Genomic DNA, 143,277 nt, shown 5'->3' on the forward strand with positions numbered 1-143,277 from the left:
AGCCACGGGTTGAACCGTACAAAGCAGTGGAGCACGAGTCCGCAGAAGTGACTGCTTCCGGGTCATGGCTGGATCAATTGACTCATGGCGTGTCCTTCTCCAAGTCAGAGCATGTGGTCTGATGCGTTGGTGTTGACCGAGGCTTGTTGTGCTGGCGTGGGAGACGGAGCCGGCCCGGGAACAGTCCGGTGCAAGGGCGCAGCGCAGGAGACGAAGCCGGCCCGGGAGTAGAGCCGGCGATCGGCGCAGCGGCCGGGGCTGCTGGCAGGCGAGTGACCCGGCGCACGCGGACAACAGCGGGAGGCGCAGGCGCACCGGAGCAGGCGGTTCACGGGTGAGGGACGCACGACAAGACCCGGCGCGGCGGAGACGGCCCACGACAATAGAGAAGCGGCGCGGTAGCAGGTCATGGCTGCAGAAGTTGCAGCGGCGGTTTAGAGCGGCAGAGCGGCAGAGCGGCTTGCAGTCGAGGTGATAAAGCCCGGCGGTTTAGCGCGGGGTGGTTCAGCAAACCGGCATCTCCCTCGCCGGCGACTCAGCGGGCTGCGACGGCAACTGATACTGAGCCATGAAAGCGCGCCAGAACCTTGGCCAGACCGGCGACTCGGCGGAGGCAGCGATGGCCGCTTGAAACGGAAGACGAAGCCCAGCAGCGGGGCAGGTTACTCGGCCGACTCAAGGCGCGGCGGTGGTGACTTGAAGCTCTGGTGGAGGCGAAGCCAGCGGGCGGCGGAGGCGGGTCGAAAACTGAATCAGCGGCGGCCTTAAAACGGGGCGGCTGACGGGTAGGAAGGCGAGGCGTCGGTGATTTGAAGCCGCGCGCGGAGCTAACCGTCTGGGCGAGCCAGCGGAGGTGGCTGCTCGAGCCCGGCCACAGCGGAGACGGCGAGACCCCGGGGCGGCTCGGAGGCACCGGCAACTTGAAGCCCTGGCCAAAGCAAAACCAGCAGCCGTATTCGTTTCCGAGTCGCGGCCGGTTTACCAGACCGGATCCTAGTCTTCTTTCACTTGGTAACTGAAAAACCTGAACCAATACTGGTGGACCAATTTACACGAATAGTAGCATAGTAGCATCGGTCTTAGCAGATCACTTTATGAAACCACCGCAGGGCTTGACTCGTGCCTACACACGCACGTGCTGATACAGATTGATCTGACGCGGCATATGGCATCTGTAATACAATTCCTGTTGGCCTCGGCGACCAGTAACTGTAGCAGCAAAGAATTAATCTTCTATTCAGATTCGGCGGATCATGTCGCATCAGCGATAGACAGAAGAACGCCAAACCCTAGATCCTCCTAATTTCTCTTATTTGATTGTGTAACTCACGGCTAGCAGGTTTGGACGGATCTGATCATCAAATAATGAACCCGCCGACTCTGTCCAAGTTTGCCCGTGTCGGGTCACCTTGCGCGATTATTCCTTGATTCTTCTTCATCTGGTCAGTCGCTCGCTTCTTGATCCCTAAAGAGCTCCCTCTAAAAACTCAACATCACCATGCGCAAGGCCCACGATGGGCGCCAACTATCGTGGAATTGTCACGGCAGATGTCCTTAGTGTCAGGACTTAGTCGCGAGGCCAACGCATCTATGTGGTAGCTTGAGAGGGGTTGAGCGGAATCGAGAGACGCAACACAAGACAAGGATTTAGACAGCTTCGGGCCCCGGGAAACATCATCCGGTAATAACCCTACATGCTGTTTGAGGCTAGGTCTCATTATCATCACGAGGGAGACGCCGTAAACCGGCTCTTTGTGTCTAGCCCTAGAAATTGTTTCTTGCTTGTAGCTTGTCCCTCTTTGGGGAGCCCTGCCCCTCCTTATATATGTTGAAGGGGCGGTTTACATGTGGAGTCCTATTAGTATTAGGACTAGTCTATCTCTAACACAAACCGGATACAAGTCCTGGTCTTAACTCCTTGTAAGGTAAATATTCCTCACGCCTTTCCTCTTAAACCGGCCCACCATAGTATGAACCGGCCTTCATGAACCGCCCGTTGGGCCACCAGGTCTTGCCGCCGTCTGTCCCGCCCGCCGGGTTACCAATGAGTCGTGAACCGCCAGGTCCAAACGGGTCGCCTGGTGAATCGCCAAGTGCCAGCGGGGTCTCAAATAAACCGCCAAGTCCGGCCGGTTTACGCCGCGGGGTATATCCCCGACAGGGCCCATGAGGCAGGGGGCGCGCCCTAGAGGGGGCGTGCCCCCCACCCTCGTGACCGCCTCTTTTGTTCCTTGGAGAAGGGTCCAACTCTCCTGGATCACGTTCGGTGAGAAAATCACGTTCCCGAAGGTTTCATTCCGCTTGGACTCCGTTTGATATTCTGTTTCTTCGAAACACTAAAATAGGCTAAAAACAGCAATTCTAGGCTAGGCCTCCGTTTAATAGGTTAGTCCCAAAAATAATATAAAAGTGGAAAATAAAGCCCAATATAGTCCAAAACAGTAGATAATATAGCATGGAGCAATCAAAAATTATAGATACGTTGGAGACATATCAGGGGCGCGTGGGTCGTGGGGTGGGGCGCTGTGGGTAGCGGGGATGAGTGGAGTAGATCTTGCCATGTCATCGATCCATGTGATCAATCTGCGTCTTGTGTTTCTTCTTTGCCGTCTGCAAAAAAATGCACACGGGAAAGACCCTAGTTTGCCGTCTGCTAATATAAACACATACTGCAAAGATTCTTTGCCGTCTGCGAAAACAAAAACTGACAGCAAAGATTCTTTGCCATCTGTGATTTGTTTGCCAGACGGCAAAGTGTGCTCTTTGCCGTCTGTGTTTTTTTTTTCAGACGGCAAAGTATATTTTGTCGTCAGTTTTTCTTTGTCGTCTGCTGATGATGAAAAATCTTTCTTTGCCATCTTCCCTGACGAAAAGCTGACGGCAAAGACGCGCCCTGACGGCAAATTAGTCGTTTCCTGTAGTGTGGTATTCCTTTTCTTCGAAACTCTAAAACAAGGAAAAAAACAGGAACTGGCACTGGGCTCTAGGTTAATAGGTTAGAGGTTAATAGGTTAGTCCCAAAAGTCATATAAAATATCATATTAATGCATATAATAAAACATCCAAAACAGATAATATAATAGCATGGAACAATAAAAAAATATAAATACGTTGGAGACGTATCAACCACTGCGACCACAACCACCCCTGCTTCGCAAGGAGCAACAACTAGAACGGAGCACCACCGCACTAGATCCAGATAAGTCGCTCGAGCGAAATAGTTGAGCGAGAAGGCCCTCCAGCCGCAACACACCTCACGCCCTGGGGACGTCATGCCTGCTACGCCTGACGTGCCCCAACCGCTGGTCAGCGCCCCAGGCGCACAGCCGGAGACGCCGCGAGCACACATGTTGTCTGCTCATGCCGTCCACACCCCGGTCACGCCTCGAGGTTGGACCGAGGTCGCCGCCCCGGTGCCCCACCATCCACTCAGAACCAACACGAAGCTCCACGCGTTAGCCGCCATCCTTCGCCCGCTGCCGCCAGCTCCCCCTCGCGAGCGCCCAGGAACAGACGGGGAGAAGAGGCCTTGCTGCCAGCGGATCCGCGCGGGCTTCGCCCGTTAAAGCCCATCGGCGGCGACGACGAGGAGAGAGGGGTGGGGTAGGAGGTGTCGTGGTTCTAACTCTGACAGTGATGTAGGGGGGTATGTATGGAGAGGCTAGATCTTAGCTATGGAGGAGTTGTAAGCACACGAGGATTACGAGTTCAGGCCCTTCTCGGAGGAAGTAACAGCCCTACGTCTCGGTTCCCGGAGGCGGTCGACTGAATTATGTGGGTATGAATAACAGGGGTGCGAACCCTTGATACTGAGGAGGGGCTGGCTTATATAGAGTTTGCCAGGCCCCTCCAGCCCTCAGTAATGCAGGGTTTAAAGTACATTAAGACTGGGCCTTACTGGTAACGTCCCTAATAAAGTGCTATGATGACCATAAAAGCTACTTAATGACCGACCGTTTGCGTGCGGAGTGACTTTAGATCTCCTGGCAGTCGAGTGGTTGGCTTCGTGGTCGAGTGATAGCTCCATGGTTGAGTGTCTTGAATCCGTCGAGTGGGATACCTCCAAGTCGATTGAAAGGTGACTTCTTCTAGGGATGTCCTTGGGTAGGGCACTTAGGACAGGTCCATGCCCCTACCCTAGGTACATAGCTTCATCATTAGCCCCCAAATGGATCAAGGTTTGAGTGGGAAGGAGTTGGGGACCCTTCCGACTGGTTCTCTGTGCTATATGAGCGCCTTATTTCGGATCAATTGTCACGGATGACGTCATCAACTTCTTTCAGTCGCCTTGATCCATTCGAGGCCTCTTGTCGAGTGAATTTCTTTACTTGTGAAGTTTCGAGTAATGGTGCGAAAGGGATCTTCTGCTTGACAAGTTGTTCTGCAGCCCGCAGATTTTGCGGGATTTGAATTTCAGGAAGCGCGCGGGACGGGGGCGGCCGCAGTAATCGGATGGGATAAGACGGAAGCTCCTCGATCCCCGTGCCACCTTTTTCGCCACGTACCGCGCGCGTTCCTGTTGCGGGATTTGACAGGATTGCCCGGGCCTACTAGTCAGCCACTCGGAAGCGACCTCTTATAAGCTGCCGGCTCGGGACTCCCGAACAGTGCGCCTTCACTTTTCCTTCTCCCTTCACAAGATCCTCCGCCATCTCCGCTCTCACCTTAGTGCCGTAGGTCTGTTCGAGCTTCGCCGGCGATGATGGTGAAAGAGAAGACGTCGGCTCTGGAGCACGCGAAGAAGGCGGCGGTGCAGGGGAAGGGGAAGAAGTCCGCTCGGGGCGGATCTTCCTTGAGGACAGCTCTGTCCAAGGATTGGATCCAGGGCGACTAGATGCCGTCGGTGATTCGGCAGGATGATCTTGATGATCTGGTCGAGGGGTGATTTATTCCCCACGAATCTGCGCGTCTCCCGGGGAAAGAAGTCGAATCCCAGCCTCTCGATGGTGAGTGCGTCCTCCTCGCCACCCATATCGACCGCGGATTCTCTCTGCCTCCTCATCCTTTTTTCCGGAGTTTCTTGAACTTCTTCGGAGCGCAGCTCCATCACTTCACTCCCAATTCCATTGTGTATCTTGCTGCTTCCGTTTCCTTGTGTGAAAACTTCTTGGGTTGCTGCCCCCATTGGGGACTCTTCAAGCACATCTTTACTTGTCGCTCCCAGTCGGTCAAGAAGGCAAAGTCGAGTGACGAACGGACGCAGGTGATCCAGCTGTGTGGGGGCCTGGCGATCCAGATGAGGGGAAAAAGTTCTTTTCCGTCTATCACTTTTCCCGAGTCGGTCCGTGGTTGGTAGTCGACCTGGTTTTACTGTCAAGACCAGGCGACCCCAGGACAGTCGACTGGGCTTCCCCCTTTCTCTATGAACCGAGCACAAAAACTTGCCTCTCTGAAAGTGGCGCCGGAGGAAAAGGCGCAAGTCAAGGTGCTGGTTGGTCGAGTGGTTCAGCTTGTCCGCGAGGGTGTGACTGGCATGGACTTGCTGGAAGTCTTCCTTCGGAGGCGCATCCAACCGCTTCAGGCTCGTGACCACCCGATGTGGCTGTACTCGGGTCTCGAGGACACCACTCGGATTCACCCAGAGGAGGTCACTGACGAGATGCTGGAAGGGTGGCTGTCGAGCATTACAGGGAACAAAGACAACCCCCGAGGAGCCAGGAGGATTCCTCCACTCGACAACACATACGAAGTGGACAAGGTCTGACCTTGTGTTTCCGACTGAGATCTTCCTTTCCTTATTTGTTCCCTTTGAATCGGTCGATTGACTTTTGTCTTGTTTGCTGTCCTCCAGGCAACTACTGAGATGTACTCGACACCCAATGGAGCGCAGGAGCAGGCCGAGGAAGGAGAGGCGAGCGGAGGCGAAAGCGGAGACGAGCAAGGAGAGTGGGAATCTGACGGCGAAGGAGAGGGGGAGGACGACGACGACTCCAGCGAAGAGGAAGAGGAGGAAGTCGAACCCCCCCCCCCCCCCCCGCTCGAAAAGGTGATCCAAGCTTACACACGACCCTGCGCGGGAAAGTGGTAAGGCGACTGCCCCTGTTGGGCAGTCGTCGAAGCGCCCTCGGACCTCTTCTCCAGCGCCGACTGAAAAAGCTCCCAAGCACCCACGCGCGACGCCGTCCAAGCCGCCCAAGGCTCTGCCCAAGATGAAGATGACTGTCCCCACCATTTCTGGGTAATAGTAGGATTTGCTTTCCTTTGTTGAACGTGACAGACTCTTGGTCGACTCATTGAGCGAGCTGACTGACTTTCGAAATTTGCAGTGCTGCTACCTCGGAGATCTCCGCCAAGGACGATGATCAAGAGATGGAAGATGCTGTTACCTCCAACCCTGGTATGATAACTGATACTCTGCCTTGAGTCGACTGACGATTTCTTATAACTCTGGTCGATTGAATTTTTCTTGTAGCTCCTCCTCATGTCATTGACCTCCCTGATGACGACGACGAAGTGCCGCTGAGGGCGAGAAGGAACAGGAGGGCGTCGGCTGGCAAAACCCCACAAACTACTCCGGCGTCTGAGGCCGTAGCTCGGGATGGTGGTGATACCACTCGGCCTTCTGTAACTTTCGCCGTTCCTCTGACGAGCGTGCGGCCTTCGACGTCGACTGCAAATCTGCCTTTACTTTTTGCCACACACCACGTCCCTGAGGACCAAGTGGGTGCCGCTAAAGAGGCTATACGCCAGGCGGGAATCATGATGGAGCAAGTGACGGTGGTTCGGGAAGCCAGCCAAGCAGCTTATGACGCGAGTTCAGCTCTTCACAGTAACGTCCAGGTCAGTCGATTCACCGCTTGTTCTGTTAGGATATGCTGTTTGAAGAATCTCTTTTCCGAAGATCTTTATATCTGTACACCCACTGGGTGTGTCCGTCAATTTTTGTAGAGTGGGGGCACGCTAAGTGCACCCACTGGGTGTAGTCCCCGATACTAAGGTGGACTGCTAGCAGTCGACTGTAGTCTTTATATTGTGTTGCTGTAGTTGTACTTCTTCACTCGGTCTGGTCAGGCCATGTCGAATGGAACTGTATCCGGTCGACTGCGGGCAGTCGATTTTTTTTTCAAACCAGTGGGGGCACGCTGAGTGCACCCACTGGGTGTAGTCCCCGAGACTACTGCCGAATGTTTTTGATTCGGCTGTAGTCTTAGAAACGCCATCATTGTCTCTTGGTTACTCGGAAGCAACTTATCTTGGACATCTGTCGACTGATTTTTTGCAGAAATCCTGTGAACTTGTGGCTCGCTATACTGAGTTGGAGAATAAACAGATCCAGCTCAACCTTGACTTGAAGCTTGCTCAAGAGAATTTGCAGAAGGCGCGAGAAGAAGCAAAAGGTATGGCTGGTGAGGTTTTCCATTCTTGATGAGTGACTTTTCTTTCTTGTCCATTTTTGATGTTGATCTCACTCGACGTTCCGTAGATAAACTGGAGGAAGCTCTAAAGAAGAAGGATCAAGATCTTGATAAAGCGCAGAAGGAGGCTTTGAACAAAACAAAGCTTGCTGAAGAAAAACTAGCTTCAGTTGGTACTCTTGAAAAGGAGAACTCCAGACTGAAAACCGCTCTCGACGCAGCTAACACTACACCACAACACTGGATTGGGGGTAATTAACTGCCGGGAGAAATCATAGCATAAGGGCAAATCATCTGCCGGGAATCACTGTACTGCCGGTAGAAATACTTAAAGGCAGACGAACTGCCGGGAGAAGTTGAGCAACGAGGACAGATGGACTGCCAGCGATTGCACACGCTTCTTAGGTCACCCTATCTGCCGGGAGAAGCAACCCACGGCCCATCATCTGCCGCGACTGACTACTGTTTGGCGGGAGACATTGGGCCTCAATGTGCGCGCACAGAAATTTCGCACCCAAAAGAAATATAAGCGCCGAGCCCAAGCCCAACTGGTTTTCCCCAAATCCCTCCTCCAGATCCACCCAGACCCGCCGCCGCCGCCCCCGCTCTCGCCCCCAACCACCCCACCGTCGTCCCTTCCAAACCCTAATCCTTGCCGGCCCGTTCCCTCCATCCATGTTTGCCGCCGCCCCTACCTCTGTTCCTCCACTCACCTGCGCCCGACCTAGTCATCTCCAGATCTGGCCGCACACTGGTCATCGGTGCTGCCGGATCTGGCCGCTCCGGGCCTCATCAACGCCGCCCCGGTTGTTCACCTCTCCACCGCCTCTCCCCTCATCGTCATCCCATCCGCCTCGCCCAGATCCGTGAGAGGGTAAGACTGGGAGAGTAGCTGTCTGTCTCCTGACGAGCTCGTCCCCAAACGGCCTCTCCATGGACTCCCTCCACCACACTCCCAACGCCACTGCATTCAGAACGCGGTCCAGACTCCTGAACTTTTGCATGAAGCACCAGATCATAGACCGTGGCATCGAGTAAAAGTAGATCGACCGCGAGCTGCATCGACATCGAGGGTTCCTCTTCTTCACGGGGCCTGCACCTTCTGGGGGTGTAGGCGTGCAGCACCAGCTGCCGTGGAGGACGGATGGCGTAGTGCTGGTAGGGCTGCTCCACTCCTGCTGCACCACAACATCCTCTACATTCGCCACCAGTCTCACCACAACGCCTCTATCATCACCTGTATGTATGGATTAAGATGCTATCCCCTCTTTTTTTTTCCTTGTATGTCTGTTCAGAGTACAACAAGGTCACACTCACAGTCAGAACGCACCAACTAAGCCTTTTGCAAAAAACTTTTATTCCTTTAATTAACCAATATACACAGCAGTACACATGGTTTAAGTCTTGAGCATTAGTTCAGTTATTCATACATTCTGTGTAGGTTTGTTGCTCCAACTTGTCATATGCTTGAGAAGCCATATAGTTTACTTTGTCCTTATCAGCTATAATAGCAAAAGTATATGGTCCTATTTCAGGCCTAAGAGCCGGTTCCTATTTCAGCTCTAAGAGTCGTTTTAAAAAACAAAACAAGAAAAGACTCAACTATACAAGGTCAGATGGAAGATTCTTAGAGTACAGGTCATGTTTCGTTAAAAAAAACAAGGGCATGTTACTGATGTTCGTTTTCAGTTCTGATCCATCTGTCAAAGATAAATATTGTGAGCGAGATCACCGCCCAAATATGAGCAGTTAGGAATCTGTGAAATTTTGCAAAGTTCTTCTGCTAACAAAATCTTGAGAATTGGCAGTTTTCATCAGTTGTTTCGATTAGCTTTTCTTATTCGATTGTTGCTGCCTTTCTGATATGTAATCTTGCACCTCACCGGCTTTTTTCTGATACAAAATTGCATGCATTTATATGCGTCCTCGAGAAAAAATATATCAAATATTGTTATATCAGTACGTCACCGGAGAAAACATAAGGTGCAGTCGAAAATTAAAACAAATATCTTGCACTTTTATTGGTGTTCTATTCTCGAAGACTAAAAGTATAAATACCAACTACACTTTACTCGTTCTGTTTCAAGGTGAAATGTTGCTACATCATGCTAGTGTTTTTGTATTGGCTAACCAAGTAATTATATATCATTACAGAAGCTGGCATCTTCATTTCAAAAATTGATAAAAGTGGAAAAAGGGATGCCAGAAGATACAAGCATGTAAGCTTATGTTCTTCTGATTGTATTTTCCAATGAATATTATTGTTGATTGCTTAAAAGTCTTCGCTTCTAATGCAGCTTTTTTCGATAAAGGGCTTTTCATTGAATTGAAATATCGAGTTGATACAACCGCATCAAAGATCACCCGGCCTCTGCATAGCTAGATGCACACAGCCAAAGTTACAAAGTACTAGAAGCCAAAATAAAAAGGCAAAAAACGCCAGCAGTAGCGAAAAAAGATAAAAGAGGCCTAAGGTGATGCCGGTCCAATCCGAAGGTCACACCGCCATCCATGGGGGTAAAAAATGTCCCTGGCCGAGCACTCCAACCGGGTAGAAGCCATCATAAAAAAGTCTCTGTCCTCCGGCCTCTGCAGGATAGACCACATACGGAGCCATTGCGAGCATATATGAATTACCTGCATAGGAGATGAAACACTTTTATGATTAAAAACAATATCATTCCTGGTGAGCCACAACGCCCAACATAAGGCAGCTGCCCCCGCAAGAATGTGCTTAGACAATTGTTTATCTATTCCCCTAAACCAATTGCCGAACATATTCCGTACGCTGCGTGGAGGATATAGATTCGAAGCAATTTGGACTATTGCCCATACCGATCTTCTAAGTCCATGGAAAAAGCAGCACTGCGACCAGAAGCAAGCTGAGGTAATAAGCCTTGGACTCAGTTACCTCTTTATAGTTGTTCAGATCTGAGGCCGTTTTACCCCTTGTAAAGTAGTAATTTTCGTAATCGGATTCTCCAAGGCATTAGTTGCACCTTTCTTGTACATGTGTATCCTGTATATTAGCAAAAACTATGAAATAGCATAATGCCAGGTTGGAATTCACGATTACAGTTAAAATGGTCTTTATCTTCCCGATAGCTCCAAATGATCATGACTTTATTCCAGAAGCTTAGTTTGGTTAGGTACTGTTAGCTCATTTTGATTCAGAACTTAAGTGTAGCAAGACTACAAAGTGAAAGTAGGATGCTGCTTTTGCTTGGTAGAAACATGACTTGTCCTCATGGTACATTATACATCTCATTTTAGTTCTAGTGCATTTGTCTGACTTATTCCAATGCAACAACAAAAAAAGAGTGGCAAGATATGGAAAATGCCCTATGGTGGCCGTGCACCTCGGTGCACTTAATCCTGGCCGCTCAAACATTCTGAGAATGTGTGCCCTCCCTGTATTTGCTGTGGCTGTTCCCTGTATTGATTCATCAGCCTGTGTATGGAGGGCCGGCCAGCTAGGCGCAAGGGGCAGAATCTAGCCTCGCATGCACCTGTGTCTGGGTCCAGTTGATTATATACATCATATAGATTTTGACTACGCCTGTGTACATATGACGTCTTTTTTTTCTGCTGGACTAGCTGTTCCTTCTCAGTCCATGCATACCTTCCCCACATCAAATGTGTCCCACTAATTTCGTTTGCTAATCTCCCTTCTAAATAAACAGAGAGATCTTCCAGATACTAGCTAACTTGTAGACAGACTAATTTTTTCAAAGTCAGTGAACTATAGCTTGCAAATTAATAATAAAATATACGTACAAATGTTGTAGTCAGTACAAAATACTCTGTCTTGCAAAACGATCTTATATTATAGGACGGAGGGAGTAGCTAATTGACTGCTGTTACAAGGTAGAGGCAAAATAAAATTTAATTAACCATCCTTCTTAGTACGCTGCGCCCAACAAAGCACTAGAATTAGTGTCAAAGTTATATAAAAAAATCGTCTAAGTTAACATAATCTTTACTGGTCACACCTTATGCATGAGGGCTATTATGTGACAGGTTGACAATGGCCTCAGGATTAGCAATACGCTCCTGAAACTATACCTTATGCATGATTCATAAGTAACATTAACTGGCATTAGCCAAGACATTTGGATGATTCTTTGCTCAGTTAACTTCTCTTGGCTACTTCATTCTTTTGCAATTTCACTGTTCTTGATGTAATGAGATTGGTATTGTATATGAGCCAAATGTGAAATTTGTTTTGTGATAAGCAGAATTGATATATTTATTTTTACTTTTCTCAGTTACTTTGAAATCTACATTCGTAGTACTACTTGATCCATTTCTTTCCATGACTATATCATGTATAATATCTTATAAGATTCATGTATAGTATCTTCTGTCTACAAGCTTATGTATTGTAGTGTCTTATGTATAATGTTGCAGGTTTCTTAAACATACACAAGTTGATAGAGGTTTGGAAGATCTACAAGTTGCTGGAGATTTGGAAGATCTAACAAGTTGGAGTTATAATATATATACTCCATCCGACCCATAAGATCATTTTGCAAAACGATCTTATATTATGGGATGGGGGAGTATGTAATATGTCTTGTTTATTGAGCCTGGGGACGTTGGCAAGTTCACTTCGCTCATTTTGATGTTCGTTTTGACACATCAGCCAATGTATGCTCATTTTGGTTGTTTGGCACAGTATCTTTTTCTAAACATATGTACTTTGCCTTGTGGCACAACATCTGGTCGATTCATGCATGTATATGTATTTAATCGTTTAATGTTATATAATGAGGCCTTGCATGTAACATTGATTGAAGTGTATGTATAAGCTGTTTGATCTATCCTGATTGGCTCAACATAATGATTGAATATTAAATTAGGGATATAATGCACTGCTTGTGGAACAACACGTGCTGGCATATTACCTGCCGGGTAAATGTCTTTGTACAGGCAGCCAAACTGCCGGTAGATGTAGTTCCTACTCCATAACTAATCTGCCAAGAGAAAGTAAACTGCCGGCAAATAAACTTGTCAGGGCAAGGAAACTGCCGGGAATAGTTTATCTGCCGGGAGAACTAATCCCGGGCAGCCGTTCTTGTGGCAGTTCAATCTGCCGGGAGAAACTCTGTCCCGACAGTTTTTCTGCCCTCTTAAGTGCATTTTCCCGGCAGATTACATGCCATTGCATCCATGTTGTGGTGTAGTGTAATCAAGAAGTCAGCCGTCTGAAGAACGACAAGATAGCTCTGAATGACAAGGCAAGTGAACTGGCGGGGAAGAGGAACGATCTGGAGGCTTATCTCGGTGGACTCGCCAAGAAGTTGTTCGTCATGCTCGAGGGTAATTACTCTGGCCCGACTGTTTTGCAGTTACCGAACTCGTGCAGAGCCGTTGTCTTATTCTTGAATCGTGTTTACAGAATTTTGCCGGAACTTCGAAGAGGAGACCAGTCGAGTGGAGACAGGCTTGGACCCCATCAATTCTCCAGTGAAGGACGAGGCTGCTATGAACGTGCTCCGACTGGAATCTCGTGTTGCCGGCATTGTTGACTATCTTGCTCGGTTGAAGGTTGCGATGTCGCGGATCGACACGTCGCTCTGGCCTAGGACGACGCTTCAGAATGACCTCGAGTCCCTGATGACTCGACTGAATGAAGTCCCAGGTCGAGTGGCGGAATGGAAGAAATCTTCTGCTAGATGTGGCGCTGACGTCGCTCTGTCTCTGGTTCGCATCCACTGCAAGGAGGCGCGAGAGGAAAAGTTGGCCGCCATCCAAGTTGCCAATACCAGGAAGCACAGCTTTCAAGACTTCATGGAGACTTTCATTGCTGCTGCCACTCGCATTGCAGACGGGATCGACTTGGACGAGTTCGTCGCCCCTTCCAGTCCTCCGCTTGAGGAATACAAACTTTTTATGCTTCACCTTAAATTTGCCTCGGAATGCCGAGTGGATTTTGTAACCGTTAAACTCTGTCGAGCTGGAAGCTCGAGTACTTTGATCCGCGGTCCAGGACCTTTGGATCTTATCCGAACTTGATTTATTGTTGAATATCTTCATGGATTATCTGTCGAGTGGAACTTGTTCTTCACTCGAAATAACTTCGTATTTGTGGTGCAGCTCCGAAGGAGAAGGTAGCAGTCGACTCGCACCTCATCGTCCTTGCGGGTTGGGATGTGTTCCGTACTTAGGCGAGTACTGGACTACAGCTAAGCCCCCCGAGTGAGAGGTTTGCTCTCCACTCGGTAGGATTTTCAAACTTAGGCGAGCACTGGGCTGCAGCTAAGCCCCCGAGTGGGAGATTTGCTCTCCACTCGGTAGGATTTTTTTTCAAACTTAGGCGAGCACTGGGCTACAGCTAAGCCTCCGAGTGGGAGGTTTGCTCTCCACTCGGTAGGATTTTTAAACACTTAGGCGAGCACTGGGCTACAGCTAAGCCCCCGAGTGGGAGGTTTGCTCTCCACTCGGTAGGATTTTCAAACTTAGGCGAGCACTGGGCTGCAGCTAAGCCTCCGAGTGGAAGGTTTGCTCTCCACTCGGTAGGATTTTTTTCAAACTTAGGCGAGCACTGGACTGCAGCTAAGCCCCCGAGTGGGAGGTTTGCTCACCACTCGGTAGGATTTTCAAACTTAGGCGAGCACTGGGCTGCAGCTAAGCCTCCGAGTGGGAGGTTTGCTCTCCACTCGGTAGGATTTTTTTCAAACTTAGGCGAGCACTGGACTGCAGCTAAGCCCCCGAGTGGGAGGTTTGCTCACCACTCGGTAGGATTTTTAAACGCTTAGGCGAGCACTGGGCTGCAGCTAAGCCCCCGAGTGGGAGGTTTGCTCTCCACTCGGTAGGATTTTTTTCAAACATAGGCGAGCACTGGGCTGCAGCTAAGCCTCCGAGTGGGAGGTTTGCTCTCCACTCGGTAGGATTTTTAAACACTTAGGCGAGCACTGGGCTGCAGCTAAGCCCCTGAGTGGGAGGTTTGCTCTCCACTCGGTAGGATTTTCAAACTTAGGCGAGCACTGGGCTACAGCTAAGCCTCCGAGTGGGATGTTTGCTCTCCACTCGGTAGGATTTTTTTCAAACTTAGGCGAGCACTGGACTGCAGCTAAGCCCCCGAGTGGGAGGTTTGCTCACCACTCGGTAGGATTTTCAAACTTAGGCGAGAACTGGGCTGCAGCTAAGCCTCCGAGTGGGAGGTTTGCTCTCCACTCGGTAGGATTTTCTTTTCAAACTTAGGCGAGCACTGGACTGCAGCTAAGCCCCCGCGTGGGAGGTTTGCTCACCACTCGGTAGGATTTTTAAACACTTAGGCGAGCACTGGGCTGCAGCTAAGCCCCCGAGTGGGAGGTTTGCTCTCCACTCGGTAGGATTTTTTTCAAACTTAGGCGAGCACTGGGCTGCAGCTAAGCCCCCGAGTGGGAGGTTTGCTCTCCACTCGGTAGGACTTTTTTCAAACTTAGGTGAGCACTGGACTGCAGCTAAGCCCCCGAGTGGGAGGTTTGCTCACCACTCGGTAGGATTTTTAAACACTTAGGCGAGCACTGGGCTGCAACTAAGCCCCCGAGTGGGAGTCTAGCTCACCACTCGGTAGGATTTTTTAAACACTTAGGCGAGCATAGGGCTGCGGCTAAGCCCCCGAGTGGGAGTCTGGCTCACCACTCGGTAGGATTTTTTTACAGACTTAGGCGAAACGGATTCGCAGCTAAGTCACCCACTGGGGGATTTCATACGCAAGCAAAAAGCGACAGCAATTATAGGAAAAATTGGAACACTCTTGTCTTTGATAAATAAACTACAGAAGTTTTTCTTATTACATCTCATCCGAGTGAGAATTCAAGTGTAAAAGGGGCGGAGCAGTTCCGCATTCCAAGCTCGTGGCTCATCGATCTGGCGATCAACATTGTAAAGGTGATACGCTCCATTGTGGAGGACTCTGGTGATGATGAAGGGGCCTTCCCAAGTAGGAGCGAGCTTGTGTGGTTTCTGTTGATCCACTCGGAGGACCAAATCTCCTTCTTGGAAGGCTCGACTCTTCACATTTCTGGCATGGAATCGACGCAAGTCTTGCTGATAAATGGTCGATCTAATCATAGCCATTTCCCTTTCTTCTTCTAGGAGGTCGACTGCGTCTTGCCGGGCTTGTTCTGCTTCATCTTCGGTATAAAGCTCGACCTGGGGTGCATTGTGAAGTAGATCGCTCGGCAGGACTGCTTCGGCTCCGTAAACCAGAAAGAATGGAGTTCTCCCGGTCGACCGGTTCGGGGTGGTCCTCAATCCCCACAGAACTGACGGAAGCTCGTCGACCCAAGCGCCTGCCGCGTGCTTGAGATCACGCATTAGCCGAGGCTTTAGTCCTTTGAGAATCAGACCATTTGCCCTTTCAGCTTGTCCATTCGACTGGGGATGGGCGACCGATGCGTAGTCGACTCGCGTGCCTTGCGAGGCGCAAAAGGCTCTTAACTTATCTGAATCAAAGTTTGACCCATTGTCAGTGATGATACTGTGCGGGACTCCATATCTGAATGTTAACTCTCTGATGAAACTGATAGCAGTGCAAGCATCAAGATTCTTGATAGGCTTAGCTTCAATCCATTTGGTAAACTTGTCGACTGCCACAAGCACATGTGTGAAACCGCTCCTGCCCGTCCTCAACGGACCAACCATGTCCAGTCCCCAAACAGCGAAGGGCCAGATGAGTGGAATGGTCTTCAGGGCTGATGCTGGTTTGTGTGACATGTTGGAGTAGAACTGGCAGCCTTCACACTTGTCGACTATCTCTTTCGCCATTTCATTTGCTCTTGGCCAGTAAAAACCCGCTCGGTATGCTTTAGCCACAATGGTCCGAGAGGACGCATGGTGACCATAGGTCCCCGAGTGGATATCATCAAGGATTATCTGACCCTCTTCTGGTGTTATACACTTCTGACCGACTCCCGTCGCGCTTTCTCTATACAACTGTCCCTTTATGACTGTAAAGGCCTTGGATCGACGGACGATCTGTCGAGCCTCATCCTCATCCTCCGGGAGTTCTTTTCTCAGGATATACGCGATGTACGGTATCGTCCAATCGGGGGTGATTGCCAAGACTTCCATGATTAGGTCGACCACCGCTGGAATTTCGACTTCAGTCGGATCCGTGGCACTCTTTGGCTGCGGGGCCTCATCTGTAAAAGGATCTTCTTAGACTGATGGCGAGTGGATGTGTTCCAAAAACACATTGCTGGGGATGGCTTCTCTCTTGGAGCCTATCTTTGCCAAATCATCAGCCGCTTGATTTTTCAGTTGGGGGATGTGATGAAGTTCTAACCCCTCGAATTTCTTCTCTAACTTTCTCACTGCATTGCAATAACCAGTCATAGCTGGACTTCTGACGTCCCACTCCTTCATCACCTGATTCACCACCAAATCTGAGTCGCCATAGACCATGAGGCGACAGATGCCGAGTGAAATGTCCATGCGCAACCCATACAAAAGTGCTTCATATTCTTCTTCGTTATTGGAGGAATCGAAATGAATCTGGAGAACATATCTGAGTTTATCTCCTCGGGGGGAAACCAATACTACCCCAGCACCGGAACCATTCAGCATCTTAGATCCATCGAAGAACATAGTCCAATGCTCCGAGTGAACTTGAGTCGGAAGTTGCTGTTCGATCCACTCGGCGACGAAATCTGCAATTGCTTGGGACTTGATAGCTTTCTTTGCCTCAAACTTGATATCCAAGGGAAGAAGTTCAATCGCCCATTTGGCCACTCGACTAGTTGCATCTCTGTTGTGCAAAATCTCCGATAGTGGAGCGTCGCTGACGACTGTAATTACAAGCTTCTGGTAATGAGGATATCTTTGCTTTGAAGGAGTCAAAACTTCAGAAACATAATATACTGGGCGCTGAACTTTGAAGGCCTTTACTTCTTCCTCCCACTCGACCGTAAGTACTGTACTGACAACTTGTCCTGTAGCTGCAATGTAAAGCAGCAAAGGCTCCTTGCTGATTGGGGCAGCAAGCACCGGCTAGGTGGAGAACAGAGCTTTGAGCTCTGCAAACGCTACATCAGCTTCTGGAGTCCACTCGAACTTGTCGGACTTCTTCATCAGTCGGTAGAGAGGCAATGCCTTTTCACCGAGGCGAGACATGAATCGACTTAAAGCGGCCAAGCATCCTGTAAGCTTCTGGACGTCATGCACACGCACAGGACGTTTCATCTGGAGAATAGTACCAATTTTTTCAAGATTGGCGTCGATTCCCCGTTCGGAAACGAGAAAACTGAGTAACTTCCCACCCGGAACTCCGAATGTGCACTTTGATGGATTGAGCTTGATATCATACCTCCTAAGGTTGGCAAAGGTTTCAGCAAGGTCAGTCAGCAGGTCGGAACCCTTCCGTGACTTAACCACAATGTCATCCATGTATGCCTCCACGTTCCGACTGATCTGAGTGAGCAAACACTTTTGAATCATCCTCATGAACATGGCTCCGGCATTCTTCAGGCCGAAGGGCATGGTGACATAACAGAAGCACCCGAATGGAGTGATGAAAGCTATTTTGATCTCGTCGGGTCCATACAGACAGATCTGATGGTACCCGGAGTAGGCATCTAGAAAAGACAATCGCTCACACCCCGTGGTCGAGTCGACTATTTGGTCGATGCGAGGGAGAGGAAAATGATCTTTTGGGTAGGCCCGATTGATATGCTTAAAGTTAATGCACATGCAAAGTGACTTGTCCTTCTTGGGGACCATGACAACATTGGCGAGCCACTCGGAGTGGTAAATTTCTCGGATGAACTCTGCTGCTAAGAGCCGAGCCACCTCCTCGCCAATGGCTTTCCTCTTCTGAACGGCGGACCGTCGAAGATGTTCTTTCACAGGCTTAAATTTTGGGTCGAATCGTAGACGGTGCTCAGCCAGCCCCCTGGGAACTCCAGGCATGTCAGAAGGTTTCCATGCGAAGATGTCCCAGTTCTCACGGAGGAACTGGATGAGCGCTTCTTCCTATTTGGAGTCGAGCGTTGTTGAGATGTGAGTCGGAGCAGCATTTGGGTCGGTCGGGTGAATGTGAACTGGCTTCGTTTCACCAACAACTGAAAAGCTGACTCTGAAGCAGGCTTCTTGGCTCGTAGCAACTCACTCGGATCTGCAGTCTTCTGATATTCTTGCAAATCGACCACTGCCATCTGGGCATCAGCAATTTTTGAGCCTTTTTGAAAACACTCTTCTGCCTTCTTCCGATTGCCTGCAACAGTGATCACTCCTTTGGGACCAGGCATCTTCAATTTGAGATACACATAACATGGTCGAGCCATGAAGCGTGCATAAGCTGGTCTGCCCAAGATTGCGTGATAAGCACTTTGGAAATCCACAACCTCGAATGTCAACTTTTCCTTGCGGTAATTCTTGGAATCACCGAAAACCACATCAAGAGCAATTTGGCCGAGTGACTCGGCTTTCTTCCCAGGAATGACTCCATGGAAGCTCATGTTGCCGGTACTGAGCCTGGACATCGGAATGCCCATCCCTTTCAATGTTTCTGCATACAGTATGTTCAAACCACTGCCACCATCCATCAGGACTTTAGTCAGTCGAGTGCCTTCGACAACTGGGTCGACCACCAAAGCTTGCCTCCCAGGGGTGGCAATGTGCGTAGGATGATCAGACTGGTCGAATGTGATGGCAGTCTGAGACCACTTAAGATAACTGGGTGTTGCCGGAGCAACCATATTCACCTCGCGGTTAATGACTTTCAGTTGACTTTTGCTTTCAACATCAGCAAAAATCATCAAGGTGGAATTGACCTGGGGGTATCCATCGTCACTATCTTCCTTGTCCTCAACTTTGTCCGACTCCTTTTCCTTATCTTTGGACTGTTTACCCTGAAACTGCTGGATCAGGAGCCGACACTGTCGAGTGGTATGCTTTGGGTAAATGAGTTTACCCTCTTCATCTTTCTTGGTGTGGATGTGACACGGCAGATCCAAAACATCATTTTCATCTTGGTCCTTAACTTTTTTGGGGTTCCAAGGCCCCTTGGGTTTTCCCTTAAATTTCCCCTGGGTTACGGCCAGGGCCTCCCCAGGAGCGGCTGGCTCGGCCTTCCGCTTTTGCTTCCGACTGGAATTTCCTCCGGTTTCCTGGGTGACTGCCTTGTGCTTGCCACTCCGGAGTCGATCCTCATCTTCACCATTAGCGTATTTGGTGGCGATCTCCATCATCCGATTGAGAGACATCTCTCCGGTTCGACCGAACTTCAGAATCAATTCTCTGTACTTAACGCCTTCTTTAAAGGCACAAACTGCTTGATGATCTGGCACATTTTCAACTGTGTGATGCAAAGTGATCCATCTCTGGATGTAATCCCTCAGAGTTTCATTCGGCTTCTGCACGCAAGACCGCAATTCTGTAAGACCTGCAGGTCGCTTGCATGTTCCTTCAAAGGTTGTGACAAACACTCGGGAGAGGTCCTCCCAAGTGTAGATGCTGCTGGGTGCTAACTGATTTAGCCACGCTCTGGCTGAGCCCTCTAACATGAGAGGCAAATGCTTCATAGCAACCTCATCATTGCCACCGCCAATCTGGACAGCCACTCGGTAATCTTCGAGCCAAGTGTCAGGCTTAGACTCACCGGTGAACTTACTAACTCCAGTCGCCAACTTGAAGTTGGGAGGAATCACAGCGGCTCTGATGGCTCGACTAAAACACTCTGGCCCTGAAACGTGTACTCTGCTACTGGTAGGCGCATCTCTGTCGTGGCCTTCTCGATTTGCTCTGTTCCTGTCAACCAAACCTTGAACGAGAATGGATCTCGCATCAAAGCCTGGTTCTCTGGGGTCAACTGGAATTCTCCGCCCAACACTATGAGGGCGCCTGTCATCCTGCTGTCGAGGCGCATATGATCCACTCCTCGGGGGAGGGGTTGGCACTCGACGTCGATCATCACGATCGAATCGGTGATCATACTGTCGAGGCGCATATGATTCCTTCTGTACTGATCATGCCGGTCTCCACGTCCCTCATGCCGCGGGGGCGATCTTGGGCTGTGAGCCGACTGGACTGTATCTGCTGCCACTGATCGACTATGGATCCTGTTCCACGACTGAGAAACAACGGAATTCTGGTTTCCCGCTGCCCGGAGCAACGCTCTGATTTGCAACAAGCCCCTGCCAGCCTCTGACTGGGAGGGCTGAATCGATTCTGCTATACGGGCCGCAGCCGCCAAATTCTGAACCGGAGTTCGATATACCTGCGTAGGCGGAAAGAGCTGACGCCGACTGGATTCGGGAGCCCGTTGACGCGCCCGCTCATCGAGTACTCGCTGGAGATTCTCCAGTCGAGTGCGCTCGGCCAAGTTAGCCAAGCGCGCGTCCTCCAAGGCCCGGGCCTCAGGGGTTTCTCCAACGATAGGAGTGTGAAGTGCATCCATGTTCCGGCGGCGAAGTTCTTCTCGCTACAGTGACGTGAGAGGCTCGGGGAGATATTCTTCGTGGAGACGCGACGGGTCGCCCCCACCTGCCCCTCCGTCAGTGCGAGGGAAACCAGGAGGACTGGGCAGCCCATCGATCACCAAAACCTCTGCCGCTGGGTCACTTCTGTCGCATTCGGATGCGGTCTCTGCGGAGCCAGTCGAACAGGCCGTAGAGGGATTCGTCGGGCTCGATTGCCGCGATTTGTGGGGTGGCCGACTGGCGAGCCACCGCATGCCTCACCCACCTCTGAAGTCTCGATCGACCGGAGCGCTTGCGCCGGCGAGAGACGAGGCGGGGGGATGACACGGGAGCCGACCGATACTGGGTCGACGGCTGCCGCAGGAGGACGCCACGGACACATGCGCGAAAGTGTGTCGCCCCGCGGACGGGGAGCGCGTCGATGTCGAGTGGAGCCTCCTGAAGCCAAGTGGAGTCATAGGCGATGAACGTGAGCGCGCCGAGACGGATCTCGCGGCCCTCCACCAAAGCTCCGCCCGAAACCATGATCAAAGAGATCGAAAAAATCGCAACTTCTCCAACTAGGCGCTAAGACTCCTAGCCCCACGGTGGGCGCCAACTGTCGTGGTTCTAACTCTGACAGTGATGTAGGGGGTATGTATGGAGAGGCTAGATCTTAGCTATGGAGGAGTTGTAAGCACACGAGGATTACGAGTTCAGGCCCTTCTCGGAGGAAGTAACAGCCCTACGTCTCGGTGCCCGGAGGCGGTCGACTGAATTATGTGGGTATGAATAATAGGGGTGCGAACCCTTGATACTAAGGAGGGGGTGGCTTATATAGAGTTCGCCAGGCCCCTTCGGCCCTCAGTAATGCAGGGTTTAAAGTACATTAAGACTGGGCGTTACTGGTAACGTCCCTAATAAAGTGCTATGATGACCATAAAAACTACTTAATGACCGACCGTTTGCGTGCGGAGTGACTTTAGATCTCCTGGCAGTCGAGTGGTTGGCTTCGTGGTCGAGTGATAGCTCCATGGTCGAGTGTCTTGAATCCGTCGAGTGGGATACCTCCAAGTCGATTGAAAGGTGACTTCTTCTAGGGATGTCCTTGGGTAGGGCACTTAGGACAGGTCCATGCCCCTACCCTAGGTACATAGCTTCATCAGGAGGGGCGTGGTGGATGGGGCAGAGCCACTGCCCATGTCGCCCCAGGGAGGGAGCGACGTGAGGGAAATATTTTTCTTGCTATTTTCATGTGAAATGTAGTACAAAAAATTCCATAGACAAAATTCCTATGAGATCCAATCATATAAGTCAAAGGTCTAATGTAGAAAAAATTCCTAAGGATTGCAGTCCTCGAAAAATCCTATACAGATCCTTTCAAGAAGCCCTAAAGAGGTGTTCAACTTACCACTTACTAAATAACCGTCTAAGGGCATCTCCAAAGCGGACCCGTAAACCTCCTGCAACCGTCCGGACCACGCTGTCTGGACCGCGGAAGCCATCCAGTGCCAACTTGTATCGGTCCGCGGAGCGGTCCGGACACGATTTCTCCTGCAAATCCGAGACAAAAGTGGGGAAGGTTTGCGGGAGTCCGGACCGGTCCCAAGCCCGCTTCTGACCGCCCTAGCCCATAAAAAACCTCCCCCCTTCTGCGCGTGTTCCCGCCCGGCGCCAGCTGCCCGCATTTATGTCGCTGTAGAGCGTGACGCTCCGCATTGAAGATGGCTCTGAGTGGACGTGACCTCTCATTGCCTCCACCATTGAAGCGGCGCGTGGGCCAAGGGTTTCACCTGGTGCGCGCCCGGCTGAACACGCCTCCTCGCCGCATTCATATGGCTCCATTAACCCGGCATGGAAGCTGAGAAACCTACTCCGACCACACATCCGTTCAGGAGCGGGCTGACATTAAACACAATATCGGCGGAGCTCCTCCCGTTCGCCCTCTATTTAAACAATGGCAGACGCCGGGCAAGAACCACACCCCTCCGCCGCTCCCCCAATCTTCTCATTGACCACTCTTCTGATGGCGTCCGAAGAGCAGTTCTCCGGCATACAAGCCGGCTGGGTGGCCACCGAGCCCACCGGATACGAGCGAGGCAACTCGCTACTCCACCTCCCGTGCCTCACCCGACGGAGCAAGTTGTCACCCGAAGCCGCCACGTGGTTCAGCAACTCGTCGCTGCAGACCCACTAAATGAGGAGTGGCGAGTTACTCCACGGCGGCACGGCGGGGAGCACGGCGGCACGAGCGTCATCGCTGCCGTCGACGACCGCGCCTCCCATGCCTGCGGACGTGCCTCCCGTGCGTGTGACCGCGCCTCTCGTGCATGCAGACGCACCATGCAGGCAGAGGCAGAAGTCGGGTGCGCGGAGAGCGACGAGTTGGTGGCCGGCGCCTCCGCGTCCTCCGCCATTATCGAGGAGAGGTAAAACATGGGATTCCGCCGCCGCTTGGGTCCCATGAAGGCCACCGCCTAGGCGACAGTGGCATACACAACCGGTGCCTTGCCCGGTTCTTCTCTTTCGAGGACCTCCGTTGACCCCACATGGGCTTCACGGAAGCGGAGGCGTCGCCTTCCCCTCCCGCTGAAGCATCAGCCAGGGGTTCCACTCCGATGAGTGGTGGGGAAGTGAGTCGTCCTTTGCGCTGAAGCATATACCTCCGGGGCTCCCGGCAGCCCGTTAGCTCGGTGATCGGGTTGCCGGACATGAGGAAGACAAAGGGATCCGTGGGCGGCGATTTAGATTAGGTATTATTATACCTCTAGAGACGGACTAACACCGTTTGATGTAAACGTAATGAAACCCATCTTGTTTATATGAAATCCGGTGTGTTTATATGAAATCAGGCCGTGTTTTATGAAAACCAGATTTGTTTCCATGAATTTTGTCCGGTTGATTTTAGTTGTTGTGAAAATGTAAGCGGCTAGCGTTGGATGACTGCCTTCCATATCTGTGTCCACAGACCTATCAACTGTCCGTAGACGGATGCGGGAGGATTTTTGGGGTTGCGGTTCGAGATGCCGTGACAGCAGAGTCCACACGAGGAGAACAAGACCCTAACGCTGGTCACGGGCGCAGCTGAGCCTGCTTAGCTTACTGCAGAGTTCAAGCGCTCGGCGCAGATCTCTAGCGTCGGGCTGGACGAGAAGCCTAAGGAAATGGCTGAGCCCGAGCCCGGTGGCGTCGTCTGGCAGTCAGACGGGTGAGGATTTTTCGTGTTTCCTCTTTCCTCTGGTCCGGGATTTGGCCTTCTTGTTAGTTAATTTGGTGCTCGCTCTTGTGTTTCTGTTGCAGAGAGATCGATATGGATCTGCTGCCTCCGATTAGCGCGTCTATGGGCGCCCTGGGCTCCCTTCCCGGGAAGCTGGATGCGCTCAAGGATTCCGAACTCATGGATGAGATCCGGAAACTTGTATCCCGTCTGCTGAAGCTCTCCAAGCCACAGGACCCCCGTCATGCAGCGAGGATCTGGATGAATGAGGCGCGCGAACTATCCTATGAAATGGTCAACTGTGTCGACGCCGATGCAGATTGGATCGACAAGATGTCAAGAATATTCAAGCCACGCGTGAAGGAGGCCAATGGGCGGTACGACAGATACAAGCTTGAGAGCGTCCGCAGCCGTGCAGCTGTCTTAGCGATCCCAATGGTGGTCGGCGACGGCGGCCGGAAGCCAGATCTACTCGTCGGCCTTCACGCCAATGGTGGCGCCTTCGAAACGCTCCGCAAAAATCTGATCGACCGGGACGAGCAGCTCAAGGTGCTATCCGTTGTTGGTGTTGGAGGAATCGGCAAGACCACGGTTGCCAAAGAGCTATGGCGTGAGCACAAACCCGGGCACCACTTCCGCTGCCGGGCTTTCGTGCGGACCGCCAAGAAACCTGACATGAGGAGGATCCTGAGGAGCATACTCGCACAAGTTCGTCCGGACCAACCACCCGACGCTAATGAGGTGCACGAGCTCATTCATGACATCAACGAGCATCTAAAGCATAAAAGGTACTTGAGCTGTTGAGCACCTTTTTTTTTTAATATGTATGATATGCACACTCGTGCATATTCAAGAAAAAAAATGTACTTGAGAAATGTATATAAAAATTTCATCATTCAGACAAGACTACTTGAGTGGGGAGTGGTTTTCTACACCCACGCTAGATGCAGCCATTTCTTAGATAATTATAAGGTGTTTGAATCTTGACCAATGAAGTATTTTCTAAATCCCTGCAAACAAAATATTTTCTAAATGCTTATTTGGTGCACCATTTTCACTCAAATAAGGTTTTGGTGGGTCTTGCTGTCACACCAAGTGCAAACAGAATACCTTGCCTCTGACTATAGAAATGCACTCAGCCAAAAGGCTTACAAAGTTCATTCTGCAACATAGCAGTCTAAGTGTGGAGGAGAAAATTACTAGGGTGGAGAAGTGACAATCCAAAGTCTGCACCTTGATAAAAAAGTATATTTCCCACAAAAAAAGATAAAAAGTACAACCTGCAAAAACGGCATTTTCCTCTTGTGAAGACCCTCCTCTCTTGCCCCTAGAGACCACCCCGTGCTTGATTACGTAAAGCCCCTGGCCCCCTCCCTCATCATCAAAGAAAATGTCGTGGGGATTCAGAATGTGATGAGGATGAGGAGATCCTGAGTCCCGAATCCCCACCACACACACACACACAAATAGTAAGAGCGTCTCCAGCCATTGGCCCCCGAGGAGACATAAAAATCGCCGCCTGAAGGAGAGCCGGCGATAGAATCGGCTCTGGGAGCGGTTGGGCATCCAGCCGTCGCCCCCAGGCGCCGATATCGGCCCATTCCTGGCCGCCTTTCGGCCCACTTTCGGCAAAAAATCATCCGATATCGGCGTGAATCGGCCCATATTCGGCGTGGTTTTTGTGTCACATATTCATCACAGCAAATCAATAAAAATCAAATAGCTCAACAAATAGTACAACAACAAATAATTCAATACAAATTATATAGTTGAAGAAATAAAAACTCATATTTCATCACACGTCGAGCTAGGCGTCGCTCTTGATCCTTCATAGGTGCTCCACCAGATCCTGCTGCAGTTGTTGATGCACCTGTGGGTCTCGGATCTCCTGACGCATATTGAGGTAGGCAGCCCAGATTGCCGGTAGCTGGTGATCAACTTCGGCTAGGGGACCCTGCCTGTAGTATGGTTCAGTGTCAAACACTGGCTCTTCCTGCTCGCTCTCGATGATCATGTTGTGCAAGATGACACAGCAAGTCATGATCTCCCACATTTGATCTTTCGACCAGGTCTGAGCAGGGTACGGGACAACAGCAAATCGAGATTGAAGCACACCGAATGCCCGTTAGACATCCTTCCTGCAAGCCTCCTGCACCTTGGCAAAGTGGGACTTCTTGCCTCCTGGCACATGTTTGAGATAGTCTTCACAAATGTAGACCATCTCGGATAGATGCCATCAGCTAGGTAGTACCCCTTGTTGTATTGCCGCCCATTGACCTTGAAGTTCACCGGACAAGAATGACCTTCAACAAGCTTGGCAAAGATAGGGGAGCACTACAGCATGTTGATGTCATTGTGAGTTCCTGGCATACCAAAGAAGGAGTGCCAAATCCAGAGGTCCTGTGTGGCCACCGCCTCAAGTACCACACTGCAACCGCCTTTGGCGCCTTTGTACATCCCAAGCAAATGGGAAGTTCTTCTAATGCATGCAGTCGATGCTTCCAAGCATCCTAGGAAATCCTCTTGCTGCATTATGTGCTAGGATCTGAGCAGTGTCTTTCGCATTGGGTGTTTGCAAGTATTGCGGTCCAAACACTGCCACTACTGCCCAGCAGAACTTGTATAAACACTCAATGGTCGTGGACTCGGTCATGCGCCCATAGTCGTCGAGTGAATCACTAGGAGCTCCATATGCAAGCATCCTCATCGCTGTCGTGCACTTCTGAATTGAGGTGAATCCAAGTTTGCCGGTGCAATCCTACTTGCACTTGAAGTAGCTGTCGAACTCACAGATGGAATTCACAATCCTGAGGAAAAACTTTCGGCTCATCCGATAACGGCGCCGAAATACTTTGTCGCCATGCAGTGGAGCGTTGGCGAAGTAGTCAGAGTAGAGCATGCAGTAGCCTTCCAAACGATGCCGGTTCTTTGCTTTCATCCACCCCGGCGCCGAGCCACCTTGCCGCGGCTTTTCATTGCTCGCGAGCAGGCCGGCGAGGACGGCGAGGACCATGAGATGCTCCTCTTCCTGGACGTCGGCTTCGGCTTCCTCCTCCAGCAGCACGGCGAGCGCCTTCTCATCGTCCGAGTCCATCGCCGAGCAGGCAAATCGCCGAACACCTTACAGGCGTGGTGGGCGCACACCGCCGGTACACCGCCCTGAGCGGCCGGAATGCCGGAAAATCGCTCCGACGGTGGTGGAAAGCCTGCCGCGGCGAAACGTCCTCTCTTTTCCGGCGGGGAATGACCTATCTAGTGGTGGTGGGTGGTGGGCGGCGCCGGGATCGGCAGTGTGGCGGCCGAGTGCGCGGGGGGTGGGGGGCGAATCTGGCCGGTTGGCTTGACTTTTCGCCTGGCAGTGTGGGCCAGGCATGCTTTTCCCTTGTGCCGGAGCCCCCGAGCGCCCCCCTCGCCCCCCCCCCCCCCCCCAGTGCGCCAGGTTTGGCCTGCGATCGTCGGGCCCAAAAACGGGCCAAGCCGGCGGATTTCGACGTCTTGAGGGCGCGACTGGGGCGTTTTTTCGGCGCCGGCGCGTAAAAAGTCGCCGGGGGGGCTGTTGGGGCCGCGGCTGGAGATGCTCTAATGGAGTTTGTGGTGGTAGCGCCATACTGTCCCTCCTCCCCCTCTGTGTCGTCATAACTTTGTCTCCCATTCAAATAGTGCAAGGTGCAATTGCTCTATTTCACTTGCGAGGTGGTGTATCAGGATCAGTTTGTAGGGGGGATAGATTTGGTTTGATCCAAGAAATTTATGGGAAAATTGGAGCTGGTTAGAGCACAGATGCATGGGGTGAGGAGGACCAAGCCCTAGGTAAATCTATACTAGAGAGTATGAATTTTCTGTCTTGATCTCATTCTTTGCATTGCGTGAATAAAAGGGCGACTGCTGAGTGCGAAGTTTGAGGTCCCAACCTTATAATTTGAAAAGGGTAAAACACATTTTAAAGTTCTAAAAAACTCAAAAAAGTTCTGTGAAAACAAACATGTTCAGGATTTTTATTAAATGATATGATGAACTTGTAGGCGACAAAAAACATTGTGGCACAAAACAACAACAAAAAAAGCCCGCTTTGGTATATGTATTTGTCTTTTTGTGTATTTTCATGAAACTTGGTACTTATATATATATATATATATATATATATATATATATATATATATATATATATATATATATATATATATATGACGCCGGTTTGGGACACCTTGGTGTCTGGGTACCTTGCCTATCCATCGTTGGATCGTGTTTAGCGACAGATTTGGAAACAAATGTAAATGATTTAATTACTAATTAATTTGGCAGCCTTTAATTCTTTAACTGTCCCATGCATGCATGTCACATCATAGAAAAGGAAGGTGATTAAAATACCATAGTGAATAAAAATCAACATTTATTACCTCCTTATATACCACTTATTGATTCGTAGAATAAATCACTACGTATATAAAATACACATGTATGTTACGTAACTTCAGCAGTAGGTATACACATACCCACCATCTAATTGGGTATACACATACACATACCCGTATATGTATCTTTTTTCAAGGCATGCGCATATATACATAATTTTGTTAGTTGGTATATGCATACCCGCGTATGTACATAATTTCGTTAGGGGTATATGCATACTCGCATATGTACATAATTTCTTTGGTAGGTATACGCATACCCGCGTATGTACATAATTTCTTCTTTTGCAGAGGTATGTATATAATTTCGTTCGTAGGTATATGTATACCCACGTATGTACATAATTTTGTTAGTAGGTATATACATATCCGCTATGTATATAATTTCTTTAATACCTAAAAACCTAGAATAAATCATTGGATATATACGTATCCGTGTATGTACATAATTTCATTAGTAGGTATATATACCATGGGTATTTATATTATTTGGAGTTTGCACACAATTTGTTGATATAGATAATAAAAATATTTTGTCATGAATATCTCAGAATGGTATCAACTTTTATGTATACATTTATTCATCTGTGCGTAGAAAAAATCCAAAAGCCGACGAGTCACATTGTGCGTACATAGTATATATGTTTCCTTTTTATTCTGTCATTCTCTCTCCACCAATCAATATGTGTTTTAATTCTATTCAAATCAATAAATACAAATGGGTGGACATGCGAGCTATTAAATGCTAGGTGCCCCAAACAACTTATATATATGCACACTTTTTTTGTCGTTACTAGCTAAAATATTATAGTTCTTGTTTGCATGTTAGTCTATTTGTGAAGTAAATTTTCTTTCACATACAAGGTTGAATTTGGGTCGCGTCAAGTTGGACTCGTTTACATATTGTGTTGGATGCGGGGTTGATTGTAATCAGGCTATATATAGAGCAATAAGACAAGGAGGTCACGAAAATAGTTTCTGTCCAATCTATCTCGTGTGTTATGTTTTTGCCCTAGTGTGAGTTTGTATCCTAGAACCCATGTTTAAAACTCTAAATCCAATGTTGAACAACAATTATTTATTTATATAAGTACCATGTTATAACCATTGAATTATTAAAATAAACATTTGTTGTGTCATGTGGGTCAGCGTGTCTGTCTATTTTCTGGTGTTGTCATCAATGCCCCAGTGACACAACAGTGCATTGATTTGTCTATGTGTTTTTCCTTCTTTGCTGACTGGTGTGTGGATGATCCGGTGATCTTCTGTTCTTGACTGTCCCGTCATCTTGAGCTTGCGTGGATTGGTGACTCACTAGGGCCTGGGGTGTGCCATGGCGTGCCTCCTGAGAGGGAGATGTGCGTACTTGTCTTAGCATCAGTCCTATTAGCACTTTCATGTCAAACCGGGACTTTTCTCTTTTTAGCCACCGGCCCAACCAGTGCACCACACGTGGACTAACAAAGGTAGAGCTAGCCGAGATGAACGCACCGCAGTGGAGCAATAATTGAGCTTCTTTTTAGTATTTTTAATCAGTTAACTGACCTTTTGATTGGCTACTCGTGCTACGTGGCATAAGCCAGCGGGCGCCCAGCGTTTTGCTGTTAATTGGTTTGTTGGTTTCAGAGCTGATACCCATGATGGCACTCCTACATTAGTTGCAGTCAGCAATCTGTGAAACAACACAAAGCCAGTTAATAGGATGTTGGACAATCTCTTTTTATTCTTTATTCGATGGCACGTATCCATTAATTTTGCCTTTTATTTGCATGAAAGTGTTATGGGTATGCAAGGGTGGCACTGACCTGATGTGTAAGGTTAGGTACTTGAACTTATGAGTGTAGCACTGAAATAACTGTGTGCTTGTTTTAGGAGTATTTGTGGTATTCCACTTACGTTTAATTATACTATATACTTTGTTTATCAGGTACTTCATTATAATTGATGACTTATGGGATACATCAGTATGGGATGTTGCAGCCCGTGCTTTCCCAAAGGGTAACGATGGCAGCAGGATAATAACAACAACAGAAATTGAGGATGTTGCTCTTGCATGTTGCAGTTATCAGTCCAAGTACATGCTTAAGATGGAACATCTTAGCGAGAGTCACTCAAAAGAGTTGTTCACCAGTGCAGTGTTTGGCTCTGGAGAACAACACTCTCGACAAGTAGATGAAGTGTCAGATGAGATTATAAGAAGATGTGCTGGTTTACCACAGGCAATTATCAGCATATCCAGTGTTCTAGCAAGCCATGGAGAAGCAAATACAGTAGAGAACTGGGAGCAAATACAAAAAAGTTTTCTAACAAATACAACTTCTGACGAGATACTGAAAGAAGTACTGATTTTTTGCTACAATAGGCTTCCCAGTTGTGTTCAGACATGTCTGTTGCATCTTAGTGTATACCCAGAGAACTATGTTATCTTGAAGGAAGATATAACGAAGCAATGGGTTGCTGAAGGTCTCATCAGTGCACCAGCAGAGAAAGGAAAAATGGAAATTGCCGGGAGCTATTTTGATATGCTTGTTAGTATGGGCATGATCCAACATATAGACGTAGACTATGGCAATGATGTTGTGTACTATGCGGTGCATCACATGGTACATGATATCATTACATCCAAGTCCAGAGAAGAGAATTTTGTCACTGTAATAGATTATTCTCAAAGGGCGGTACGGTTTTCTAACATGGTTAGCCGTCTGTCCCTCCAGTTCGGCAGTGCAACATATGCAACTACACCAGCACGTATCGGACTGTCGCAAATGCGATCTCTTGCTTATACTGGACTGATGAGCTGCTTGCCTTCCATATCAGAGTTTAAGCTTCTTCGAGTACTGATTCTCCATATTTGGGCTGATCAACCAAGCACAGGTGTGGACCTGGAGTGTATCTCTGGATTGCTTCTGTTGAGATATTTGCAGGCGACATGCAACAGCACCGTGCATCTTCCAGAGCAGATGCAGCGTCTGAAACACTTGGAAACACTTGAAATAAATGCAAAAGTAGCAGCCATTCCATCGGATATTGTTCATCTTCGAAACTTGTTGCATCTCCGTCTAGGAGGTGGGACAGAACTGCCTGATGTGACTGGTGTCCTCACAAATGATACCCTGAATCCTCCTAGTGCTGCCACTTTATTGGATGATTGGAGCAGTTCTCCCGATTCACTGAACACAATGGAGCTATTGCCACCCATTTGCAGAATCCCCAAGTGGATTGGACAGCTAACTAACCTCTGCATTCTGAAAGTTGTCGTCAGAGAACTGCTAAGGAATGATATCGGTAACATGAAAGGATTGCCATCCCTCACTCTTCTCTCATTGCACGTCCAGGGAGGAACTACAGAACTAATCGGCTTCGCATCAGGAGCATTTTCTGCTCTCGTGTATTTTGAGTTCAGGTGTGGTGAACTGCGCCTGATGTTTCAGGAAGGAGCAATGCCCAATCTTCAGAGAATCAAGCTAGGTTTCAATGTTCGCAGAGGAAAACAGTATGTGCCTTTGCTTAGCGGCATTGAGAACCTGTCAAACGTCCAGGAAATTTCTTGGATAATTGGCGCAGCCCCTGGTGCCGATGAGCATGATTTTCAGGCTGCAAAATCTGCATTTATGAAAGCTGTTAGCAAGCTCTGTAGTAAAGTCAGTGTAAAAAGAGCAGATATGGTTGAGGAAGAGTGTGATCCGGCAGAAAAACAGAGAGAGGAAGATGCATCAAGCAGTGTAAAAAGTGAACAACCTGCAATTCCGAAACAAGAATCTGAGGAAGATATAAAACAAAATGCCGGTGGCAGTTTGCTCAGCGGCATTGAGAACCTGTCAAGCGTCCAGGAAATTTCTGGAATAACTGGGGTAGCCACGGGTGCGGAAGAACATGATATTCAAGCTGCAGAATCTGCATTCATGAAGTCCGTCAGTGAGAAACGTAGTAAGGTCAGTATAAAAAGAGCATCTATGCTTGAGCAAGGGTATGGTCCGGCACAAAAACAACATGTGATCCGAGAGAAAGATGCATCAAGCAGTATAAAAAGTGAACAACCTGTAATTCCGAAACAAGAGTCCGGTGGCAACTATCAGTTCATTCAACGGTACGGTTCTTTGTCCTGTTCTGTCCATTATTTCATACTTTCTCTTTGTTGTTGAACTTAGAGATCTTCCATTACACTCTTCTGCCTCACACAGTAATAGCTAAACATAGATCATCACAAACTTTCAACTTTATTTTGCAACTTACGTTGCACTCTTTTACATGGGTGTGATTTGTGCAAAGTCCATTGCTCAAGTAACAAAGGTCAAGGAAAAGATCGACTAAATTGGTCATATATGTTTAAAGCTTGCTCTAGCTAGATGTATATGCATAAAATTTATCCCATGTAAAACATCCATATTTTCTCACCAGGAGGAGAAATACCAAGGAAACTGCAAATATGGTGCAAGGTTTGTCAGGGAACCGGGAACTTCGTGGCGGTGCCGTTGGAGAAGCTAACAAGGTATGATTTTGTTTTGTAAGGGAACATGGTAGATAAGACATAGATAGTACATACCTCTGAAAACATCGCTCAAATTCCATGATTTTAAATGCGCATGATTTTCTCACACCATATCTGATCATGTTTTCTGCAAGTTTTACTTTTTTGATATACGAACAGATATGACATTCAAATATAGTACATAACTTTCAAAATATCACCAAATTCAGTGATTTTAGGGTATTAGATGACGTACATTGAAATGAACGTATGCTGCATCATATACCTAAATTCAGGGCATGTGATCCAAAACTACCCCAAAATTCATTTAGCTTTTGTGATTTAGTCATACGTATGTGCTCCATTTTGATTTTTATGACTGGGTAAAGAAACTAAGATTGAAAAAAAAACAGGCTTGCTTTTAATTTGCGTATTTGAATTTTGGAATCATGGAGCTAGCTATCATAGATTCCACATTTACCTGGGAGCTAGCTGGAGAGCCAAAAAGTGGATTAAGAATGATCATTGTGGATGTTGAACATATTCTCTCCTCTTAGGTGGAATATTTCTCTCTTTCTCAGGAAGAAGAACGTCAGAATAGCCTGTGGAAAGGCTACATCAGCATGAATTTTAAACTCCATGAGATCGAAGATATCACAAACAACTTTGCAGATTATAGGAAAGTCGGCAGCGGTGGTTACGGAGATGTTTACAGGGTATGATCGACTAATCATTGTATTTTCTGTCAATGCTTCTCACATTTACAATCAAGATCTGTACCATGACAAGTGGTTGATTTTATCAGGCGACCTATCAAGGGGAAGAGATTGCTGTGAAGAAGCTCCATCAATTGCAGGGACTCGATGATAAGCAGTTCCACAGCGAGTTCCTTGACCTTCATAAGGTACGCCACCAAAACGTTGTGCGGCTCATTGGCTACTGCTACGAGACTCGGAGCAGACAGGTGAATCATAATGGGGAACTTGTCTTCGTGAAAATCATGGAGCGGGTGCTCTGCTTCGAATATATGCAGGGCGGAAGCCTCGATAAACATATTACAGGTAATTAAACCTCTTCCATGACCTGGATCCAAGGTATATGAATGATTCAGCATCATATATCTGACAAATACGCTGCTGTGTTTACTTGTAATTGCAGAAGAATCTTGTGAACTTGATTGGCCCATATGTTATAAAATCATCAGAGGGACTTGTGAGGGCTTAAATTACCTTCACAGCGCGCAGGAGAAGCCTATTTTCCATCTAGACATAAAGCCAGCCAATATTTTGCTGGATAAGAGCATGACACCTAAAATTGCGGATCTTGGTTTGTCCAAACTTGTTTTTTCAACATTAGCACATAAAAGAGAGATTGTCAATGGGACACAGTAAGTTTGACACATGTATTAAGCTGGATTTATATGTGTGTCCTGCAATAACCACATAGTCTTATATTTCTGATATCATGCAGCGGGTACATGCCCCCGGAATATGTAGAACGTGGCTTTGTATCGAAGAAGTTTGACGTATTCAGTTTGGGAGTGGTGATTATAAAAATGATGGCCGGTAATATGGGCTACTTCTGTCGTGCTGAAAAGTCTCCCAAAGACTTCATTGAGCATGTAAGAGAAATCTACTCCCTCCGTTGCAAAATAAGTGTCGTGGTTTTAGTACAAATTATCTGTTTATACCGTGGACATACATACATCTCTTTCACATTTTACAGACCTGAGCATTATCTTTCTAAGGGAGTTTTCTGTGACAATTTTGTATGCAGGTAACTGAAAACTGGACGAGAAGGTTGCAGGAAAAGCCTGGATATTCCTCGCACGAAATAGATATCCTCCGAGTGAGTACAACTGTGGAGATTGCACTAAGGTGTGTGGCCAGGGACAGAAACGAAAGGCCATCTATCAGGGACATCGTCCATGAACTTGCGGAACTAGAAGCTAAGATTGAGAAAATGTCACTAGCTTCTGATCTGCCAAAAGATCTCACTTTCCAGGTACGTTTGCTTGACCACTGGGAAGACATGGGTGCCCCTGTATTTTTCTTCAATTAATGTTTGCAATCCTCTGTTTCAATATTTTTGGCCTGTCAAATTTCTGTTGAATATGTACCTGTGCAATGATATTTTTTTATTTATGATTTGGCTGCACGAATCAACCTCTTTTTTTTTCCTTGCAGAGAAGCTGCAACACTAACATTATGTCGGTGGATCCGCCCACGGTGCTGCGGTTCCTCTTTGAGCTAAGGAAGGAGGCGTCGTGCTGCCTGCAGCTAACCAACAAGACAGGTGGCTTCATCGCATTCAACATATTGATCGACGAGAACAAGTACAGTGTGCGGCCAAGCCAAGGGACCATCCCGCCGTTCTACAGCCGTCACGTGGGCGTGACTCTGCGAGCGCAGGAGGCGGCGCCACCATACATGCGGTGCGGCGACTTGCTCCTTGTGCAGAGCACCGGCGTCAGCCAAGATCTTGTGATCGATTATGAAGAATTGTTCAAGACGGCCATGGTGAATGAGGTGAAGCTGCGAATCGCTTATGTCACATTGGACCAGTAGAATCCTCCACCAAGAACCGAAAATAGCTCAGGTGGTAAAGAGCCGTATTGGTAAATTCAGATAATTATTGAGTAGTTTTTTGCGAAAGGGTGTTGTTTTGAGGTCTCTTTAATTGTATCTTCTTCGATGATGTCGTGTTCATCGTCTTGAAGATGCACTTGTGCCACCATAGTCCACTGTGAGATGAACTCCTAGATGTGTGCACTGTTAGGCCATTTGTGAACTGAATTTGATGTACCCAAGCGTCATTCTGGATAGCCTTGCTTAAACCCCAGCTCTTGTTTCTGAAAATGTCAAATATTAATTGTGCAATCTGCTTGGGCCTAAGCCAGTTTAGCCTGGCGGATTCCCAAAAGCTCGCCTTGTTCCCATCCCCTATCGTGACCTTCGCCAGGGCGTGAAAGAGGTCCCTCTCTTCCTCGTCGCATGGGTTCACGGTGCCCACGCAAGAGTGCAGGATCATATCGATGCAAGTCTCATGAGCCAAGCCCTGCTCCATCGCAGAGAAAACCATCGATCACATCATCGCTTAGTTGCACGGAACAGGTAGCTATCAAACAAAGCCTAATTGGTGTGCCACATCTTAAGGAACGATTGAAACTATATATTATTTTCTGCCCCTCCGCAAGCATCCTTGATTTAGTTGATATCCACCCTACAAAAATGTACTCCATCCATTTCATAATGTAGTATGTATAGATTTTTAAAAGTCAACTTTGATTAAGTTCATAGAGAAAACTGTTTATATCTACAATAGCAAATATTTAAAATATGAAATTATGTCTTATGATGAATCTAATGATATATGTTTGGTAATCTAGACGTAAATGTTTTTTTCACAAACTTGGTCAAAGTTGGTGAGGTTTATTTTAAAAAAATTATATATGCACTACATCATGAAACGGAGGAAGCAGCTAATTAAGCAAGAACAATCACTGAGGAAAGATGGAAGGAGCAGACGCCTTTATCGGTGCCAAAAATGTTGCATGTTATAAGAGCGAATTGTTCTGCTTTGGTAGAGCCAAAGACGACCAGGAGTCTTATAGGCAATTGTTTGGGTGCGAGTTGGGGAGTTTACCCTTCTCTTACCTTGGTATTCCGATTCACCATCGTAGGCTAACAAACAGAGAATGGAAGTGCATTGAGGATCGCTTTGAGAAAAAATTGAGCTGTTGGAAGGGTAAGCTCATGTCATACGGAGGCCGTTTGATTTTGATTAATTCGGTGCTCACGAGTATGCCTATGTTTCTCTTATCTTTCTTTGAGGTCCCAGTTGGTGTTAGGAAACGACTGAACTTTTATCGGTCGCGTTTCTTTTGGCAGGGTGATGAGCTTAAAAGAAAATACCGGCTTGCTAAATGGGACATCATCCGTAGACCGAGAGACCAAGGGGGTCTTGGTATTGAAAATCTTGAAGTTAAGAACAGATGTCTTCTTAGTAAGTGGTTGTGGAAGCTGTCTTCCGGGACTGAGGCCATGTGGGCGCAGATCCTCCGCAACAAGTACCTCCAAACTAAAACATTGTCCCAGGTCGCAGTCAGGCCGACTGATTCGCCTTTCTGGAAAGGACTAATGAAAGTCAAGCAATCTATGTTCAATAGGACGAGATTTGTTATTGGAAACGGTACAAGTACACGTTTCTGGGAGGATACTTGGCTTGGTGAATCACCTTTAGCCATTCAATATCCGTCGTTATATCGGATTGCTCAACGACGTGATGTGTTTGTTGCAACGGTTTTCCAATCAGTCCCCCTTAATATTCAGTTTCGAAGGTCGCTAGCGGGCAATCGTTGGGAAGAATGGCTCCATCTAGTTAGGAGACTGATGGAGGTTCAACTTTCTCACCAACCCGATATATTGCGTTGGAAGTTGACTAGTTCTGGAGTATTTACAGTTAAATCAATGTATCTTGATGTTATTAATTCGACTGCTATTCCAACTTCCAAGTATGTTTGGGCTGTCAAAGTGCCTTTAAAAATTAAAGTGTTTATGTGGTTTGTTCATAAACAAGTTATTTTAACAAAGGACAACTTGATTAAATGCAATTGGACAGGACCTACTAGGTGTAGTTTCTGTGATCGGGATGAGACGATTACACATTTATTCTTTGATTGCCCGTTGGCCAAAGTTCTTTGGCGGACGGTCCATATTGCTTTTAATATTACTCCGCCGACTTCGGTCAATACTTTATTTGGGACATGGCTTAATGGGGTTGAGCCTGTTTTAGCAAGACATATTCGGGTTGGAGTTTGCGCTTTGTTATGGACTATCTGGATTGCAAAAATGATTTGGTTTTTAACAGAATATCACGGATTCATTTTTTGCAGGTTATTTTCCGAGCTACGGCATTGATCCGTTCGTGGTCGCTACTCACTCCGATGGAGGCCAGGGAGCATTTGGTTACTGAATCTATCCGTTGGGAGATGGTAGCTCGGGATATCTTCAACCGGTTTGGATGGCGGTCATGTAATAGGATAGGCAATTAGTTTACCTATCTATTGTTAGCCAGCCGGTTGTGGCATCTTTTTCGGGCTAGTTTGTGTATCTAGCCGTCCATCGCTCTTGTGTGAGCTGCATTTATCTTTTTCTTTTTTAGCTGGAGACTGTGGAACCTTATTGACACTTTTTGTTATTTGGTTAATAAGATGGCCGTATGCATCGCTCTGATGCAGAGGCCGGGGAAACCCTCCTTTTCGAAAAAAAAATGTTGCATGTTATACTATTGGCCTGGTCCCGCCTCACGCGTTTGAGGGACGCCTGCAAGGCTCTCTGCCTACCATTGTGTTGTGTGTGCTCAGATGGCCAGTTGGATGGGACACCGCTCTTAGCAAGGTCACACTAAACGGTGCTTATGTACAATTTAGCGGTTTTAGCTGCATGTAGCACCATTTAGCGGCGCTATAGTGTCGGTTTAGCATGTTTTGAGGCTGAAAGTTATTTGCCATAGCCTGCTATTTTAAACTTTGATTAATCCCCATCAACCAGTTCCCGAATATTTTCAAAAATGTTTCTTCTTCTACTACTTTTGGAGGGAGTATAGAGGATACTTGTACAAGTCTTGCTATAAATTCTGTAAAGAGATCAAGAAAACAGGATGAATATCAGACACCATATAAATCATGTACGCTCCAAGGAGGCCTTGTTGAGTTTGACTTTGGGATTACAGCTTATGCAAATTTCGTAAGACTATCCATAATGGGAGTAACATAGATGGTAACATCACACACATCTAGACAAAGTATATGATGTGGCAAATAATAAATGAAGAAAGAGAGATACGTGATAATATAGCTACTAGTTACTAATAGTATGGGTAGCATCACACATACCAAGATAAGATGAGTCTATAGCATAATAAATGAAGTCTTGCATAATACCACACATATGTTACTCTTCACTGAGGAGGTAGTAATATAGACTAGCAACATATGCATATTACTAGTCTAAGTTACTCTTCATTGTGGCTAGTCTAAGTACAATCCCCTGCAATTTTTTTCTCTCGAAAGTACAACGTCATGAACACGAAGCCAACGTAGATGCACCAATCATGTTATATGTCCCCCACTTGGTAACTTGCCATAATAAATAATCGACGGCCAGAGCTCAGCATGTATAATTTGTGAACATGCTCTAGCTAGTAGGCAAGATGCTATGACCTAACATGTATATTGTACACCTTATTAGCGGTCAACATAGCATATGCCATGTTTTTTCTCAACTAACTGAGATGAAGAGTTTCTTATTACTTTGGAAAGGTGGAAGGTGGGTGCCCTCCATGTGAAACTTTTACAATTGTCACAGAGATGTGTCCGGGTTTTCGTGACTTTCTGCAAAAGAAAGGAGGAAGTACTTTCTGCAATTGACTATGCAACTCTGAAGGTGCACACTCTGTAGCAGAAGATTTATCTAACTATATTTGTGTTTTTTCATAAATGTGGAAAATATGTGATATTTAATGTAATAGATTGGTTGTAGGCGACTAGCAGCAGTCGACGTCGGATCAGCATGGACCATGGAGTGTAGGTGTTAGAGCATCTCCAATAGGTGATGTAAAATAGAACCCAAATACGTCTTGATGTAAATTTTACATCACCAAAAAGGTGGTTTTTAGATCACCAACAAGGTCCAACTCCACTTTTTTCAAGAAAACATCTGATCTATTCATCTTCAACCATGGTAGTACAACGAACACCAGAAATAATAAAAATTATATCCAGATTCGTATACTACCTTGCGACGATTGCAAGCACTGAAACGAGCCGAAGGCGCGCTGCTGTCATCACCCCACCCTCACCGGAGCCAGGCAAAACTTGTTGCAGTAGACAATCAGGAAAACGTCATGCTAAGGCCCCATAGGTCCAACTCCAATAGCTGATGTATTATAGGCACGGAGTTGAAGCTACGATGGCTCCGGTGGGTGGTCGTGATGGACGGGGACGGCGGCGGGGTGGTGGCGATGCCCGGGGAAGACTGCGGCGGGGTTGCGAGTGCCTACTTCCTCCTCCGTTCGGTTGCGGTGGTTGGCCATGGAGGTGCAAACCCACCATGCCTACCACTGCCAGCGATAGCGGCGGCAGCGGCGGAGGGAAGGGAGGAGTCGCGCCGCCGACGGGAATGGGGCCATAGACAGGCGCGACATCGGCAGGGAGGGTTGGCGGGATCGACATGGCGGCAGATCACCAACGGGCGGCGCGGGCACGGAGGAGACAGGAGACGCGATCCGAACCTTCAGATTGGTTGTTACGTTTGCGCGCGCGGCGTTCCGCGTGCTATACCACGGCCCTGGTGATGTATAGTTGCATCAACAGTGTCCTATTTTACCGAAAAAGGATTTCCCCTGCTTTGTATTCCAAAGCACCCAACACCGAGTACAGATAACGCTGTGGCGAGCAGCACAACACACTAAAAGAGAAAGAAGAGGAAACAAATGCCAACCACGACAGCTTGGCAAAGCATGGATGACCCGCCACCGCGGCGCCCACCGGAAACAAAACACCACCGACCGAGGCTCCGATCCGCCGCGTACCAAGCAGCACCTCCAAGAAGGGATGCAACACCGACGACGCTGCTGCCCGGATGAGTCCTCGGGTTTCCCCGGGCACGCGGAGGGAGCTGGGGGGTGGATACCACCGACACCCTCCAGGGAGGAATGGTGGAACCCGCAAGTGTCACCACGTCGGAGCCGAAGCCGGCAGGGATTTCTCCCGCATTCCAACCCCAACCGCCCAACCGAACGGAACCGACCTGCCAAAACCGACGCCCATCACCATGCGCCAATGCAGTAGCGCCGCCACCCACGCCGCCTTGCTACGAACACCACCACAAGGCCAAGAGGACCGGAGAGAAGCTCACCACAACGGGAGCAGCAACATCGACGCCGAGAGGGAGGGAACCACCTCCACCGCCGTCGTGAGGGAGGCCCGTGCCTCCGGCACCGACGCGGTAGCCGTTCGGACGCGGCAGCGGGGCATGCCGGGCCACCCCTGGCCCAGCCAGGCCCAAAGCGGGCCCGTTAAGCCCCGCCGGCCGCGATGCAGCAGGCCGGCGTCGTCGCCGCTGGCACCCAGCCACGCGTCGCATCTCCCCCGCCTCCTAGAAGCCACACCGGAGCCATCCCCGCCGCCGGCCCGCCCAGGCCTAGATTTGGGCCGAGCGAACGACGCCAGATCCCGCCGCCGCGCCGTCAACAGCGCCGCCGCCGCCCAGTTGCTCGCCTGCATGCGCCACGGAGCCCCGCCGCCTAGATGCACCCCTCGGAGCCGCTCCGCCCGCGCCGGAGAGCGACCGGGAGGGGAAGGGCCAGGAGGCCGCCGCCACCAGCAGCCCCAGGGCCAAGCCGGCCGCGGGCGCCGGCGCCGGCGGCAAGGAGGAAGAAGGGAGGGGGGGAGCCTGGAGGGAGGAGGCCCGACGCGCGGCCGGTCGCCCGCGGGGGGGGGGGGGGGGGGGGGGGGGGGGACGCGGTCGCGAGAGAGAAAGGGGGAGATTATTATCACAGTGTCCTATTTTACATCGCGATGTATAAAGGATTGGCCAAAAATTCATATAGGGCAGCTGCTGGAGGTCGTTGTTGTGCCATTTTTACATCAAAAGCTGTTAACCGCTATTATACATCACCTAGTGGAGATGCTCTAATCTAAATATATTTATGAAAAACTTTGAAGGTGCTAAACCACTCTAACGAGGATGGGGCATCCAAAAAAAATCATATAGAAAGGACCGAAATATACAGAACCAGAACAAAATTCAGGTTAACACTTTTAAATTTTTTAGGATTTAAATTTATCATTTCATTGTTCAGGCCGTCTAAGACCAAGCATCTAGGAGTAGTTGCGAGGGTTGTTATCGTATTTTCTGCGGTAACCATGAAGTCATCCGGTGCTATCTTCAGTGTATGTCTGTCCCCATCTAGCCATACCCTTTAGGCCTCCATTACAAAGCAGTGTTGTCCGAAAAACTAGTGTTGGTTGCCAAAAAGAATTAGAGGGCCGGAGTGGGTCGGCGACCAGGCGGCGGAGGGATGGAGGCCGCGGTGGTGAGCGCTCTGATGACTAACATCGTCGCGAGGCTCTTCGCCGTGCTAGAGCAGAGATACGACCAGTTGAGTGCCCTGCATGATGATATCGATTCTATGAAAGCGGAGCTTCACCTGATTGCTGGTGCGATGGAGGATCAGCTCGCGCAGAAGGGGCCCACCCGTGCTGTAGAGCGCATATCCATGACTGTATTGCGGGAATTGGCATTTGACATCGAGGATTGCCTGGACCGGTTCCTTCCTTGCGCTGCATGTGGAGAAGAAGCGGGGTCAATCGGCGATCCAGTGTACTTTGTTGATGAGATTCAGAAACTGAAGAAGCGGCTGGAGGGGGCACATCAGCAGAAAACAAATTACGGTGTCAAGGGCGGCCAGCAGGAAGATTCCCAAGATCGTCAGGGGCATCCAGTAGCTTCCCACGATGCGGACACATTTGAGGAACATCATCATCATGTGGGCATCGAGAAACCCAAGCAGGAGGTTGTGGATTTGCTAGAGGTGGAGGGAGACAAAATGATGGTGATATCCATCGTCGGATTTGGCGGCTCCGGAAAGACGGCACTCGCAAAGGCAGTGTATCACTGCCCTCAAGTCCGCCGGAAATTCCTTCGCCGTGCCTGGGTTGTGGCGTCGAAGCACAAAGACGACGCCAAGGGGCTCTTGACGGCGATACTACAGCAGCTTCTTCCAAGCAAAGCACGAGCAGTGCTACCAACACAACAAGTACCCCAGCTCCAGCAGCACATCATACATCATCTGCAAGCTAGAAGCACAAGGTATGTCCCCTGACCAATCAGAATCAATCGTCTTATATGATTAGCATGCATCAATTTGACATCTCTGTTTGCCCGCATATTACTTTCTTGATCCAGTTTCCTATATACCTTTTAAATGATATAAACCATACTGGTTTCTTTCTCGTCGGTTTTGTACATTTTTTTAGCAATTGAAAGGCGGCAGCAGTGAGTACCTACTCAACACAATTAAGTTTTTTGGCATAATTTACCACTTTTGGAGACCTGCCGATCTATTATCTATTTCAGTCATAGGCGTAAACCTGCACAACATATTTTTGTATTGAAAATTATCTATGTAAAAAAGGAAGATGCAAAAAAAAAGGGATTAACAAGTGATATCCAAGTCCTACATCGAACCATCTTCCATTCATGTTTGATGGATATAGAAGGTCAGTAGGTCACACATTAAAATTTAGAAATGAGAAATTATCTGCAAAAACGTCTTACACTAGTGTACACAGCTAGTACTGCTCCCAATATGAGGCGCAGCCCTAAGTTTTAGTCTCTTGTGCTGCAAATTTGCAGTAGCAGCAAAACAAAAACAACAGCGCATGAACGCACAACGAACCCCCGAAAGTTTCCCGACCGAGCGCTGCACAGCCAGAACACCGCACCCCGCCCGCACCAGAGAGCTGTTGGGTGAGGAGCCAGGCAGTATTGGCCGGCAAGAGTGGAGCCAGGCAGTGTTGACCGGTAAGAGAGGAGCCAAGCAGTGTTGGCCGAGATGTCGTGCATGGGAATCATGAGCGGCTCCATCTGACCGATTTTGTGGCCAGCCGCTCGGATTTGTGTCGGATTTCTACAACGACTACCTCTTCAAGCTCCCCGCATTCGAGTGGTAGATTTCTGCAACGACTACCTCTTAAGCTGCTCGTCATTGGCGACTCCTCCATCATCAAGTCTTGCCACCTCCTCCACTTCGCCGTGAAACTAAAACCATCGATGTTGATTTCGGAAGTACAGTAGCAAAGTAGATGATCCCCTTTTGTTGGTTATTCATGGAGCTCCAATATTTAGTTGCTGCAAGTACAACCATCAGACCGAATTTGGTGCTCCCCCGCCGTCTGATTTTTGTCCAGCCCAATCTATTGTATCAAATCTGTACTTCATCCAATCCACTCGTTGTTTCATGTCCTTTTTTCTGGTTCATGTGCAGATGCTGCAGAGGAACAGACAATGATCCGGCTTAACCAGATTAGATATAAGTTTTTTATGGTGGATTAAACGTAGATTAGTCTAACTTGGACTAGTGTAGTGTATTGGTAGCATTATCATATGGTGATTAACAAACTCATGCCTACCATAGAACCACTAAACTAGAAAACAAGTACAGAGGTACTGCCGCCCATTAGCCAGGCTGGTTCAAAGTACAGAGCACATGGTTGCTGATCTAGCACCAATACTGTTATAGGTGTATTGTTTATGTAGATGGTGGTGGTGAAGAGGTCACATCTAGTTAGGTCTGAAACCATGACAAATTTGGGCCAGTTGTGCTGCACCTAACTGAAATTAAATACTATTCATGTTTTATATGGTTTGTCTTCATTTGAGATTCGTTTAATATTTCAATATGTATGCAATCATGGAGAAGAAAATATATGGTTGGGTGCATTCGGGCCACTGGTGGAGAAGAAAAATCCGGGGCCCTAAAACTCACTTTTTAGTACCCTAAACCTGTTTTTCAGTGCCATATTTTAGGGCAGCTGTTGGAGATGCTCCTAGAGCTTTCCGTAATTTGTAATATTGCTGCCCTATTTAGTTAAACAAATAAAGCATAATAGCATTTCCAATAGCTGCCCTATTTTAGAGCACCAAATTGTGGTTGGAAGAAATTTCGGGGCACCAAAAAGTGGGTGACCAACACAAGCAAAAGTACACATAAACATAGTAAAGGTACATACTCTCTCAACCTTCATTTCCACTCGTCCTTTCTTTCTCCTCACCATGGCTTCCAGTATTGGTTTCATGCTCATCACAGACTTTATTTGTTCATTTTCATGCTTTGTGCCATCCATGTCGCCACCCATACCTCCCATGGAATTGATGCCACCATCCATACCTCCCATGGCACTCATCGTACCACCAAAGTCGCCTCCCATGGAACTCATCGTACCACCAAAGCCGCCTCCCACGGAACCAAAGCCGCCTCTCCTGGAACCCAGGCTACCTTCCATCATGCTCATCAAAACCCCCATGTATTCTCCCATGACGCCACCCATTGCACCACTCATACCACACATGCCCCCCCCCCATGCCACCACACATAAAATGCGATATTTTTGGTCATATAACCTTTTTTTGTTTTCTTATACCAAATTTTACGTATTTTATGTGTAACTATTTGTATTCCAAACGTAATTTATTTATGAAGCGATCATAAGATTACCTCGGGTGAAGAATAACTTATTCTGCATCCTCGGTGATGAATAATGTTTGTGTGTGTGTGTGTGTGTGTGTGTGTGTGTGTGTGTGTGCACCACCCATATAGGTCATCCTATGACGCTTAGAATAATCCCAAGGTTCTCTCGGTAAATACCGGAGCTCTCCTATATTATTAGTAGGTCCTCCAGAACTTGTCCACCTTCCCGGTTTAACCCGGTTTTCTCCGAAACACTTACGGTTCTCTCTCAAAACATTTTTTGTTGACCCTGAAATTTCTCCAGTGTTATTTTCTCAAACACTGAACTCCAATAGAACTCAACAGATCATAAACCCTTAAGAGTGTGACCCTGCAGGTTCGGTGAACTATTAACAGGACCGAAACACCTTTTGTGCAATGATCAATAGAGAAACCGTGGACATCCACATTGACCCCTATACCCATACGAATGATATTCAAGTGAACCTTCAGTTACCATGTGCTATTCCATTTGCTTCACGATACTTTACAAAAATTTGATGTGAAATATATTGGCATCCCCGTGAATCAAACACATGATCACTATATCAGTTTGCTCGTTACCTATTTTGTTGTCTTTTCTCGTTCATGTGTTCCGGCATCCCCGTGAGTAGGTCATATTGTGTCTGGCCAGACGATGATGGATACCATCACACTGAGAGGGCCGTAAGAATATCTCTTCATCATCAAAGGAGCAAATTCTAAGAGCATCTCCAGCCGCGCCCCCAACAGGCCCTCCCAGGCGACTTTTTCAGCGCCGACGCTGAAAAAACGCCCTAGTCGTGCCCCCAGGATGCCGAAATCCGCCGGTTCGGCCCGTTTTTGGGCCCGGCGATCGCAGGCCGAACCCAGCGCAATGGGGGCGCTCGTGGGCTCTGGCGCGAGGGAAAAGCGCGTCTGGCCCACACCTCCAGGCGAAAAGTCAAGTCCTGCTTCCAGATTCGCCTCACACACCCCGCGCGCTCAGCCACCAACCGGCTGATCCCACCGCCGCCAATCGCCCGCCACCGCTAGAGTGTCCATCCCCGCCGAAAAAAGAGTAGAGGTTTCGCCAAGGCAGCCCCTCCACCAGCACCTGGGCGCTTTTCACGCCGTTTCCGGCCGCAGAGAGGCAGTTTAGTGGCGGGTACGCGCCCACCGCGCCCGCAAGGTGTTCGGTGATTTGCCTGCCTCGACAATGGACTCGGACGACGAGGAGGCGCTCACCGTGCTGCTGGAGGAGGAAGCCGAGGCCGACGTCCAGGAAGAGGAACATCTCATGGTCCTCGCCACCCTCGCCGGCGAGCAATGAAAAGCCGCGGCAAGGTGGCTCGACGCCGGGGCGGATCGAAGCAAAGAACCGGGGCCGAATATGGGCCGATTCTCGCCCATATGAGGCCTTTATTCGCCGAAAGTGGGCCTAAAACTGGGCCAATATCGGCGCCTGGGGGCGACGGCTGGATGCCCAACCCCCCCCCCCCCCCCAGCGCCGATTGTACCGCTGGCTCGCCCCCAGGCGGCGATTTTTATGCCTCCTGGGGGGGCCAACGACTGGAGATGCTCTAATCTCGAGTTATCAAGTACCTTATCATACTTTTTTGATGCACCTGTAAGTTGCTGTTATGATCACCCTATTACGCTTGACGTTAGAAAAAACCAAAAGTACTTCATTTGGTACGAAGATACTTGATATTCTCATGGTCTAAACAATTATGCATATGCTAACTTTCTCTGTGTTATTAACTATCAACTACTCATGAAAGGATCTCATAGTATAGCAATCAACTTGGGTTAGTTCAACACGAATGGTCTTCCAACATTGTGCCCTCAATTTTGCCATAATTATCGTTACACATAACTACGCTCATGATCAGAAAAACAGAACCATCATGCAACACTCGAGCTAGTCCTATAGGTAGACTAGGAATCATATTTTATAGTTTTTAACTCTATACGTGCATTTCAATTTTCCTCTGAACCTCTCGGTTTTCATAGGTTCAAGAATCAGAGCAGTCATAGCATAGAATATAAACATTAATTATAAACTTGGAAATAAATAATAACACAACACTTATTGTCTCTAGGGCATATTTCCAACAGCTGCCTCCTCGAGGCTTGGGCATGGAGGTGGTCTTCTTTGGCCGAGGGCCATCCTTACCAGTGACATTTGCCGGTCGTGGGGCCGTGAATCCACCACGACGAGCAGGGGCGGCGGCGGTAGTTGAGGGAATGGCGACGGACGCGCCGACTATGGCTAGGAGGCCAGGAGCGTCGCGGGGTCGGCTGCGGCGTTGGAGGAGCTGCCCATGGCGACGTGCTGGCCGGCGGGCCGATGGTGGCGCAACAGACCGGTCGCAGGAGGGTAGCAAAACGACTGTGGTTGGGCATCGCGTGGGGGGCACTATTTTACGGCAGCCGCCCAAATGTTGTATATTTGCAGCACTTGATGCCTCCTTTTAGGGCCGCGCAAGAAAATTTTGCAATTTTTGGATGATAGGGCATTTGTTGGAGGCAAGGTTTTGGATCCCGATTGGACCTTTTCTCCCGAGGGGCACGGAAATTTGCGGCTACCATGGTAACCATGAAATACCGAAAAAAATCCGATGAAATATAAAATCAAATTTGGAATTCAATTTTTTCGTATCAACATAGATACATACCTTGCCGTAGCGTAGTGGCTGTTCACCCGCAGCTGCCGCTTGCTGATGCGTTGTGAGTTCGACCCTTGGGCTCTTACCCAATTTTACTGTGTTTTTTAACTTTTGCATCCTTAAAAATAAATTAAAAAAAAAGAGCATGAGCAGATTCAAACACGCGACTCAGTTGCTGTGGAAAGGTTGGCTTTGCCATGAGGAGTTGGATTGACCTGAAAGAGATGACATGTAGTATCTAACTATTAGTTGACGTTTGAATTCAAAATATTCAGGATATTTTGCTAGGTATGAGTGTTTTCGATGGGGGGGGGGGAGTGGTAAATGCGGTAACCACCCGGTAACCGAATATTTCGAGTGGTAGCCAAAACACTGGTTGGAGGCCGTTTTTTGTCCCCAAGTGCCTTACAAATGCTAGTGCCCTATAATAGGGCAGCTATTGAAGATGCTCTAAACTAGTTAACATCTTGCTAACCGAGGTATTGAATGTGACTCCCCCACCCATGTAGCAAGCCATGCATGATACTACTACTGTTGATTCGATTCAATTTTTTATGTCCATCGGAGATGTACAATTGAAGGAGAAGAAGGCTAGTATGATTTTCAATGCAATTTTATGTTTTATTGGTCGTTCCGCATCCAGTTGTATTCTTATTCTACTGGCTGATGTTTTTCTTGATAATTATTAAAATGAAGATGCCAGGTGTCCTTTTTCATATAAAAAAAGAAGTATCACATCAGAGCATTTGTATTGTACGCATGTGGGCCACTTAGATTTCCTTTTACCGGTGTATTAGTCATCTTAGGTTGTGCACTGCGATCAAGGTGTGGGGGAAAACGAGAGAACTTGATATTTGTTTGCTAATTAATACCATTGCATATAGAGAATTGACCACTGCATATTGTGCTAGTAGTCTCAAGTCACTGAATGCATACAGGCCCCACGTCTTCTATTGGTTGATTTCTTTTTCCGTGGCAAAAAATAGGGAACGAGGTGGGTAGCTAATGCACCGCGCCTAAGAGTTTTGAGATTATTTGGTTTCGTAATGTGACTAATGCACCGGTAAGGAGGGAGTATATGTAATACAGTATTTAAGAGATGGGTGTAAGACCACCCAGTAGTAGTAGTTCAGCACAATTTCATATTGTCCATTTGCCTAACAGGTGCTTAATTGTAATTGATGACATGGAGCATCAACATTGGAAGGCGATAGAACCTATCATTTCGTGGAAACATCAAGCAGAATACTAGTGACGACAACAATTCATTCCGTAGCAAATAAATGCAGCTCTGCTGGCGGCTATGTATACAATATGAGAACCCTTAGCGCAGAGGACTCTACGGTTTTGCTAAAGAAGAAAGTTTCTTTATTGGGAGGATCTTCACCTGATTTGGAGGATGGTTCGGCTGCAATCGTACACAAATGTGATGGCCATCCGCTTGCTCTCGTCAGTGTGGCCAACCATTTGCTAGGAGAAAGTGAGCTCACAGGAAAGTTCTGCAAAGATACCAGCAGCTGCCTAGGTTCTCATATGGACAAGAACACGCATGGAGATTTCACAAAACTTCGACAAGTTCTGGTGAATAATTACAGCAGTCTGTCTGGTGGTCTCAAGACATGTTTACTGTACACAAGTTTATTCCCAAATGGTCGTCCCGTCAGCAGGAAAACTCTAACCAGACGATGGTTAGCGGAAGGATACATAGATGGTGACCTGGAGGCTGCTGATAAGAATTTCAAGGAACTGATTGACCGGAATATCATTCAGTCCATCGATGAAAGCAACGATGGAAAATCAAAGACGTGCAAACCTCATGGTATCATGCACCAGTTCATGCTGCACAAGTCCATGTCTTGTAATTTCGTCACATCTTTTGGTGATAAGAACAGAAGGCGGTTCCGTCACCTAGTCATGGAAAATCATACAAATTATACAACACCTGGTATGGATCATGCTGCCGTTCCAACTTCACGTAGCCACAACCGCCTGCACAATCTCGTTACCTCTGTTAAAGAAAAGTTTGCCAATATCAGTACATTTACCAATACAGGATTGGTCTGCAAGCAACTCCGTCCGCGGTCTCTAACAATCTTTGGGGGTGCAGGAGAAGCCGTTTCAGATTTGACAAGTTGTGAGCTCCTCAGAGTGTTGGATCTGAAAGAATGTGTTGGTTTGAATGAAGAACATCTCGGGTACATATACAAGCTGTTGCATCTCAAATATCTAACACTCGGGAGCTCCGTTTGCAATCTTTCAGTTGAAATGGAAAGGCTTCATTGTTTAGAGACACTTGACGTGAGGAACACCCAGATAGAGACATTGCCGGTGGAAGTCATTAATCTGCCCCACCTAGCGCACCTGTTTGGAAAGATTAAGCTAAACAAGATTAGTAGCAAGAACGGTAAGAAGTTCATGCAAGGAAAAAGTAATTTGCAGACTCTAGCAGGAGTTGTTGTAGACAGCAACTCTGGATTCCCGGAACTGATGGTTCATATGAAAAAACTGACAAAGATCAAGCTATGGTGTGAGATCAGTAGCACATATAGGAATTACACCATACTCTCAGAAGCCATTCACAGGTTTGTTCAGGCTGGCATGGGTAATCCAGTAGGTGACCGTTCTCTGTCGCTTCACATCAATGATTGTTCCAAAGATTTGCTTCATCACCATCAAGTTGACAACACAACTGCAACATCAACAAAACATGTTTGTGTTAGCTCCCTCAAACTGCAAGGCAGCCTGAGTCAGTTCATTCAGTTTGTTACGTCCCTGCGTGGTCTGAAAGAGCTGTGCCTTACCTCTACTAATCTGACGAGGGATGATCTATCAACGCTGTTTACACTAAAACTCTTGGTTTATCTTAAACTGGTTGAAGTCCACTGTCGGTGTCAAAACCGGCGGATCTCGGGTAGGGGGTCCCGAACTGTGCGTCTAGGCGGATGGTAACAGGAGACAAAGGACACAATGTTTACCCAGGTTCGGGCCCTCTTGATGGAGGTAAAACCCTACGTCCTGCTTGATTAATATTGATGATATGGGTAGTACAAGAGTAGATCTACCACGAGATGAAGGAGGCTAAACCCTAGAAGCTAGCCTATGGTATGATTATTGTATGCTGAAGTTGTCCTACGGACTAGCTAAAACCCTCCGGTTTATATAGACACCGGAGAGGGTTAGGGTTACACAAAGTCGGTTACAATGGTAGGAGATCTAAATATTCGCATCGCCAAGCTTGTCTTCCACGCCAAGGAAAGTCCCATCCGGACACGGGACGAAGTCTTCAATCTTGTATCTTCATAGTCCTGGAGTCCGGCTGAAGGTATAGTCCGGCTACCCGGACACCCCCTAATCCAGGACTCCCTCAGTAGCCCCTGAACCAGGCTTCAATGACGACGAGTCCGGCGCGCAGATTGTCTTCGGCATTGCAAGGCGGGTTCCTCCTCCAAATTCTTCATAAAAGTTTGTAAACACCAAGGATAGTGTCCGACTCTCAGCGCGTTTTGCGAGACGGTTTCCTTGGCACGTCTTGTCAAAGCAGAGATCGTGTCCCCTTTATTCACGGGATTCTCATCAATACGGACGTGGGTAAGCCAATCGTGCCCGTTGGCATGTTTTCTCGATTAAAGGCGAGTCCCAAACGGTTACGGGGAGGGCTCTTGGTATTCAACCTCTTATAAAGAGACCAAGGCCTTACTCCTTTTTTCCAATCTCAAACGAGTTCGCCCGTCGCCTCAAGTTCCAACACCCTAGGCTCCAGATTCCAGGCGCTTCGGACCTTCGACAATGTCCGGTTCCGATCTTTGAGGCCGATGGATGGAGGAGGACGTGCTAAAGTTGAGAGAGGCCAAGTTCTTGACCAGCGAAATTTCGCATAGGTTGCCTGCTCAAGGGCAGGCTATTCCCAGTCCCCAGCCCGGTGAGAGCATGGTGTTCATGTCTCACTTCCTTCGAGGGTTAGGCTTCCCAATGGATCCCTTTGTGAGGGGGCTGATGTTCTATTATGGGCTGGAATTTCACGATTTAGCTTCGGAGTCCATCCTCCACATTTCCTCTTTTATCGTCGTGTGTGAAGTCTTCTTCCGCGTTGCTCCTCACTTTGGGCTATGGCTCAAAACCTTCGAAGTAGCGCCGAAGATGATCGAGGGGCGGCATGCGGAGTGCGGAGGCGCTGTTATAAGGAAGAATGCCGATGCTCCATGGCCCGAAGGCTCTTTTCAAGAGGAGCTCGGCTTATGGCAACGAGAGTGGTTCTATATCACCGCTCCCAGGGGCACCAAGTGGGTGGCGCCACCAGCCTTTCACTCGGGTCCCCCACCACGGCTAGCGTCATGGGTTAACAAAGGATTAGATTGGGGGTTATCCAAGGACGTGCCCTTGTTGCAGGGCCGCATTGGGGATCTCTTAGAAAGAGACCTCCTCCTGGTTAAGGTGACGCAGGTCATGCTGATTCGCCGAACCCTGCCCGGCAAACGTCGTTCCCTTCGCCTGTGGGAGTTCAATCCGTAGGGACCACGAGCTCTCCAGCATTTCATGGGCGCAACGCCCGCGGAGATGTATAAACTGTTCTTCAGATCACAAACAATGTGTCCGGATTTAACCGAGGACGCAGGTCTGAGCTGCAATCGCCCGGATACTCAAGTAAGTAGCCTTGTGCCCGGACTCGTTATCCGTATATTTGTCATAAACTTGCCCCTAAAAGAGTTGTCCTTTTAAACAGGAGTAGATAGCGAAAGCAAAGCTGATCAGGTGTCTGGCTCCCCTCCCCGAGAACAGGCCGGATCCCGTGCTAGTCAGGATGTTGGAGATTGTGCCTTTGGAGGAAAGCGAGGGAGGGGACAAGGAAACTACGACCTCCTCGAAGGAGGCTGTTGGGGAGGAAGGAACCGAAAATTCCTCTCATCAGGGGAAGAAAAGGACCGCCTCTGGAGACCCGGAGACCCTGGCCTCAAAGCGGGGGAAAAAAATCCTCAGCAGAGGGTCCTACGCCGGGGGATACCTCGGCCGAGCTATGTCCTCAAGGGGATCAGCCCTCCAGCGAGCCGTAAGTAGAGAAAGATTTTCTTTTTGAGAGATAAGGGAAATCCTTGCTTTATATCTGAGAAGATTAACCGAAATTTTACCTTGTAGCTCGGACCTCAACCCTTCTCAGCAGAGCTCGTCTTCGGGGGACCTTCTTCCGGAGATGATGGAGAGCGGAACGCCTCCCCCTGCCGTACCACCTAGCGAGGCGGGCGACCCTGAGGTGTCGTCGCGGAGGGTTTCTCCGAATCCGGTAGGGGCGGAAGGTAGCCATATGGCCCCCCAAGGTTCTCCGCGTCCGGCCTTTGAAAGAGGCCATAGGACGAGTCCGGCACCGTTTGGTGTTCGGTCGGAGGAGCTGAAGAATCTGCTAGGGCGAGCTTCTATCTCAGGGGAGCACCGTGCATTGATGGGCACGGTGATTGAAAGCATTTCGTCCGCGGAAAGCGGATTGCATGAGGCCGTCAGAAGTTTACTGGCAGGTTTTGAGGTACGTAAAATAGTGTACACTTTTTGACAGTTGCGCATAAATAAGATGCGCCCTGTGTAGATAGTAGCCCTGAGACTCTGTGCGTTGTCAAAAGTGACGGCGCGCAGAGGATCAAAATCCCAGGTCTAAAATGTCGCCTTTGTATGTAGGTGGCGAAGTGTCCGGAATCCAGCCGGACTGATGAATTTGCCGAGCTAAAGCGGCAACTTGACGTGGCAGATGCCGACATCCCGCTTGTTAACAAGCGGCTTGATGAGGCTCAAGGTATGTAATTCCTTGGGCGGCATCTGGTAAGAGGAGGTTTATGCCATTATCTTACAATGTGTGTGTGCTTGACGCAGATAGTGCGGCCGTTGTGGAGAGTCTTCGGGCGGAACTTGCCCGAGCTAAGGAACAAGCCAGAAAAGGTGATGCGGCTACCGAGAAGGCCCTTGAAGAGCTGAGAGCCGAACAGGCTGCTCACTGACGAAGCAAGAAGGAGATGGCCGAGATGGCCGTGAAGTTAAAGAGCGCTGCTGACCGTTGCAAGCTCCTTGAAAAAGAAGACCGGGCGAGACAGACGGACTTAGAGAAGGCCGTTGCTGATGCCAAGGACGCTCGCTCTGCGATGAGAGCTGTGAAGGAGGAGCTGTGTCAGGCCGGACAGATTGCGGCTGGAAAGCCCTTTATGCTGCGGAGGAAGTTTTGTGGTCCGAAGTTTGCTCCGTTGGACCGGATGTGGAGTGTGGAGGACACCTATCTGGATTTGGCAGCGAGTGCTGCTGATGCGATCGAACACTTTCGAGAACAAGAAGATCGCGAAGTGGAAAAACTTTTCTGGTCGCAGTTCCACAATCCAGAGCGTCCACTGGCGGTGGACGATCGTCTGGCTCAATGGGCCGAACTGAATAGGTTGTCCGGACTCGCCATGAAGTGCGTCATGGGTCATTTGTGGCCGGGGAGATCGGAGCCGAAGAGTTATTTCAGCTTAGTGCAGCAATTCCTTGATGCGGTGCCACATATCAATGCAATTAAGAGGTCGGCATGCATAGAGGGTGCGCGGATGGCTCTTGCCCGTGTCAAGACATACTGGGTGGAAATGGAGACCGCCGTTGTTGCGTCCCAAGATTCGGACCGAAGCCGAGTTCCTGCCGAGCACTATTTTCAGGAAGTCCTGCAAGGCGCTCATATAATAGAGACGCAGTGCTCGAAGGATGCTATATTGGAATAGCATATGTAATTGTAAAATAATTATAGGAACTTTTTATACTTGTGTCTGCAAGTATTTTAACACCTCCTTTGCGGCCGTTTATATAAAATCTGAAAGATTGCAGTCGTCGGCTTCAGCCCCCATGCACATAATGCTGGGATGTTCGCAGAAGGCGCTTTTTCACACTTAATCCAACGTCTTGGTCCTACAAAGAAGGTGACAGCGCAGCGAACTAGGCAATCGGACTATAATGCTTTATCACTTTCACTTAGCCATAGGAGTTTGACAGTGAGGCTACTTAGATAGCCCCTGGTGGCGACTGCGCTCGCCCGAATTCAGGGCGCGTATGTGCCTGGCCGGGAAACGGCTCTTTGTTAAAGCGGAGGAATCCTATAGATTCCGGTAGGTCATCGAGTGGTTGACCAGTCTCACGCTATATCATGATAGTCGGTTTTCGGCTTTCTCTACTGAGGTGCTCGCCTGGCCGAACCGGGGCACAATCGCAGTAGTTCTCCTGGTGCCGCCTTAGTCGATAGAGCGGAACGTAAGGCGGCCGAACACAGGAGCCGGGCAACCCAACATTTGACCAAAATCATGATTCAGAGCTGATGCATATAAGGCCAAACTCGCGACGCCGAACACTACCTAAGGTATTCGGTCTTTATGAGAGCGGGCGAGGTAACGCTCTTAGGTATAAGCCCCTAGTGTCCAGGTACGCGCAGGAATTCTGACGTGGCCACATGCCAAGACGCCAGCCTCCTCCTTGGTTATAGAACCAGGGGATGTGTATCAACAAGAGACAGTAAAAAAGGTTTACGCAGGGTCTTAATCTGAAAAGAATCCTTGGAACGGGTCCCTGCTGCACGTCTGCGCCTGTGTCTCCGTTGTGCCGTATCCTGGACGGGCGCAGCACGACGTTCGTCTGTAAAAGAGAGGAAGTAAGTTGAAAAAGGGTCATGCCGAACAAAAGTTATATTAAATAAACAAAGTATAAAGTAAAATATATAAAATTGAGCTTTATTGTCTCTTATTTTATATGTGCGGAGCCCCTAGGGCAGGGGTATATGGCCACTAAGCCTTTATCAACGATACTTTTGTGCCAGACTCGTCTATCCGTGTCCGTGGTCTTAATGACCTGTTCGGATGTTCTGCCTGGTGAAGCCATTGTATTGTGGGGCTGTTAAAGCGGCCGCACAATCCTCCGCTCGGAGGAGGCGCACTCAATGCTTCCCCTTCAAAGAGATGATGCCTCGTGGACCGGGCATCTTAAGAGTAAGAGATGCATAATGCGGTATTGCATTAAAGCGAGCGAAAGCCTCGCGTCCCAGCAGTGCTTGATAGCGACTTGAGAATGGGACGATGTGGAAAGTCAGCTTTTCGCGGCGGAAGTTATCGGCAGAGCCGAATATAACTTCGAGCCGGAGAAAACCCATACAACGGGTGTCTGGACCTGGCATTACCCCTTGAAAGGAGGTTTTGCTGTGGCGAATTCTTGTTCAGTCTGATATATCAGGTTTAGTCCACTGCCGCCGTCCATCAAGACATTTGTAAACTGGAGTCCGTCGATTATTGGATCGAGTACCAAGGCTGTCCAGCCTGCGTTCTTGATACTTCTGGAATAGTCCAGATGATCGAAGGTGATTGGTTTTGACAACCAGTGGCGAGACTCCTTTGGGGTAGGCCATATGGCGCTTACCTTCATGGGTGCCGCACGTTTTGTAATGTGAAGTAAGTTTACTCTTTTCACTTCTTGTGGGAAGTTCTTTTGTTTCCTGGTGCTCTACTTTTGGGATTCGTCATCGTCATCGCTTGGTGTGTCGAGCCCCTTGTGTTCGGCATTGAGTCTGCCGGATTGTTTGAAAACCCAACAATCTCTGTGGGTATGGTTAGCAGGCTTCCCAGGAGTACTGTGTATTTGACATATCCTGTCCAGGATTTTGTTTAGGTTGGATAGGTCGTCCCTATTATCCTGGAGGGGCGGCTTTTTCTTATTCTGCCGCGAGCTTTTAAATCTAGCATTGACTGTCGTGCTCTTTGGACTGTTTTCTTTAGTCCGGCGACGGTCCTTGTTGCGTCGTGGTTTTCCGTTTCCATCCCTAGTTTCGGATATACTTGGGTCGCTGGTGCTGCATCTTGCCAACCAGCTGTCCTCTCCTGCGCAAAAGCGGGTCATGAGGCTTGTTAGTGCGGCCATTGTTCTTGGCTTTTCTTGGCCGAGGTGTCTGGTGAGCCATTCATCTCGGACATTGTGCCTAAAGGCTGCTAAGGCCTCGGCGTCCGGACAGTCGACTATCTGATTCTTTTTAGTAAGGAATCTGTTCCAGAACTGCCGAGCTGACTCTCCGGGTTGTTGCGTTATGTGACTGAGATCGTCTGCTTCCGGGGGGCGGACGTAGGTCCCTTGAAAATTTGCTCGGAAAGCGTCCTCGAGCTCTTCCCAACTTCCAATGGTGTTTTCAGGAAGGCTTTTAAGCCAATGCCGGGCTGGCCCTTTAAGCTTGAGGGGTAAATATTTTATGGCATGGAGATCATCTCCTCTGGCCATATGTATGTGGAGGATATAATCCTCGATCCAGACTCCAGGGTCTGTTGTTCCGTCGTATGCCTCTATGTTTACGGGTTTGAATCCCGCTGGAAATTCGTAATCCAAGACCTCATCGGTGAAACATAGGGGTGTGCGGCACCCCTGTATTTGGGTGTGCCGTGATGTTCGGACACTGGTTTGGTTGCATTGCTTACGAGAGCTTGCTTTCTTGGCCCATAAATGGATCTGGATGGGCCATCCTTTTGATGCGAATCCTTAAGTGAGTCGCATGCCGGCTTGAGTGCGGCGCCGCTCGCCGCTTTATGCTGGCCATGGGGTCGTCTATCCGACCGGGTGGCTTTCTTACTTTTTGAATGCGAGGGCTCTAAGGCCTCTTCGTCGAATTCGGGCAGTAGCTTTCGCTTCGGATAGCTTTTAGTGTGACGACTACCGCCGTATTTGTCTGCGGTATTGATTACATTACTCCATCTGATTCGGAGTGCATCTTCCGCAGTTTTTAGCTTCCGCTTCTGCTTTTTCAGGCTGCGTGCGGTTGCAACGAGCCTTTTTTGGAGATTCTTCTGCTCCGTGGGCTTATCCGGCGTAAGATCGTCCGGTATGCCATTTTCGCCGGGGGAGGGTTGTTCGGTTTCTCTATCCGGGTTGCCCTGTTCGGACGGCTGCTCTAAGGCATGATCGTCGTCTACCAGCTCATCCTGCTCTATGGCTGGGTCTGTATCGAGGCGGGGCTTGGGTCGGCGTTTACGCCGATGCTTTGGTTGTTTTTCGAGAGATCGATCCCTCGTTCCATTCCCGTTTTCCTCGTTGTCGCTTCCTTTAGGGGTATCCACCATGTACACATCGTGAGATGAGGTGGCTGTCCAATGCTCTAGAGGCGTTGGTTCATCTGCGTCTCCTGCATCGTCGTCCATGCCGTAGATGTCTTCGGAGTCGAAGTTGAGCGCATCGTTTAAATTATCGACGGTGGCTACTAAATGGGTGGTGGGTGGGTTTTGAATTTCTTCATCATCCGTATCCCATCCTTGCTGACCATAGTCCGGCCAGGGCTCTCTTGATAAAGAGAGAGACTTTAGCGACTTCAGGATGTCGCCCAAGGGCGAGTGCTGAAAGATGTCCGCGGCGGTGAACTCCATTATCGGTGCCCAATCGGATTCTATCGGCAGGGGCGCGGGGGGCTCAGAGTCCGGAGAGGAATCCGGCCCCTCGGAGTCACGGGCCCGGCGGAGTGCGGGGCTGGTGTTCGGCTCGATCGCCTTTGAGATCGCAGCCCCCGAGGTGGCGTCCAACCGCTCTTCCTCGATCAGCGCAGTAGGCTCCGAATTAAGGGTCGGAACCAGTGCGAGTGCGGCCTCCAGGGCACTGTTCGTCGGCAGAGCTAGATCATGCCCATCGAGACAGTGCGGCGCGCTCGGTTGTGGCTCGAATCCGTCGAAGATCAAGTCCCCGCGGATGTCCGCCGTGTAGTTTAAACTTCCAAACCTGACCTGGTGGCCAGGGGCGTAACTTTCGATCTGCTCTAGGTGGCCAAGCGAATTGGCCCGCAGCGCGAAGCCGCCGAAGACGAAGATCTGTACGGGGAGAAAAGTCTCACCCTGGAACGCATCGTTGTTGATGATCAAAGGAGCCATCGGGCCTAAAAGCGACGACACAGAGGAACTCTCAATGAAAGCACCAATGTTGGTGTCAAAACCGGCGGATCTCGGGTAGGGGGTCCCGAACTGTGCGTCTAGGCGGATGGTAACAGGAGACAAGGGACACAATGTTTACCCAAGTTCGGCCCCTCTTGATGGAGGTAAAACCCTACGTCCTGCTTGATTAATATTGATGATATGGGTAGTACAAGAGTAGATCTACCATGAGATCAAGGAGGCTAAACCCTAGAAGCTAGCCTATGGTATGATTATTGTATGTTGAAGTTGTCCTACGGACTAAAACCCTCCGGTTTATATAGACACCGGAGAGGGTTAGGGTTACACAAAGTCGGTTACAATGGTAGGAGATCTAAATATCCGCATCGCCAAGCTTGCCTTCCACGCCAAGGAAAGTCCCATCCGGACACGGGACGAAGTCTTCAATCTTGTATCTTCATAGTCCTGGAGTCCGGCTGAAGGTATAGTCCGGCTACCCGGACACCCCCTAATCCAAGACTCCCTCATCCACCTTGCAGGTGATTTACACATAAATCTTGGAAAAAGCTAACGCCCACACGTGTGGGCGTTTGCACATCGCCCACACGCCTCCACCACTCATTTTGCCACGTATGAATAGATGACATCAGCAGGAATCTTTTTGGTTTTCGGCTTAAAAATATTGTATCTCCTAAATAAAAAAGCAAACTAAAAATCCGTTTTCACCATTAAATCCGTCTCGATGAGATCTTCAAAACTAGACTACATGTTGATATGTTTCAACAAAAAATTTTTTGCCCAGAAGTTGCCATGATGTTTACACTGCAGTTGCCATAGGGCTTAAACTAAAGTTGCCATGTGGCAATTTTAGTTTGTAGATCATGGCAATTTTAGTATTTTCATGATGGCAACTCCAGTACTTTGACCATAAAAATTATTTTTTTGTATGAACCATGGCAATTTTACGTGCATGTATCATGGCAATTTTAGTTTATGGTTCATGGCAAGTCTAGTTTCTTAATTCCCCATTTTATAAATGTCAAAATTTACTTTTAAATGTAGAAAAAAATTGCTGAAACATATCATGGCAACTTCAATGTAAACACCATGGCAATTCATATGCAATAGACATGGCAACTTTTAATCCAAAAAAAATTCATCAAAACATATCAACATGGGATCTAGTTTCGAAGATCTCGTCGCGAGAGATTTAATGGTGAAAACGGATCTTCAATCGGATTTTTCGTTTAAGAGATAAAACATTTTAAAAAATGAAAATCCAAAAAAATTCCTACATGCATGCATGTGATGACGTGACAATCTGTTTGCATTAGAGACGTGTGGTGCGTCTCCCTTTCTGCCACACATGTGGCAGTTATCGACATCCTAAATCTTGGGAACTTCCGTAGCCTACAACGCCTACGCCTGGTGGTGCAAGAACCCGGACTCCCAACAATCCAGCAAGGAGCATTACTGAGTCCCTTAGTTTCCCTTCAGTTGCTATGTAAAGATCTACTAGGCCCTTCCGATCATCTCCAAATGAAAAGTTTTGGACGTCTTCAGGAAATCGCTTTGGATTCTATGGTCAGCAAAGAAACCATAGAACTCTGGGAAAATGAAGCTAGGATGCACCCTAAGAGGCCAAGGATTTTATTGCTAAAAAGGGTTGGTCCAGCTGGGAAATATGTTGCAACTGATCAGGGATCCTTGGAGCTTCCGATGCCCTGCGGCTGCAGCGAAAGATGCTGCCATGCTGATCAGGGATCCCCAGAGGCTCAGATGCAGGGAACGCCCTGATTCCTTCTTCTAGGCAAGGTCAGGATCCTGATCCTTTGTGGAGCTTGCAAGTTTATTTTGCTTCCGTCTTCAGTTTTCCTCTCTTTGACTCTCATAAATATCCGGCATATAGTGCTTGCAATCATTAATTTCCATTACTCAGTCATTTGTAAAACTATTTGAATTACATGAATGCTAGCTGGCCATCATGCTAGATAAAAGAGAACACTGGAAAGGCAAAAAAAATAAGTTCTTATGTAGCAACTTTACTCTTGTCTTGCTATTTGTTGCAATTGCTGGTTGTACTTATAGTCCGAAAAGTCGTAATGTCATATATCCAATTCTATATGCAACACATGCTAAAGCAAGGTCCTGTTGGATCATTCCATTCTCAGATAACTTTACTACTCCAAGTTGATGATTTGAAGATAAAAAGAAGAAGGCGGAACCTGATGTTGATGGCTTGTCCATGTGCCTGCTTCCTCTACAACACTTTTCTCCTTGTGTTTTTGTTGTTGCGAGTCCTATTTTGCTTTATCCAAATTACGCTAGTACTGGAATATTAATTCCTACGGTGAAGTCATGTGTGCTTGAGTGCTTCTACAGTACCATTGTTTTCCGGTGAGTCTTTGATGTGCCGTACACGAGAATATACCTGCCAGAAGAAGACATGTTTATACATTAATATTACTCAGTAAATGAATAAGTGAGCCATCATAACACTTACACTTTTAATGTTTGATCAATACTGCAAGCATGTTGACGTTACAAAAGGTATCATCACACACGCATATATGGCTTTATGTGCGTCATAACAATCTAGTGCAACTGGCTGGGCGCAGATATGTCCACCGTCCATCAAATTCGAACCCCTCTATAATAGCACCTTCAAATTAACTTGGTGAGTTGTAGGAATCCAATTGTCCAACCGCCCTATTCAAATGAGTAGCGCAAGAAATTAAGAATGTGCTCCTGCTACTAGGACGAACTACGGAATCCAGATGAAGGATATATGAGGAATGAGGGTAAGATAGCCCAGGACCCTATTTTTTTTAAAAAAAAAAACCCAGGACCCTTGAGGCTTCGAACTGATGCTGCCTACAGTAGTACATACAATTCATAAATTCCAGCGCGCGGTGCGGATACGTGGACTTCCAATCACCATTGCATTCCATAGGCAGCCAAACGGGCTCGAGCTGACGGGACGCTGAAGGCATCTCTCGGTGGATTGGGATGGTCTTGCGCACGAACTGGTGGTGGACGAGGAGAGCGGGGCAGGGATGTGCTGCGAGGCGTCGGCTGCGAGAAGCACAGGCGCGGCGCAAACCACCTGCGTCGCCGCCGCTGCATACTCCGATGAGTCGGGCGGGCCCCCTTTATTCGAACCTAAGAGGAGCGGGCCGGGCCAGCCCCCAACTTGACCAGGAGCAGAATGGCTACAGCTCTGCTCAAAGCAGAGTAGATGCTCTGTTCCAGAATTCTCAAAAAAGAAAAAAGATGCCCTGTTCCCGCTTCCCTCAAAAAAGAAAAATGGTCTGTTTCCACGGGGACACACAATCTGCTACTCTGTTCACGACAGTACAAGAGTTTGTGCTGGTCATCTGATTGCCAACCATCTAATCCAGCGCGATGCCAATCTTTTGTTGTTTTCAAAAATGAAAACCACATGAATTTTGTCAATGGAATCGGAACCGTGGCATGAGAAAAACATAGGACTTTATCCAATGGGTGCTAACTGCTAAGGGAATATTTTCACGATTAACCAGAATGCAATGAAGAAGATATAAAACTTGTGAAGGATTTTCACAAGGGCATGGCATGCTACATATATTGCTAAAAGGAACATGAGACAGATAGCTTGAACTCTGCCAGTAACGCAATCTATATGCCAACATGGCACTCGCATTCTGAATTTCAAGGCTCTGCTACAGGCTACACCAGCCGCAGCTTCCCATATAGCTATGAGGCAGGCAGGAGAAACAACCCAGTTACAACTTACAAGTCATATATCGAATTACACTAACTTAGATCTGACTTCCGGTCCTATTTTGATCGAACGATAATAGAATCCGGTCCTATTTTGGATCGTATGGACTGAGGAAAAAAAACTGCAGCTAAGTCCTTGACTCCTTGTGTGCCACCTCCTCCTCATCCTCCTTCCCAGCTGGCCTCCCTCAGCTTGTCACCGGCTTCTACACAGATGCCCCGCCTCTACGGCGCGCGGTGGTCTCATTGGGATGTGCTTGTGTCGTCTTCTTTCATCTGAATCATCCTCTTTGACCGTGCCAACCATGTTGTAACGGCTAACAAACTTGTATTCCCAATCTATCAACGCATCAAGCTCGAATGGACCAAGGCCGGAGACATCGCTGGTCAAATCCTGGGGTTCGAAGGACATCTTGGCTAGAGCTCTGCTGGCATCTTTGCCAGCAAATATCGCATATGGTCCACCGGGTCCATAATATGTTCTGCACAGAGCCATTAAAAGGTGTCAAATGAAAATAGAGATGCACTACTAAGAACCGCCTTCAACCAGAAACGGGAAGGAATCGGAAATGCCTGGGAACTTGAGAACACATTACTCATCAAAACGGTTCGGACAGATCAATCTTTGAATACACGAGAAGCATGCACCATGTTAGGAAGATACCTGCTCCGTGTGATGTCATAGATCTGACCCTTGATTGCCATGAGAAGGGGCTTCGTGCGGTCTGACCCATCATACTGTCGGAGCTCCTCCTCACTGAGCTCGCCCAACTGTGCAGGCCACCACACACAAATATCACAAACTTGCTGATCCACTATATTCGACCAGTCATAGTGCTCCTACGTATTCCTGGGATTCCAAATACATATAATTTTGTCTTCAAAATATGTTACTATAATTGGATTTCAACCTTCCTGTCTCCATGTCACCTATTATGTCTTACTAAAATGGAATAGAAATGACAGCACATAGTATTTCGAGGTGAATTTGTTTTCTCTTCCCATGCTCCAGAGTGTTTTTTTCTAGCAAATGATCTGAACTTATTTATTAAGAGAGAAGTGCATATTACACCCCTCAACTCTAGCTCTAGTCTAATATACACCCCCCAACTCTAATACCATCTAGTTTACACCCCCCAACTCTCAAAACCGGCCAGAATTCAACCCTCCCCTCCTCGTTGACCGGTTTTGACCCAGTTGACCAGTTTTGACCGGTTGACTGGATGAACAGTAACTAAATAAAAAACACTTTTTCAACGAGTGAACAGTAAATTCGGAGGAAAAAAGTTGGAAATAAAATTCAACAAACAATTTCGATTTTTTACTGGGTGAATAGTAAATTCAATAAATTACTATTTTTTTCAAAAAGATCTGAATTCTTTTTGCATGGACGTTTTTTAGTGCGTGATGTCCATGCCAATTTTCAGCTTGTTTGGACATTTGAGTGGTATCTTAAGAAAAAAAAATCGGCCCGAACTGTATAAGAACAGTTAACTGTTTCACAAACATCACATTTGTCTTTTTTGCTGAGAACTACTCAGATGTCCGAACAAACTAAAAATTGGAACGAACATCACGCACTCAAACATCATCCATGCAAAAATAATTCATAATTTTTTATTTTATTTTTCGGAATTACTGTTCACATGAACAAAAAAATAATTTTTTAAAAATAAAATTATTTTTTGAAATTGTATTTTTTTTCTGAATTTACTGTTCATTTGGTGAAAGAATGTGTTTAAAAAAACTAGTTACTGTTCACCCAGTCAACAGGTCAAAACTGGTCAACTGGGTCAAAACCGGTCAACAAGGAGGGGAGGGTTGAATTCTGGCCGGTTTTGAGAGTTGGGGGGGTGTAAACTAGATGGTATTGGAGTTGGGGGGTGTATATTAGACTAGGGCTAGAGTTGAGGGGTGTAATATGCACTTCTCTCATTTATTAACTACATAAGGTATATCCGGCTGAAGAAATTAAAGCAAACACAAACAACAAAAACCCATGATAAAACTGAAAAGTTACACCAAGGTTTTTCTTTTGAAATGTTGGATGAAGTGACAAACTAGACATCATTTATTCCTTCCCTGTTCACATTTTCTTTTCAGAAAAAATTACCTCATCAGAGCATGCATTGGCTATGGCTAGCTACTTAATGGTGTTTCTGCGTGGAACTAATGACTGGTTCTCTGAGGATGTAGGTAAGTTGCATACATGCTTAATGTTACTTTATTGTTTTTGCTCATGTGGCAATGAATGAATATTCTCAAAGGTATTATCCACACTGCATATTCAAAAAAAGATTATCTCATGCAGTGGCGGAGCTACAGAGAAAGAGTTGGGCGGGCCAGTCTAAAGGAGAAAAAAAATCAAATTCTGAACCATACTACTTCAATACTAGTACCGGGCATTATTCGTTATCTTGAAAACATCTGAACCGTCTCATTTTTCTTTGAAAACCACACCAATTCTTTGCTGACTAACCTTACCCATGGCCAGTTAGTATTTAGTACATAAATTACAATCTGTGAAACTTTGAAAACAATTGAATAATCCATGCTACCAAATCGATAACTGCGAATTTTAGACAAATATAGCCTTCTTTTTTGAAAGGAGTCTACAGAAAAATTGGTCTTGGGAATTTGAGATGATGCAATGAGCTACAAATAGAAGAAATAAAGGAGATTATCATGTGCACAATGCATGTGCAACGGTGCAGCTGAGCCATGGCATGGCTTGGCTGAATCGGGAACGTATGTACGCGAAGCAGTGCTGGATGTGTCTGAATCTGGTCAGCTTGTGGACTTGGCTGCAGACCTGCATTGGGCTGGGCATTCACACGCAAGCTAGCCAGAGGAAAGCCTCTCGTGAGCATCCACGCTGCTGACGCCTCACGGACGGAGTGCACTAGGCATATGTAGTTTGCTTTTTTGCTTATGGGCAGGGCGGGCCACGGCACGCTTTTACCTGCACGTAGCTCCGCCAGCGATCTCATGATTGAACCTAAAAGTACTTGCCATTGGTATAATATTTTATTTCGGGATGAACCAGATGTATGTCCAAACTCGATGATACAGAAGATAGAGAAGAGATGGAACGTTATAACACAAAGAAAACCTTATGCCATTAGTGATCATACCTGTCCTAGCCGTGGCCAGCATGTGCCTAACCGTATCATATTCTCTGTCTCGTTTATTTTATCAACAATATCCGACTATACTCGGCCTTTTATGCCGATCAGTCTCCACACACCTTAAAGCTATTTCAATGAATGTCTTCATTTTCTTCATAATATGGCTCTGAAGCATACACCGACGTTGCGAGTAACCTATCCCTCCAGTTTCTTTGCACCTGAAAAAAGAGCATAAATAATGGAAGTAATACTAGAAAAGTATTTTTTTTCTTACCTGTTCAATGAACTCCTGTGAAGACATTTCAGCACATTTGGAGTAGCCCGTAGGTCCTGTCATTAATTTTATGATAACAACACCCAAGCTGAATATGTAAAACTTGTTTGAGATAACATTCCGCTCTATGTATTCCGGTGGTAAATACCCGCTGCATGACAAATTACACATATTTATATATACAATTCTACCAATGCAAGCTCATTTCCCCGCCAAGTTGCACTAAAGGAAGAATTGAACTCACCGTGTTCCTAAAGAACTATTTGTGATTTGGGTTTGTTCTTCTCCCAACAGCCTTGACAATCCAAAATCTGCTATTTTAGGTACCATATTCTCATCCAGCAATATATTGGCTGGTTTTAAATCCAGATGAAAAATAGGAGGTTTTAGCTCTACATGAAGGTATTTCAAACCATGGCAAATCCCCTTAATTATTGAGTAGCGTGTGTGCCAATCATGGCCATTAGATTCATCTGAAGCAATAAACAAATGGCATCAACAAAATGTATATGTTATGTCCTTATACCGTACTACCTTCTAATACAAGTAGAGCACCATGCATCATACCCGAAATGCAGCTGTCAAGGCTTCCATTCTGCATAAACTCAAAGCAAAGCGCCCTCTGTGTCATTTCAGCAAGAACCATTTTCCCATTGTAGGGCAAATATTCTCGCCTAGTTTCATGGCAATAGCCAACTAATTGCACAATGTTCTTGTGATGAAGACTTGCTGGGTTGTGATACTCTTTCTCAAATTGTTCATCGTCAAGTCCAGGCATTGGATAAAGCATCTTCACCGCAATCTTTTTTCCATCTTCATACAGTCCCTATTGAAAATCTTACAATAATGTTTTAATTTTCTGTTCACCTCAAGCATTATCATATATGTAAGACGTATCAAGGAGAAATGTGCATATGTTTGGTGTGGCAGACAAGACAGTACTTCAGGATCAAGTATGGGAGGTAGTCAATTAGAGCATATCTACTTGATCCCCTAAAACTGGTTAGAGGAGTAAAAATCCAGTTTTACTCCTCTAATCAGGACCTAGCCAATCTCCTAAAACCCATAGAGGAGTATATATTTTACTCCACCTCTCAGCCAGCGAGTAAAAATACTCCATCGCTCGACCGCGGAGTAAAAATCCCCTCGCCTCTCTACCTCTTCACACCTAATCCCCCGCCGCCCACATCTCGCCGGCAGCTCCTCCACCACTCCTGCACCACACCTGTGCTTTCATGGCCGGATCCCGTGGCCACCGCTCCCCGCCGTTCGTCCACAGCGCGGATCCGCACTACCACGAGCACACCCCATCTGGCGGGCTAGCCAGCTTCCCAGACCTCCCCGCGCCACCGCCGCCACAGAGGAAGTACCATGGCATGCGACAGCGGGCATGGGGCACGTGGATGGCTGAGACCACGGATCAGCGCACCCACAAAAAACTGTGGCTCGGATCCTTCCACGCCGCTGAGCTTGTCGCCCACAAGTACAACATTTGGTCAGTCCGGCTGCAGTGCACCGAGGGCCGCCAAAATTTTGAGTGGGGTGAGATGCCGCTGCTCGATCCAGTTGAGCCGGGGGTGGTGAACGCGCGGGACGCAAGGGAGGACTAGGAGGCGATGGGAAGGCTCACGGCGGAGACCGCCGACGAGGCGTACATGGCAGAGCTCCATCACGAGTACCCCAAGCTAGTGGAGGCGGAGTGCTGCCTGTACGAGCAGCGAGCAGCCGGGTGGGCGGAGGTCATCGTCCTGCCAAGCGACAAGGAGGACAACGACGGCAAAAGAAGCGGCGTAAGTGGAGGCGGGGGAGGAGGCAGCATAAGTGGAGGCGGCAACGACGCCGGCTTCCTCAACGAATGGTGAAGAATCTTCGGCGGCGGCGACAACAACAGCACAGGCCTGACCCCATGGTCGGTCGGATCGATAAAAAGACATGGTTGACGCTCCTGCATTCAGATAGCCACTAGTTTTAGTAAGTTTTATCGATTAGTTTTAGTTAATTTAGAAGTAGACTATATTTCGGTTGATGGCAATGTGAACTATTATGGGTATGTGTTCAATTTCGGTTAAGTTTAGTTTGTTTCAATCGAGTTTGTGTTCAACATGGCCGAATTTGATATTTACTCCGCTAAATCTAGGAGATCGGCTAGAAATGGTAAAGAAAAATTAGAGTAGTAAAATTAATCCACTATGCTTTACTCGACCGGATTCTCCTCTATATTTTAGGGGATCGGTTAGAGACGCTCTTAACAAGATAAGTAGAGAAGGAAATAATGTACTAGCTCATAATCTGCACAATGTGTTGTTTAATATATACAACCCCACGTGTGCCAATTTGGAAGTTTGGCACACATATCACCTTTTTCTACATATACATGAAGGGATATATATATATACTCCCAGGAGTATGTACTCCCACCTTTTTTATATATCCGCTACCTAGTTTCCGTTGCTCGGAGAAACCATCTGTTATTTTTTCCAGTAAATGGAACGCCATACTCCTTGGAACCACACTTTCAAGGTCCATGTCTATATTTCTGCCGGTGGAAAAAGGAAAAAGGAAACTGTTGCATGAGAAAATTGCATTTACAGTGAAAACAATAATTACGAAACCATGACCATATTAATTGCTCTTACTTATCCTTCTTGATCTCAAACAAATAACAGGCCCCACTTGATTTTGCACGGATCAGATTTCTTTTCCTGAGAAATGGTCAAAACCACGGATGAAAACACAACACCAAAATATAGTACTATAGGAGAGTGTTTGCATATGTATTTCACATGAATTGCAATGAACTTTCAAATTTTTTGTGGGACTCCGGAAAAGTTCCCGAGTTCCAAACAGTGCCTAGAGATGCATAGTTTGTTATGAGCGGATGAGCCATGCCTAGCTATTATTCCACCATACAGCTAGCACGGATATGTTGATTTACAAAGAGTAATTAAGTGCAGATTAGCTAGTAGAACACAGATCTGGTATGATCAAGGATCTAGGTATGGACTTAACCACAAATTAATCAAGCGTGGTGTAAGGGAGGGAAAGCTATGGCGAACATGCTAACCTGGAGCAGGCCTGCAGCGGCGCTCGTCAACGCGCCTGGTTGATGCAGCGTGGTGTAAATGGGCAAGCAACTCGGTCCCTCTGCTATAGATGAGTGGCAGGTCCGTAAGCCAAATTATAAACTGGATTGGAGAATACCGTGTTGACCGATACAACGTTTAACTAACCCCATGTAAGCAGAAATATAATACTATTGCCGAAAAAAGGTTTCCCCCGCTTTGTATACAAAGCAACCAACCGAACATCCAACGATAAGTGCTGGGGCGGAAGCAGCACAGTCACGTCCAAAAAAAAAGAAAGAGAAAATACAAGAGAAACTAATGCCAACAATGGCGGATCGACAAAAAAACGAAGAAGCCTCGAGACCGCTGCACCCACCGGAGATCGCCCACCAAGCTCCGAGCCTCCGAAGCACCGGTACCAATCAGCACCTCCAAGAAGGGACGCGACGATGACGACGCTGCTGCCAAGGGTTTCCCCGGTACACTGTGAGGAGAGAGGAAGGGTAGCCCCGACGCCCTTCAGAAAGGTCAGGCGATACCCACAAGCGCCACCGCGTCGGTGTCGGCCAAGCCAACAAGGATTTCTCCCGACCCCAACCTCCATCTCAGGCACTTTAGAGCTCGCCACCAAACATACCCTCACCATGCGCCAACCCGGTCACGAAGCTTCCCACGCCGTCTCACCACGGCACCATGAAGCATGGTCCGCACAAAGAGGGAGCGGAGCCGGGATTAGGGCAGTAGCACCGTCGGCATGCGGGAGGGCCCACGTCCACCGTCGAAGACGGTAGCTGACCGGACGCAATAGCAGGAACATACCAGGCCCGTGACCGCACAGGCCCGGCCGGGATCTCCGAGGCCCGTAAAGTTCCCGCCTTTGTGCTGCAGCCGGCATGCCGTCGACGCCGCCGCCCCTGTCCAAGCCGCTCCCCTGCCTCCCCGCACAGAGAGCCGCCAAGTGGAAGCACCACCACCACCGCACCGCCGGCCACCACCACCAGGTCGCCGGACCGCCACCAGCCGAGCCGCACCACCACCGCACGCCCACGACGGCGAGGAACCAACGCAGCCGTCGGGGGCCCGAAGCCGGACCCCAGCCGCCGCCCACGCCGCCCGCAGCCTGCGCCGCCTGCCGGACGGATCTGGCCGCCACGGCGAGGTGCGCACCACCGCGCAGCCGGCCACGCCGCGCCATGCCCGCTAGGAGGCCGCGCGCCGCCACGCCGCGGTGCCGCGCGTCCGCACCGCGCCCGCACCTGAAGAAGCAGCCCACGCCACCCCATCGCGTCGGGGGAAGAACAGGCCCCGTCACCGCCGGCGCCGGTCGGGCTTCGCCCGGCCACGCCCCCTGGCAGCGGCGAGGGAGGAGGGAGGAGGAGGGGAGGCTCGCGGCGAGCGGATCTGGGGGCCCTCGCGGGTGGCGGCGCAGGGAGGGAAGGGTTTCTGCGAGAGCCCCGCGGGGAGGGGGCGTAGGACTAGATTGGAATGTTGATTTTAACTGGCCCAAGCCCAATATAATACTATTAGGACATACAGCTAACGCACTTGCATGGTTTTTTTAGAAAAGGAGGATGACCCCGGCCTCTGCATCTGGAAGATGCATACGGCCATTTTATTGATTATTCTCAAGGACCTTACAAAGTATTACAACAATGTGCTTGAATCCACCATCTTGGCAGCATATGCCACTACTCCTATTCAAAATGATGAAGGGGTGCTAGTTGGGCCACTACCCAAACCAATGACCTAAGCCTAACATCAAAAGCCGGAAGCCGAAACTCATTCGGAAGCCCCAGCCGAGCCACATACCGGGTCTGGGACACAATCCGGGCAGACTCACTCGTGTGTCGTCGCCGCCATCTTCCACAGGTCCGTCTTCAGATCATATTGAGGCTTCTACCTTGTTTGGCCACTCTGCCATCGACGTCACCATGACGCCGGACAGCAACCTCCCCCTGCGCGAGTCCATCTCCGTGCATCGGACGCCGAGCCTCCACAGCGCCATGCCGCCGATATCCGCCGCCATCAATATGTGAGATGAAGCACCGCTCCACCATCCCCTGGCCAGCACTTACTCCAAAACGATGCCCCCAGGAGGGAAAGCGATAAAACGCCATCATCGTCTGATCCGGAAGACCCAGATCTAGGGTTTCCCCCGGAGCATCCCGAACCTGATGACGCAGACTGCAATGACGATGCCTCAACAAGGGAACGACATCTAAGACGCCGCCATCGTCCGCCATGACCGTAGTCGGCGCGATTTTCATCGGCAATTGCTCCACCAGACGTGCGCCGCCGACGTCGCTGGTCCCTTCAACCGGAGCAAACTCCAAAACAATGCCCTAAAGAGGGACTACGACGCAAAAGCGCCGCCATCGTTCGATCCCAAAGAGATCTAGGGTTTCCCCCGGAGTTGCCCGCGCTATCAAGGACCAGACAAGGATAGAATCCCGCGGATCTGCCCAGCTGCCGATGAGTCACACCCACCACCGTGCCGACGGCAGACCAGCGATCAAGGCCCACGCATGGGCATAGATCCGGCCGCGCCGCCGTGAACCGATCCGGTCACGCTGCCGCCGTCCTTGGCGGCCGCGACGCACCAGATCGCGAGACCTCCTGCCGCGGGGAAGCGAGGTCGCCGATGCGCCGCCATCCACAGCCTACCGCGCGGCCGATCTGCCGCCGCCTCGAACCGCCGGCGTGCGCCGCGCTGTGGTGCCCCGTCGCCGCCGCACCACACCTCGGAGCAGCCACGTCCGCCCGCGAAGAACTGCTGCACGAGGAGGCAAAGGGGGCCCCGCCGCCGCCGGCGCCGGCCGGGCTTCGCCCGGTCGCGCCCTGTGGCGGCGGCGAGGGAAGGGACGGGAGACGGGAAGCCTGCCGGCGGGGATTTGGGGGCGCCTCCCGGTCGCCTCGCGGGGGCGACTCGGGAGGGCAGTTTTCTCGGGAGGGCACTTGCATGGTGACCATGTTACTGTTCTGTTTTCCGGGTAGAAAAAAAGAAAAAAATAAACTGCTGCACGAGAGATAGTTCATGTTCATATTTACAGGTACAATAAGCATTAGAAATTTATGGCAAATTTAAGTGCTCCTCTCCCTGTTGATCTTTATGGGCTCTACCAGTACACAAGGGGGCTTGCGAAAATGAGATTCATGCACAACAGCAAAATACATATAAAGATGAATAGTTTGTGATGGACCATTTTTTCCTCCTACTATAGTCACATACATCAGATATGTGGCTACTTCCATACCTAATAAATGCAGATTTGCAGTAAAACGCAAATGTATGAAGATCAAATGGGCATGCATTTAACCGACAGGTTGTTAAAATAGCAGTAGAAGGAAAGCAATGTCGAAGGCACAAACCTTGCAAAAAAAAGGCCTGCAACGAGAGCGGTAGGCGCTTGTGAAACTGGAAGGAAAATGACCAGCTAGCTCGGTCTTCATTTAAAGATGGAACACGTCAACACGATCACATCCCATCATGCAAACAGATTAAATTACACAGTTGCATCCAAAACAGTCTACTTACCAGGAAGCCAAGTTGGGAGCAGGTGGCAACCGAATCATTGTATATGCCAAGTCTCTGGTCCTCGAGGAAACCATTTGTAATTTCTTAAAGAAATGCAATGGCAGAGACCTTGGTGTCACACTTGCATGACATGTTAACATTTTGGAGCTAGCATAAGCATTAGAAATTTTTATGGCCAGTTTAACTGCTCTTCACCTTGTTGAACTCTACCAACAGACCCATTCATCACTATATAAAAGGAGAGTAACAGCGATGTTGTTCGGCAATGCCGCGTAGTTTGACAAATTGGTTGATCATTGCAAGTAGGAGCCTAAGGTGGACCAGCACCGGTAGTTGAGATGCATAGTTGCATATGACAGGACGCAACCCCATTTAAATTAAACAGCTGGCCGAAACAAGGCTTAATTATACAGGGGCACACAAGGTGGTCATTACACAATTTGCATCCTCGAGATCAAGGTGAGCGGTAGGAATCCAATGTGCAGTTTGCATATTCAAATGAGCAGTAAGAAATTAGGAATACGACAGCAAATTAAGCTTCTTGGACAAATTAGTACGTACTAATTTGGAGATGAAAAAAAATGCTATAGACCAATTTCTGCACAACAGACAAACGATTTGACTTCCAGCTCCGGGGGCTCAGCACACGAAATGCGTCGACGCGGCCGTCCTTGCCGAGATGCTGTGGCTCCTGGGGCGTGTTTGGTTGCGTGTATGAGGTCCAATCAGGCATGCGCGGGAAGAAAACGGGCTGTTTGGTTAGCTGCATACACTATTGGGCCTACATAGCATGCAACTTAAAGCACCTCTGGGCTTGGCTCGCTGGAAACGCTCAGATCCGCAGTTTCTTGCGAGTCAGACTGACTCGAGTGCAAGAGAGCGGGCCCTTGTACGAGTGGGGACCGGAGGGATGCGAGGTGATTACGTCTTCTTCAACCTCCACTAAGCTTCTCTCTAATCTCCTCTCTTCCTTATCCCTCTGATCTACACAACGGTGCTTTGATTCGAGGTAAGCTCTACACGAAAAAGATGCACCTCGATGCTACGGTTCCATTCAGGCGATCGGTTCGTAGTTTCATCGGCCAGAACTTCTTTATTTTGTGTTCCCGTTTGAAACTATTTTGTACGAATTTTGTCAGATTGGTCGCCTACGATTGATCGTTTAAAATTTCCTTTGACCAGCAGCTTAATCTCGCAGTTCCGCAACATTCGTGTTGTAAGTTTTTGGTTTCGACGATCGTAGCTTCATCTCTCCTTGAACAACAGCCTAGTGTACTCACGCCGCCATGTCGAACTCCTCTGTCCTCTTCTTAGAGCCCTCCAATTCGTCCCTCTCGACGCCGACGTCCTCCCCTTGATCTCCTTGCCCGCGTCCTACTACACTAGAGTCGTTTCCGGCGTCGCTCATCTCGGCCTACTCTCTGTCGTCCTCCTGCTGCACTGACGCTGCAATGACGCGCACACTACTTTCTTGTGTCCTCTGCCTCCGTGCACACTGCAGTTCGCCGCGCCACCGACGGGGTCGATCATCTTGACCTCTCGGCCTCCTCTCTCTCGTCCCACTACACTGGAGTCGTTTCCGGCGTCGATCATCTCGGCCTTCTCTCTCGTCCTACTGCACGGATGATACCATGGCGCGAGCACTTCATTCTCCTCCTCTGTCCGTTGTCTTTGCGCGAGCACCGCAACTAGATCGCCGACGGTCATGTCAGACACAGCGCCACGGCCACTATCCACCGCAGTCGCCATGGTCCGGCGCACACTGCACTTCTTCTCCCCCTTCCTCCGCTAGCTCTTAACCCTGTGTGCTAAGTGTAAGTGCTAACTCTTAATTAAACCCCATGCGGTCAACCAAACAACGTGTAGTTGTATGCGCCGAGACAATGCAGGCAACCAAACAACGTGCCAAAGTTGATCTCTAATGCAGGAAGTCCATATATAGGCAACCAAACAACTTGCAGATGTCACATATGAAACTGTTTTTCCAGAGTCAGACTGAGTGGAGAATGATATGCAACGCAAATACTGTAGCCGGCGGCAACCAAACACGCCCTTGAAGAATGGGGCAAGGACTGCGTCGTGTTCGCTGCCGGGAAGAAGCATGAGGCAGCAGGCTCGCGCGACCCACCTGCATTCTGGCCGCGTGACGCGTAAAATGCCCAGGCCGATATGTTCATCTGCCCATCTCTGTGGCCAGATTCCTCTGCATCCTGAGATGAATCTAATATGTGGAGTAAACAAAAACAGAAAAAGTACCGTAAAATAAGAGATTACCTGCAGAATAAAGAAAACTCTAAGAGCTTATTGGAGTCAAGTCAACTTGGTTTGTTCTTTACCCGCAAAAAAAAAAAACTTGGTTTGTTCTTTCAGTTTTGCTAAAACTCATTTAGATGAAATTTAATTTAGTCTTATTCATCTTTTATAGCTATTAAATGTGATGCTATAAGATACGTGTATGCTGACGTGGGTTGTATCCATTCTTATTTTTCAGGTGAATGAGACCAAATTACGTCTTATCTAGATGAGTTTCAGGTACTCCCTTGTTCTTTTCTGTCTCTGCAACCAGCAACGCGTTTAGCTGCAGACACGCTCCATTAAAAGGTTGCTAGCTGCTGCTGGTGCTGGGCGGGTGGGATCCTCCTTGTCATCTTCGCCGCCGAGAGGAGAGGAGCTGCTCCATCGTCGCCTTCCATTCACTCCTTCTTCTCCAGGTCAGGCCAGTGCTCCTCCTACGCCATCTTTGCTTAGTACTGTAGGTTTCTTTCTCTGTCAGGCAAATCACGGGGTGTATTCGCTTCGCGATATATCGATCGGTCTCTCGCTGGATTTCTTCACAAAAGCGTCGGCTCCCTCTCTCTTTTCCTGCCTCTTTCTCGGTCCCAAATCCCGTAGGCATCTTGAATCGCGGTAGATCCATATCGGCCTCCGTTGACCGCGCAACAACAGGCAGCACGGAGAGGTTGAGGGACGCATGGATGGCTGCAAAGATGTGGCAGGCCTGAGCTGCGCCGATTTGGATCAAGATCTCGAATCGCGGTAGATCAAATCGCTTTCCACCGTTTGATCTTGATCCAAAGGTTCAGCAGCCATCTTCTTCCTCTCCTTCTTCTTCCCCAGCAACATACCTCTGTTTATTTTTCCTCTGGCAGACGCCTCTGACCCTTCCTCTCCACATGCCTCGCCTCCGGCCGGCGAGGTCCTGTCCGAGCCCTCGCCAGTGGCGCCCTGGCCGGCTGCGACGTCTTCATCTCATCCTCGCGCTCTGTCCAAACCGAGCAGCAACCATATCTGAAAGACCCCCTACCCACACTGGTCAACGTGCTGCCACGCCTCCATCGGTGACGCCGCCTCCAGTCGCGTTGTCCGCATATACGGCACGGTCTCACCCTCGGGGATTCTTGTGGAAATTGACTGACGCCGAAACTATATGAGTGCGATGACGTAGTTTCAATCCTTCCTGTTTATTTCTAGGTGCCGCAGCAGTTGTTGATCCCATTATAATTTTGGTTTCTCACGAAGAAGACGAAGAAGATCGTCCAGTAAGCCTGCTGGGTGTGAGATAGCCGCAGCATGGATTTTAAGCTCCATGATATCGAAACTATCACCAACAACTTTGCCGAGGCTCAGAAAGTCGGCAGTGGTGGACACGGAGATGTTTACAGGGTATGATCGACTAATTCTATACCATCTTCCATTTGTGCTTCTCACATTTAAAATCAAGATCTGTACCATGACAAGTTGTCGATTTTATCAGGCCACTCATAAAGGAGAGGAAATTGCCGTGAAGAAGCTCCATCAATTTCAGGGACTCGATGATGAAGAATTCGACAGCGAATGCCGTAACCTTCGTGAGGTACGGCACCAAAATATTGTGCGGCTAATTGGTTACTGCTACGAATCTGAGCACACATGCGTGGTGGACCGCGATGGGGGGGTTTATTTGGAACAAAGGATGGAGCGAGTCCTCTGTTTCGAATATATGCACGGCGGAAGCCTCGATAAATACATTCAAGGTAACATATAGTATTAGTGTGCATATAGGTATCTTATATGCAGTGGGAGTTCAACTCATTTGCGGTTGTTTCATCTAGATACCACTCAAATAATCAATGGAAGTTTCCCTTGTCTTGAAATATATCTGGTCCACGATTGCCTACATATTAGTTTGCTTATCAAGATGAATGATTCGATAGCTTATTTTATACACATCTTTTGCTACTAATCGCAGATGAAGCTTGCGGGCTTGAGTGGCTGACATGTTACAAGATTATTAAAGGGACTTGTGCGGGAATAAATTACCTTCACAGCTCGAAGGGAAAACCTATTTTCCATCTGAACTTAAAGCCTGGTTGTTGACACCAGATTTTGGCATGATCACGAATCCAGATTCATATGCAAAAGTTAGAGGCAACACTTCGCGGGCCGGTCCTGAGTGAGAAAGTATTCGGCCTTTGTCGGCTGAATGAGACCTTGCCGGGGTAAAACCTTGCCGCCGTGAACAGTAACCTTGCCGGGGAAAGCTTTGCCGCCGTGAACAGTAACCTTGCCGGGGGAGAGCTTGCCGCCGTGAACAGTGCCGGGGAAAGCTTGCCGCCGTGAACAGTAACCTTGCCGGGGAAAGCTTGCCGCCGTGAACAGTAACCTTGCCGGGGGAGAGCTTGCCGCCGTGAACAGTAACCTTGCCGGGGAAAGCTTGTCGCCGTGAACAGTAACCTTTCCGGGAAAGCTCGCTGCCGTGAACAGTAGAAACTGTCGGGGCCAATCCGACCAGATGCTGAAGATGGGCTCAAATCCACAGCCCACGCAAGGAGCAAGACAGAAGATTGGACCAGATTCGGGCTGAATCCGAGTGGGACCAGAGCTAGGATTCTAGGACGTGAATTGATGTAATTTTCTTGTAAGGAAAGCCTAGATAAATCCTTTACTTGTATGGGAAGTCCAGTCGCCTCTTATATATGTTGGGGGTGACGGCCGATTGAACAACACACAATCGAACAAATCTATCTACATCTTTTACCTTTACTTTTCCTTCTCCCTTGTTCTTCTTCTTCCTCGTTCTTCGTTCGTTCTTCGTGTTGAAGGGCAGCGATCCTCGAGGCTCTAGGGGCGGGCGAACCGACCTAGGGCAGCCCATAGCCGCCGCACGTCCAGACGGGGTCCCTCCCGGGCGTGTGGGGTTTCGGGTCCTCAAAAGCGCCCGCCGGATTGTCTTGCGTACCGCGCTTCCGGCAGGTCTCCTTCGACGTGAGCTGCGGTGCATCACCCCCGGCGTCGAGGGTACACAGTGACGTGTTCGTGTGCGAACACACTTTTTGGCGACTCCGCTGGGGGCGAAGCTTTGAACGGTCTCCGGCCCGTTCTTACTACGAAGAGATGGTCATCTAGGGTTTGCAGTCTACAAAGGTAATATGAATACCCAATTCACATATGTAGATGCAAATAATGCGTATGTTGTTGCTAGATCATCTAATGAGCATAATGTATCGGCTAGCCCTATATTTATCAATCATGCATCTAATTATGTGCAAGGGCCGATGCAACAAAATATCCATGATTCTACTTCATATAATTTTAGCAACATGCAACATATGTACCCCAACCCTCATGCATCGGCAACCCCACAAATCCATATGCCGATGAACAACATGATGGGTTCGGTTAATCGATTTGAAACACCTGATGTTAAAATTTCCAATAGCATAGAAGAAAGTGTTTCACCTTTTTATTCATCGGCAACTAATTTGCAGTATGTGAATCCAAACGTGCCGGTGGATAGGGGAATTGGCCATGTTGCTACTAGTTATTTGGCCAATTACCCTCAAACATCATATGCTACACCTAATGCTACTAATTTTTTGGCACCATACGCAACTGTTGATGTCCATAATTCGGCTACGCACCTTCATGGTCATGGCCGAATAAGTGAAACTTCTGCAGGAGCACAAATGCCTTCACCTACTACCGTGGCATATCATGTACCCCCTACACAATTACAGAATTTCGGCAACATCTCATTGCCGAAAGAGTCTAAAAGCATCGGGGGGCAACCATATCCAGACTGGGTGGTTGAGAACAAGCTTACATTCTCTTGGGATTTGTGCAACTCCATTCGACAGGAACTAATAGAAGGCGGGAAGCCTCATGATTTTGCTGCAGTAAAAGCTATAGTTGTGCAAATGATACGGTCGCCCAGTGGTGTACCATCTAGTGTACCCCCTAAACAATTGCAAAGTTTCGACACCTCATTGCCGGAAAAGTCTGAAAGTATTGGGGGGCAATCTCATGAGGAGTGGATGGAAATTGAGATGAAAAAGTTTAAAGCTTGCCAAGCTGAGATGTGGGCTAAAATTAGACGAGAGCGAGAAGCCTTGCAAATTCAAAAAGATAAAGTTGTTGATTCAGGCAACAAAGAAAATTCGGTTATTAGAAAAGCCGAATCAAGTAGTATATATTCTGAGACCATCAAATCCAAAGAGGCAAGCATTATTGAGAAAGGGCATGGAAAGCATATCAAAACAACCATACTTGATTTTTCCGAAGTCAATGGAACCTACTTCCTGCCCTATGAGTTTCGTGCCGTAGAAATTGACAAGCCTCAAGGACAAGAACAAGTAGCTGAACAAAGTTCGGCTGACATGGATCTTCAAAGCAATGATGCACGGAATCAAGAAAAAGATGATGACAAGGTGTTGGGGAGCCATCCAAAGACGGAGCAAGATGTTCTTCAAGTGGCACCACCATCATACTCTCCCAACATATTTGAAGAGGTATGCATACAGAGTAATTTGCCTATTTTCAGATTTGGTCGCAACTTCATTATTGATGCATCTATAAGAAATATTCTCATAAGTAATTTTGAAAGACCAATGATGAAGGGTAATTTACTTGTTAGCAATAAAATTGTTACAAAGCATATCGGTCAATACATTGTACCATTCGAAGAGACCGATAGTGACTTATTATTGAAGCCAAAGCTTATCCCATTGCTTTATTCAGAGTTCATATCTAATTGGGTAGCTTTGCTTGCTTCATACTTGGCTTACGCATGGTCTCAATTGAGACATGTGTGTTTTAACTATTTTTGTTTCAGAAATATAAAGCCAAGGTTAAATTATTTTGAGAAATCCGATGCTAGTATTATATCTTATCCAAAGACATCGGAGATAGAGTGCAAAACACAATGTATAGCCGAATGGGAAGATTCTAAATCTGAACCATTCATTTGCTTACCTCCAAAGCCGTTCGCACACCAAGATCGGCTAGAAAACAAAATGTATACCTTTGATTCAAACATGTGTGATCAAATCTTCGATTTATTGTTAAAAAATAATTACATTAGAATTCTTGATCACCATGTCAAACCATCTATCCAAGGACGAATTTATTGTAAGTTGCATGATTCATTCAAGCATAGTATTGAGGATTGCAGCATGTTTCGTCAAATAGTTAAATCGGCCATTGATAAAGGACGATTGAAATTTGTTGAGACACCAAAAGATGATTATTCTATTCCAATTGGTCCCGATGGTAAAAGGTTTTTGCATCGGCTGCTTCAAGCCGATTCATTTAAAGAGAAGGTAAGAACTACAGGTGATGGGGTCGACCTTTCAAGTAATCAAGTTGTTGAAGAACATAATGAACATAATCTTGAGGGCGAGAATTCCATCGAAGCTACAATGGAGACGCCAAGGACTGGGGGGCAGCAAGCAAATCCAACGATCGATGAAAGCAAACCAAAAGAAAACAAAGGCCGAAATAAGCGCAAGTGTAAAAGATCAAAAATCACCTTCGCTGAACTATTGGAGAAATATCAAAAGAAGAGTGAAGAGAAGAATGGTTATCGGCCCAATCATGCAAAGAAACCAAGATCACCCCCAAGGCGCAAATATGAGGATCGGTATTGGCAAAGTGAGAGTCTCAATGCAACATATTCATATCCTTATTTTGGGCCGCCAATGCCAATGCTGTGGATGCCTCCCTATGCTCATGTAGATCCATATTCATCATGGGACAGGTATGATACAAGGGAACATTCTCCATCTTATTTTAGACCATCTCACCAATATTATGCGGCTCCGAGAAGATCAACATTTGAACAGTCACATGTTAAAGACTGTTTCAATTATAAGGAATCGGTCCGGACACCATGGATGAAAAAAGAGGTGGTCAAGCAAGTCTACCGCGTGAAAAGAGATGGTCGTAAGTGTGCTACTTCAGATTTGATCTCAAATAATAAAGAGCCAATTAACATGTTGACATTGGCTACTAAAGGCAATGAGACGAAGCAACCTATTATCAAGAGTCAAAGTGCCAAATCTGAAGAAAATAAGTTGACAGTGCACAAGGTAAAACAAGAATTGCCATTGCTTCAAACAAAATCACAGCCGGGATGCCCACTCGGCTTATCGTGTTGGCGAAAGAAGGAACTACAAAAACTTAGTGCACATGAACTTGAAGAAAGGAACATGGCATGGGTTCCCAAAGGAAGTGCTCAAAATAAGAATTATGTGAAAGCATCCATTAAACGACGTGTGGCAAAGATGAAGAAGGAAAAGAGTGAAAACTATGAAGGACCAAGCCAAAGGTTTCAACATCTTCGTTCCACACATTATCCATATTCTTCAACTATGTCATTGATGCCTATGCCATGGAATTCGTCATCAGGTATGATTGGTTACCCTCAATGGACTTATTATAATCCAGGGATGCAATATAATTTCTTACATCATGAAAGGGTATTGCCAAATCACTATACATTTGATTAGCTACAAGTTTGTTGCTGATCCAAAGGGCCGAAATACTTGATTTGTCATTTCATTTGTTTATTTCGGCTATATGTGCTTTGAATGAAGTTTACATAGTAATGGACGATATATACTTACCGTCCTAAGAAGATGCAGAATGGACGATGGAGTGTTGACATCGTCCTTAGAACCAACATGGTACAAGTTATTTTTCGGCACGCTAGCTATGCCGAAAAACAGGGGGGCATGTGTTGACACCAGATTTTGGCATGATCACGAATCCAGATTCATATGCAAAAGTTAGAGGCAACACTTCGCGGGCCGGTCCTGAGTGAGAAAGTATTCGGCCTTTGTCGGCTGAATGAGACCTTGCCGGGGTAAAACCTTGCCGCCGTGAACAGTAACCTTACCGGGGAAAGCTTTGCCGCCGTGAACAGTAACCTTGCCGGGGGAGAGCTTGCCGCCGTGAACAGTGCCGGGGAAAGCTTGCCGCCGTGAACAGCAACCTTGCCGGGGAAAGCTTGCCGCCGTGAACAGTAACCTTGCCGGGGGAGAGCTTGCCGCCGTGAACAGTAACCTTGCCGGGGAAAGCTTGCCGCCGTGAACAGTAACCTTGCCGGGAAAGCTTGCTGCCGTGAACAGTAGAAACTGTCGGGGCCAATCCGACCAGATGCTGAAGATGGGCTCAAATCCACAGCCCACGCAAGGAGCAAGACAGAAGATTGGACCAGATTCGGGCTGAATCCGAGTGGGACCAGAGCTAGGATTCTAGGACGTGAATTGATGTAATTTTCTTGTAAGGAAAGCCTAGATAAATCATTTGCTTGTACGGGAAGTCCAGCCGCCTCTTATATATGTTGGGGGTGACGGCCGATTGAACAACACACAATCGAACAAATCTATCTACATCTTTTACCTTTACTTTTCCTTCTCCCTTGTTCTTCTTCTTCCTCGTTCTTCGTTCGTTCTTCGTGTTGAAGGGCAGCGATCCTCGAGGCTCTAGGAGCGGGCGAACCGACCTAGGGCAGCCCATAGCCGCCGCACGTCCAGACGGGGTCCCTCCCGGGCGTGTGGGGTTTCGGGTCCTCAAAAGCGCCCGCCGGATTGTCTTGCGTACCGCGCTTTCGGCAGGTCTCCTTCGACGTGAGCTGCGGTGCATCACCCCCGGCGTCGAGGGTACACGGTGACGTGTTCGTGTGCGAACACTGGTAAAATTCTGCTGGACAGAAGTATGACCCCCAAGATTGCAGATCTTGGTGTGTCAAGACTTGCTGCTTCAGAAAAAACAGAAGAAACGTTAACAGATATGCCCCACGGAACACTGTAAGTTGATGGATGATCATACTCTGAGCTGTTCATTTTTCAAAGAGATCCTCAACAAAAAATTCCTTGTATTTTTAACTAACTATTAACCATATCAATTCAGGGGGTTCATGCCACCGGAGTATGTGAACAGTTGCTTGATATCAAAGAAGTTTGACGTATTCAGTTTGGGCGTCATAATTATAAAAATACTTGCTGGAAATAATGGCTATGACAATTGTTCTGAAATGTCCCCTGAAGAGTTTATTGAGCTTGTAAGAAAACTCCTGTCTATTTACCATGAACATACATAGGTCTCTTTCACATTGTATATACGTGTTTGCTTAATTCTTTTGGCGTTGCAAACAATGTAGTATCTTTGTAGGGAGTTTTATGCGCAATTTGCATGCAGGTAACTGAAAACTGGACGAAAAGGTTGCGGGCATTGATGAGCTATTCATTCCAGGAGGACATCCTACGAGTGAGGACTTGTGTTGAGATTGCATTAAGGTGTGTCGCCTTGGACCGAAACAAAAGGCCTACCGTGACAGATATTGTTCATGAACTGGAGGCACTGGAAGCCAATATCACAATAATGTCATACACAATTGTGCAGGTATGTATGATGGATGTGGGGAATTTTTATGTACTCTGCAATTTCACAAATGAACTTGTAGAGAGCTAACCCTTCTTAAAAAATATTACGAAATGAAAAGGCTTTCTTACTTATTTACTAGTCAAGAACAAATCTTGTTTCCAAGCACACATACTAAGATGGAGAATTGGAGTTTAGAGGAGGAAGTTGTATTGAGATTAGACATAGGATGTGCCCATTTATTCTCAACCCAAGTTTGGTATCTAATGAGAACTATGTGTATGAATTTGAGAAAAAAGTGTATTCCCTCATTTAGTTAGTGGAAATTTATGATGGACTGAGAGGCGATAAAATAAGCTTAGGGCATCTTCAACGGCGACCCGCAAATTTCCTCCTGCATCCGTACACGGAGGGGTGGGGGTGGGGGGATCAGTCCGCAGACACTAATGTCGGAAGCCTCCTCGAGCTCTGCCTCCATGACCTCCTCCTTCGGAGGCCCGGGAACTGAAGCTATCTGCCTCCATGTCCTCGCCAAGTGGCTAATCAGCCAAACCATGTGCAGCCCACCAAGCTTGGCTTCAACGGGAGGGGAGGAGCGGTGGCCTTCTTAGGATCGGAGTGGCGGCGACCTACCGTGCACTACTCTTCCTCGCTGCTGATGGCGCCCACGGACGTGCCAGCTTCTTGGTCGTGGCAGGGGGCGCGGCCTCGGCGGAGCCGGTGATGTCCTCGTCGTCGACGTTGGTCTTGCCCCACACCTCGTCCGGCACCCCGTTGAACTCCTTGTAGGCGGCCCCCAATTCCGCCTGCCGCTGGCGGTAGAGGCGGATCTCGAGGCGGAGCGGTATGACTCGAGCAGCGCCACCTGCTCTGCTGCATCCATGTTCAGCATGATCTAACAACCAGCGTTGAGCCACTCCTCCGCTTGTTGGTGCTCCTGGGAGATGGAGGCTGTAGGCGACATCGGCTTGCTGCTGCCGCTCCTCCCGCACCATGTCCATGTAATGGGCACAGGCCTTGCCAATGGTCGTGGTGCAATGCACCGGCGAGGAGGGTGCCCCAGGCTCGTCCTAGACCGCGACCTCCATTGAAATATCCTCGGCCTCCAGCTGCCTGCCAGCCTACAATAATGGCGGCCATTTCCTTCTTCTACTCCGGCGATAGTCCGTCCTAGAGAGCTTTGGAGTGCGAGGAGGCCATGGTGCGGAAGAGGTGAAACGGACGATATGGCAGACTTAGCATCTGTACAATGGCCTCCTCTTAATTAACTTGCCACGTCCGATTTTTTTTGCCTATATGACAGACTTAGCATCTGTACAAGGTGAATCATTTGGAGGAGAGAGATGAATATGACGACCTCAGAAAAAAATAATGCCAAGCACGTGAAACTAGAAAAACATTTAAAAGAAGGATTGTTCCAAACGTTCGGACTATAGGTATAGATCCGAACGATCCCACAGCCCTGCGATGGCGTGCAAGCTTTCTAACAAACCGCATGCAAGATGCGTCAAATACTTCTATATTACCAAATGAATTTAGCATGGTAACCCACTGCATGCACATAAACAAAATTGATGACATCACAAAAGATTTCATTAAAATTTAAAATTCAAAATGTTTTGTAGCTCAAACCGTCGCTCGGATTGAAAAACTGTTTTCACATAAAAAATCCGTCTCAACGAGATCTACGAAACTAGATCTTATGTTGATATGTTTCGATGATTTTTTTCCGGGTAAGAAGTTACCACGCGTGGGGTATGCAAGTTATCACGTCTATGATACATAAGTTAATATGTTTACATAGGCAAAATCCGGGCATAAAAATGACTTCTTCCAACTTTCTCCCACGTGCAAATGCACTAAAGTGCAGAAAAACTAATGTCGTCGTAGATTCTCTTTATTTTTGAAATTTCGAAATGTTTTGTAGCTCAAACCGTCTGTTCGATCAAAAATCCGTTTTCACAAAAAAAAAAATCCGCCGCGGCGAGACCTTCGAAACTAGATACCATGTTAACATGTTTTGAATACTTTTTTTTCTAAGTCAAAAGTTATCATGCCTGGGCTAAATAAGTAATCAGCTCTACTATGCATATATTACCATGTTATTTACACAGATCCTACCGGAGTATGGTTTCAACAATTTTTTTTATAGGTCAAAGTTATCGTGGTGTTTGTACTCAAGTTATCAGGACCGGGAGCCTATATTATCATGCTACTTACACAAAAAGTTATCAAAGTATGTTTTCAACAACTTTTTTCACGGGTCAAAGTTATTGTGATGTTTGTACCTAAGTTATCAGGTCTGGGGATCCAATATTACCATGTTATTTATACAGATGTTACCGGAGTATGTTTGCAAACAACTTTTTTACATGGGTCAAAGTTATCTTGATTTTTGTACTTCAGTTATCATGTTCGGAAGGGTATATTATCATGTTATTTACACAAGAAGAAGTTATCAGTGGTATGTTTTCAACAAAAAAAATTCATGGGTCAAAGTTATCGTGGTGTTTGTATTCAAGTTATCAGGACCGGGAGCCTATATTATCATACTATTTACACACAAAAAAGTTATCAGAATATGTTTTCAACAACTTTTTTTCGCCGGTCAAAATTATCATGGTGTTTATACCTAAGTTATTAGGTTCAGGAGCCTATATTGCCATGTTATTTACACAGTTGTTATCAGAGTATGTTTTTAACAATTTTTTTCCATGGGTCAAAGTTATCATGGTGTTTATTCCTAAGTTATCAAGTCTGTGAGTCTATATTATCATGTTATTTACAAAGAAGTTATCGGTGGTATGTTTTGATCAACTTTTATCCATGGGGCAAAGTTATCGTGGTCACTGTACCTAGAGCCCGATGACATGCATTGGTTGCATGCTCCTGGTCTTGAAATGGAGAGAAACATGCTACCATAATGAGAGCACGGATTATGTGCTCCCATTTCAGTCCTCTTAATTTTCCAGTCCATTATTTACTTTCCTCGGACAAGGTAGAAATGGGAGCAAGACAACGAGACATACTACCGTAATGGAAAGAAACAATAGCATTTTCAATACTATATACGGAAACGCCTATTGTAACCAACGGGCTATTTAAAAGCATACAATTAGGGGTACGACATCAAAAGTAATTTAAATGAGCTGGTTAATGGGCCTGAGCTTAGTTACGAGAGACTCAGATCCGAATCCAAAGGCACCCCACACACAGACATCAGAATTATTTTCTAGATTTTTGGCTGTATACGATAAAAGGAAATGCAACGTCTGTTTAATCACAGGAAACAGTCAGCTGGGCTGGTTACCGAAATTTAAATGCATGCAGCAGGTGCAAGGATCGACTCCTACCGCTTCGTCTTTTTTTCGAAAAATGAAAAGCAAGCAGAAGGTGGGGCGCTGGAGCCGATCGAATCTATCGACAAGGCGAGAACGTTTGGAAATTACAATTGCTGTTAAAAGAATGCCAAGCACGTGAAACTAGGAAAATATTTAAAAGAATGCCAAGCGCATCAAAAAACTAGGAAAACATTTAAAAAAAGGAGCCCACCAATGCACGAATAGCTTTAGTTGCTAAATCATTAAATGAAACAAGCTTAGCTAGTACAGTAAGCTAAGCATTTATGCATTGACAAATGTAGTTGTTAAGATATTTAATATGCTTATCTATGCATTAATTACCTAACACATCATCTTTTTTGCTTATGTGGCATGTATGTTACTACCTATGTTACTCCCACTATGACCAGTCTTATAGTGGGAGTAACTTAGCAAGTAACATAACACATCCCAAGAAAAGTTTGCTTACATGACATGTATTTAATGAGGGAAGAGATGGTTGGAGTAACATAATATGTTACTGTAACATAACATATCCCAAAGCAAAATGAGTCTACATCTTAATAAATGATGGCTTGCATAATACTACATATATGTTACTCTCCGCTATGAAGGTAGTAACATAAACTAATAATATAGGCATGTTACTAATCAAGTTACTCCTCACTATGACTAGCCTAAGACACAATGCCAACCCAATCTCAACATCCCATAGTAATAAATTTTGCGTCATTAAGGCACACTACTGGATTGGTCCTCTCCTGCTGTCCTGCATGGACGTTTTCCAAGATGGTGCCTCGCTCACGCAGTACAGGGTTTCTCATGGTTGTGGCAAGGCTCTCTTGCATGTCTAGCTAGCCCGCACGGGGCACCCCGTACCTTTGGCGTGACTAGGAGGGCGGTACCACGTGCTCGTGCATTAAGACAACACATATATTACATGTGTTATCCATAGTTTTATCTACTCTCTCTGTTTCAAAATAAGTAACTCAACTTTTTACTAAACTTAGTATAAAGTTGAATCACTTAGGGTGTGTTTGGTTGGGAAACGAAGTAGAATGTAATGTCATGGTTCCGCTCTACTAGAATGGGTTGGTTCCGTCCTATGTTTGGTTTGGGATGGTAGGTGAAATGGAATGGTTCCATCTTAGTGTTTGGTTGGAGATATGAAATGGAATGCATTTGGTTCATCTCACATCTTGCATAAAAATAATTTCTCACATATATATGCATAATTGTCACTAGTCTTCGTATTTTTAACACATAATAAAGAATTGCCAAGGAAAATACTACTTATTCACTCATATACATGTTAAAAGTCTACCAAATACAAGGCATTCATCTATATTCATGTCAAATACAAAGCATCCACCTATATAGGGTCAAAAGATATGTCAAAATACAAGTCGTTTACTCGATATTGAGCTTTCCGTGATTAGGAAAAAGGAAGCTAGCAAGGGGCAGAACATAATTCTCTTCCCCATTAGAGCATCTATAGCCGGAGGTTGCAAATTTGGACCCTCAAACGCCCGCAGACGCGCCGGGACACGCCCACGGACAGTGACCGGGCGTGCCTCGAATTTTACAATTTACAACCACGTATCCTATTTTCAAAACATATGTTACATGCAGGGCGATGCACGTCGATCATCCTCTCCGTCTAGGGCCGGCTGGGCACCGAAAATTGCTCATACTTAATATTTTCACATCCGTATTAGTCCCACCTCGCTGACTGACGAGCTAGTCGACTAGCTTAAATATCCGGGTCATCCAGAAAGGATAAGCTTATGACATCATTGCATTCTTGTTAAGGATATGGACTCTTACTATGAATCTTCTATCTTTATCACATAGAAGATTCATAGTCAGGGTCTATCTCCTTCACATAGGGAACATTGATGTCGGCTTTTGTTGAATCTCTATGTGTCATGCATCAAAACAAAATAAAAATCTACTGTCATTGTAGTATAGGTATCAACGTATATGATCGAGACAAACTTGACACTCGATGAACAATCATTAGTCAATGAAATGCAATCTAGTGCATATATATCTCGATCACACAACAATCAAGCTTGCCGCCATCCGCTAGCACAGCTATTCAAGCCGGCCGGCGTCTGCCTCGCCCGACGATGTGGGACTAAAATTTGGTTGCACCGATGAGAGATGGAGGAGCTTCGGTCGCTGCAGGTGGGACCGCTACGACCTGTAACGGGGTCGGCGGGCGTGCCTGGTCGCGCCCGGGCACCCCCATATCCGCCTCATATTTGTGCAGGATATGAGGGATGCTGGTCAGTCCGGGCGTTTGAGGCGCCCGTCTGGGTCAGATTTTCGTGACCCGGCGGCCCGCCCGGGCGTATGAGGCGGGTTTGAGAGGTCCAGTTGTAGATACTTTTAGAGCCTGCTGTGATTACGAGAAGCTAGCAAGTAAAATGGTCGTTACTGCCGCTGCTTGTTGTGACTGCTTGGCGCTGCTTGCCTAGCTGTAGCACGTAACCCATGGACAGGCACTGTAGAGCATGTGCGAGGAGGCAGGGAGGGCCGAGCAGAGCTAATGGACGACGGTGCCCACGTGGAGGCGGTGCCGGGAGGCCGCACGGAGTAGGAGGTAGTGGGAGTCGCGGGCGCTGCTCTGCCTCCCAGATCGGACGCCGCTGCTCCGCTTGTCAGATTGGCCGCCGCCGCCGCTGCTCCGCCTGTTAGATCGGACGCCGCCGCCGTTGCTCCACCTGTCAAATCGGACGCCCGCCGCTGCTCCGCCTCTTCCCGGTCAGTCCCGAGGATCCCGCCGGAGCGACCAGGTTGTCCTTTCGAGGGGGAGAGACGAGGGACAGGAGTGTGCCGGCGGTGAGACATGAGGGGAGGGTCGAGGCTAGGACATGGCCCGGTCGAGGAAGAGAGGGCAGAGTCAAGGGAGGAGGGAGACGCGAGGCGTTCCGTGTGGTTCCCCCGATTTGGAGGTACCAGCGGGTTCCGCATTTGGGGCGAATATGCTGTTCCAGGGAATGACTTGGTTCCGGTTCTTCAACCCAACCAAACGCGAGAACCACTCCTGGGTATGGGACGGACCCATTACATTCCACTTGATGATCTGAACCAAACACATTCTTATTTTGGGATGGAGGGAGCAATATTTAAGAATAGTTATTATATTCTTTGTTTGATATAATCTTAAAGTTCATATAAAATGGTATAAATGCAATCCCTTACTATTCAAAGGAGTTTTTATTTGTTGCAGACAGGATCAAGGCCACACCAAGTGTCGTTACAACATTGAAAGATATCACAGACAACTTCTCAGAGGACCGAATACTTGGTAGTGGTGGTTTTGGTGTGGTATACAAGGTATAAGATTTAAGAGTATATGTTTTTTCGCTCAGATATGTAACCGTACTTTAACATGTAAACCAACATCCATATAAACAAGAGACTTTAAACAGGGACTGCTACAAAACGGGGAAGTGGTTGCAGTGAAGAAGCTTGTGCAGTTAACACCGAAATCACAGAAGCAATTTGAGAATGAGGCTGATCTTCTTATAACACTGAAGCACGCAAATGTAGTGCGGTTGTTGGACTACTGCTATGATACACAACCTCTGCTTGTTCCAGAACGTTTGCTTTGCTTGGAATATATGCCTAACGGAAGTCTTTACAAGTATATTACAGGTATGACCTTTTAATATGAATAGTTTTTGTTGCTTTATGTTTGATAGGATTGGTGCATTGTAGGCAGTGTGCCCAATGACATCCGAATGTCAAGTTCTCATCTGCGGTGAAAAGATCATATTACAAGCATCTACAGCCTACCTCCTCAAATCCCTCTAAAAGGTCCGCGAACGCTAGTGATCGGACAGGAGAGAGAAGAAAAAAATGACTCAAATGACTTCCTCATCATTCCAAAACGTCTGGGCTGTCTACAAACCCTAATATATTGATACCAAATCTGAAGAGGATATAAGGACTCATTGATGCGCCCAGCCAGTCTGCCACATGGGACGTTGCGCACCCCGTACCATCTTTTCTCTTTCTTTTCTTTCTCTCTATTTATCTCTACGGATTCTCTAAAGACGTCTAATGGGAGTGAGTACTCCCGGGAGTAGCCACACCTTTCCCTAAAAGCCAACTCATGGCCGTAAACTCTAGTACTTGGCCCATCGCGTTACCCTAAATCAAGCCAAGCCCCAGTGTGATTAGCCTGTGACTTGAGGTGATTAGCGCTGCCGGCGACCGCTGCCTGGTCGTCGTGCAAACTACACTCTTATCAATTCGCTAGCGGTTCAACACGGTCACCACCCAAAAAAAAAATCGCTAGGGGTTCAGCCCCAAGGTTAGCACTGTTGAGAACTGTGTACTAATCTCTCTCAACTCTAGTCTTGTACGCGGTGAAATTGTATATCCAATTTTAGTTATTTTGATGGTGTGATCTACTCCCCTTGTTTGAAAATACTTGTGTCAGAAATATGTATGTATCTAGACATATTTTAGTTTTAAATAAATTTCTTTGAGTTGTTTGATTTATGGTGCAGTCATAAACAGAAAAGGGCTACCAAACATCATAAAGATTAATTTGATTTTTAAATATGTTGTTTTGAGTACTCAACCTACTAATATTGTTAATGATGCTTATGTGCAACTTACCAATCCCAGTTCAATGGGGATGAAATTACATGATAATCTACATTTATAGGAAATCACTAGCCTGATAAACACGATGGCACGGTGCGTGTGGTAGGTTGGATATATGGTAGCATGTTCGGGCTGCTTTGTGTACTTGGTGCGCAGGCACACCAATACACCATACAACGCATGCAATTAACGGACACTCTGCCACGCATGCAAACACATGCAGACTTATTACACTGCATATGTCCGCTCCATCTTATTTCTGCTTTTCCATCAAGATACCTGACTCAGGCAGGTCTGTTCAGCAAAAAGTAACTCGGCCGGGGCTCATTTACCCTGCCGAAAAGTCTGCATGCCGCACGCCTCACGAGCTTCGACACATGAGATTGACATACAAAGGCATGCATGGGAATATCAAGTGCTACCACCCTTAGGTGATACCACGACACGGGCTTTTCCGTTGATCTCAGATCCGACGGTATCTGAGAAGCTATTGTATCTGCACACAATTTTAAGACTCTCAGATAACTTTTTTGCAAAATGCTTAAGACGGCCCAAGAGCCCGTATCACGGTATCACTTAAGAGCCATCCGTGTGTGGCTGGTGCTGCTACTGCTCTCTGTTCTGCGCCCATGCAACACATGGCGGGTGGCAACATGGAGGTTGAGGAAGGAGGATGCATGGCGAGGTGGGCAGCCGCGGTGTTGGGGGATTCGGCCATGAGTAACGCGTGTGGGGGCGAGCTCTCCCGTGTGGCGCGGCGATATGCTCATGGGGAAAGAGAAAGGATTGAGGAAGGAGAAGAGAGGCGCCCAAGCTCATCGATGCGATCACGGTTTGAGACAGGAAATATCAGCATCAATGCCCTGCTGCTTCTAGCGCACACGGATGGAGCTATGTGTATAGCTGCAGGGGCCACCGCCCCAGCCTTGTCATCTTTTGTGAAGATTTTTTTTTGTGGTAGCAACAACGAGAAATATAGCACGCTATTTCCACGTAATAGCGTCACTATAGCTTATCCGAGGTAGGGGCGATCAACTCGGGTGAGTCAACATCACGTACATGTGGTAGGAACCTAGCTGCTGCTATAAAATTTCCATGGTGCAGTTTGTCGGTCTCTCATTTTGTCCAATGAATGCTACAATTTGGAAGATGTGGGCTCCTCTGAAGTGCAATTTTTTTGCTTGGTTGATCTTCCAAAATCGTGTTTGGACAGCCGATCGTTTGCTGCGCCGAGGTTGGCCAAACTGTAATTTGTGCCCTCTCTGCAAGCAAGTGCAAGAATCTGCTGCTCACCTCCTATTCCAATGTAGGTTCACTATCCGGATTTGGACTGAAATTTGCACTTGGCTTGGCATCCTTGACTCCTCACCAATGATTTGGCGTCATGAAGACTCAGTTAAAGATTGGTGGCTTAAGGCGGTTAGTGGGGGAGGTGGCCACAGGAAGGCCACCACCTCCTTGATGATGCTTGTCTCGTGGGAAATTTGGAAGGAGCATAACGCAAGAATTTTTCAGAATGTCTCCGCCCCTACCTCCATTGTTATCGCGAAAATCAAAGAGAAGGCCCATCTTTGGACTTTTGGCAGGAGCGAAGCAGCTTAGTATTGTTATGTCATGAGAGTAGACCTTTTCGGTTTTGCCGCCTCGCGGCTTATGTCTAAACCTTCTTCTTAATCAATGAAAATGGCAAGTCTTTTGCCTTGTTTCAAACAAAAAATCCTCCATGATCATTGTATACAGTATCGCCGCAAGCCCCTGTGTCTGCATGAAGTGATACGTCGACATTTACTTTCACATTACCACGAGTTGGGTTCTTCCACATCTGTTCGAATTTCTGAGTAGGTAATTATGGTGTCATTGATCTGATAAAGTTCGTTCCAGAACCTTGATAGACATAGCAGTTTTCTCAGGTGTTTGGATTACCACTCCTTTAACAAATTGCTGCCGTTGCCACCATAGATACCACACCGCAATAGCAGCAAGCTCTGCCATAAGTAACCCATCAGATAAACCACTTAGCTTAGTACGAATCTGTTAGGTGATCTTGTCTAAGCTGGTTGGTTAGTGTCAGCTAAGTTGAGTAGTCCGGCTAGGATTACTAGTTAGGCCATATATTACGTGTTGTAGTTGGTCATATGCGAGTACTAGTTCTTGTAGGAATAGATTAGTAGTATGTGTCAAGTACGTGGCTTAGGAGATTACGAGTCCAGGTTTGGTGTTCTTGGATGTGTCCGTGCGTACGTGTAGGTTTAGGTTACATAGTCCGATTCGAATTGAGTTTGCGTGAGTCTTGGCTGAACGTGTATATATATACACAGGCAGGCCATGGATATTGTAACACTGTGGGGGGAAAGAGAAAATAAAGAGAGAAAACAAAGGGCACAACAAGGGCCCTTAGCTATCAGTTTTGCGCTGGCGTGTTCATCGTGAATTGATGTGATCAATCATGTTGGTGGTATTCGAACAGAATCTCCATAGTAATTGAACCCATTCTATCCTCCACAACCGCCCTTCGCATAGCATCCAGTACCCCCAGCTGAGACCAAACGTTCGTGACACGCCGATAATTGAAAAGACAATGCTGCCTGTCTTCGGCATCAATCGAACAGACTGGACACTGGGATATGACGTGCAGCTAAAACCCCATAACAGGGAAGGGCTCCATGAAGAACTTTCCATGTAAAGTGTTTCACTTTTCCAAGAAGTTGGAGTCCTCATATATTCTTTCAAACAGGGTTAATATGAACATTGCCCTGTCCATGGGATAGTGATATTCAGGAACCAGACTCGTGATCTAAATCCGTGTAATATGCTGACCGCACTGAGAAAGTACCTGAACGAGTATAGTTCCATGTGATGAAATCTTCCGTCATTTGAACATTGCTCCCAAGTGTTTATGATCTGCACCCTAAGCGTTTATGATCCATCTCCGAGTGTTTATCCTTTCATCGATCTGATGACTCGTAGTCTCTGGTTGCGTGCCACCATGGGCACCAAGGAATTCACTTCAATGTTTCTTTAAGGTCGCAGTTTTTCTATCGTGGTTAGTTCTTAAAAATTCTGTTCTTGTTAATAAAAAAGGATAGTGTGTGATAGGTTGTGGAGTCCTTCCATTCATAGTGCAACAAAATAGACTTGAGACAACATCTATTGAATGGTCTTCTTTTATTTATGTAGTTGCAGATGCGCCTTCTGCCCTTGATTGGCAGACACGTTGCAAAATAATTGAGGGAATTTCCTTTGGTCTACGGTACCTTCACGAGGGATCTAATGTTCCAATTATTCACCTAGACCTAAAACCAGCGAACATATTGCTTGATGAAGATTTTGTACCAAAAATTACAGACTTCGGTCTTTCAAGACTGTTTGATCCACAACAAACTATTGACACTGCAGCTGCTACTGGAACATTGTAAGTGAAGCACATTATTATTATTTATCGCATTTCAGTAATTGGCTGGCTGTGTTCTCTCTTCTTTCCTCTTAATAGCTCATTTTACGCTGCAGAGGTTACATGTCACCAGAATACCAGCTACGAGGTAAAATCACACCAATGGCAGACATATTCAGTTTGGGTGTGATAATCATGGAGATAATAACAGGGCATAGGGACTACCCATATGATATTAGAAAGTCTTCCAAAGACTTCATCAAACAGGTAAGACAAGTCAGTTTGAACTTCTGAGACGAAATTCCATCTGCATAAGGCTATATGACATTACCATTGTATAGTAACATATCCCCAATTTGCGTTCAATTTCACAGGAAATGCAAAAATGGAGAAATAAGCTGCAAAAAGAACCAGGATATACACTAGAAATAGACTGCCAACAAATCGAAAGATACATTCAAATAGGTCTAATCTGCGTGAATAATGACCGGTCAAAAAGGCCTACGATGAAGAAAATTATAGATATGCTTCAAGGGGTGGAAAGTATGAATTGTTACATTCGCAACGAGGTAATATCACTTGTAGCCCATGCATGATAACACCACTGTATTGCGTAGCCTATAATGTATTTAGTGTCCTTATGTCCTATGTTAAATTAATAATGATATAATTTGTCCAAAATACTGGTTAGTATTGGAAGTAGCAACCTAGCAGCTAGGACTAAGGTATGTGCTTAATGCCTACCTTGTATGACACTTTGTAACTTAAATTCCTACTGGACAAATTTTCTTCAGTATAGTAACTAGCGTACTGCTCAATGGACTTACTAGACTTTGTAGTCTGCATCTGACCCCTTGTATGTAATGCTAGGGCGTTTTGGCTAGAAGTCATCTGCAAAAAGGTCTAACTGATTTATTTATTTTGGAAAGGAGGGTGAAACCTCCGGCCTTCACATCATTTTGATGCACACAACCAGTCTAAATGATTTTGTAGCATTCACCTTTTATGTGCAAGAATGAACAACTTTTTAATAAAGTGAATCCACTCTGTTGCATCAACTACTGAAGTAAAAAAACAAGTACTTGCTCCCATTTGTTCTCAAAAAGTTGTTCTCGGACAAACCCTAGCCTCCCGCGACTCCGCTGGCGGCGGCCGCCGCCGCCACCGCGCAGCCCCCTCCGCCGCCCTCGTCCATGGCCCCCGTAGCCCCCGCTGCTTCCCCCGCCGCCGCCCCTCCCCCTCCCCCTCCCAGCCCGGCCGGGGATGAAGGCCCTGACCCGGATCCCGACCCACGCCCCTCTCCGGCGGTCGTTCTTTTCGCCCCTGCTGCTCCGGCCCCGGCGCCGGCCGCTCCGGCCCCTGCTGCTCCGGCACCGGCGCCGGCCGTTCCGGCCCCTGCGGCTCCGACCCCGGCGCCCGCCGGTCTGGCCCCGGCCGCCCCAGCTTGGGTGGAGGTTGGGAGACGGCGCCGCCCGAGCCTGGAGAAGGTGGCTGCTCCCCCTCCCAGGAAGGATGCTGGACTGCCTCGCACTTTCAAGCAGAGGACTTTCGGCCTCTGCTTTCGGTGCTTGGCGTCGGACCACTTCGTCGCGGGCTGCCGCGGCCCTGTCCGGTGCTTGGGATGTGGCCACTTCGGCCATCGCGAGCGGGAGTTCTTGGCACGGCGTCCTGCCGGTTCAGAACCTCGCCATCCCCCCCTCGCGCCTACCGGGCCTCGTCAGCGGCCTCCCCCCTGCAGCGGATCACCTCCAGCCCCAGTTCATCGACCTGGTCGCACTTGGGCTTCGGTGGTTTCTCATCAAGACAGCCCTGCGACTGATGGTGTCGTGCCGGCAGCTGACCCCGACGTGCCTCCTGCTGTTTTGGAGCCCTTTCGGCCTCTCCTTGCAGCTCAGGCGGAGGCGCTCGGCGCTGAGCTACAGGCCTTGTTCGCTGCTCGTCTTGAGGTGCTGTTCAAGCCTCTTCAAGACTTGGTTGCTGCTGTGGAGAGTTGGACTGCTTAAGTCTCAAGCCTATGCGAACCTATGGAAGCTATCGGGGGCAGCCAAGACCTTGCCAATGTTGAATCTGCTCCTCCTGCTGTGGCCGTTGGTGAGGATTGCAGTGCGCTTGTTGTGGCTGGCTGCTCAGCTGAGTTGAGTGAGAAGGCTCAATCCGTTGATGATCCGCCTGCCTTGGAAAAGGTCATGCTCGAGGATGATCCTCCTGACTTGGCTTCTGTCCTACCCGGGATGGTGAGTCAAGGCGTGGAGGAGCGGGCCAAGGTATCTTCTTGTTTTGACATGGTTATGTCTGAGGTGGAGCCTGTTGAGCAGTCGACACTGGAGGAGCCGAAGGTTTCCAGTGCTCCTTGCACCGGCAAGCCTTCAAAGGAGCTGATCCAGATGGATGCAGATGAGCCTCTTGGGAGAGCCTCCTCTCCGTGGGGGGAGTTCCTCGAAGAGCTTGCTCTCACCGTGTCAAGCTCGCCGCAAGTTTTGCAGGTGGGAGAGGCTGCTCCTTCTCTCTTAGAGCGACGAAGCTGCCGTTTGGACAAGAAAAACAAAGATTGCGACATTCCTGTAGCCAAGCGCGCGGAGTATAGGCAGGCGGAGGCCTTTGGAGAGGTTCCAACACTCAAGAACAAAGGAAAAGCATCTGAGGAAGACCTGAATGAGAAGATGCAGCACTATCTGCAGATGTACAAGAAGGAACACACGCCCAAGGCGATCGAGGCGGTGCGCGCATTAGTTCAGGCCAATGCTTGACCACTTCTGTTGCGAGGGTGCACTTCGGTGTGCTGCCATTGTAGAGAGTTTGTGGGTGTTTGCGGAGTTCGTCTTTGTTGGATACAAGGCATGGCCTCCGTTCCTAGGTCTGGGGGCTCTTGTTTCTGGCACAGATGATGTGCCATGAGTTGTTGGGTGTGGTTTTTGCCGGTTTCCCATATTAACCGCGCGTTGTATGGTTTTCGTTCAGGTTTCCCTATTAACTGGACCACTTACCCTCTTCTATAATGCAAAGACAGAGCACCTGCCGTTCACGCTCAAAAAAAAGTTGTTCTCGAGGTAAACTTTGATCACTGGTATCTTGTGAAATGCAAAGTCAACTCTGAAACTTTGACCACTGATATCTTATATTTTTTTTGAAAGATCCAGCGTCGCTGGCATTCATTGATAATAGCAGAAAGCAATGGAAAACAACAAGGTGGTGAAGGTCCTAGGACCAGAAGATCCGAAGATCAAAAGAAAAAGAAAAACAGCCCTAATGGCTGCAACAGAACACTCCATACAATCCACATTAGACAACGCAGCTCCGACTCCGACGATGAACCACAAAGAAACGAGGCAAGGTTGGCGTCACAGGGATCACTGAACGAGCCACCTAACACGCGTCATCGTATACCAGCGGCCCCCCACCGCGGCTTCGACTTCACAGCACCAGGCAGTCGAGGCATTCCCACGGACACGCCGGAGAAGAAGAGCCGACTACCACGACCAAAGCCGCGCTCCCGACGTTGCTCACCACCGTCATCATTGCCACAGAAGCCACCGTGCACGTCCAGTCGTAGGAAGCACCAAAGGGATCAAATTCTTCAAGACGGCGCCCTAAAGAGGGGAGCGACGTTGAAGACGACGCCACCGCCCGACCCTGAAGCGGGATCTGGGCTTTCACCCGAAGGACTTGATCCGTGAGTAAAGGCTGTGAAGATTCCCGACGACGCCTCCAAGGAGGATAGCGACGCCCACAGACACCGTCGCCGCCGTCCGGTCAGCACCGGCCAGGCTTTCACCCAGTGCAGCCACTCCCGCGCAGCAGGCCGAGGTCGACCCGTACCCCCATTGGACCGCGCACCCCCCACACAACGAGCACGCCACTGCTGTGTAGGGCCACCCGCAAACCTCCTCATCGACGGGCCTGCAGAGACAAGATCGGGTCCTGCACCCCGCATCCATCCGCGGCCGGAGCCACCCTGCTCCAGCAAGCGACAACCGGGCACCACCAGCAACCGCCAGTGCCCCTCCCGGCCCGCCAGCCACGGACCTCCAGCCAGCAACCATCTCCTTCCGGCCCCATGGACTCCATAGCAGCAAAACGGGGCAGAGAAACTGCCCATCTTGTGCTGCCAAGGCCGGATCCGTGGCATCCAGACCCGCCCGCTGGGCCGCCGCCGGTCGCCGCATGCCAGATCTGAGCCGGTGGCCAGCACGCCGCACCCATGGCCGCACACCGCGCCCAGCCGCACTCCTCCTCGTGCCTCGCCGCGCGCATCCTCGTGCGGTCGCCGCCTGCCAGATCTGCGCCGGCGACCAGCACGCGCGCGCCCAGCCGCACGCCTCCTCGCGCCCCGCCGCGCGCAGCCGCTGCGCCCAGCCCGCGCCTCCACCTACGCGCCCCGCCACCGGATCCGCGCCCGCGCCTCCGTGCGCCGCCCCGATGGCCAGCAGCGCCGCCCGAGCGCGCGCAGCAGCTCAGGCTCCCGCCGAGGCCACCGGCCCGCACCAGCCACCTCTGGACGGAAGGGGAAAGGGGCCCCGCCGCCGCCGAGCCGCGCGGGCTTTGCCCGGCGACCGCTGTCGGCGGCGGCGAGGGGAGGAGAGGATGGTGGGTGGGTTGCTGCTGGCGGCGGCTAGGGTTTTCTCCCGAGCCGCCCGCGGGAGCGACGCGAGAGCCCACTACTGATATCTTATAGAATGTTTACATAATATACTTTATGTGTAATTGGGTTGAAATGTATAAGTCTACTGCGAATTAAATTGCTAATCAACTTAATTTTTGGAGATCATGTCCATGTTGAAAGTAACAGCTCTAAAGGACCAGAGATATTATAAATCACAAGGAAATTCTAACCATCAATCTGGTCCATTCCAGCTATCAATCGACGACATCCAGGAGGAGCTGTAGATTACAATCAAAAGAGGTTGTCAACAATATCCACTGCTTCTGTCTTCCTGGTATACCACTTTATAAATCTTTAAAGACTGTTAACTGGTTAACAGTTCTATAACCTGATTGATTCATTTATAATGCAAGTTAGCTTTGATTTCACCACAGGGCTTTGGATCTCCGTATGTACTTTCTCCTCGCGAGTGGCGTTTATGCTCGACTACCACTACATGCAAGCATTTTCACTTGTTTGGTTTCCAGTCCTAGTTGTAGCCAGTGTATGTCACATATGTGGACGTGTGTTCTTCGCTTGAAGATAAATATGCAGCACGATGGCCATAGTTTCCACAAAAGGATGAGAGACATCCAAGCCTTTGGAAGTTTGTATAACTTTGTATGCAAACATTGACAACAGTACTGCTATTTGCGGCTCCAGGTGTTGCACACAACAGCGGTTAAATGAAGGGCTGTTGTTGTGCCTTTTCAGCTTTGCCAACTGTGTCAGATGATCTGGTATGACTTTTGTAAAGATTATTTACTTAAGATTAGCAATTGATGGCAATACTACGTACCAGATCTATCCTCCTACGTTCTTTAAAACTCAAACTGTTCCCTAAATTTGGTCTGTAATAATCTGGTAATTTCAAACTTCGTCTATACACATGCCTCCCATAAGTTTTCATTCCGTACCAACCTTTTTCATATGCATAATCTGTATGGAAAACAGTTGTGGCTCTCGTGGAAACAATCCTGTGCCTTCATGGAAGGCAAATCTGTGCCTCTCACAGAAGAAAAAAAAAGTTTTTTTTCTTTCCAAGAGGCATAGCTGTGGCTCTCACGGAACAAAGCTGTGCCTTCACGAGAAGCAAGTTGGATATGCTCATTGACAGCCTATCGACCCAAGCAACAGTGGAAAAGCCAAGGCGTGAAAACCTCGTGGCATCATGCACCAGTTCATGTTGCACAGTCCATAGCTTCAAAATTCGCTGCTACATCTTTCGGTGCTACGAACCGAAGTAGTTCCCGTCATCTTGGTATTGAGAACCATAAAAATAGCACAACATGCAACATGGAACATGGTACTGGCTGCCTGCAGAATTACTTCGGTTCGTAGCACCGAACAGAATCCAGGCTCAGCAACCCTGGATTCCCGGAACTGATGGTTCATATGAAAAAACTGACAAAGGTGAAGATATGGTGTGAGATCATTAACACAGACATCAATTACACCATGCTCTTAGAGGCCATTCACAAGTTTGCTCAGGCTGGCATAGGTACTCCAGTAGGTTCCCGCTCCTTTGGTGAAATATGTTGCCTCGTGCCAAGTCCACAACGATCGCTACACCAACACCTGTGCTACCGATCACATGGAAATTGACCTTGACCAACTCACCCTTCAGAGTAAGTACCACAGGTCTGATCAATTCAGAGTTGGCACACTTTTCACGTTTGTCGTTTTGCTCTATGAATATTCTGGCTGAGAAGGCGCCACCGGTGGTCTTCCCCGACGCTCTCAGCCACGGTTACGCCACGTGCAGTGACCAGATCACTCTCGCCCTCAACAAGTTGGTCGTTGACATCTCCGCCTCGATCCCAAGGCCGTCGCGGTCCTTGACACTGCTTGGATCCTGGTCGCCGGGCTCCCTGACATTGCCCGGTCCGAGCGGGTGATACGCAACATGTCCCGGATCCTCAGCAAGGTGGTGGTGGTCGACGAGCTATCCCTCCGCAAGGAGGAGGAGGTGCGCGTTAAAGTCAAGTGCCTCGATTCCTCTAAGCTGCGCGCCACCATCCGAGTCTTCTTCAACGACCAGGGCTTTGATCTCCGCATCGCTCCCGAGCCGCCCAACCATGTGGGTCGGCCCCGCTTCTTCGACGACGCCCCTCCCGGCGCCCCTCCCGGGTCCCAGGACGACTTCCGTGGCCGCCACCACCCTCGGTCCCACCACTCCGATGATGAGGAGGCTTCTGAGGATAGCCCCTCCCGCTCCCCTTCGCCACCTCGCCCGGCCCCCTCCTCGGGTCGTGGGGGGCGTCAAGCGGGGCTCACGGAGCCTCCTCCCTCTCCGGTTGCAGCGGCCTCTGAGGGGAGTGACGCCTCAGACATCAGTCTCATCGTCGCCCCGGCCTCCTCTCCCCGCTCCCCCGTCACGCTTCCTGCCTCGACGGCCCGGGACATGCAGACGGCTGCCTCCGTCCTGGCCTCCCCTTCGACGGGGCCTCCCGCCGCGTCAGGCACCTTCCCGGCCACCCTCCAGTCGGCGCACCAGGATGCCGCGCCGCCCCCCCTCAGCTCGCCTCCCTTGGCGATGGTTCCCGAGGACCCCCCCTCCACCCCCGGCAGCCGCTTCCCCCTCACTGCCACTGCCGATGGTAACTGGGGCTCCTCCCGTTCCTGCGGCCACGTCGCCTCCCCCGGCCTCATGCCCCCGCTGCACCGACTGCTCCCAGCCGCGTCTCCTACTCGCGGGCCCGGCGGGCCTTGATGGGGAGGGCGAGACTCGGGTGACCATCCCGGTGGCGTCCCAGCCTCCTCCCCCACGGTCCGCGGCCTACGCACGCCGTGGTCGGTCCTCCTCCACCCCGGTGACGGCCTCGCGTCGGAGCCTCAGGCTTGAGGTCGCCCGGCCGGTCGGTAGCCCAGCTCTTCCCATCCCCGAGCGGGCGGAGCGTCGGGCCGCTGCCCGGAACCTGGAGCCAGGTACGCCTGCTGCCCCTCCTTCGGCTTCTACTTGCTCATTCTCGGCACTTGAAGCGATTCCTCTAGGGCACCTTGCGAAGGTCGCATCCGATTCCGCGATAGTTTTTAGGGGGGAGTCCGACCCCCCTTTAGTGCAGATTGCGGTCATCCAGGCTCGCGAGATTCTTGATGGGAAGTTGGCAGAGGCTCGTCAGACCCTCCTCGCTCCTCCCATCTCCTCGGGCCCTCCTCCGGTGGCTACCGTGTCTCAGCCCCAGAGGACGGCTGGCCGCCCTCCTGCGATTGAGGCTGAGCCTCGGGGCCGCACCCGCTCTCGCACCGCCGCTCTCCGCGCCCAAAGCGCCTCCCGTGTCCTGGGGTCAAGCAGCCCCCCAATGGCTCCCTAATGCGTGCCCTATTCTGGAACATCCGCGGCTTCGGCCATGATGGCCGACGCCGCCAACTCATCGAGTACGTTCACGATGAGCATATTGACATAGTGGCGATTCAGGAAACCATGCGCTCTGACTTCTCTTTGCCGGAGCTCGACCGACTGAGCTCCCACCTCTTTGCGTGGCACTGGCTCCCTTCTAGTGGGAACGCCGGCCATTCGGGTGGCATCCTTCTGGGTGTGAAGGATGCCAACTTCGAGGTGGGAAGTATGGACCGGGGCGAGTTCTTTGTTAGTATGGAGCTCTTTGAACGGGCCCTGAACTTCAAATGGGAGGTTATCATCGTTTATGGTCCGGCGGATCACAGTAGATCCGCGTCCTTCCTTGATGAGCTTAATCGGAAGGTATCGGCGGCCACCCTGCCGGTGGTTGTCGGAGGAGATTTTAACCTCCTCCGATTCGCGGAGGACAAGAGCAATGATCATGTTAACTATGCTCGTATGCAGATGTTTAACGACTGCATTGCCGATCTTGGCCTTCGCGAAATAGATAGGATCCGTGCTAGGTTCACCTGGACTAACCGACAAGCTTCCCCGACCCAGTCCGTATTGGACCGGGTCCTAGTCTCCCCGGAATGGGACCTCCGTTGTCCTCTGGCCTCTCTTCGGGCCATCACGCAGATTGGCTCCGACCACGTCCCTCTGCTATGGTCCTCCTCCGACGAGCGCCCTCCGATCCCTCCTAGATTCCGGTTTGAGACATTCTGGTTGTCCCAAACTGGATTTGTGGAGGCTGTTGGGACTCGTTGGGTGGAGACTAGGTCTCTTCCTCACTCCCGCCCTCCTTCTGCTATTGACTCTTGGCATCTCTGTGCCAAACGTGGTCGGCAATTCATGAAGGGGTGGGGTGCCAATCTGGGTCGGGACCTACGCGAGCGCAAAAGGGCCCTGCTAACCGCCATTCAGGCACTTGACCTCCGTGCGGACACGGTCGGCCTTTCCCCTGACGAGTGGCTCTCTCGGTATGACCTGGAAGACCAACTCTCCATCATCTACATGGACGAGGAAGCTTATTGGCGCCTACGAGGTTCCCAGAAATGGTTCCTCAAGGGCGATGCGAACACTGCCTACTTTCAGGCCATAGCTAACGGCCGACGGAGACGCAACACCATCCCCCTCCTCTGGGACGGTCCGGCCCTTCTGCAGTCCCCGAGCGACATTAGGACCCATGTCGACGGGTTCTACCGATCCCTGTTCTCCGCCTCTCCTAGAAGCGGCCTGTCTCTGGCCCCCGACTGCTGGTCCGGCCGCCAGCTTGTTTCAGATACGGAGAATGCCACACTCATGGCTCCATTCTCGGAGGATGAGGTTTGGACAGCCATTAGAGGCATGAATCCATCCTCGGCCCCGGGCCCGGACGGCCTTCCGGTGAAATTCTTCCAGACCTTCTGGAATGTGATTAAGCCGGAAATCATGGCCATCTTTGATGAGCTCTACGTTGGGACCGTCGACCTTGGTCGCCTCAACTATGGGATCATTTTGCTCATTCCCAAAGTGCCGGGGGCCTCCGACATCCGCCAGTTCCGCCCGATCACGGTGATCAATGTGATCTTCCGGATTCTGGCTAAAGGGTACGCCAATAGGGTGACCCTGCTCGCAGACCTCATTACCCACCCCAACCAGTACGCCTTCGTGAAAGGGCGGTATATCCTGGATGGGGTTTTAGTTCTCCATGAAGTTCTTCATGAGGTCCGGTCGAAGCACCTTAAGGCGGTTTTCCTAAAGATTGATTTTCATAAGGCCTACGACACTGTTAGTTGGTCCTTCCTTCGGGAAGTTTTGCTCCGGAAGGGCTTCGATGACCGTTAGGTCACCCGGGTGATGCAGATGGTGTCCTGCGGTCGCACTGCCGTGAACATCAATGGAGAGATTGGACCTTACTTCCCCACCCTTTGTGGGGTTAGACAAGGCGACCCTTTCTCTCCGTTCCTGTTCAACATGGTGGTGGACGCACTTGCCGCCATCCTCGATAAGGCCAAAGCCGCTGGCCACATTCGTGGGATTACCCCTCATCTAGCGGGCGGCTCCGGGATCTCCATGCTCCAGTACGCCAATGACACCATCATCATGGTCGAGGGCTCAGACATGGACATCGCTAACCTCAAGTTCCTTCTTCTCTGCTTCCAACAAATGTCTGGCCTCAAGATCAACTTCGATAAGAGTCATGTGATGGTTATGGGCTACTCTCCAGCTGACGCCTTGGATATCGCCAACCGCCTCAATTGCCGCCTCGGCTCCTTTCCCACGACCTACTTGGGAACCCCCATAAGTGACTCTCGGCTCACTGTCGCGGACTTGCGCCCCACTGTGGCCAAGCTTCAAACGCGCATGGAGCCTGGCAAGGCCGGTGGCGGTCAAAGGCTGCTCGGACAATCCTCATTAACTCTTCCCTCACTAGCCTCCTCCTATTTCTTATGAGCTTCTACAGCCTCCACGAGACCCTGCACCATGAGATCGCCAAAATCCTGTCTCGCTTCTTTTGGGCAGGTGACAACAATAAGCAGAAATACCACATGGTTAGCTGGCCGGACATCTGCAAGCCCCGTGAACAGGGAGGCCTTGGTATCATGTGCTCTAAACGTATGAACATTTCCCTCCTCACCCGCTGGCTCTGGCGCATTTCGCAGGGCCACGGTGGTCTCTGGCTTGACATTCTCCGGAACAAGTACCTGCGCGGACAGCCTCTCGGCTTCTGTCAGAGATCCGGCGGTTCCCAGTTCTGGCAATCGGTTGTCCAACTGCTTCCCGTCCTTCGCATTGGCACCTCCATCTTGGTTAGATCGGGTACAACGACGTTGTTCTGGTTTGACCGGTGGGCGGGAGACTCCCCCTTTGCGGCCCGTTTCCCCGACCTCTTCTCCATTGCTGTCGTCCCCCTAATCTCCGTTGAGATGTCCCTTATTGACTTAGGGCGCCTCGCCTTCCGGAGGCCATTTGGGCCTTCGGAAGCCGCCGCATGGCTGGAGCTGCTGGATTGCATCGCTCTCCACGAACCGGAGTTGGTTGCGGGCCCGGACGAGGTTCGGTAGCGTCTTGAGCCTTCGGGCCAATTCTCCACCAAGTCCATCTACTCGGCCATTGCCCCCTCCTCCGCCCCTCCCCCCTTACGGCGGTTTGGCCCATCCACTTTCCACTGAAAATTCCGATCTTTATGTGGCAATGGATCCGCGGTAGGATTTCGTCTGGGGTGGAGGTCCGCAAACGCAATGGCCCTGGGTCCGGCCTTTGCCCCCTGTGCGGTACCCCCGAAGACTCGAATCACATCTTCTTCACCTGTGTCTCAGCTCAATTCTTGTGGAGCTGCTTTAGGGAAACTGTGGGAGGTGATTGGTGTCACACCAACTTCCCCGACCTCTTTGCCGAACTCCAAAACTCCCCTTCCCCTTCTCGCCACATTAGGTGGCTCGAGATTGGGGTTCTTGCGTGGACCCTTTGGACGAATCGCAATAAGCTTGTGATCCAGCGTATTCCTCTTCGACGGGCTACTGACGCTCTCTTCAAACTGTTTGGTTACTTGCAGCTATGGCGGCCGCTTAGCCGCCTGCAGGACCGCGACGCCATCACCGCCTTCATCGCCGACCTTCGCTCGATGGCCGTCCGTCTATCGCCGCCGCCCCCTCCGCCACCCCCGGAGCCGGATTAGACGCCTTGCCTTGGCCGCGTCCTTTTTGTGTTTTTTCTGGGCTTGTTGAGCTGTGCCCTCAGCAGAACCTTTGTACTCCTCATTATGTGACTTGGGTGTGTGTGTGTTGAACTAGTCCATGTATGTTTGCTCTTGGCGGTTTGCTTTATTTATAAAGCGGGGCGAAAGCCTTTTTCGGTAAATATTCTGGCTGATTGATCTCTAGTTCTCAACAACGATCCTCATATTCAGCATGCTTCAAAAGTTCTTATCTCCGTTCATAAACATGCTATGATAGTAGTTTTTCTAAATCCGCCTGTTTATTTTCTTGCTTTGAAGGGTCAGACGTTGAAGAAACAAATTTAGCACGGCAGATGTGAAGCCGGACGGTATCCATTGCAGTCGTCGAACATTCAGCGGCCCCAGAAGTTAGCATTGATAAGCCCCAGTGCAAGCAAGGAGGTGTGGGCGTGTGGCACAGGCACCCTGTTCATCCCTCTTCTTAGGTCGTCCAGTCACTTCAGTTTTGGAGTAAGTTCCCACCATGTAGTATGACAGATTGTTCTGTCTGGGTGTAGCGCGCAAACTAGCGAAGGAATTGCTTTCCCCATTTCTAATCATGTATCAAAGTCACATATGGAATTTGTACTTAAGGGTCCTGTACCCGAGTATGTTTTTTTTTGGAAAAGGACGCTTGCCCCCGGTCTCTGCATCGGAAGATGCGTGCAACCATCTTATTAAAAAGTCTCAAAGTAGCACAAAGTCATAAAAGTATTACAGCTCGCAAGCGGAGGAAAACGTAAAAGAAAAGTGAATGCTCAAAATCGCAACCGGTATGACAATGTAAAGGACAAGCTCCCTGGACTCCTATCCTGTTATGCGACCGCCATCCGAACCGGTTGAATATAGCCCGTGCTACCATCTCCAACTGGTTGCACCTAGTATCCAAAGGCTTCCTGGAGTCCATAGAAGTGAGTAAGGACCACGTACGGATCCATGCAGTAGCTCTGAAGATGACCTGCAAGAAAGTTAAAGTATGTTGTCTGTTAAAAATCATATCATTCGTGCAATTCCATATAGCCCATATAAGCGCACATATTCCAATCCGAATACGAGCCGCAGTAATATGATCAACCCCAGCTAACCATGTCCCAAATAATGATTCAATGTTAACTGGAGGAGTAATGTTAAAGGTTATATGGATCGTTCTCCAAAGCAATTTCGTGAGTGGGCACTCTATGAACAAGTGTTGTATTGTTTCATCATGATCACAAAAACAACAACGGGAACTACCTACCTACCGCCTCTTTACTAAGTTATCTTTGTGAGAATCACTTGCTTGTGTACGAACCACATAAAGATTTTAATACGCAAGGGAACCTTAACCTTCCAAATATGTAACGATCTCGAGATTGGGCCAGAATTAATTAGATCCATGTAAAAAGATTTCACCATAAACACCCCATTTCTAGCTAACGTCCAGTGCATCGAATCGGGTTGGTCGGATAATTGAACATGTATCAATCTTCGAACCAAGTGTATCCAGGCATTCCATCACTCACCAACTAACACACGTCTGAACTGAATATTCCAGGGAGTCGATTGAAATACTGTGCCTACGTAATCCTCCTTGCGTTGCACAATGTTATATAGGGTGGGGTATTGTACGGATAGTGGCGTCTCCCCTAACCACGTATCCTCCCAAAATCTTGTTGACATCCCATTGCCAACCAAGATTTTGACCCTACGAAAGGACAAATCTTTCGTTCGCATGAGTCCCTTCCAGAATGGCGAGTCAATTGGCCTCACGGTAACCTGGGCTAGCGGTTTCGATCGTAGATACTTATTACGTTGTATCTGTGCCCACATACCCTCTAGCTCTATCTCTAACCTGTAGAGCCATTTACTCATAAGACATTTATTCTTAATTTCCAGGTTTTCAATACCGAGACGCCCCTGGTCTTTTGATCGGCATAAAATATCCCATCGTGTGAGACGCTACTTCTTGTTGGCCTCATCTGGCTGCCACTACTAGAAACAGAGAATTTTCCATCGGTTAGATCTTTGGCGTCTGCTAGCGGATGGCAAAGAAGGCCTTTGTCGTCTGCTTCTGAAAAACGGACGACAAAGATCCTATTTTCCATGAGCCATTTCTTTGCCGTCGGCTGGCCGACGGCAAAGATTGTTTGTTGTCCGCTGGCGGACAGCAAAGAGGTGGGTGGGGGTCCAGTGGAGGTCCAAACCCTAACAACCCACCACCCCCCTCTTTGCCATCAACTAGCGGACGACAAAGATTCTTTGTCGTCCGCTAGCTGACGGCAAAGAAGGTGCCCACTAACGGCCACCACTCCATCTCTCCTCGGCCCCAGCCCTCTCTCTTCTCCTCTCTCTCCACCCGCGTGCCCCCGCGCCCGCACCGCCGCCGCCCCACCACCCTCCGTGCCGTGGAGCCCCCCGCCCCCGCTGTCCCGTCGCCCAACACCGGCGCCGCCCCACCACCCTCCCGGCCCCGGATCCCCCCGCCCCCCACTTCCCGACGCCCCGCCGCTCGGCGCCCCCCGCCCCAGCGGCTCGTCGCCCATGCCGTCCCGTCACCCTCGATCTCTGCCGCCCCCGCCCTCGATGCCCGGGTGCCGCCGCCGCGCGGCGCCACCTGCCCCCACCCTCCCTGCCCTGGTGCCCCCGCCCCCGTCGCCCCAGGCCGCCCCGCCCCCCTCCTACACCACTACCGGTCGCCACCGTTGCCCTCTCTGGTGAGCTCCACCGCTGCCCTAGATCTCTCCTTTTTTCCTTTTTATGTTTTTTAGATTTACATTAGTTTAGGCTTAGTTTAGTTTAATTTTAGTTAGGTTGATGGCAAAACAAATAATGCTATGTTACTCATCTTTCGATTTCAATGTGTAGTTGTTTCGTAGCTGCGAGGGTCTGGTGTTCGACAAGCTCCGCCCCTGCGCTCGTGGGTGAGCACAAATGACATCTCCTCCTCCCCCCATAATTATTTTCTCTGTTCTGGCCATCGTGCCGATGACACTAGCTAGGTAACTACAGTCGCGTAACCAGTATGTGTCTCCTGTCCGAAAGGGCTGCATCGATAAATATGCATTCAGTTGCATATTTATCACCGTAACTCATTCGGATTGTCCAGCAATTTCCACGAACAGCCTGAGTATGTGCAGATTGAGTTTGTTCTCCATGCTCTACCCCATTCCGAGACAAAATTTCGTCAGCGCCCCCCTGTTGTTCTCCGGATGCACATTCTCTCGGCTTTTTGCCGAGACGTGTATCAGGAGAACAACGGGGAGGTGCTGCCAAAATTTTGTCTCGAAATGTGGTAGAGCATGGAGAACGTACTCAATCTACACATACTCGGGTGGGATTAGGACCTATCTTTATGTTGGGTAACATAGTATTTCAAAAAATTTACCTACGATCACGCAAGATCTATCTAGGAGAAGCATAGCAACGAACGGGGAGAGTGTGTCCACGTACCCTCGTAGACCGAAAGAGGAAGCGTTTAGTAACGCGGTTGATGTAGTCGAACGTCTTCGCGATCCGACCGATCCAAGTACCGAATGTACGACACCTCCGCGATGAGCACACGTTCAGCTCGGTGATGTCCCTCAAACCCTTGACCCAGTTTAGGCTGAGGGAGAGTTCCGTCAGCACGACGGCGTGGTGACGGTGATGATGAAGTTACCGGCGCAGGGCTTCGCCTAAGCACTACGACGATATGACCGAGGTGTGTAACTGTGGAGGGGGGCACCGCAAACGGCTAAAAGATCAACTTATGTGTCTTTGGGGTGCCCCTGCCTCCGTATATAAAGGAGGGAGAGGGAGAGGCAGCCGGCCCTAGGGGGCGCGCCAAGGTGTGGAGTCCTGCTAGGACTCCCTAGTCCTAGTAGGATTCCACCTCCCACACGGAGTAGGAAAGGTGGAAGGGAGAAGGAGAAGGAAAGGGGGTCGGCCCCCTTCTCTAGTCCTAATCGGCCTCCTGCCCAAGGGGGACGCACCAGCCCCTTGTGGGCTGGTGTGCTTCCCTCTTATGGCCCATAAGGCACAGAACTTCTCCCGGGGGGTTCCGGTAACCTCCCGGTACCACTACTAGGAAAATGCTTACCAGTAGCGCTGGTTTTTGAGCTACCAGTAGAGCGGGCACCAGCACTACTGCTACAGTGCTACAGCTATTTTGTAGCAGTAGCGCGTTTTTAAGCCAGCGCTACTGGTAAGTTCATGTACTAGTAGCGCGTTTTCAGGCCCGCGCTACTGCTAACATTTATGTTTTTTTTGCATTTTGGCACTGTACATGTTTAAGCAGATATATCTTTTATACAATAACAACTCATCATGAACTAGTCTGTTTAAATAGCATATTCATTACCACTTGTCATCACCATCAAACAATGTTCGTCAATGAGACATCATATAACAAGTTGGTCACTAGTCATAATCACAACTCCTCCTCATCATCATCAAGTCTAACACAATGTAGCACATAATAACACATTATAGCTACGACCTACTCCTCTCATAGGACCTACTCTACCCTCTCTTAGGTAAAATGTCATAAAACAAGATAGGCATTGACGCTGCATTAAGAAAAATTGACTCTCCATAATAAAGGACGGAGATCATCCTGTCTCCAAGTCTTGGCCTACGCACAATGTTGCTTCCAAGTAGCTCTCTACGATGGTTCAAACATTTTTTGAAATCATCTATTATCATGGCTTCCTCGCTTTTAGAAATCCGGTATGGACAAGAGTGATGTGGATACTGCGGCTGACCTGGCCGTGGTGGCCGTAAGCTCATAACATTAACGCGACCTCTCGTCAACATCAGATGAGGCACACAATCCATCAGGATTTTCTGTTCAAAAACATAGTAATAACTTTGTAGTTAGCAATATAGTTTAGTTTTAGAAGAATTTATGCAAAAGATGCACGGATGTCGTAATAGTAGAAAATCTTACCATGATATCTCCATTGATGTTACCGTAGTTCAACACGTTCACTAGTGACACGTATTGACCATAATGTGGAGGAGTTTGATAATAGCTATTGTAATTCTCAATATCAGTAAAAAATGCGATAAGACCATCTTGCTCCTTATAAGTTAATTGTGCTTCATCATTGTAGTAGTAGGTTCTGTCTACCATTTTCCGTACATTTTTTGAAGAATGAAAATAAGCTGTCAATGGAAATAAGCTGTCAAATATTTTGAAATAAACAATATAAATTACTTAGTAAATATGTTTAAGAAACTCACACAGCGGTAGAACTGGAAGCGTGTCAACAAGGACCCAAATGGTCATATCATTTTCGTTGATGTCAGGATCACCAAGATCGAAGGTGAGAAGCATACCCTCATGAAAATCATACGCCTTGCAAAGGGCTTCCCAATTCAGGCAACCAAAATTGTATGAGTTCACAGAATTGTATAGATTTACAGCAAAATCATAACCATGATGGGTCCTTAGTTGAATTATATTTGTCTCCATTCTTTCATGATCTTCAAAACCCATCTTCTCCAAGACATAGCGTCTTGCATGGCATGGGATAAGCTAGTCGAATTGTAAAAGACGGAAATTACACGTTGAAGAAGCAGAGAAGTCGTGCAAAAAATAACAAAAAACACTTGTCGTCGTTGCGTACCGTTTCAACATCGAAGGTCTCTTGGAGCTTGATGCTGAAGCGCCGACCTTCTACCAAGTGAGGCCTGTCGCACAGACCGCGCTCATCTTCGCAGTACTCGCACATAGCGAATTCCCTTTCGTCGTCAGACATTTCCTAATAGGTAATTAATAATCCATCATCGAATACATATATAGTAGTTTGTAGCAAAGATCATCATATAACAACTAAAACACCTAAAATTTGTAGTTTGTAGCAAAGATCATCACATAATCCATCATGAATACATATATAGTAGTTTGTAGCACAAACCGCACTCATCTTTTGCATTCAATAAGCAAATAACTAATAGGTAATTAATAATCCATCATCGAATACATATATAGTAGTTTGTAGCAAAGATCATCATATAATATCACTAATACATCTCGAATAATAGCTCCTCTAGGTTCAGTGGGCCGCGGTGGACACCCAAAGAGAAGGAACCATCACCGGATCATAGCTCCGGTGAGATCCCCAAAGAATCTGCCAGGTATTGGAGAACTGGCCGTTCGCCAACGCAACCAAGTAGCGCTGGACGTGCGCGTTCTCCTCCGTGACACGGTGCTGTACCACTTGCGCGGGGGACTCAAGCCTCTCCACCGATGCAGGCCCACGTGACCGCCACCAAAGAAGCTCTGGGTCGACGACGGGCTAGCTCCTCACTAAGCTGCTCTCACCAGAAGGTAGCACAACCCAGTACCAGCACGGCGGAGCCCAGTCCCGGACATGGCTCCTCTGCTCAACCAGGAGTCCTCCGCCGAGTCGGCGACGAGGATGCGGGATAGGCATCGTCGATGTCAAGAACAAAATGCTTAATTATGAAAACAAAATTAATAAACACTTAGCAAAATTTGGCCTGACCTTTGCTAAAAACAGGACATATCGAGCACCTGAAATTTGCCAGAACATAAAGAATTGACATTTCTGGCAAAACATAGGCCACTCGGAAAAATATGACATGTCCAAAATGTGACATGTTCAAAATATGACATGTCCACTCCAAATTTGCATATAATAGGAAAAATTGCTTTAACTAAAAAAAATAACAACAATTGCTTTAACTAAAAAAATACCTAGAATTCTGTTAACTACACCTAAAACAACTAAAACACCTAAAATTATGTTAACTACACCTAAAACAACTAAAACACCTAAAACTCTTTTAAATACACTTAAAACACCTAAATTATATTAACTACACCTAACTAAAAACCTAGCTAAATTTCTGTCCTAACTTTAAAACCTAGCTAAATTTAAAAACCTAGGGTTCATACCTAATCTGTCCAAGCAAGGGTTCGATCAAAACCTAAATTATTCTAATAACCTACATTTTTTCAACTACATAGAATTCAAAATAACTAATCTAATAACTATAACTAGGGAGGGAGGGAGGATGAGGAAGGAGGGAGGAGTACCTCTCGGTGGAGGAGGGCCGGCGCGGGAGGAGAGCTGGCGTGGGGGCCGGGGCGGCGGGCGGAGGAGGGAGGCCGACGCGGGGGAGCTGGGCAGCCGGCGGGGAGGAGGGCTGGCGCGGGCGAGGGCGGCCGATGCAGGGAGGAGGGCTGGCGCGGGGGACAGCAGTGTGCGGGGGTCGACGGCGGCGCGCGGGGGTTCGATGGAGGAGTGTGGGAGTGTGAGTGAGAGTGAGGCCGGCTGGGCCGGGGGGCGCGGGGGGGGGGGGGGGGGGAGGTAGTGGGCCTAACAGCAGCGCGGGCAACGGGCCAACGCACTTGCTATTTTTTGACCGGGGGTGTGGTGTATTACACTTAGCAGTAGCGTGGGGCTATGTAACAAGCGCTGCTGCTAACTGATACCAATAGCGCTCTTTATAGCCAGCGCTATTACTAACTAGTAGTAGCGTGGGGTTATAAACAAATGCTACTGGTAAACTTCTATCTATAAGTGTTTTCCTAGTAGTGTACTTCAGAAAAATGCCCGAACGACTCGGAACCATTCCGATGTCCAAATGCAACCTTCTAATATATGAATCTTTACCTCTCGACCATTTCGAGACTCCTCGTCATGTCTGTGAGCTCATCCGGGACTCCGAACAAGCTTCGGTCATCAAATCACATAACTCAATACAAATCGTCATCGAACGTTAAGCGTGCGGACCCTATGGGTTCGAGAACTATGTAGACATGACCGAGACACATCTCCGGTCAATAACCAATAGCGGAACCTGGATGCTCGTATTGGCTCCTACATATTCTACGAATGTCTTTATCGGTCAATCCGCATAACAACATACGTTGTTCCCTTTGTCATCAGTATGTTACTTGCCCGAGATTCGGTCGTCGGTATCATCATACCTAGTTCAATATCGTTACCGGCAAGTCTCTTTACTCATTCCATAATGCATCATCTCGTGACTAACTCATTAGTCACATTGCTTGCAAGGCTTATAGTGATGTGCATTACCGAGAGGGCCCAGAGATACCTCTCCTATACACGGAGTGAAAAATCCTAATCTTGATCTATGCCAACCCAACAAACACCTTCAGAGACATCTGTAGAGCATCTTTATAATCACCTAGTTACGTTGTGACGTTTGATAGCACACAAGGTGTTCCTCCGGTATTCGGGAGTTCCATATTCTCATAGTCAGAGGAACATGTATAAGTCATGATGAAAGCAGTAGCAATAAAACTAAACGACCATTATGCTAACTAATGGATGGGTCTTGTCCATCACATCATTCTCTAATGATGTGATCCCGTCCATCAAATGACAACACATGTCTATGGTTAGGAAACATAACCATCTTTGATTAACAAGCTAGTCAAGTAGAGGCATACTAGGGACACTATATTTTTTCTATGTATTCACACATGTACTAAGTTTCCGGTTAATACAATTCTAGCATGAATAATAAACATTTATCATGATATAAGGAAATATAAATAACAACTTTATTGTTGCCTCTAGGGCATATTTCCTTCAGTCTCCCACTTGCACTAGAGTCAATAATCTAGTTCACATCGCCATGTGATTTAACACCAATTGTTCACATCACCATGTGATTAGTTCACATCGCCATGTGACTAATACCCAAAGGGTTTTACTAGAGGCAATAATCTAGTTCACATCGCTATGTGATTAACACCCAAAGAGTACTAAGGTGTGATCATGTTTTGCTTGTGAGAGAAGGTTAGTCAATGGGTCTGTCACTCACTTTCAGAAAGGCTGTAGTGCTCCCACTAACTTTCTTGTAAATACAGGCTTCACCAAAAGTCTGTATAAAACCGTAAGCTTTGATCATTTTATGAAAGCGTATGGTCCAACTCCGGGATGCTTGCTGATACGTCCATTTTGCATCATGCTTTTATATTGATATTTATTGCATTATGTGCTGTTATTACACATTATGTCACAATACTTATGCCTATTCTCTCTTATTTTACAAGGTTTACATGAAGAGGGAGAATGCCGGCAGCTGGAATTCTGGGCTGGAGAAGGAGCAAATATTAGAGACCTATTCTGCACAGCTCCAAAAGTCCTGAAACTTCACGGAGGCAGTTTTTGGAATTAATATAAAATTCTGGCGAAAGAATCAACCAGAGGGGGGCCACCCACCATCCACGAGGGTGGGGGGCGCGCACTACCCCCCTGGGCACGCCCCCTGCCTCGTGGCCCCCCTGGCAGGCCTCCGGTGCCCATCTTCTACTATATGAAGTCTTTTACCCTGGAAAAAAAATCAGAAGGAAGCTTTCGGGATGAAAAACCGCCGCCACGAGGCGGAACCTTGGCGGAACCAATCTAGGGCTATGGCGGAGCTGTTCTGCCGGGGAAACATCCCTCAGGGAGGGGGAAATCATAGCCATCGTCATCACCAACGATCCTCTCAGCGTGAGGGGGTCAATCTCCATCAACATCTTCACCACCACCATCTCCCCTAAAACCCTAGTTCATCTCTTGTATCCAATCTTTGTCCCAAAACCTTAGATTGGTACCTATGGGTTGCTAGTAGTGTTGATTACTCCTTATAGTTGATGCTAGTTGGTTTATTTGGTGGAAGATCATATGTTCAGATCCTTTATGCATATTAATACCCCTCTGATTATGAACATGAACATGATTTGTGAGTAGTTTTGGAAGTAATAAAAGCGACGGACTGCATAATAAAGGTTCATATCACAAGGGGCAATATAAAGTGGCGTTCTTTCACATTGAGATTTTATGCATCCAACATAAAAAGCGCAGGCAACCTCTGCTTCCCTCAGCGAAGGGCCTATCTTTTATTATTATCTTCTACCTTATGCAAGAGTCACGGTGATCTTCACCTTTCCCTTTTTCATTTTTATCCTTTGGCAAGCCCAGCATGTTGGAAAGAACATGATATATATATATATGTATATATATATATGTGTGTGTGTGTGTGTATATATACATATATCTAATTGGATGTAGGGGAGCATGAGTTATTATTGTTGACATTACCCTTGAGATAAAAGGTTGTGGGGCAAAACTATAAGCCCCTATCTTTCTCTGTGTCCGATTAAAACTCCATAACCACAAGTGAGTATGTGAAAGACTACATGATAGTTGAGTATGTGAAGTTTGCTAAATCAAAGCTCTGACATAGACTCTTGCTGAAAATAGGATGAATTGAAATTGTTTGATGACTAAGAATATCGTTTGCTAGTTTTCAAGAAAGTTTATGATCCATACTTTAAACTTGTGAATTACTTGTTACTTGATCATGAAAAGTTTTATGAGATGAGCCATTGTTATGATATGTAATGATGCTAGAAAAAGTGATTGGAATTATCATTGATCAAACTTAAGCTCTTACTAGCATTCCACATCAAAAATTATCTTTTTATCATTTACCTACTCGAGGACGAGCAGGAATTAAGCTTGGGGATGCCTAATACGTCTCCAACGTATCTATAATTTTTGATTGCTCCATGCTATACTATCTACTGTTTTGGACTATCTTGGGCTTTATTTTCCACTTTTATATTATTTTTGGGACTAACCTATTAACCGGAGGCCCAGCCCAGATTTGCTGTTTTTTTGTCTATTTCAATGTTTCGAAGAAAAGGAATATCAAACGGAGTCAAAACGGAACGAAATCAACTGGAGAAGTTATTTTTGGAAGGAAAGCCACCGGATAGACTTGGACTCTACGTTAGGAGATGCGGGAGGTGCTCACGAGGGTGGGGGGCGCCCCCCCTTAGGGCGCGCCCCCCTGCCTCGTGGGGCCCCCGTAGCTCCTCCGACGTCCTCCCTGCACCCATATATACTCTCGTACCCTAAAACTTCCAGAAGGGAGATTGGATCAGAAGTTCCGCCGCCGCAAGCCTCTGTAGCCACGAAAAACCAATCGGGGCCCTTTCCGGCACCCTGCCGGAAGGGGCCATCATCACCGGAGGCCATGGAGGAGTATCCCGGAGGGGTCTTCATCACCATGAAGGCCAAGGGCCAGAAGGTGGAGGCCATGGAGGAGGAAGCACAAGGGGGAGAACCTCTCCTCCTCTCTTCCGGTGGCGCCGGAGTGCCATCGGGAGGGGAATCATCGCCACGGTGATCGTCTTCATCAACATCACCATCATCATCACCACACTCATCTCTTTTACGCGGTCCACTCTCCCGCACACCGTTGTAATCCCCTACTTGAACATGGTGCTTTATGCCACATATTATGATCCAATGATGTGTTGCCATTCTATGATGTTTTGAGTAGATATCTTTTGTCTTTGGGTTGATTGATGATCTAGATTGGTATGAGTTGTATGTTTTACTTTGGTGCTGTCCTATGGTGCCCTCCGTGTCGCGCAAGCGTGAGGGGTTCCTGCTGTAGAGTGTTGCAATACGTTCATGATTCGCTTATAGTGGGTTGGTGAGTGAACAGAAGCACAAACCCGAGTAAGAGGGATTGTTGCGTATGGGAATAAAGAGGACTTGATGCTTTAATGCTATGGTTGGGTTTTACCTTAACGATCTTTAGTAGTTGTGGATGCTTGCTAGAGTTCCAATCATAAGTGCATAAGATCCAAGTAGAGAAAGTATGTTAGCTTATGCCTCTCCCTCATATAAAACTGCAATAGTGATTACCGGTCTTGTTAACAATTGCCTAGGACAATTCCGCACACCGATCCACCATTATTCCACACTCGCTATTTATAATACTAAGTAATATATTCTAACTTTATGATAACAGCACCTACTTTTATGTTTTAGCTCTCCGTTACCATGCAAAGTTATCCTCTTCATACCCACAACATAGTTTTATTTCTCGTTGCTAGTTGGAAGCAAACGTTCGGTGCACGTAGAGTCGTATCAGTGGTAGATAGAGCTTGAGAGAATATTGATCTTACCTTTAGCTCCTTGTGGGTTCGACACTCCATACTTATCACTTCCATCTTTGGAAAGTGCTACGATGATTCCTTGCACTTGGGGATTATCAATTTCCGCAAACTAAATAAAGCTACTAAAAAGGATCATTACCCTTTACCTTTTATTGATCAAATGCTAGAAAGATTATCCAAACATACACATTTTTGCTTTCTAGATGGTTATTCTGGTTTCTCTCAAATACCTGTGTCAAAAGAGGATCAAGAAAAGCCCACCTTTACTTGTCCTTTCGGTACCTTTGCTTATAGACGTATGCCTTTTGGTTTATGTAATGCACCTGCTACTTTTCAAAGATGCATGATGGCTATATTCTCTGATTTTTGTGAAAAGATTGTTGAGGTTTTCATGGATGATTTCTCCGTATATGGAACTTCTTTTTGTGATTGCTTGAGCAACCTTGATTGAGTTTTGCGGAGATGTGAAGAAACAACTTGTCTTGAATTGGGAGAAGTGCCACTTTATGGTAAAGGAAGGCATTGTCTTGGGGCATAAAATTTCTGAAAGAGGTATTGAGGTTGATAAAGCTAAAGTTGATGCTATTGAAAAGATGTCGTGTCCCAAGGACATTAAAGGTATAAGAAGTTTTCTTGGTCATACCGGTTTTTATAGGAGGTTCATTAAGGACTTCTCTAAAATTTATAGGTATCTGACTAATCTCTTACAAAAATATGTTCCATTTGTCTTTGATGATGATTGCATAGAAGCATTTGAAATACTTAAGAAAGCCTTGATTTCTGCACCTATTGTTCAGCCACCTGATTGGAATTTACCCTTTGAAGTTATGTGTGATGCTAGTGATTATGCTGTAGGTGTTGTTCTAGGACAAAGAGTTGATAAGAAATTAAATGTTATTCAATATGCTAGTAAAACTCTAGACAGTGCCCAGAGAAATTATGCTACTAAGAAAAAGAATTTTTAGCAGTTGAATTTGCTTGTGATAAGTTCAGACCTTATATTGTTGACTCTAAAGTAACTGTTCACACTGATCATGCTGCTATTAAATACCTTATGGAAAAGAAAGATGCTAAACCTAGACTTATTAGATGGGTTCTCTTGCTACAAGAATATGATTTGCATATTATTGATAGAATGGGAGCTGAGAACCCGTTGCAGACAACTTATCTAGGTTAGAGAATGTTCTTGATGACCCACTACCTATTGATATAGCTTTCTTGATGAACAATTGGCTGTCATAAATGCTTCTTGTACTGCTCCATGGTATGCTGATTATGCTAATTACATTGTTGCTAAATTTATACCACCTAGTTTCACATACTAGCAAAAGAAAAAGTTTTTCTATGATTTAAGACATTACTTCTGGGATGACCCACACCTTTATAAAGAAGGAGTAGATGGTGTCATTAGACGTTGTGCACCTGAGCATGAACAGGAACAGATCCTACGCAAGTGTCACTCTGAAGCTTATGGAGGACACCACCCTGGAGATAGAACTGCACTTAAGGTATTGCAATCCGGTTTTTATTGGCATACTCTCTTCAAAGATGCCCGTAAGTTTGTCTTGTCTTGTGATGAATGTCAAAGAATCGGTAATATTAGTAGACGTCAAGAAATGCTTATGAACTATTCACTTGTTATCGAAGCATTTGATGTTTGGGGCTTTGATTATATGGGACCGTTTCCTTCCTCTAATGGGTATACACATATTTTAGTTGCTGTTGATTATGTTACTAAGTGGGTAGAAGCTATTCCAACTAGTAGTGTTGATCATAACACCTCTATTAAGATGCTTAAAGAAGTTATTTTTCCGAGGTTTGGAGTCCCTAGATACTTAATGACTGATGGTGGTTCACATTTTATTCATGGTGCCTTTCGTAAAATGCTTGCTAAGTATGATGTTAATCATAGAATCGCATCTTCATATCACCCACAGTCCAGTGGTCAAGTAGAATTGAGTAATAGAGAGATCAAGTTAATTTTGCAAAAGATTGTTAATAGATCTAGAAAGAATTGGTCCAGGAAACTTGATGATGCATTATGGGCCTATAGAACTGCATATAAGAATCCTATGGGTATGTCTCCGTATAAAATGGTTTATGGGAAAGCATGTCACTTACCTATCGAACTAGAACATAAGGCATATTGGGCCATTAAAGAGCTCAATTATGATTTCAAACTTGCCGGTGAGAAGAGGCTATTTGACATTAGCTCACTTGATGAATGGAGAACCCAGGCCTATGAGAATGCCAAACTGTTTAAAGAAAAAGTTAAAAGATGGCATGACAAAAGGATACAAAAGCATGAGTTTAATGTAGGTGATCATGTGTTGCTATTCAACTCTCGCTTAAGATTTTTTGCAGGAAAACTTCTCTCTAAATGGGAAGGGCCTTACGTTATCGGGGATCTATCGTTCCGGTGCCATAAAAATCAACAACTTCAAAGGCACAAATCTGAAGGTGATGAACGGTCAAAGAATCAAACATTACATCTCAGGTAATCCCATAAATGTTGAAACTAATGTTATTGAAACCATAACCCCGGAGGAATACATAAGGGACACTTTCCAAGAAGGTTTCAGACTCCGAAAAGGAAGAGGTATGTGGTACGGTAAGTAAACCGACTCCAAACAGTTCCAATGGTAATTTTTCTCCGTTTTGGAATATTTCAGAAAATAGAAAAATAAGAAGTAGTTCGGGAAGGACGCGAGGCATCCACGAGGGCGGAGGGTGCGCCCTACCCCCTGGGCACGCCCCCTGCCTCGTGGGAACCTCGTGCGCTCTCCGGACTCCGTTTTCTTGCACGATACTTCTTTTGGTCGGTAAAAAATCATTATATAATATCCCGAAGGTTTTGACCACCGTACCACGCAAATATCCTCTGTTTTTGCTTCGAGCTGTTTCTATAGCAGATTTAGAGCAATATGTCATCTCAAGACTCCGACGGAGAGAGCTACGTCTCACATCTCATTACTGACCCAAAGACCTATGGAGACCTATCTCCTTGTGGTCGAACTACGGATGATGAGTAGGATGCTCATTGAGGAGGATCAATGATTTAAGTTCAGAGGAGGAGGATGTTCCTCTGCCTCAACCTGGGGATATGCACGTGAAGTTCAAGAAGTCTAGTTTCCCTAAGAGGGCTAAACTGCCTAACAACCGATCTATTCCTTCTCGTTTTCGGCAGAAAAGCAAAGGAGATTTATGTGACAAGATATTGAAGCTAGAATCGGAGGTCGATGATCTAAAGGAGGAAATTTCTCTTCTAAATTACAATATGAAAAAGCTTAAGGGACAATTATCTTCATCATCACCATCCTCTTCACCCCCGAGGAAAGAGACATAAATACATGGGTATGGGCACTCCCCTTGGCAACTGCCAAGCTTGGGGGAGGTGCCCTGGTATCGTATCACCATCACACTCCTATCTTTACCATTTTTCTTAGTTCGATCCTTTTGGTAATATCTTGATCTAGTATAATAAATTTTTAGTATGATTTAGTTTTGAGTTTTGCTTTATGATCCCTCTATGTAATCGAGTCCGTGAGCTATATATAATAAAGATTAGTTTTGAGTCAAGGGCTTGGTTATCTTGCTATGATCTTGAGGGAATATTAGAAAAAGAAAGAATAAAAGGAAATAAAAGAGATCATATTGATCTTATGGAGAGTAATGACTTCACATATAAAGAATATGATGAATAAAAGTTGTTGAGAGTTGATAAATATAGTTTTGGTCATCATTGCAATTAATAGGAAGTAATAAAGAAAGAGAGGTTTTCACATATAAATATACTATCTTGGACATCTTTTATGATTGTGAGCACTCATTAAAATATGACATGCTAAAGAGTTGATTTTGGACAAGGAAGACAACGTAATGGGTTATGTTTTCTTATATACGAAATAAAGTATATTGTCATGGATCATCCAACATGTTGAGCTTGCCTTTCTCCCTCATGCTAGCCAAATTTTTTGCACCATGTAGAGATACTACTTGTGCTTCCAAAAATCCTTAAACCCAGTTTTGCCGTGAGAGTCCACCATATCTACCTATGGATTGAGTAAGATCCTTCAAGTAAGTTGTCATCGTTGCATGCAATAAAAATTGCTCTCTAAATATGTATGATTTATTAGTGTGGAGAAAATAAGCTTTATACGATCTTGTGATGTGGAAGAAATAAAAGTGACGGACTGCATAATAAAGGTCCATATCACAAGTGGCAATATAAAGTGACGTTCTTTCGCATTAAGATTTTGTGCATCCAACCATAAAAGCACATGACAACCTCTGCTTCCCTCTGCGAAGGGCCTATCTTTTATTCTTGTCTCAACATCTTCACCGGCACCATCTCCCCTAAAACCCTAGTTCATCTCTTGTATCCAATCTTTGTCCCAAAACCTCAGATTGGTACCTATGGGTTGCTAGTAGTGTTGATTACTCCTTGTAGTTGATGCTAGTTGGTTTATTTGGTGGAAGATCATATGTTCAGATCCTTTATGCATATTAATACCCCTCTGATTATGAACATCAATATGATTTGTGAGTAGTTACGTTTGTTCCTAAGGACATGGGAGAAGTCTTGCTATAAGTAGTCATGTGAATTCGGTATTCGTTCGATATTTTGATGAGATGTATGTTGTCTCTCCTCTAGTGGTGTTATGTGCACGTTGACTACATGACACTTCACCATTGTTTGGGCCTAGAGGAAGGCATTGGGAAGTAATAAGTAGATGATGGGTTGCTAGAGTGACAGAAGCTTAAACTCTAGTTTATGAGTTGCTTCGTAAGGGGCTGATTTGGATCCATATGTTTCATGCTATGGTTAGGTTTACCTTAATAGTTCTTTTGTAGTTCCGGATGCTTGCAATAGGGATTAATCATAAGTGAGATGCTTGTCCAAGAAAGGGCAGCACCCAAGCACCGGTCCACCCACAAATCAAATTATCAAAGTAACGAACGCGAATCATATGAGCGTGATGAAAACTAGCTTGACGATAATTCCCATGTGTCCTCGGGAGCATTTTCCTTTATATAAGAGTTTTTCCAGGCTTGTCCTTTGCTACAAAAAGGATTGGGCCATCTCGTTGTACTTTATTTACTCTTGTTACTTGTTACCCGTTACAAATTACCTTATCATAAAACTATCTGTTACCGATAATTTCAGTGCTTGCAGAGAATACCTTACTGAAAACCACTTGTCATTTTCTTCTGCTCCTCGTTGGGTTCGACACTCTTACTTATCTAAAGGACTACGATAGATCCCCTACACTTGTGGGTCATCACTTGCACCGGTCCATAGATGGATCGCTGGAGCTTGCACACTTTGTTAGCACCTTTAGGATTGACAAAACCTTCTTGTTGCATCATATACAACTCTTCTTTAAGAAATCCATTAAGGAATGCAGTTTTGACATCCATTTGCCAGATTTCATAAAATGTGGCAATTGCTAACATGATTCGGCAGACTTACGCATCGCTACGAGTGAGAAAATCTTATCATAGTCAACACCTTGAACTTGTTGAAAAATTTTGCGACAATTCGAGCTTTGTAGATAGTAACACTACTATCAGCGTCCGTCTTCCTCTTGAAGATCCATTTATTCTCAATGGCTCGCCGATCATCGGGCAAGTCAATCAAAGTCCATACTTTGTTCTCATACATGGATCCCATCTCAGATTTCATGGCCTCAAGCCATTTCGCGGAATCTGGGCTCATCATCGCTTTCTCATAGTTCGTAGGTTCATCATGGTCAGGTAACATGACCTCCAGAATAGGATTACCGTACCACTCTAGTGTGGATCTTACTCCGGTTGACCTACGAGGTTCGGTAGTAACTTGATCAGAAGGTTCATGATCATCATCATTAGCTTCCTCACTAATTGATGTAGGAATCACTCGAACTGATTTCTGTGATGAACTACTTTCCAATAAGGGAGCAGGTACAATTACCTCATCAAGTTCTACTCTCCTCCCACTCACATCTTTCGAGAGAAACTCCTTCTCTAGAAAGGATCCATTCTTAGCAACGAATATCTTGCCTTCGGATCTATTATAGAAGGTGTACCCAACAGTCTCCTTTGGGTATCCTATGAAGACACATTTCACCAATTTGGATTTGAGCTTATCAGGTTGAAGCTTTCTCACATAAGCATCGCAGCCCCAAATTTTAAGAAACGACAACTTGGGTTCCTTGCCAAACCACAGTTCATATGGTGTCTTCTCAACAGATTTAGATGGTGCCCTATTTAACGTGAATGCAGCTGTCTCTAAAGCATAACCCCAAAATTATAGCGGTAAATCAGAAGAGACATCATAGATCGCACCATATCTAATAAAGTATGATTACGACGTTCGGACACACCATTACGCTGTGGTGTTCCAGGTGGCGTGAGTTGCGAAACTATTCCACATTGTTTTCAATGAAGACCAAACTCATAACTCAAATATTCACCTCCACGATCAGATCGTAGAAACTTTATTTTCTTGTTACGATAATTTTCCACTTCACTCTGAAATTCTTTGAACTATTCAAATGTTTCAGACTTATGTTTCATCAAGTAGATATACCCATATCTGCTCAAATCATCTGTGAAGGTCAAAAAATAACGATACCCACCGCGAGCCTCAACGCTCATCGGACCGCATACATCAGTATGTATTATTTCCAACAAGTATGTTGATCGCTCCATTGTTCCGGAGAACAGTCTTAGTCATCTTGCCCATGAGGCATGGTTCGCAAGCATCAAGTGATTCATAATCAAGTGATACCAAAAGCCCATCAGCATGGAGTTTCTTTATGCGCTTTACACAAATATGACCTAAACGGCAGTGCCACAAATAAGTTGCACTATCATTATTAAACTTATATCTTTTGGCTTCAATACTATAAATATGTGTATCACTACTATCGAGATTCAACAATTAGACCACTCATCAAGGGTGCATGACCATAAAAGATATTACTCATATAAATAGAACAACCATTATTCTCTGATTTAAATGAATAACTGTCTCGCATCAAACAAGATCCAGATATAATGTTCGTGCTTAACGCTGGCACCAAATAACAATTATTCAGGTCTAAAACTAATCCTGAAGGTAGATGTAGAGGTAGCGTGCTGATACGTCTCCAACGTATCTATAATTTTTTATTGTTCCATGCTATTTTATTATCAATATTGGATGTTTTATAATCATTTTATAGTCATTTTATATCATTTTTTGGTACTAACCTATTGACATAGTGCCAAGTGTCAGTTGTTATTTTTTCGATGTTTTTACATCGCAGGAAATCAATATCAAACAGAGTCCAAATGCCACAAAACTTCACGATGATTTTTTATGGGCCAAAAGGAAGCAGATGGGCCCTGGTTGCACTTGGGGGAGTCCCGAGGAGGGGACAACCCACCAGGGCACGCCAGGAGGCCCTGGCGCGCCCTGGCGGGTTGTGCCCACCTCGGGTACCCCCCAGACCGCCTCTTTGCTCTATAAATACCCCAAAAATACCAGAACCCTAGAAGTGTCGACGAAATATTCATCCAGGCGTCGCAGAGTCCAGAACCACCAGATCCAATCAAGACACCATCTCGGATGGGGTTCACCACCTCCATTGGTGCCTCTCCGATGATGCGTGAGTAGTTCTTTGTAGACCTTCGGGTCCGTAGTTAGTATCTAGATGGCTTTCTCTCTCTCTCGCTGAATTCTCAATACAATGGTCTCTTGGAGATCCATATGATGTGACTCTTTTGCGGTGTGTTTGTTGGGATCTGATGAACTTCGAGTTTATGATCAGTTATATCTTTTTATATCCATGAAAGTTATTTGAGTTTCTTTGATCTCTTATATGCATGATCTCTTATAGCCTCGTATTTCTTCTCCAATATTTGGGTTTTGTTTGGCCAACTAGATCTATTAATCTTGCAATGGGAAGAGGTGCCTGGTAGTGGGTTTGATCTTATGGTGCTTGATCCCAGTGACAGAAAGGGAACCGACACGTATGTATCGTTGCTACTAAGGATAAAACGATGAGATCTATATCTACCGCCATATAGATAAACGGTTCTTGTCTACATCATGTCATCATTCTTATTGCATTACTCCGTTTTTACATGAACTTAATACACTAGATGCATGCTGGATAGCGGTCGATGTGTGGAGTAATAGTAGTAGATGCACGCAAGAGTCGGTCTACTAATCTTGGACATGATGCCACTAGTAGAAAAAGGGTCAAATGTGAAGAACATTAGTGCCAGTTTGTAAAAAAACCGGCACTATTATGATCAATAGTACCGGTTCATGGCGGCGATCAATAGTACCAGTTCGTAATGAACCTTTAGTACCGGTTCGTGCCACAAACCGGTACTAAAGGGGTGGTGGCAGGCTGGCGTCACGCCAGGGCCCCATGAGCCCCTTTAGTGACGGTTTGTGACACAAACCGGTACTAAAGGTCTAACCTATAGTACCGGTGTGTGTCACCAACCGGCACTAAAGAGTCTTAACCTATAGTCCCGGTTGAAGACACAAACCGGCACTATAGGGCAATTTTCAAACTCTACCCCCCCCCCCCCCCCCGTTTATTGCCATTTCAGTTTTGAAAAAACCAAAAGAAAATGATAAAAACTTCAAAAAATAAAATCCTTCAAGAGGTAGTTATATTAATACATCTACTAGTTAGGAAAATTTGAAAACTTAAATTTGGACATGTTTTGCAAAATGTGTAGGGAAAATGTAAAACGGCTATAACTTTTGCATACGATGTCGGAAAAAAAACGTATAATATATCAAAAAATTCAGCACAAAAATCCGCATCCGATGGAGCCAGCCTACGGCCTGTTTGCAAAAGGAAAAAAAAGATATGGTCATATTTCAGTTTTTTTTAAAAAAATTGGTTAAATCTAGTCAAACTACTTATTCAAGAAGTATTAATGTTACCACATAATTATTCAAGAATATTAGTGTTACTAAATAATTATTTCAATTTTTTGAATTTTGGTCAAATCTGGTCAAACTATGGTCAAACTATGGTCAAACTTATTCGAGAAATATTAGTGTTACTAAATAATTACTGTTTCATAGAATAATAGTTTCAAACTCAAACGGTGAAACGTGTGACCTAATGCACAAGCTAAACTGCTGAGGGTTAATAGGATTGATAGCTTACATTTGTCAGGAAAACAACAAGTGCAGACTTGGAATGTAGGGGGAATAGAACTCCGAAGTTAAGCGTGCTCAGGCTGGGGGAGTGAGAGGATGGGTGATCGGCCGGGAAGTTAGGCGACTTGGAATGAGTGATCCACACTTGAGCAGTTAAGAGAGGTGATTAGAGACTAAATCATCAAATAATTCAGAAAAATTAAAAATCAAAAAAAATAAAAAAAATCCAAAATTTTAGAAAAAACTCAAAAAAAAACCTTTAGTACCGGTTGGTAACCCCGGTTGGTAACACGTTTAGCGCCGGTTCGTGCCGAACCGGTACTAAAGGGGGGGCCTTTAGTGCCGGTTATGGAACCGGCACTAAAGGCCCTTACGAACCGGTTTTAAAGCTCCGTTTTCTACTAGGGTGCCTATGTAATGATCATTGCTTGGATATCTTCATAATTATTTGAAATTATATCAATTGCCCAACAGTAATTTGTTTACTCGCCGTTTGCTATTTTTCTCGAGAGAAGCCACTAGTGAAACCTACGGCCCCCGGGTCTTCTTTCTCATATATTTGCCTTGCGATCTACTTTTCCTTTGCATTTTTATTCAGATCTATTAAACCAAAAAAATACAAAATTACCTTGCTGCGTTTTACCTTTATTTATTTTATTTGGCGTTCGATCTATCAATCTACTACAATTTACCTCACGTCTGCTTGCCTATCTTGAGGAGCCGTACCCCAGAAGGGACTGACATCCCCTTTAACACGTCGGGTTGCGAGGTGTTGTTGTTTGTGTGCAGGTGTTGTTTATGTTGTGTTGCCTGGTTCTCCTACTGGTTCGATACCTTGGTTTCATAACTGAGAGAAATACCTACCGCCGCTGTGCTACATCATCCCTCCTCTCCAGGGAAATACCGACATAGTTCCAGCTACCAGCATGTGCCGACGGAGATCACATCGACTTTGGAACCATTTCCCACGCGCATCGTCACCTCGTCCTTAGCCAATCTTCGCTTAAACCGTAGCCCCTTTTTCGAGTTGCAAATATGAGCAACAGAACTAGTATCAAATACCCAGGTGCTACTACGAGCTTTAGTAAGGTACACATCAATAACATGTATATCAAATATACCTTTCACTTTGCCATCCTTCTTATCCGCCAAAAACTTGGGACAGTTCCGCTTCTAGTGACCAGTCCCTTTGCAGTAGAAGCACTCAGTCTCAGGCTTAGGTCCAGACTTGGGCTTCTTCACTTGAGTAGCAACTTGCTTGTCGTTCTTCTTGAAGTTCCCCTTCTTCCCTTTGCCCTTTTTCTTGAAACTAGTGGTCTTGTTAACCATCAACACTTGATGCTCCTTCTTGATTTCTACCTCCGCAGCCTTTAGCATTGCGAAGAGCTCGGGAATTGTCTTATCCATCCCTTGCATATTATAGTTCATCATGAAGCTTTTGTAGCTTGGTGGCAGTGATTGAAGAACTCTGTCAATGACACTATCAACCGGAAGATTAACTCCCAGTTGAGTCAAGTGATTGTGGTACCCAGACATTTTGAGTATATGTTCACTGACAGAACTATTCTCCTCCATTTTGCAGCTGTAGAACTTATTGGAGACTTCATATCTCTCAATCCGGGCATTTGCTTGAAATATTAACTTCAACTCCTGGAACATCTCATATGCTCCATGACGTTCAAAACGTAGTTGAAGTCCCGGTTCTAAGCCATAAAGCATGGCACTTTGAACTATTTAGTAATCATCAGCTTTGCTCCGCCAGGCGTTCATAACGTCTGGCGTTGCTCCTGCAGTGGGTCTTGCACCTAGCGGTGCTTCCAGGACGTAATTCTTCTGTGCAGCAATGAGGATAATCCTCAAGTTACGGACCCAGTCCGTGTAGTTGCTACCATCATCTTTCAACTTAGCTTTCTCTAGGAACGTATTAAAATTCAAAGGAACAGTAGCACGGGCCATTGGTCTACAATAGCATAGACATGCAAAATACTATCAGGTACTAAGTTCGTGATAAAATAAAGTATAATTAATCATATTACTTAAGAACTCCCACTTAGATAGACATCCCTCTAATCATCTAAGTGATCACGTGATCCATATCAACTAAACCATGTCCGATCATCAAGTGAGATGGAGTAGTTTTGAATGGTGAACATCACTATGTTGATCATATCTACTATATGATTCACGCTCGACCTTTCGGTCTCAATGTTCCGAGGCCATATCTACATATGCTAGGCTCGTCAAGTTTAACCCGAGTATTCTACGTGTACAAAACTGTCTTGCACCCGTTGTATGTGAACGTAGAGCTTATCACACCCGATCATCCCGTGGTGTCTTGGCACGACGAACTGTAGCAACGGTGCATACTCAGGGAGAACACTTATACCTTGAAATTTAGTGAGAGGTCATCTTATAATGCTACCGCCGTACTAAGCAAAATAAGATGCATAAAAGATAAACATCACATGCAATCAAAATAAGTGATATGATATGGCCATCATCATCTTGTGCCTTTCATCTCCATCTCCAAAGCACCGTCATGATCACCATCATCACCGGCTTGACACCTTGATCTCCATCGAAGCATCATTGTCGTCTCGCCAACTATTGCTTCTATGTCTATCGCTACTGCTTAGTGATAAAGTAAAGCAATTACATGGTGATTGCATTTCATACAATAAAGCGACAACCATATGGCTCCTGCTAGTTGTCGATAACTGTTACAAAACATGATCATCTCATACAATAATTTATATATCATCATGTCTTGACCATATCACATCACAGCAAGCCCTACAAAAACAAGTTAGACGTCCTCTACTTTGTTCTTGCAAGTTTTACGTGGCTACTACGGGCTTCTAGCAATAACCGTTCTTACCTACGCATCAAAACCACAATGATTTTTTGTCAAGTGTGTTGTTTTAACCTTCAACAAAGACCGGCCGTAGTCAAACTCGATTCAACTAAAGTTGGAGAAACTGACACCCGCTAGGCACCTGTGTGCAAAGCACATCGGTAGAACAAGTCTCATGAACGCGGTCATGTAATGTCGGGCTGGGACGCTTCATCCAACAATACCGCTGAATCAAAGTAAGACGTTGCTGGTAAGCAGTATGACTATTATCGCCCTCAACTCTTTGTGTTCTACTCGTGCATATAACATCTATGCATAAACCTGGTTCTGATACCACTGTTGGCTAATGTAGTATTTCAAAATTTTACCTACGATCACACAAGATCTATCTAGGAGAAGCATAGCAACGAACGGGGAGAGTGTGTAGACGTACCCTCGTAGACCGAAAGCGGAAGCATTTAGTAACACGGTTGATGTAGTCGAACGTCTTCGCGATCCAACCGATCCAAGTACCAAACATACGGCACCTCCGCGGTCAGCACACGTTCAGCTCGGTAATCTCCCGGTACTCTGGAAAAATGCCCGAACCACTCGGAACCATTTCGATGTCCAAATGCAACCTTCCAATATATGATCTTTACCTCTCGACCATTTCGATACTCCTCGTCATGTCCGTGATCTCATCCGGGACTCCGAACAAAGCTTCGGTCATCAAATCACATAACTCATAATACAAATCATCATCGAACGTTAAGCGTGCGGACCCTACGGGTTAGAGAACTATGTAGATATGACCGAGACACATCTCCGGTCCATAACAAATAGCCGAACCTGGATGCTCATATTGGCTCCTACATATTCTACGAAGATCTTTATCAGTCAAACCGCATAACAATATACGTTGTTCCCTTTCTCATCGGTATGTTACTTGCCTGAGATTCGGTCGTCGGTATCATCATACCTAGTTCAATCTCATTACCGGCAAGTCTCTTTGCTTGTTCCGTAGTGCATCATCCCGTGACTAACTCATTAGTCACATTGCTTGCAAGGCTTATAGTGATGTGCATTACCGAGAGGGCCTAGAGATACCTCTCCGATACATGGGGTAACAAATCCTAATCTCGATCTATGCCAACCCAACAAACACCTTCGGAGACATCTGTAGAGCATCTTTATAACCACCCAGTTACGTTGTGACATTTGATAGCACACAAGGTGTTCCTCCGGTATTCGGGAGTTGCATAATCTCATAGTCAGAGGAACATGTATAAGTCATGATGAAAGCAATAGCAATAAAACTAAACGACCATTATGCTAAGCTAACGGATGGGTCTTGTCCATCACATTATTGTCTAATGATGTGATCCCGTTCATCAAATGACAACACATGTCTATGGTCAGGAAACATAACCATCTTTGATTGACGAGCTAGTCAAGTAGAGGCATACTAGGGACACTATGTTTTGTCTATGTATTCACACATGTACTAAGTTTCCGCCTAATACAATTCTAGCATGAATAACAAACATTTATCATGATATAAGGAAATATAAATAACAACTTTATTATTGCCTCTAGGTCATATTTCCTTCACTTTACCTATTAGAGTGTAGGTTACATGGACGTAATAAAATTGACAAACTAGATGAACTGATGAATATACATGCTGAATTATATATATATTATTGTCTGTCCAGTAGCTAAGCAAGATGAGTGATCGTCCGTGGATGTACACCGGTCGCACTAGTCAGAAAGAGATTACCAATGAATGGTTAACAAAAACCAACGGGTTTGTGAAAGCCGCATTTGCAAACGGCCAAAGGAAAAACTGGTGCCCTTTTGTCCGGTGTGAGAACTGGGAAAAGAGGACACATGATGAAATGGGAAAACACCTGCAGAACAGTGGTTTTACGCCCGGTTATACGGTGCAGACATTTTATGGTGATTCTCCCCAACGTGCCAGAGCTGAGGTGGTCCGTCGTCACAACGACGAGCATGGTACCGGGATGGAAGACATGGTGCAAAAATTTGATGATGCTCGAGATTCGGACGAAGAGATGGAGGAATCTGCAAAGGCCTTCAATGAAATGTTGGAGTCTTCAAAACGTCCTCTTCACGAGCACACCGAGCTTTGTCAGCTGGATGCCATCTCACAAATAATGGCTCTAAAGGCTCAATTCAACTTGGGCAGAGAATGTTACGACGCGATGATGATAGTATTTGGATGCTTTCTACCCAAAGGCCATGTACTGCCTGCAAACCTGTACCAGTCAGACAAAATCCTCCATGCTCTTAACATGGCCTATGAGAAGATACTTGCATGTGAGAAAGGATGTGCCTTATTTAGGCTTGAGTCTACTTGAACTATTGTCACATTTGCAAATCTTCAGGTAAATTGTGGTAGACAACGGCATGGGTGAGAAGACGCAGACCAAAATCCCGATTAATGTTCTTCAATATATGCCAATTGTACCAAGACTTCAACATCTTTTCATGGTTGAAGTGACAGCCAGACAGATGACATGGCACAAAGAGGGAAAAAGAACCGAACTAGAGCAGATGGGAATCTGATGATGGTACACACATCGGATGGGTTCAAGACATACGACGCCTTTAACAAACAAAACTTCATAATGCGTGTCTGGTACATGTACTCGACGCATGACTTGCTGGCATATGCTCTACTCGTTGGATCGTGTGTGCATGGAAGGTTCTCGTGCCCCACATGCACTCTTGAGTTTCTTTGGCTGCAGGCGGGTCGCAAGTTTTCTTGCTTCAACTTGCATAGACAGTTCCTGGATCCTCGCCATAACTTCAGGAAAGACAAGAAGAACTTCATGAAAGGTAGAGTTGTCAAAAACTCTGCACCACCTCCATTGACAAGCCAAGAGACCCTGGATCAGTTAAACGCTCTCGAGCCAGATCCAGAGCGTCCAGGGTATTTCAAGGGGTGTAATTTGAAACACGCCTGGACTCACAAGACATGCTTATGAGATCTGCCTTACTTCAAAGACCTCCTTTGCCCACACATCATCGACGTGACGCACACTGAAAAATATCGTCGAGGCACTTTTTGGTACATTGTTTGGCATAGATGAGAAGTCAAAGGATAATACTAAGGCTAGAGTCGATCAGGAGGCGCTATGTGATAGACCGTTACGAAACATGCAAGAACCGAAAGGAAAGCAGAATTGGACGAAACCAAAGGCATGGTTCAATCTTGGAAGGCCAGCTATGAGGGAAATTATCTTGTGGGTGAAACTGCAGTTGATGTTCCCCGATGGTTATGTAGAGAATCTAAAGAGGGAAGCGAGTCTTGACAAATTGAAAATATTTGGTCTCAAGAGTCGTGATTGGCACATATGGATTGAGCGGGTAATGACTTCATCCCTGAGGATGAATGGCTAGTACTGGCAAAGCTGAGCTATTTCTTCTGTATTCTTTGTGCGAAAGATCTGTCACCTGCCGTGATAAACGAAATAGAAGAGTTGGCGCCAGATTTGACCTGCAAGTTAGAGAATATCTTTCCACCGGGCTTCTTTAATCCAATGCAATAATTAATTTTGCATCTCCTGACCGAGGCAAGATTGCGGGGAGGGGGCGTGCAAAATCGTTGGTGCTACGCAACTGAGAGGATGCAGAAGACGCACCGAGCAAAATGTAAAAATAAACGTCGAATTAAATCATCGATGGCCGAGGCATTCATTAATGAGGAGGCGGCAAACTTCGTGACACTGATCATAGCCTACAAAGCATCACAGAAACAGAACAGAGAGATCAAACCGAAATCAATTGGCTGAAGCCTTCTTCTTCCTCGTCTCTTCTTCCTCTCCTCGTGTCCATACGAGAGATTCATCTCTTGCTCTTCTACCCTTGATTCTGTGCTCTTCCCATCCTTGATTCTCTCTCTGGATTGTTTCCCCTTGTGAACCTTGGTTTGGCAAATCTATTCATACACCGGGAACACTTGTATCCAATGATTTCTATTGTTTGGTATCGATTTGTTACGTCCTGATCCAGGGTCGTGACAGGGAGTTGAGAGTTGAGACCCAGTGTGAGCATGATAAAATTTGTAATAATTGGCCTATGATTCCTAATATCATCCCTGGGAAGTGGGAACTGGCAAGAGGTTCTCTACTGGTACATACAGTGCAGGTGATACATTTCTTGGAAAATGCAGTGTTAAACCATCATCTGTCACGTTAAAGAGGAGGTTCCAGATACTATCTTGTATTGGCTGTAGCCGCATCTTTAGGTTGTTAGGAGTTGTCATCCCGAGGGATTGTAACGCAAGTCTATCCTCTCTTTCCTTGCATCCCAAGCTGTAACTCCAACAACCTTCGGTGTGCATATCAGTGATAAGCCCCTGCCTATATAACATGACCGCGCGGCCATGATCATGGTATGACGCTTACCACAAGTTTAACATGTAGTTGTAGCAATTGTTACAGGCCACAATTAGCGATGCAATCGGGTGATCACTGTGCGTTGGCGGAAACGTCTTACCCGATCTAGGGCGATGTGTTGCGTGTTAAATAGACAAGGTGCGAGCCTGGAATACGCGTACAAGAGTTGGTTGAGATACAACTTGATAAACAAGAAAGATAGGAGATAAGCTAGCTAGTAGTTACAACAGAATATCTCATGCGCCTAGCCTAGCTATCCTGGTTCAATACTCAACCTCCTGTACCTCACTAATACGTGACACAATTATGTGTTTCACACCCTCCCTTAATCACAGCTTGGTCAAGTTGAGATTACGTTTGAATTCTTCAAAACTCCGTACAGGCAATGCCTTTGTGAATCCATCTGCAACTTGATCTCTGGAGTGCACAAAACGAATGTCAAGTTGCTTCTGAGCAACCCTTTCCCTGACAAAGTGAAAATCAATTTCTATATGTTTTGTTCTAGCATGAAAAACTGGATTTGCAGAGAGATAGGTGGCACCAAGATTGTCACACCATAGACATGGAGCTTGTGTGTTTTTCACACCAAGTTCTTTCAACATAGACTGAACCTATATAATCTCTGCTGTAGCATTTGCTAATGCTTTGTATTCGGCCTCTGTACTTGATCTGGAGACAGTAGCTTGTTTTCGTGCACACCATGATATTAAGTTAGGTCCAAAGAATACATCAAACCCACCAGTTGACCTCCTGTCATCCAAGCATCCTGCCCAATCTGAATCAGAGAATGCACTGACAAGTGTTGAAGGTGACTTGCTAAAGTTTAGACCAATGCTCAAAGTATGTTTGACATATGTAACTATGCGTTTTGCAGCAGTTAGATGAACAGTAGTGGGTGCATGAAGAAACTGACAAACTTTGTTAACTGCAAAGGAAATGTCAGGTCTAGTAAGAGTGAGATATTGTAATGCTCCCACCAAACTTCTGTATCTTGTGCTGTCTTCTTGATTCAAGAGTGTCCCTTCTGTGAGAGATAGTTTTTCTGAACTGGATAATGGAGTAGGAGATGGCTTACAGTCTTTCAAACCAGCCTTTTTTACCAAATCAGTTGCATACTTCTCTTGAGAAAGGTGAAGTCCATCATTGTTTCTCTTTACCTCAATCCCAAGGAAGAAGTGCAAGTCTCCAAGATCCTTCAAGGCAAAGTCTGCACTCAAGTCCTTTAAGAGCCCTGTGATTGCTTCATCAGATGAGCTTGTCACAATTATATCATCAACATAGATGAGGACAAATATGCATGTGTTGGACTTGTTATAAATAAACAATGAAGTGTCAGAGTTGGAAGGAACAAAGCCAAGTGCCTGCATCTTATGACAGAGACGTGAATACCATGCCCTTGGAGCTTGCTTTAACCCATATAGTGCTTTATCAAGTTTGCACACATAAGATGGAGCATTCTTACTTACAAACCCAGGAGGTTGCTTCATGTACACTTCCTCTTCCAGAACACCATGGAGAAACGCGTTCTATACATCTAGCTGTCTAAGACTCCAGCCCCTAGAAACAGCAATAGACAGAACAAGGCGAATGGTAGCAGCTTTTACAACTGGACTAAACGTGTCCTCATAGTCTATGCCGTATCTTGGTTTAAAGCCCTTTGCAACAAGTCTAGCTTTATAACGATCAATGGTTCCATCAGATTTTCTCTTAATCCCGAATACCCACTTGCAGTCAATCAAGTTTTTACCTTGCTGTGGAGGAACCAGATGCCATGTTTTATTTTTCTTCAATGCTATGTACTCTTCATTCATAGCTTTCTTCCATTTCTCATTACCAAGTGCCTCTTCAACCGTGTTTGGTTCACCTGGTTCTCCTGTGGAACAAATCATACCATATTGAACTATGTGTTTATAGTTCACAGGTTTTGTTACCCCTTTTTGTAGTCGTGTGCGTCGCGGTGACGCTGCAACTTCATCCATAGCCACAGAAGATCCTGTCTCTTGTATAGGAGTTCCAGCCGGAGCCGATCCCAAGGCGGATTCCCTGGGTGCAGCAGCGCGAGCTGTCCCAGCGGGATCTTCTGCGGTTTGTGGCTGAACTGCATCACCTGGAGAGGCCACAGAGGATCCCAGCCTCTGGACCGGCCCATCATTGTGCAATGATGACGAATCAATGCTGGGGGCCGTGTCAGGGCCCGCACCAGGGTCCGCACCGATGGAGCGAACCGGAGCCCGCCGCTTGTAGCACACCGGCTGGCCCGGTAGCGCGCGCCGTTCGGGCCATCCATGCATCGCCAGTTTGCAGCAGGAGATTGGCGCGTCACTGGGTCCGCGTCCCGACCAATGGGAGGCAACCGCATGCCTCCTGTGGAGCCGGGCGCTGCGGCGCGTGCGCCTGCAGCTGCAGCCGCGCCAGGTGCGCCGGATCCCGAGGGAGATCCCGCGTCTGCTGCAACCGATCCCGAGGGGGATCGGATTTCCTGACGCTGCTGCACTGATCCCGAGGAGATCCTGTCTCCTGCTTCTACACATGAAATAAGGGCCAAAATTTGCTCTTTCTTCTTCATTTTGTTCGCCATTTGTTCCTGACTCTGGTCCTGTTTCATCACCACACGACTCATGCAACATATCAGCAGGATTAGTCAACAAGTGATCATCAGTATCGTTCCCCCCTTGATCACAACCGGTGAGATGTGAGGGCAAAAGAAGGATTTCTTTGCGAAGAAGCGCACCGGCGTTAGGATGAAGATCAGCAAAGGGAAACTGTGTTTCATCAAATACGACATCCCTAGAGATATAGACTCGACCTGTGGAGACCTCAAGACACTTGACACCTTTGTGTTGAGAGCTATAGCCAAGGAACACACATTTGGTGGAACGAAACATGAGTTTCCGTTTGTTGTAGGGACGAAGATTGGGCCAGCATGCACACCCAAAGACACGGAGAGATTGGTAGTTTGGTTTTTCATGGAGGAGTCTTTCTAGGGGTGTTTCATTATTGATGACATGACTAGGAAGAATGTTTATGAGGTGAACGGCTGTGAGAAAGGCCTCATCCCAGAATTTGAGAGGCATGGATGCTCCTGCAAGAAGAGCGAGACCAACTTCAACTATGTGACGATGTTTTCGTTCGGCAGAGCCGTTTTGCTGGTGCGCATGAGGGCATGATACGTGGTGTGATATGCCAAGAGTTTGGAAGAAGGAGTTTAACTTCTCGTACTCCCCTCCCAAGTCTGATTGGACAGCAATTATTTTGCTGTCGAACTTGCGTTCAACAAGAGCTTTAAAGTTTTGAAAAACTTGAAACACTTCGGATCTATGCTTAAGGAGATAAATCCACGAGAATTTGCTATAGTCATCAATGAAACTGGCGTAATATGAGTGTCTACCAACAGAGGTTGGGGCTGGACCCCATACGTCAGAGAATATAAGTTGCAACGGTTTGGTAGAAACACTAGTAGATATGGGATATGGCAATTGATGACTTTTTGCTCTTTGGCACGAATGACAAATAGTTTCATTATGTCTCTCAACCACAAACGGGAGCTTATTTTTCCTAAGCAATTTTTCAACTAGAGAGAAAGAAGCATGTCCTAATCTATCATGCCACCGGGTTGATGAAAGCTTGGTAACACCATAGACTTGTTTATTGAATCTTCTACGCACCGGGATCAACGGATAAAGCCCTTGAACACATCTACCTCGATAGAGGATTTTCTTCGTTTCCTGATCCTTGATCAAAAAGAAAAAGGGGTGAAACTCGAGGAAGACATGATTATCTAAGGCAATTCGGTGAACAGAAAGAAGACTTTTGGCAGCACTAGGAACATGCAAGATTTTCTTGAGATGAATATTGCGACTAGGGGTACTAAATATTGAATGACCAATGTGATTTATCCGCATACCTTCTCCACTGGCCGTGTGGATTTGATCCTTTCCATGATACCTTTCCTTCATGGTCACCTTCTCAAGTTCGTTGGTGATATGGTTGGTTGCGCGCTGTCGACATACCAGTTGGTGTCGATGCCATAGGAGCCGTCGGCCGCTGCAGCGATCTTGTCATCGTCTTGAGAGTCATCCTCGTCCTCATCATAACGGTACCAGCAATCTTTTGCGGTGTGGCCCGGCTTACCACATATCTGGCAGCAAGGCAATTCCGGGCGAGATCGACCAGAACCGCTGCCGCCGCCGCGACGAGCCTTGTTGTTGGAGCGCCCGCCGTTGTTGCCGTTGCCACCAGACAGCCCCCTACCGCGGGAGGAGCCGCGGGAACGGCCACCACCACGGCCGCGGGTTGCAGTGTTTGCCGAGGACTTGAAGGAGTTGCCGCCTGCACCGTGGAACTGCGCCATGCGTTGGTCGAAGTTGCTGAGCATGGCGAAGATCTCATCGAGGGAGGCAGGGGAGACGTGAGCGTCGAGGGTTGAGACCAGGGGCTGATACTCCAGATCCAGCCCATGGAGGATGAAGGAGATCAGCTCATCATCCTGGATCGGCTTGCCCGCCGCAGCCAGCTCGTCGGCGAGACCATGCATGTAGGCAAAGTAGGTGCGGCGGATTGGGTACCTTTCTGCGCGTTGATGAGGGAGGTGCAGATGTTGTTGATGCAGCTCAGTGACTGCGATGAGTACATGCCCGCCAGCGTCGTCCAGAGCGCGTTCGCCGTGGTGACCGCGGTCACCGTGACCAGCACCTCCTTGGAGAGGTTGCTGAGGAGGAACTCGAGCACCTGCTGGTCCTCCCTGACCCAAAGAGGGTGGAGAGGGTTGGGCTCGAAGGTGTCCTTGCCGTCCTTGTCCTTGGCAGCACGGAGCTTGGCCGGCTCCGGTGACGTGCCGTCGATGTAGCCGAAGACACCGGCGCCGCGCAGTTGGGGTGTGATCTGCGTGCGCCACAGCACGTAATTCGTGCGGGAGAGCTTCTCGATGACCTGCCCATTGAGATTGGACTGGGCGACACCGGAGGAGGAAGACATGGTTTCGGCACAGGTGGAGATGGAGGCTAGATGGGAAATAGGAAGGCTCTGATTACCATGTGCGCTGGCGGAAACGTCTTACCCGATCTAGGGCGACGTTCTGCGTGTTAAATAGACAGGGTGCGAGCGTGGAATACGCGTACAAGAGTTGGTTGAGATACAACTTGATAAACAAGAAAGATAGGAGATAAGCTAGCTAGTAGTTACAACAGAATATCTCATGCGCCTAGCCTAGCTATCCTGGTTCAATACTCAACCTCCTGTACCTCACTAATACGTGACACAATTATGTGTTTCACAATCACAACAAGTGAACTTAGTAAGCCTAGCACAATGTGGGAGATGTGTGATCAGCGATAACTGATTCTTGCAGTAAACATAGGGCTATGACCTCTGCCAATTTTTGCTTCTATCTCACAGCCGCCCATTCTGTAGCTAGAAGAATAATCGGCATCGGAAATGATGTACATAAGCTGCTCCAAGTTCTTTTGAAACCAGTCAACATCACTGATCCCACAATAAGCCTGCACATGTTAACAATAAAAGGGGTTATATATTCGTAAGTGCCTGAATTTTTCTTAAATCCCAGTTAAGTTTTAAACCTTCAGATCAACATCCAACCACCCTCATATCTAAGTCACCACATATATGTAACCTACAAACTTAAAGTTTCCCTGATGCTTGACTAAATTTGCAATCTTTCAAATACTGCAGTTTTAGGCTAATTAATGTGCAATTTAGGTGACCCAGATTTACAAAATTCCAAGCAACTAGGAAGTAGAAAAACTATGGGCGTGTCAAATCTTAGTTGATAGTAATTTTATTAAATACTCTCTCCATTCCAAAGTAAGTGTCTCAACTTTGTAGTATCTATAAATCGAGCCTTAGAATCTTCGATATAAAGGGGGTATTGGCATATCTGAGATAATATACGTAACTTCAGCTTCAAAAATGTGCAACCGTATGGTTGCACATTCCAAACACTGAAGTCACATACCATTTTCGAAAAATTTGAGGATGGACGATGGGCAACCAATCGATCTAGAAATGCAAATTTTCATGCTGCTTAGAAATAGAAAACCGGTTGAACTCAAGTAGGAATAATTGATTACAATTAGGATGTATATATGTACCTTGTTGCGGTGCCAGAAACTACATGGGGTACTCCAGGCAACTATGTAGTCCTTTTCTTGGCCATGTTTATTTTTCCCTCGGTACACAACAGCGGCTACCGAACCTGACGACTCACCGGCCCGGTGGATGTGATGGAATGCTGCCCACTGGCCGTTGCCAATCGTAGCTGGGTAGGGAGCCCTGCCGATGTGGCCGGACCAGTCGTAGTTGGCGACTTGGTAGAGGGTGTCTCCGGTCGCATTATACACACGGCACAACGTTGACTGTCCATTGCCGTACAGGGACTTCAGACCCTTGACATACCTAGAAGCTTCGTTGTCCTTGTCATGCTCGTCCACCAGGTTCCATGCCTCTCGTGCTCGATCCTCCCGTGTCTTGTGTTTGCCCATGTACCTTTCCATTTTATCCAACTTGTAGTTGTCGACTACTTCACCAAAGCAATTCTCTGTTTCGCTCACTTCTCTCTCCCGTTTTTCTTCTGCTTCTGTTATGTGAGTTTGCTGGCTTTCCTGCACATTTGGAGGCACATATTTGACAACCACCCACTTTGTATATAAACGGGTGTCTTGTGGACTGCATAATTCATTTGGGAGATCCAAGAGCCATAATGCAGAGGCCGGGGGTTATCCTCCTTTTCGGAAAAAAAATAGCTTCCCACCAGGATAGACTGCTTGGTGTGCTGGCAATTTTTCTTTTTTATGAATATAAATTTCTAGAAATAACATTTCAAGAAAATTTTAAACAATATTTTCCTGTGAGAAAATATAGTTCACAGCACAAACAAAGCTAATTGTTATACGAATGTTCAAATGCACCTTAATTCGCCTGGTTAAAGCTTACCAGGGGATTTAGAATATCCCCTCTGTTTGACAATGCAAGTCATTTTCTTCAAGAATTATTGTTTCACAATCTAGCCCACCAAGGAGACTGTGTTTCCCTCAAAACCTAGAAGCTAAAAATCTATCTGAAAAGGAATTACCTTACCAAATCAACAGTACTACGAAATCTATAATAATTTGGTTAAACAAGGGTGTTACATTATCAAGCATCCAACGACACATTAACAAAAACATACTCCCTCCATTCCAAAATATAGTACGCCCGCGCTTCCCGAGGTCGAACTTTGACCATAAATTTAACGAACGAGACCGACTGCGGCGGGAGAAAAAGTTACATAATTAAAAACTTCTTTTGAATACGAATTCACTGATATAGCTTTTTCCCCCGCCGCAATCGGTCTTGATAGTTAAATTTACGATCAAAGTTGAAGCACGGGGATAGAGGAAGCACTACATTGTGGAATGGAGGGAGTATATATTAGGGATTTAGAGTAAATAAATTTTATTTTATCCTTTTATTCAGATTTTTCCTGGCTTAATTAATTTTACGGAATCAATCTTACAAGCACATGTATTCCCAATGTTGTAAGCGTTCTTCCCTATAATTTTTTTTTCAGAATATAGTATGTCAGGATTAAACATATTAATTGTATGGCCATAGCCCATTGGTCAAATATTTCTAGGCAGGAAAATAATCATATTAAAACACAGTTGTGCCGTTAATGATCGCACCTGGTTCTTTGTTGACCCAGGGTCCTTTAGTAACGCATCAGGAAATTGACTTGCAGTTTCTATCTCGTTTAGCTTATTAAGGATGTTTCCTATAGTCGGCCTTTTATGTCGGTCAACCTCCACACAAGTTAAACCCATTTCAATGCACGTCTTTACTTGTATGCAATAGGACTCCAGTGCATTCACTGATGCTGCATGTAGCCTATTCCTCCAATTTCTATGTACCTGGTAATTTAAAACATAGATGCAGTATATTAGCATAATTAAGTACCATTTGTGAAACATATACAACTAATGACAATAAAGGCAACTCCTTTTTCTTACAAGCTCAATGAATTGTTGGGAAGATATTTCAGCACTTTTTGAGTAGCCCATGGGTCCTGCCATTATCTTTATGATTATAACACCCAAGCTGAATATGTCCAATTTATTAGAAATTACATGATGATTTATATATTCCGGCGGTAAGTACCCACTGCATGACACATCATACATATTACTGATACCATGTGTCAAATGCAAACAAAATTACTTGATTACAAAAAAAATCAATTGACATGGAGAACAACTAAGCTTACATTGTTCCTACAGAACTTGTAGTGATACGCGTTCGTTCATCGATTAGCCTTGACAATCCAAAATCGCCAATTTTAGGCACGCAGTTCTCATCCAGCAATACATTGGCTGGTTTTAAGTCCAAATGAAACATCGGAGGTTCCAGTTCCTCATGAAGGTATTTCAAACCCTTGGAAATTCCTTTTATTATTGCGTAGCGTGTGTGCCAATCATGTCCACTAGATTCATCTATAGCAATGAAGAGCATCCACAAAAAGTTTATATTAAAGTATGATATTACATACTAATACAAGTAGAGATTTTTTTTTTGAGGTAAATACAAGTAGAACATTATGCATCATACCAGAGAGATAATCATTAAGGCTTCCATTTTGCATATACTCGAAGCAAAGCGCCCTATGTGTCACTTCACCAAGAACCATTTTCCCATTGTATGGCACATATTCCCGCCGAGTTTCATTGCAATAGCCAACTAAACGCACAACATTCTGGTGTTGGAGAATTTCAAGGTTGTGATACTCCTTCTCAAATAGCTCATCATCAAGTCCTAGAATGGGATGAAGCATCTTCACAGCAATCTTCTCCCCATTCGCACGCAATCC

At 47.2% G+C, this 143,277-nt stretch overlaps 6 protein-coding genes across 13 annotated transcripts in view; 4 read left to right on the plus strand and 2 right to left on the minus strand.

Annotated features, from left to right (window-relative positions):
• The first annotated feature begins 23,737 nt into the window (after positions 1-23,737).
• On the plus strand, positions 23,738-35,664 carry LOC125535070 (disease resistance protein RGA5). Of its 2 annotated transcripts, none has more exons than XM_048698125.2 (10): positions 23,738-23,951; positions 24,044-24,748; positions 30,300-32,459; positions 32,771-32,861; positions 33,398-33,556; positions 33,646-33,901; positions 33,999-34,227; positions 34,311-34,461; positions 34,617-34,844; positions 35,027-35,664. In XM_048698125.2, exons 1-10 carry the CDS (start codon positions 23,908-23,910, stop codon positions 35,405-35,407), a joined length of 4,404 nt encoding a protein of 1,467 aa, XP_048554082.2. In that variant the 5' UTR covers positions 23,738-23,907; the 3' UTR covers positions 35,408-35,664. The 2 variants fall into 2 exon arrangements, with proteins under 2 accessions (XP_048554082.2, XP_048554083.2); XM_048698126.2 differs by having other exon boundaries at positions 23,739-23,951; positions 33,422-33,556.
• Positions 35,665-41,839: 6,175 nt separating this feature from the next.
• Positions 41,840-61,121, plus strand: LOC125540648 (disease resistance protein RGA4). 4 transcript variants are annotated; one of them, XM_048704244.2, is made up of 2 exons: positions 41,840-42,715; positions 60,810-61,121. In XM_048704244.2, exons 1-2 carry the CDS (start codon positions 41,925-41,927, stop codon positions 60,811-60,813), a joined length of 795 nt encoding a protein of 264 aa, XP_048560201.1. In that variant the 5' UTR covers positions 41,840-41,924; the 3' UTR covers positions 60,814-61,121. The 4 variants fall into 4 exon arrangements, with proteins under 4 accessions (XP_048560201.1, XP_087398855.1, XP_087398856.1 ...); XM_087542729.1 differs by lacking the exon at positions 60,810-61,121 and adding an exon at positions 48,929-51,304; XM_087542730.1 differs by lacking the exon at positions 60,810-61,121 and adding an exon at positions 48,929-51,291.
• Positions 61,122-62,153: 1,032 nt separating this feature from the next.
• On the minus strand, positions 62,154-68,981 carry LOC125535071 (cysteine-rich receptor-like protein kinase 26). Of its 2 annotated transcripts, none has more exons than XM_048698128.1 (9): positions 68,867-68,981; positions 68,439-68,504; positions 68,221-68,338; positions 66,370-66,628; positions 66,047-66,275; positions 65,803-65,953; positions 65,535-65,746; positions 63,065-63,171; positions 62,154-62,882 (listed from the first exon to the last, which is right to left on the minus strand). In XM_048698128.1, the coding sequence occupies exons 3-7, from the start codon at positions 68,326-68,328 to the stop codon at positions 65,660-65,662; spliced, it is 834 nt and encodes a 277-aa protein (XP_048554085.1). In that variant the 5' UTR covers positions 68,329-68,338; positions 68,439-68,504; positions 68,867-68,981; the 3' UTR covers positions 62,154-62,882; positions 63,065-63,171; positions 65,535-65,659. The 2 variants fall into 2 exon arrangements, with proteins under 2 accessions (XP_048554085.1, XP_048554084.1); XM_048698127.1 differs by having other exon boundaries at positions 63,065-63,250.
• Positions 68,982-74,960: 5,979 nt separating this feature from the next.
• On the plus strand, positions 74,961-77,424 carry LOC125535074 (putative cysteine-rich receptor-like protein kinase 16). 2 transcript variants are annotated; one of them, XM_048698130.2, is made up of 4 exons: positions 74,961-75,113; positions 75,874-76,065; positions 76,157-76,415; positions 76,631-77,424. In XM_048698130.2, the coding sequence occupies exons 2-4, from the start codon at positions 75,973-75,975 to the stop codon at positions 76,756-76,758; spliced, it is 480 nt and encodes a 159-aa protein (XP_048554087.1). In that variant the 5' UTR covers positions 74,961-75,113; positions 75,874-75,972; the 3' UTR covers positions 76,759-77,424. The 2 variants fall into 2 exon arrangements, with proteins under 2 accessions (XP_048554087.1, XP_087398858.1); XM_087542732.1 differs by having other exon boundaries at positions 74,967-75,113; positions 75,925-76,065.
• Positions 77,425-83,028: 5,604 nt separating this feature from the next.
• On the plus strand, positions 83,029-99,873 carry LOC125535072 (cysteine-rich receptor-like protein kinase 43). Its single transcript, XM_048698129.2, has 8 exons — positions 83,029-83,064; positions 89,623-89,729; positions 89,825-90,050; positions 94,188-94,422; positions 94,518-94,668; positions 94,776-94,970; positions 99,253-99,335; positions 99,436-99,873. Exons 3-7 carry the CDS (start codon positions 90,017-90,019, stop codon positions 99,283-99,285), a joined length of 648 nt encoding a protein of 215 aa, XP_048554086.1. The 5' UTR covers positions 83,029-83,064; positions 89,623-89,729; positions 89,825-90,016; the 3' UTR covers positions 99,286-99,335; positions 99,436-99,873.
• A 39,584-nt stretch (positions 99,874-139,457) lies between these two features.
• The window catches only part of LOC125540649 (cysteine-rich receptor-like protein kinase 44), a 5,102-nt gene continuing 1,282 nt past the window's right edge, over positions 139,458-143,277 (minus strand). For both annotated transcript variants that reach the window (XM_087542728.1, XM_048704246.2), the window contains 6 exons: positions 143,019-143,277; positions 142,678-142,903; positions 142,424-142,574; positions 142,100-142,324; positions 140,528-141,037; positions 139,458-139,918 (listed from right to left, as the gene is read on the minus strand). The exon at positions 143,019-143,277 ends at the window's right edge or, in 1 of these variants, runs on beyond it. In XM_087542728.1, the coding sequence (XP_087398854.1) occupies positions 139,745-139,918; positions 140,528-141,037; positions 142,100-142,324; positions 142,424-142,574; positions 142,678-142,903; positions 143,019-143,277 (1,545 nt within the window). In that variant the 3' untranslated portion in view covers positions 139,458-139,744. The remainder of the gene's footprint in view (positions 139,919-140,527; positions 141,038-142,099; positions 142,325-142,423; positions 142,575-142,677; positions 142,904-143,018) is intronic.

The sequence above is a fragment of the Triticum urartu genome, chromosome 2A (genome assembly GCF_056163025.1).
Source record: "Triticum urartu cultivar PI428250 chromosome 2A, HENAU_Tu73, whole genome shotgun sequence".
Taxonomy (NCBI): Eukaryota; Viridiplantae; Streptophyta; class Magnoliopsida; order Poales; family Poaceae; genus Triticum; species Triticum urartu.

Bases quoted from the DNA above. Each gene is read 5' to 3' on its own strand.
- LOC125535070 (XM_048698125.2), top strand. From the start codon at position 23,908: ATGGCTGAGCCCGAGCCCGGTGGCGTCGTCTGGCAGTCAGACGG. The intron at 32,862-33,397 runs GTATGATTTTGT...CTCTCCTCTTAG, and splicing joins CCGTTGGAGAAGCTAACAAG to GTGGAATATTTCTCTCTTTC. The intron at 33,557-33,645 runs GTATGATCGACT...TGATTTTATCAG, and splicing joins GTTACGGAGATGTTTACAGG to GCGACCTATCAAGGGGAAGA.
- LOC125540648 (XM_087542729.1), top strand. From the start codon at position 49,079: ATGAGAACCCTTAGCGCAGAGGACTCTACGGTTTTGCTAAAGAAGAAA.
- LOC125535071 (XM_048698128.1), bottom strand. From the start codon at position 68,328: ATGGACCTTGAAAGTGTGGTTCCAAGGAGTATGGCGTTCCATTTACTG. The intron at 66,276-66,369 runs GTATGATGCATG...TTATTGCTTCAG, and splicing joins CCTTGACAGCTGCATTTCGG to ATGAATCTAATGGCCATGAT. The intron at 65,747-65,802 runs GTAAGAAAAAAA...CTCTTTTTTCAG, and splicing joins CACAGGAGTTCATTGAACAG to GTGCAAAGAAACTGGAGGGA.
- LOC125535074 (XM_048698130.2), top strand. From the start codon at position 75,973: ATGGATTTTAAGCTCCATGATATCGAAACTATCACCAACAACTTTGCC. The intron at 76,066-76,156 runs GTATGATCGACT...CGATTTTATCAG, and splicing joins GACACGGAGATGTTTACAGG to GCCACTCATAAAGGAGAGGA. The intron at 76,416-76,630 runs GTAACATATAGT...TACTAATCGCAG, and splicing joins CCTCGATAAATACATTCAAG to ATGAAGCTTGCGGGCTTGAG.
- LOC125535072 (XM_048698129.2), top strand. From the start codon at position 90,017: ATGCCTAACGGAAGTCTTTACAAGTATATTACAG. The intron at 90,051-94,187 runs GTATGACCTTTT...TTATTTATGTAG, and splicing joins TCTTTACAAGTATATTACAG to TTGCAGATGCGCCTTCTGCC. The intron at 94,669-94,775 runs GTAAGACAAGTC...TCAATTTCACAG, and splicing joins CCAAAGACTTCATCAAACAG to GAAATGCAAAAATGGAGAAA.